Source organism: Ranitomeya imitator, chromosome 1, assembly GCF_032444005.1.
Source record: "Ranitomeya imitator isolate aRanImi1 chromosome 1, aRanImi1.pri, whole genome shotgun sequence".
NCBI classification, from domain to species: domain Eukaryota; kingdom Metazoa; phylum Chordata; class Amphibia; order Anura; family Dendrobatidae; genus Ranitomeya; species Ranitomeya imitator.
The window spans coordinates 1,225,464,837-1,225,586,732 of NC_091282.1; the positions used below are offsets into that span (position 1 = coordinate 1,225,464,837).

Here is a 121,896-nt window from a genome sequence, read left to right on the forward strand (position 1 = left end):
ATTCTAGGTATCCCACTGCTTTCAATATACCACGAACTGCAGGGATTTATGTATATCCCGCTTACAGTTCCACTTAACACTTGCAGTTCTCTGGCGCCCCCTTACTCTCAGGTCAGATTAGGTACTGCACCCTGGGTAATTAGCCGCCAGAAAGGCTGCCTGCTATGTACTGGCTATTGGGCACGCTGCAGCGACGCGATAACTACTCCCACTCAGGCAGGAACAATAATTATTAACCCCGCAGCCGCTTCAGCATCACCCAAAAGTCAGCACACTATCGGTATCACTGCCACCAGCTTCGATTAAACGGGTCCGAAGCTAACCCAACACAACAGTAACAGTAGCGTATTTTCCCTTCAAGAGACTTAGGGTACGGTTTAGAACAGGAGAACGGACTAATATATAATATTATATCCCATAAAAAATTAGGCAGTGCTTTATCAAAAATATTTTATAAAGATGTTATAAATGAGACAATTGCAAATATGTACATGGGTAATTATAACATAAAGGGAATAAATGAGAAAAGTATCACTCACATGTTAAAAGCATGGCGGGCACCCCAGGCTAGTGCAGTTTCCATACATCCCAGTCCATGGGATGTACTCAGCTCTTCCAGGACAATAGGACAAGAAGTCCAGAAGAAGAAATCAAGCAGAGCCTCAGCTGGGGATGTGTGCAGCCAGTTATACTTTCAAGGCTGTGACATCACAGAAAGGCTGGCTTATCCAGACCCTCCTCTCTCTACATTCTGAGTACTTCAATCTTAAATTTATCTACTTGCTATAACTTTGCTACAAAACATGACAGAGTCAGACTCAACCTATCATTCATCTCGGATTAACGTGAGCATTCTAATGAGATCAAATATGTCCTATCTGGGATACATATTTACAGAGAAATCCCTACTTCTTTACCAGATGGAGTTAGAAGCCCGAGTCTCATGGGATGTGTAGATACACCGAGTGAGACTAAGAATATATATTTTCGTATTTCTAGCTTAAATCGTTTGCCTAATATCTAACAAAAACTAAACAAAGAATCTTTCATGAATTTTTGGAGCCACTTTTCCTTATAGCTGAACAAGAGCTTACACAGGAAATGCCAGTCGTAAATTCCATTCGGCAATAAAACCTCTCTTCCCCCATACTCTCAGAGAAGGAAAGCCAGGAATTTGCAGCTACAAACTGTTACTCCAAGAAGGGGGGCTTAGCCCACGCAGGCTAGCAAGAGAACTACTTATGATATTTCATACCATATCGTGACAAAAGGTAATTCTAAAAATAACAGGGATTAAATAAGAAAGGTAAAACTCACAAGTTCTCAGTTCATGTCAGGCAAAACCATGCTGGTGGGCGGGACCCCAAATGTCCCAGTGCATCAGGAGGTCTGGATAGAAACTACTCCTTCAGTAAAAACTCTGCTGAATGCCAAGCTGGGTTAAGTGTAAAGACTTTTAAACTCCAGCCTCGTGACATCACTAAAGTGGTTGAGTTAAGATCGCCCTCCTCTTTCCTCAGCTGTACAGTTTTCTCCAACCATTCTTATGATTGTCATATCTTCGCTGGAGAATCTGGCAGAGTCATAACACACCCCTCATCCATCTTGTATTAAGATTTGCTCTCTATAGATACTAAATTCGGGCTAGTAGGACACGCAGTCTGTTATGACCTGGTGGTTAGGAGCACCCGGAATGACCTGATAATTAAACCTCATACAGGACGAACTCTGGGATGTGGGAGCTCTGCTGACCGCAAGCCCTAATCCTATCACACACACTAGAAATAGCCGTGGAGCGCTCCTGACCAGACCTAGGTGCCTCGTCACAGCCTGAGAACTATCTAGCCCTAGAGATAGAAAATAAAGCCTACCTTGCCTCAGATAAATTCCCCAAAGGTAAAGGAAGCCCCCACATATATTGACTGTGAGTAAAGATGAAAGTCACAAACGCAGAAATGAAACAGGTTTCAGCAAAGGGAGGCCAGACTTACTAAATAGACAGAGGATAGGAAAGGTAACTTTGCGATCAGCACAAAAACCTACAAAAGACCACGCAGAGTGTGCAAAAAAGACCTCTGCACGGACTCACGGTGCGGAGGGGCCACCCTGCATCCCAGAGCTTCCAGCTAGCAAGACAAAATCATGAAAACCAGCTGGACAAGAAAACAGAGAACAAAATAAGACTATAAGGAACTTAGCTTCTGCAGGAGAAGGCAGGTCACCAGAGAGATCCAGGAGCGAACTGAACGAATGCAAAAACATTGACAGCTGGCATGGAGTAACGATCTGAGAGGAGTTAAATAGAGCAGCCAACCAAAGGATAAACCACGTCACCTGTGTAAGGAATCTCAGAAGCAGCAGCTTCACTCATAGCCACCAGAGGGAGCCCATAGACAGAACTCGCCGAAGTACCATTCACGACCACAGGTGGGAGTTCGACAACAGAATTCACAACAGTACCCCCCTGTTATGGCTGGCAATCAGGCAACACAGCGTGCAGTAATCAGCGCACATACAGAGATCTGGCAATAACCAAAAACAATAGGACGAGCTCTGAGACGTGGAATCTCTGTAGACTGCAGTACCTGATCTATCCTCACACAACTATAAGCAGCAGTGGATTGCGCCTATCACTACCTATGCAACTCGGCACTGCCTGAGGAGCTGACTAGCCTGAAGATAGAAATACAAGCCTGACTTACCTCAGAGAAATACCCCAAAGGAATAGGCAGCCCCCCACATATAATGACTGTTAGCAAGATGAAAAGACAAACGTAGGAATGAAATAGATTCAGCAAAGTGAGGCCCGATATTCTAGACAGAGCGAGGATAGCAAAGAGAACTATGCAGTCTACAAAAAACCCTAAAATGAAAACCACGCAAAGGGGCAAAAAGACCCACCGTGCCGAACTAACAGCACGGCGGTGCACCCCTTTGCTTCTCAGAGCTTCCAGCAAAAGTTAATAGCAAGCTGGACAGAAAAAACAGAAAACAAACTAGAAGCACTTATCTAGCAGAGCAGCAGGCCCAAGGAAAGATGCAGTAGCTCAGATCCAACACTGGAACATTGACAAGGAGCAAGGAAGACAGACTCAGGTGGAGCTAAATAGCAAGGCAGCCAACGAGCTCACCAAAACACCTGAGGGAGGAAGCCCAGAGACTGCAATACCACTTGTGACCACAGAAGTGAACTCAGCCACAGAATTCACAACAGTACCCCCCCTTGAGGAGGGGTCACCGAACCCTCACCAGAACCCCCAGGCCGACCAGGATGAGCCACATGAAAGGCACGAACAAGATCTGGGGCATGGACATCAGAGGCAAAAACCCAGGAATTATCTTCCTGAGCATAACCCTTCCATTTGACCAGATACTGGAGTTTCCGTGTAGAGACACGAGAATCCAAAATCTTCTCCACAATATACTCCAATTCCCCCTCCACCAAAACAGGGGCAGGAGGCTCCACAGATGGAACCATAGGTGCCACGTATCTCCTCAACAACGACCTATGGAATACATTATGTATGGAAAAGGAGTCTGGGAGGGTCAGACGAAAAGACACCGGATTGAGAATCTCAGAAATCCTATACGGACCAATAAAACGAGGTTTAAATTTAGGAGAGGAAACCTTCATAGGAATATGACGAGAAGATAACCAAACCAGATCCCCAACACGAAGTCGGGGTCCCACACGGCGTCTGCGATTAGCGAAAAGCTGAGCCTTCTCCTGGGACAAGGTCAAATTGTCCACTACCTGAGTCCAGATCTGCTGCAACCTGTCCACCACAGAATCCACACCAGGACAGTCCGAAGACTCAACCTGTCCTGAAGAGAAACGAGGATGGAACCCAGAATTGCAGAAAAATGGAGAGACCAAGGTAGCCGAGCTGGCCCGATTATTAAGGGCGAACTCAGCCAACGGCAAAAATGACACCCAATCATCCTGGTCAGCGGAAACAAAACATCTCAGATATGTTTCCAAGGTCTGATTGGTTCGTTCGGTCTGGCCATTAGTCTGAGGATGGAAGGCCGAGGAGAAAGATAGGTCAATGCCCATCCTACCACAAAAGGCTCGCCAGAACCTCGAGACAAACTGGGAACCTCTGTCAGAAACAATATTCTCAGGAATGCCATGTAAACGAACCACATGCTGGAAGAACAAAGGCACCAAATCAGAGGAGGAAGGCAATTTAACCAAGGGCACCAGATGGACCATTTTAGAAAAGCGATCACAGACCACCCAAATGACCGACATTTTTTGAGAAACTGGAAGGTCAGAAATGAAATCCATCGAAATATGTGTCCAAGGCCTCTTCGGGACCGGCAAGGGCAAAAGCAACCCACTGGCACGTGAACAGCAGGGCTTAGCCCTAGCACAAATTCCACAGGACTGCACAAAAGCACGCACATCCCGTGACAGAGATGGCCACCAGAAGGATCTAGCAACCAACTCCCTGGTACCAAAGATTCCTGGATGACCGGCCAGCACCGAACAATGAAGTTCAGAGATAACTTTACTAGTCCACCTATCAGGGACGAACAGTTTCTCGGCCGGACAACGATCAGGTTTATTAGCCTGAAATTTCTGCAACACTCTCCGCAAATCAGGGGAGATGGCAGACACAATGACTCCTTCCTTGAGGATACTCGCCGGCTCAGATAACCCCGGAGAGTCGGGCACAAAACTCCTAGACAGAGCATCCGCCTTCACATTTTTAGAGCCCGGAAGGTATGAAATCACAAAATCAAAACGAGCAAAAAATAACGACCAACGGGCCTGTCTAGGATTCAAGCGCTTGGCAGACTCAAGATAAGTAAGGTTCTTATGATCAGTCAAAACCACCACGCGATGCTTAGCACCCTCAAGCCAATGACGCCACTCCTCGAATGCCCACTTCATGGCCAGCAACTCTCGGTTGCCCACATCATAATTACGCTCAGCAGCAGAAAATTTCCTGGAAAAGAAAGCACATGGTTTGAACACTGAGCAACCAGAACCTCTCTGTGACAAAACCGCCCCTGCACCAATCTCAGAAGCATCAACCTCGACCTGGAACGGAAGAGAAACATCAGGTTGACACAACACAGGGGCACAGCAAAAACGACGCTTCAACTCCTGAAAAGCTTCCACGGCAGCAGAAGACCAATTAACCAAATCAGCACCCTTCTTGGTCAAATCGGTCAATGGTCTGGCAATGCTAGAATAATTACAGATGAAGCGACGATAAAAATTAGCAAAGCCCAGGAATTTCTGCAGACTTTTTAGAGATGTCGGCTGAGTCCAATCCTGGATGGCCTGAACCTTAACCGGATCCATCTCGATAGTAGAAGGGGAAAAGATGAACCCCAAAAATGAAACTTTCTGCACACCGAAGAGACACTTTGATCCCTTCACGAACAAGGAACTAGCACGCAGTACCTGGAAAACCATTCTGACTTGCTTCACATGAGACTCCCAATCATCTGAGAAGATCAAAATGTCATCCAAGTAAACAATCAAGAATTTATCCAGATACTCACGGAAAATGTCATGCATAAAAGACTGAAAAACAGATGGAGCATTGGCAAGTCCGAACGGCATCACCAGATACTCAAAATGACCCTCGGGCGTATTAAATGCCGTTTTCCATTCATCTCCCTGCCTGATTCTCACCAGATTATACGCACCACGAAGATCAATCTTAGTAAACCAACTAGCCCCCTTAATCCGAGCAAACAAGTCAGAAATCAATGGCAAGGGATACTGAAACTTAACAGTGATCTTATTAAGAAGGCGGTAATCAATACACGGTCTTAGCGAACCATCCTTCTTGGCTACAAAAAAGAACCCTGCTCCCAATGGTGACGACGATGGGCGAATATGTCCCTTCTCCAGGGACTCCTTCACATAACTGCGCATAGCGGTGTGTTCAGGTACGGACAAATTAAATAAACGACCCTTAGGGAATTTACTACCAGGAATCAAATCGATAGCACAATCACAATTCCTATGCGGAGGTAGGGCATCAGACTTGGACTCTTCAAATACATCCTGAAAGTCCGACAAGAACTCTGGGATGTCAGAAGGAATGGATGACGAAATAGACAAAAATGGAACATCACCATGTACTCCCTGACAACCCCAGCTGGTTACCGACATAGAGTTCCAATCCAATACTGGATTATGGGTTTGTAGCCATGGCAACCCCAACACGACCACATCATGCAAATTATGCAGTACCAGAAAGCGAATAACTTCCTGATGTGCAGGAGCCATGCACATGGTCAGCTGGGCCCAGTACTGAGGCTTATTCTTGGCCAAAGGTGTAGCATCAATTCCTCTCAACGGAATAGGACACCGCAAAGGCTCCAAGAAAAATCCACAACGTTTAGCATAATCCAAATCCATCAGATTCAGGGCAGCGCCTGAATCCACAAATGCCATGACAGAATACGATGACAAAGAGCACATTAAGGTAATGGACAAAAGGAATTTGGACTCTACAGTACCAATAACGGCAGAGCTATCGAACCGCCTAGTGCGTTTAGGACAATTAGAAATAGCATGAGTAGAATCACCACAATAGAAACACAGTCTGTTCAGACGTCTGTGTTCTTGCCGTTCTACTTTAGTCATAGTCCTGTCGCACTGCATAGGCTCAGGTTTACTCTCAGACAATACCGCCAGATGGTGCACAGATTTACGCTCGCGCAAGCGACGACCGATCTGAATGGCCAAGGACATAGACTCATTCAAACCAGCAGGCATAGGAAATCCCACCATTACATCCTTAAGAGCTTCAGAGAGACCCTTTCTGAACAAAGCCGCTAGTGCAGATTCATTCCACAGAGTGAGTACTGACCACTTCCTAAATTTCTGACAATATACTTCTACATCATCCTGACCCTGGCATAAAGCCAGCAGATTTTTCTCAGCCTGATCCACTGAATTAGGCTCATCGTAAAGCAATCCCAGCGCCTGGAAAAATGCATCAACATTACTCAATGCAGAATCTCCTGGTGCAAGAGAAAACGCCCAGTCCTGTGGGTCGCCGCGCAAAAAAGAAATAATAATCAAAACCTGTTGAATAGGATTACCAGAAGAATGAGGTTTTAAGGCCAAAAATAGCTTACAATTATTTCTGAAGCTCAGGAACTTAGTTCTGTCACCAAAAAACAAATCAGGAATCGGAATTCTTGGTTCTAGCATCGATTTCTGATCAATAGTATCTTGAATCTTTTGTACATTTACAACGAGATTATCCATTGAGGAGCACAGAGCCTGAATATCCATGTCCACAGCTGTGTCCTGAAGCACTCTAATGTCTAGGGGAAAAAAAAGACTGAAGACAGAGCTAAGAAAAAAAAATGATGTCAGGATTTCTTTTTTCCCTCTATTGGGAATCATTGGTGTGGCTCCTTGTACTGTTATGGCTGGCAATCAGGCAACACAGCGTGCAGTAATCAGCGCACATACAGAGATCTGGCAATAACCAAAAACAATAGGACGAGCTCTGAGACGTGGAATCTCTGTAGACTGCAGTACCTGATCTATCCTCACACAACTATAAGCAGCAGTGGATTGCGCCTATCACTACCTATGCAACTCGGCACTGCCTGAGGAGCTGACTAGCCTGAAGATAGAAATACAAGCCTGACTTACCTCAGAGAAATACCCCAAAGGAATAGGCAGCCCCCCACATATAATGACTGTTAGCAAGATGAAAAGACAAACGTAGGAATGAAATAGATTCAGCAAAGTGAGGCCCGATATTCTAGACAGAGCGAGGATAGCAAAGAGAACTATGCAGTCTACAAAAAACCCTAAAATGAAAACCACGCAAAGGGGCAAAAAGACCCACCATGCCGAACTAACAGCACGGCGGTGCACCCCTTTGCTTCTCAGAGCTTCCAGCAAAAGTTAATAGCAAGCTGGACAGAAAAAACAGAAAACAAACTAGAAGCACTTATCTAGCAGAGCAGCAGGCCCAAGGAAAGATGCAGTAGCTCAGATCCAACACTGGAACATTGACAAGGAGCAAGGAAGACAGACTCAGGTGGAGCTAAATAGCAAGGCAGCCAACGAGCTCACCAAAACACCTGAGGGAGGAAGCCCAGAGACTGCAATACCACTTGTGACCACAGAAGTGAACTCAGCCACAGAATTCACAACACCCCCCCCCCCTTGAGGAGGGGTCACCGAACCCTCACCAGAGCCCCCAGGCCGATCAGGATGAGCCAAATGAAGGGCACGAACCAGATCAGCAGCATGAACATCAGGGGCAAAAACCCAGGAATTATCTTCCTGACCATAACCCTTCCACTTGACCAGGTACTGGAGTTTCTGTCTCGAAACACGAGAATCCAAAATCTTCTCCACCACATACTCCAACTCCCCCTCGACCAACACCGGGGCAGGAGGATCAACGGAGGGAACCATAGGCGCCACGTATCTCCGCAACAACGACCTATGGAACACATTATGGATGGCAAAAGAAGCTGGAAGGTCCAAACGAAATGACACAGGATTAAGAACTTCAGAAATCTTGTATGGCCCAATGAAGCGAGGCTTAAACTTAGGAGAGGAAACCTTCATAGGAACGTGACGAGATGACAACCAAACCAAATCCCCAACACGAAGTCGGGGACCAACACAACGCCGGCGGTTAGCGAAACGTTGAGCCTTCTCCTGGGACAATGTCAAATTGTCCACCACATGAGTCCAAATCTGCTGCAACCTGTCCACCACCGCATCCACACCAGGACAGTCCGAAGGCTCAACCTGCGTTGAAGAGAAATGAGGATGGAAACCAGAATTACAAAAAAAAGGAGAAACTAAAGTAGCCGAGCTGGCCCGATTATTAAGGGCGAACTCAACCAAAGGCAAGAAGGACACCCAATCATCCTGATCAGCAGAAACAAAGCATCTCAGATATGTCTCCAAAGTCTGATTAGTTCGTTCGGTTTGGCCATTAGTCTGAGGATGGAAAGCTGAAGAAAAAGACAAATCAATGCCCATCTTAGCGCAAAAGGACCGCCAAAACCTCGAAACAAACTGGGAACCTCTGTCCGAGACGATGTTCTCTGGAATGCCATGCAAACGAACCACATGCTGGAAAAACAATGGCACCAAATCAGAGGAGGAAGGCAATTTAGACAAGGGTACCAAATGGACCATCTTAGAGAAGCGATCACAGACCACCCAAATGACCGACATCTTCTGAGAAACAGGGAGATCAGAAATAAAATCTATAAAGATATGCGTCCAGGGCCTCTTCGGGATCGGCAAGGGCAAAAGCAACCCACTGGCACGAGAACAGCAGGGTTTAGCCCGAGCACAAGTCCCACAGGACTCCACAAAAGAACGCACATCCCGTGACAAAGAAAGCCACCAAAAGGATCTAGCCACCAAATCTCTGGTACCAAAGATTCCAGGATGACCAGCCAACACTGAACAATGAATCTCAGAGATAACTCTACTAGTCCATCTATCAGGGACAAACAGTTTCTCCGTAGGACAACGGTCAGGTCTATCAGCCTGAAACCTTTGCAGCACACGCCGCAAATCAGGGGAAATGGCAGACAAAATTACCCCTTCTTTAAGAATACCCGCCGGCTCCGGAACACCCGGAAAGTCAGGCACAAAACTCCTTGACAGGGCGTCAGCCTTCACATTCTTAGATCCCGGAAGGTATGAAACCACGAAATCAAAACGGGAGAAAAAGAGCGACCATCGAGCCTGTCTAGGATTCAACTGTTTGGCAGACTCGAGATAAGTTAAATTCTTGTGATCCGTCAAGACCACCACGCGATGTTTAGCTCCTTCAAGCCAATGTCGCCACTCCTCGAATGCCCACTTCATGGCCAACAACTCCCGATTGCCCACATCATAATTGCACTCAGCAGGCGAGAATTTTCTAGAAAAGAAGGCACAGGGTTTCATCACCAAGCCATCAGAACTTCTTTGCGACAAAACAGCCCCTGCTCCAATTTCAGAAGCATCAACCTCAACCTCAAAAGGGAGCGAAACATCTGGCTGGCACAACACAGGGGCAGAAGCAAAACGACGCTTCAATTCCTGAAAAGCCTCTACAGCCGCAGAAGACCAATTGACCACATCAGCACCTTTCTTGGTCAAATCAGTCAACGGTTTAGCAATACTGGAAAAATTAGCGATGAAGCGACGATAAAAATTAGCAAAGCCCAGGAACTTCTGTAAGCTCTTCACAGATGTCGGCTGAGTCCAATCGTAAATGGCCTGAACTTTAACAGGGTCCATCTCGATAGTAGAAGGGGAAAAAATGAAACCCAAAAATGAAACCTTCTGAACTCCAAAGAGACACTCTGACCCCTTCACAAACAAGGAATTCGCACGAAGGACCTGGAACGCCATTCTGACCTGCCTCACATGAGACTCCCAATCATCCGAAAAGACCAAAATGTCATCCAAATATACAATCATGAATCTATCCAGGTACTCTCGGAAGATGTTATGCATAAAGGACTGAAACACAGATGGAGCATTAGAAAGCCCGAATGGCATAACCAGGTACTCAAAATGGCCCTCGGGCGTATTAAATGCCTTTTTCCATTCATCACCCTGTTTAATTCGCACAAGATTATACGCACCACGAAGATCTATCTTGGTGAACCAACTAGCCCCCTTAATCCGAGCAAATAAATCAGACAGCAGCGGCAAAGGATACTGAAATTTGACTGTGATCTTATTAAGAAGGCGGTAATCAATACAAGGTCTCAAAGAACCATCCTTCTTGGCCACAAAAAAGAACCCTGCTCCCAATGGTGACGACGACGGACGAATATGACCCTTCTCCAAGGATTCCTTTACATAACTCCGCATAGCGGCGTGCTCTGGCACAGATAAATTAAACAGACGGCCCTTAGGAAACTTACTACCAGGAATCAAATTAATAGCACAATCGCAATCCCTATGAGGAGGTAGGGCACCAGATTTGGGCTCTTCAAATACATCCCGGTAATCTGACAAAAACTCAGGGACTTCAGAAGGAGTGGATGGCGAAATTGACAGCAATGGAACATCACCATTTACCCCCTGACAACCCCAGCTGGACACAGACATAGATTTCCAATCCAACACTGGATTATGGACCTGTAGCCATGGCAACCCCAAAACGACCACATCATGCAGATTATGCAACACCAAAAAGCGAATATCCTCCTGATGTGCAGGAGCCATGCACATGGTCAATTGAGTCCAGTACTGAGGCTTATTCTTGGCCAAAGGCGTAGCATCAATTCCTCTCAATGGAATAGGATACTGCAAGGGCTCCAAGAAAAAACCACAGCGCCTGGCAAACTCCAAGTCCATCAAATTCAGGGCAGCGCCTGAATCCACAAATGCCATTACAGAATAGGACGACAGAGAGCAAATCAGAGTAACGGACAATAGAAATTTAGACTGTACCGTACCAATGGTGGCAGACCTAGCGAACCGCTTAGTGCGCTTAGGACAATCGGAGATAGCATGAGTGGATTCACCACAATAAAAACACAGCCCATTCTGACGTCTGTGTTCTTGCCGTTCAGCTCTGGTCAAAGTCCTATCACACTGCATAGGCTCAGGCCTATGCTCAGAGAATACCGCCATATGGTGCACAGCTTTGCGCTCATGCATGCGCCGATCGATCTGAATGGCCAAAGACATAGACTCATTCAGACCAGCAGGAGTGGGAAATCCCACCATGACATCCTTAAGGGCTTCAGAAAGACCCTTTCTGAAAATTGCCGCCAGGGCACATTCATTCCACTGAGTAAGCACAGACCACTTTCTAAACTTCTGACAGTACACCTCCGCTTCATCCTGACCCTGACACAATGCCAGCAAGATTTTCTCTGCCTGATCCACTGGCGCAAGGGAAAATGCCCAGTCTTGAGGGTCACCACGTAACAAAGAAATAATGATTTTTACCTGTTGAACGGGGTCACCAGAGGAGCGGGGTTTCAAAGCTAGAAACAGTTTACAATTATTTTTGAAATTCAAGAACCTAGATCTATCCCCAGAAAATAAGTCAGGAATAGGAATTCTAGGCTCTAACATAGGATTCTGAACCACAAAATCTTGAATGTTTTGTACCCTTGCAGTGAGATGATCCACACAAGAGGACAGACCTTGAATGTCCATAGCTACAAAACACAGTGCAAAGAAAAAAAATGGTCTCAGAAGTTCTCTTATCCCTCTATTGAGATGCATTAATACTTTGGGCCAGCTGTACTGTTATGACCTGGTGGTTAGGAGCACCCGGAATGACCTGATAATTAAACCTCATACAGGACGAACTCTGGGATGTGGGAGCTCTGCTGACCGCAAGCCTTAATCCTATCACACACACTAGAAATAGCCGTGGAGCGCTCCTGACCAGACCTAGGCGCCTCGTCACAGCCTGAGAACTATCTAGCCCTAGAGATAGAAAATAAAGCCTACCTTGCCTCAGAGAAATTCCCCAAAGGTAAAGGAAGCCCCCACATATATTGACTGTGAGTAAAGATGAAAGTCACAAACGCAGAAATGAAACAGGTTTCAGCAAAGGGAGGCCAGACTTACTAAATAGACAGAGGATAGGAAAGGTAACTTTGCGATCAGCACAAAAACCTACAAAAGACCACGCAGAGTGTGCAAAAAAGACCTCCGCACCGACTCACGGTGCGGAGGGGCCACCCTGCATCCCAGAGCTTCCAGCTAGCAAGACAAAATCATGAAAACCAGCTGGACAAGAAAACAGAGAACAAAATAAGACTATAAGGAACTTAGCTTCTGCAGGAGAAGGCAGGTCACCAGAGAGATCCAGGAGCGAACTGAACGAATGCAAAAACATTGACAGCTGGCATGGAGTAACGATCTGAGAGGAGTTAAATAGAGCAGCCAACCAAAGGATAAACCACGTCACCTTTGTAAGGAATCTCAGAAGCAGCAGCTTCACTCATAGCCACCAGAGGGAGCCCATAGACAGTACCATTCACGACCACAGGAGGGAGTTCGACAACAGAATTCACAACAGCAGTCCCAGAGAAATCTGTACTTTTTTACCTGTTGGAATTAGAGGCTAGCGCTTACAGTGGTTGATAGATCCGCCGATGGACTTTAGCAATATGTACTTATTATTTTCCTAGCCCAAATCGTTGGCCCAGAATCTTACAAGATTAGGACAAAGAGCCTCATGTTTTAAAAGAGAGATCAGACCAGTTTCAGCTGGTACCTTTGTCTATGCAGCTATACTGATCGTAAAAATTCCTTTGCTCCCAGAGCTGGAAGCAATAAAATCTCTTCTACACACACATTCAGAAACACACAAAGAAGGGGGGTTTTTAGGTCGCAGCATGGGTCTGACAGGCCAAGCTACAAAATCATATTATATTTCATACAATATCGTGACAGAGGGGCCAGATGTTATACACCAGGGGATGAGGGGCCGGATGTTATATACCAGGGGGTGAGGGGCCGGATGTTATACACCAAGGGATGAGGGGCCAGATGTTATACACCAGGGGGGTGAGGGGCTGAATGTTATACACCAGGGGGTGAGTGGCCAGATGTTATACACCAGGGGGGTGAGGGCCTGAATGTTATATACCAGGGGGTGAGGGGCCGGCTGTTATACACCAGGGAATGAGGGGCCGGATGTTATTCACCAGAGGCGAGGGGACAGATGGTATTCACAGAGGGGCAAAGAGGCTGGATGTTATACAGTACAGACCAAAAGTTTGGACACACCTTCTCATTTAAAGATTTTTCTGTATTTTCATGACTATGAAAATTGGACATTCACACTGAAGGCATCAAAACTATGAATTAACACATGTGGAATTATATACTTAACAAAAAAGTGTGAAACAACTGAAATTATGTCTTATATTCTAGGTTCTTCAAAGTAGCCACCTTTTGCTTTGATGACTGTGTTACGTGTTACGGAACCACTCAGCACCCAGAATATGTTGTGCAGTTATATGTATGTATACAGTAATAGGTTCCATGTGAGATGCATGTCCCTAATGCATCAGCCCACAGGCTGCGCCCCTGGGCAGAGGGGAAACGATATGCCCCTTTTGTCCTCCCCCCACCTTTGTAATTCCCATAGTAAATATCGGCAGGCTCCGGCCACCTGTGGCTATTGTAATGTATGTCTGGCCTGCCGCTTTTCTATTGGCCTGCCCTCTGTATCTGTGTGATATATTCTGTGTCCTGTGAGTAAAGTGTTGTCAGACTGGAAATACGTGGAGAAGCAGTGATCTTTTATATGCGCCCATGTAACCAAGCAATTCCAGCCAGCGTCCTCCAGCCAAAGCAGAGTGGACCTCCTGAAACACGGGGTGGTACTGAAAGATGTACCCCAGCTTGGCAGACCCCGTTACACTGGTGGCAGACAGTGGGATATGATACCCTTCTACATGAGGAAAGGAATGAATGGAAAATAACTACCAGAAGTTAAAGAGGACTACATTAAAAGATCTGGTGGAAGCACGAGGGTTGATCGCCAACAACAAAACAAAAGCGTATTTGATAGCAGCCATCATGGAGCACGACAGTGCAGCGGCCCCCAATGTGAACGTGGAGGAGACTGAATTCCAGAGGGAGGTAAAGAACAGACTGGCGTTCTATGGCCCAAACCCTGCAGTAGAGATCATGCGAGAGGTGATGGCTGATGTGCGTACTGATCTGAAGGAAAAGATGGCCGAGAGGACCAGGATAGAGCTAGCCAAGATGGAGATGGCAGAGCGGACCAAAGTGGAGCTGGCCAAGATGGAGATGGCAGAGCACAGAGAGGAGAATCAGCGAGCAGGGGTAGCTCTGGCCTTCGACCAGGTACCTTTAACAGTAAGCCACAAAAAGGTTGAGTATAATGTCTTCCGACAGTTGGGGGAGGCAGAGGAAGACATTGATGGCTTTCTGCAGGACTTTGAGCGGCAGTGTGCCCTTCATCAAGTGAAGCCGGAGGAACGGGTTCAGATTCTGGCATGCAAGCTGACAGGCCGGGCAGCGGACGCCTATCGCATGGTACCTGATGAGGACTGTATGGACTATGAGCGGATCAAAGAAGTGATCTTGGCCCGGTATGCGCTGAAACCAGAGGCATACCGCCAAAAGTTCCGCAGACTTATAAAACACGTAACCGATACCCGCGCTGAATGGGCCTGTAAATTACGGCGGTCACTGCTACAGTGGGTACAAGGGAGCCAAGCAACCACTAAGGAGGACGTCCTCCAGCTCTTCTTGTTAGAACGATTCTTTAATGGACTAACCCCCGAGACAGGAATGGCTTCGGGACAGGCGGCCAACGACTCTTGAGGAAGCCGCTCATCTGGCCGATGAAAATCATGATGCCAGGAGGCCTCAGTTGTCCGGATCAAGGATGGTCACTAGGGGTCCGCCCATGGACCTGGAGGGCCCCAAACCACCGAAGATTGTAGGGGGACCAGCTAGAAACCCGGCCTATCACAGTTCCCCTGGAGCGCGATGCAACACCTGCCGTCAGCTGGGCTACCTGCAAAGACAATGTCCCAACCAGACTCAGCATACCCAGTGGCCAAAGGCGGGAACAGCTACCTTCAGCCGGGCTGCTGTACACTGCTACCAAGGCAAAGCTGACCCGGCATTGGGGGCTACGACTAACCAAGGGGGGGAAGAGATGGAGGAAGTGCTGCATGAAGTAGACCCCGTGCAGGCAGCCCAGGCAGATAATCAACAACAGATTCGACAGGTCGTGTGGGTTAATGGGAAACGTATGCAGGGACAAAGAGATTCCAGGGCAACTTTGACCCTTGTAAAGCCTCATCTTGTCGGGACCAAGAGAAGATGGACCGGACAGTGGCAGTCCGTATAGCAGGGGGAGCTATACATCGACTGCCCACTGCCAGGATTCACCTGAACTGGGGAGTCGGGGATTTGCCTGCAGACGTCTTGCTGGGAAATGACTTGAGGCCCATGTTGTCTGCCTTCTCGGTTGCCCCTCTGGCTGAGACATATCCTGTGACCACCCGGAGACAAGCTCGAGCTGCGGAGGCGGAATCACACTCAGAGGAGGCCCAGGTAAGACATCCCAGCCCTACACGTATTCCCATAGCCAGACACATTTCTTGGGCCACCCCAAATGAATTTAACAGGGAGTTACTTGAGGATCCTTCATTGGAGGGATATCGTGGGAAGGCACGGGAGGGGAGAGGGGTACTGGAAAGGGAACAGTTTGTATGGAAGCAGGGACTCCTCTACCGTATCACAGAGCAGTACCACACAGGGACGAGCCCCACTATAAAACGACAGCAGGTAGTTCCCAAGAAGTATAGGCAGGAGTTACTGCGAATCTCTCATGACATACCCTTGGCCGGGCACTTCGGCGTCAGTCGCACCAGGCATCGTCTAACACAAAACTTCTTTTGGTCGGGGGTAACCTATGATGTTCGTCAGTACTGCCAGACCTGTGACCGTTGCCAGCGCATTGGCAAGAGGGGAGATCGATGCAAGGCCAAATTGCGCCCCCTGTTGTGAATTCTGCTGTTGGGCTCCCTCCGGTGGTTATGAGTGGTAGTGCTGCGGTAGTTGGATCGCAGCATTTATCAGGTGTATCTATTTTTTGCAATTTGGGCTGGGCTATTTAGTCCTGCTTTATCCTTTAGTCAGTGCCAGTTGTCCATTGTTTTTGGAGGATTCACATCCATACCTGGTCTCTCCTGTTCTGCTGTTCATTTCAGCAAAGATAAGTTCTGGCTTTGTTTTTGCTGTCCACCTGCTGTGGACCTTATAGTTCTGTGCATTTTCATGTTTTGTCTTGTCCAGCTTTGTCTGTGAAGGATTTTTTGCAGCCAAGCTGTGTCTCTGGAGATGCAGATATACCCTCCATGTCTGTAGTCAGATGTGGTGATTTGTATTTTCTGTGGTGGATATTTTCTAGTGTTTTAATACTGACCGCATAGTACTCTGTCCTATTCTTCCTTTTTAGCTAGTATGGCCTCCTATGCTAAATCCTGATTTCATGTCTGCGTATGTTATTTCCCTCTCCTCTCACAGTCAATATTTGTGAGGGGCTGTCTATCCTTTGGGGATTTTCTCTGAGGCAAGATAGTTTTCCCGTTTCTGTCTTTAGGGGAAGTTAGTTCTTAGGCTGTGTCGAGGGGTCTAGGGAGTGTTAGGTACCCCCCACGGCTACTTCTAGTTGCGCTGCTAAGTTCAGGGTTTGCGGTCAGTACAGGTACCACCTTCTCCAGAGTACGTCTCATGCTGCTCCTAGGCCACCAGATCATAACAGCCCCCTCCCCATTGTGGAGGAACCATTTAGCTGAGTAGCGGTCAATCTGATAGAGCCATTAGCCAAACCTAGTCCCTCAGGGAAAAGGTGTATATTGACAGTGGTAGATTATGCCACACGGTATCCAGAGGCAGTTGTGTTACCTAACATTCTGGCAGAGACGGTGGCGGTCGCCCTGCTCCAGGTTTTCTCACGGGTTGGATTTCCCCGGGAGATTATCTCCGACCAGGGTACCCAGTTTACAGCAGAGGTGACCAACCAACTGTGGAAGCTGTGCGGCGTAAAGTCCATTAGAAGCGCCCCGTACCACCCGCAAACCAATGGGTTGTGCGAACGCTTTAACGGGACGTTAAAACAACTCATTGGGACTTTTACCAGGACCTACAGGGACTGGGAGAAATTCTTGCCACACCTCCTGTTTGCCTATCGTGAGGTGCCCCAAGAATCCATGGGGTTCTCCCCATTTGAGCTGGTATACGGGAGACGGGTAAGGGTCCCCTAGACTTAGTGCTAGGAAGGGGAGGGCTGGGAAGCGGAGGGCCTCATAGAAGGGGTACCTATTGTACCCTATGTGGTGGAATTCCGGGACCGCCTACAGGAGCTGACCCAGGCTGTACGTGAGAACATACAGGTGACCCAGCTGCGCCAGCGCGTATGGTACGATCGGAGGGCCAGAGAGCGCACCTTGAAAAAAGGACAGAAGGTCCTGGTGTTAGAGCCCACCAGGCAGAACAAGTTCCAAGCTGCATGGCAGGGGCCCTACCAGGTAGTGGGGAAAATAGCAGACACAACCTATAATGTCGCCGATTGTGACGACCCCAGGGTTATCCGCATGTTCCACGTGAATATGCTGAAGCCCTACTGGGAGCGCCCTGAAGAGGTAGCGGCCATCTGTGCACCTGAAGCAGAGGATTTAGCCGGACTTCCCTTACCGGATGTCTTAGGGGAAAGGACTCAGTCTAAAACATGAGACCAGGTACACTTGGGTGAAGACCTAGGCCCACGGGAGAGACAGCAGGCGGAGGAGTTGTTGAGGCAGCAACAGAGGATGTTTTCGGGGAGACCAGGGTACACTCGCCTGGCACAACACAAGGTTGAGACCCAGGAGCAGACCCCCCTGCGACAAAACCCCTTCCGCGTCCCTGAGTCTGTACGAGAGGGGATGTGACAAGAGATACAGGAGATGTTGCGTTTAGGGGTCATTGAAGAGTCAGATAGTCCCTGGGCATCCCCCGTAGTGTTAGTGCCCAAGAAGGATGGGACTACACACGGTTTTGTGTAGACTATCGAAAGCTCAATGAGAAAACAGTGACGGATGCGTATACCATGCTGTGTGTGGATGAGTTGTTAGACCAGCTGGCGGGGGCAAAGTATTTGACCACCATCGATCTATGCAAAGGCTACTGGCAGATTCCCCTTAGTCCTGATGCTATTCCCAAGTCGGCATTTGTCACCTCGTTCGGCTTATTCCAGTTTCGAGTTATGCCATTCGGGATGAAGACTGCCCCGGCGACCTTCCAGAGGCTGGCTGACCGGCTTCTGGATGGTCTCCAGGACTATGCGTGTGCCTACCTGGATGACATCGCCATCTACAGTGCGACATGGGAAGAGCATCTAAATCACCTAGAGACAGTATTAGACAGGATCCACAAGGCCGGAATCACCCTGAACCCAAACAAGTGTCACGTGGGCAAAGCAGAGGTTCAGTATTTAGGGCATTGGGTGGGAAGTGGGACACAGCGACCAGAACCAGCCAAGATTGAAGCCATAGCCAAATGGCCCACCCCACACACTAAAACCCAGGTCATGGCGTTTCTAGGGACAGCGGGGTATTACAGGAAATGTGTTCCCAATTATAGCAGCGTAGCCAAGCCCCTCACTGATCTGACCCGTAAGAACCAACCCCGCCAGGTAACCTGGACCCCAGAGTGTGAGGAAGCCTTCCGCCAACTAAAGAATGCCCTCACCAATACCCCTGTATTGGCCGCACCCAATCTAACCAAACGTTTCCTTGTTCACACAGACGCTTCTATGTTTGGATTGGGGGCAGTACTGAGCCAAGTCGGGCCGGACGGCCAAGAACACCAGGTAGCTTACCTGAGTCGGAAACTACTGCCCCGTGAAGTAAGCTATGTGGCCATCGAGAAGGAGTGCCTGACGGTAGTATGGGCACTCAAAAAGTTGCAACCATATTTGTATGGATGACAGTTTTCCCTCCTAACGGACCATAATCCCCTAGTCTGGCTTAATCGGGTCTGCGGAGACAACGCCAGATTGCTGCGGTGGAATTTAGCCCTACAACCTCTGGACTTCACCATCCACTGCAGACCCGGCAAATAAAACGGTAACACGTAACTCCGGTGGACTAAGTCAACAATCGGAACTGGTACCAACACTATAAACTTTGGTCATCTCCAAACTGATCCGTTAAGGATCAGACTGTGTATGCCGATCGCGTCGCTGAAAAAGGGAGCCGTGTTACGTGTTACAGAACCACTCAGCACCCAGAATATGTCATGCAGTTATATGTATGTATACAGTAATAGGTTCCATGTGAGATGCATGTCCCTAATGCATCAGCCCACAGGCTGCGCCCCTGGGCAGAGCGGACACAATATTCCCCTTTTGTCCTTCCCCCATCTTTTTAATTCCCATAGTAAATATCGGCAGGCTCCGGCCACCTGCGGCTATTGTAATGTATGTCTGGCCTGCCGCTTTTCTATTGGCCTGCCCTCTGTATCTGTGTGATATATTCTGTGTCCTGTGAGTAAAGTGTTGTCAGACTGGAAATACGTGGAGAAGCAGTGACCTTTAATATGCGCCCATGTAACCAATCAATTCCAGCCAGCATCCTTCATTCAGACTCCAGCTAAAGCAGAGAGGACCTCCTGAAACACGGGGTGGTACTGAAAGAGGTACCCCAGCTTGGTAGACCCCGTTACAGACTGCTTTGCACACTCTTGGCATTCTCTTAATGAGCTTCAAGAGGTAGTCACCGGGAATGGTTTTCACTTCACAGGTGTGCCCTGTCAGGTTTAATAAGTGGGATTTCTTGCCTTATAAATGGGTTTGGGACCATCACTTGTGTTGTGCAGAAGTCTGGTAGATACACAGCTGATAGTCCTACTGAATAGACTGTTAGAATTTGTATTGTGGCAAGAAAAAAGCAGGTAAGTAAAGAAAAATGAGTGGCCATCATTACTTTAAGAAATGAAGGTCAGTCAGTCCGAAAAATTGGGAAAACTTTGAAAGTGTCCCCAAGTGCAGTGGCAAAAACCATCAAGTGCTACAAAGAAACTGGTTCACATGAAGACCGCCCCAGGAAAGGAAGACCAAGAGTCACCTCTGCTTCTGAGGATAAGTTTATCCGAGTCACCAACCTCAGAAATTGCAGGTTAATAGCAGCTCAGATTAGAGACCAGGTAAATGCCACACAGAGTTCTAGCAGCAGACACATCTCTACAACAACTGTTAAGAGGAGACTTTGTGCAGCAGGCCTTCATGGTAAAATAGCAGCTAGGAAACCACTGCTAAGGACAGGCAACAAGCAGAAGAGACTCGTTTGGGCTAAAGAATACAAGGAATGGACATTAGACCAGTGGAAATCTGTGCTTTGGTCTGGTGAGTCCAAATTTGAGATCTTTGCTTCCAACCATCCTGTCTTTGTGCGACGCAGAAAAGGTGAACGGATGGACTCTACATGCCTGGATCCCACCGTGAAGCATGGAGGAGGTGTGATGGTGTGGGGGGGCTTAGCTGGTGACTGTTGGGGATTTATTAATAATTGAAGGCATACTGAACCAGCATGGCTACCACAGCATCTTGCAGCGACATGCTATTCCATCCGGTTTGCGTTTAGTTGGACCATCATTTATTTTTCAACAGGACAATGACCCCAAACACACCTCCAGGCTGTGTAAGGGCTATGTGACCAAGAAGGAGAGTGATGGGGGCTACGCCAGATGTCCTGGCCTCCACAGTCACCAGACCTGAACCCAATCGAGATGGTTTGGGGTGAGGTGGACCACAGAGTGAAGGCAAGGGGCCAACAAGTGCTAAGCATCTCTGGGAACTCCTTCAAGATTGTTGGAAGACCATTCCCGGTGACTACCTCTTGGAGCTCATCAAGAGAATGCCAAGAGTGTGCAAAGCAGTCATCAAAGCAAAAGGTGGCTACTTTGAAGAACCTAGAATATAAGACATATTTTCAGTTGCTTCACACTTTTTTGTTAAGTATATAATTACACATGTGTTAATTCATAGTTTTGATGCCTTCAGTGTGAATGTACAATTTTCATAGTCATGAAAATACAGAAAAATCTTTAAATGAGAAGGTGTGTCCAAACTTTTGGTCTGTACTGTATATCAGGAGCAATGGGGCCATCCATTATTACCTGAGGCAATGAGGCTGGATATTATACACTGTAGGTCCCAATAGAAATCAAGGTCTTTATGTCATTTGGTCCATTAATGCTGCTAAGAGCCTGACAAGACCAAAGATATAAATTGTTTAAAAAAATTACATATTATGCCGCAATTAATTTTAATGAATTACCCTATATCCCAAAGATCTGCTGTAATCAGAGGATGGGAGGGGGCTGCGATGTTCAGTCAGCAAATACAAGCTGCGGCCATATTCAATTTCACACGTGTCCTAGATGAAGGTCACAGAATCAGCGGATTATCATGTACTGACGAGATTACACACCTCGCAAGGAAACAACCAGACCAGCGAATCTGACACTGCACAGTACCACTCCTCCTGTATATATATATACTGCACAGTACCACTCCTCCTGTATATATACACTGCACAGTACCACTCCTCCTGTATATATATATACTGCACAGTACCACTCCTCCTGTATATATATATACTGCACAGTACCACTCCTCCTGTATATATATATACTGCACAGTACCACTCCTCCTGTATATATATATATACTGCACAGTACCACTCCTCCTGTCCTGTATATATACTGCACAGTACTATTCCTCCTGTATATATACACTGCACAGTGCCACTCCTCCTGTATATATACACTGCACAGTACCACTCCTCCTGTCCTGTATATATACACTGCACAGTACCACTCCTCCTGTATATATATATATACTGCACAGTACCACTCCTCCTGTATATATACACTGCACAGTACCACTCCTCCTGTATATATACACTGCACAGTACCACTCCTCCTGTATATATATATACTGCACAGTACCACTCCTCCTGTATATATATATACTGCACACTACCACTCCTCCTGTATATATACACTGCACAGTACCACTCCTCCTGTATATATACACTGCACAGTACCACTCCTCCTGTCCTGTATATATACACTGCACAGTACCACTCCTCCTGTATATATACACTGCACAGTACCACTCCTCCTGTCCTGTATATATACACTGCACAGTACCACTCCTCCTGTATATATATATACTGCACAGTACCACTCCTCCTGTATATATACACTGCACAGTACCACTCCTCCTGTATATATACACTGCACAGTACCACTCCTCCTGTATATATATATATATACTGCACAGTACCACTCCTCCTGTATATATATACTGCACAGTACCACTCTTCCTGTATATATACACTGCACAGTACCACTCCTCCTGTATATATACACTGCACAGTACCACTCCTCCTGTATATATACACTGCACAGTACCACTCCTCCTGTATATATATATATATACTGCACAGTACCACTCCTCCTGTATATATATACTGCACAGTACCACTCCTCCTGTATATATACACTGCACAGTACCACTCCTCCTGTATATATATATATATACTGCACAGTACCACTCCTCCTGTATATATACACTGCACAGTACCACTCCTCCTGTATATATATACACTGCACAGTACCACTCCTCCTGTATATATACACTGCACAGTACCACTCCTCCTGTCCTGTATATATACACTGCACAGTACCACTCCTCCTGTCCTGTATATATACACTGCACAGTACCACTCCTCCTGTCCTGTATATATACACTGCACAGTACCACTCCTCCTGTCCTGTACATATACACTGCACAGTACCACTCCTCCTGTCCTGCATATATACACTGCACAGTACCACTCCTCCTTTCCTGTATATATACACTGCACAGTACCACTCCTCCTGTATATATACACTGCACAGTACCACTCCTCCTGTATATATACACTGCACAGTACCACTCCTCCTGTCCTGTACATATACACTGCACAGTACCACTCCTCCTGTATATATACACTGCACAGTACCACTCCTCCTGTCCTGTACATATACACTGCACAGTACCACTCCTCCTGTCCTGTACATATACACTGCACAGTACCACTCCTCCTTTCCTGTATATATACACTGCACAGTACCACTCCTCCTGTATATATACACTGCACAGTACCACTCCTCCTGTATATATACACTGCACAGTACCACTCCTCCTGTCCTGTACATATACACTGCACAGTACCACTCCTCCTGTCCTGCATATATACACTGCACAGTACCACTCCTCCTGTATATATACACTGCACAGTACCACTCCTCCTGTCCTGTACATATACACTGCACAGTACCACTCCTCCTGTATATATACACTGCACAGTACCACTCCTCCTTTCCTGTATATATACACTGCACAGTACCACTCCTCCTGTATATATACACTGCACAGTACCACTCCTCCTGTCCTGTATATATACACTGCACAGTACCACTCCTCCTGTCCTGTATATATACACTGCACAGTACCACTCCTCCTGTATATATACACTGCACAGTACCACTCCTCCTGTCCTGTATATATACACTGCACAGTACCACTCCTCCTGCCCTGTATATATACACTGCACAGTACCACTCCTCCTGTCCTGTATATATACACTGCACAGTACCACTCCTCCTTTCCTGTATATATACACTGCACAGTACCACTCCTCCTGTCCTGTATATATACACTGCACAGTACCACCCCTCCTGTATATATACACTGCACAGTACCACTCCTCCTGTCCTGTATATATACACTGCACAGTACCACTCCTCCTGTCCTGTATATATACACTGCACAGTACCACTGCTCCTGTCCTGTATATATACACTGCACAGTACCACTCCTCCTGTCCTGTATATATACACTGCACAGTACCACTCCTCCTTTCCTGTATATATACATTGCACAGTACCACTCCTCCTGTCCTGTATATATACACTGCACAGTACCACTCCTCCTGTATATATACACTGCACAGTACCACTCCTCCTTTCCTGTATATATACATTGCACAGTACCACTCCTCCTGTCCTGTATATATACACTGCACAGTACCACTCCTCCTTTCCTGTATATATACATTGCACAGTACCACTCCTCCTGTCCTGTATATATACACTGCACAGTACCACTCCTCCTGTATATATACACTGCACAGTACCACTCCTCCTGTCCTGTATATATACACTGCACAGTACCACTCCTCCTGTCCTGTATATATACACTGCACAGTACCACTCCTCCTGTCCTGTATATATACACTGCACAGTACCGCTCCTCCTGTCCTGTATATATACACTGCACAGTACCACTCCTCCTGTCCTGTATATATACACTGCACAGTACCACTCCTCCTGTATATATACACTGCACAGTACCACTCCTCCTGTCCTGTACATATACACTGCACAGTACCACTCCTCCTTTCCTGTATATATATACACTGCACAGTACCTCTCCTCCTGTCCTGTATATATACACTGCACAGTACCACTCCTCCTGTCCTGTATATATACACTGCACAGTACCGCTCCTCCTGTCCTGTATATATACACTGCACAGTACCACTCCTCCTGTCCTGTATATATACACTGCACAGTACCACTCCTCCTGTATATATACACTGCACAGTACCACTCCTCCTGTCCTGTACATATACACTACACAGTACCACTCCTCCTTTCCTGTATATATATACACTGCACAGCACCGCTCCTCCTGTATATATACACTGCACAGCACCGCTCCTCCTGCATATATACACTGCACAGTACCACTCCTCCTGTATATATACACTGCACAGTACCACTCCTCCTGTCCTGTACATATACACTGCACAGTACCACTCCTCCTGTATATATACACTGCACAGTACCACTCCTCCTGTCCTGTATATATACACTGCACAGTACCACTCCTCCTGTCCTGTATATATACACTGCACAGTACCACTCCTCCTGTATATATACACTGCACAGTACCACTCCTCCTGTCCTGTATATATACACTGCACAGTACCACTCCTCCTGCCCTGTATATATACACTGCACAGTACCACTCCTCCTGTCCTGTATATATACACTGCACAGTACCACTCCTCCTTTCCTGTATATATACACTGCACAGTACCACTCCTCCTGTCCTGTATATATACACTGCACAGTACCACCCCTCCTGTATATATACACTGCACAGTACCACTCCTCCTGTCCTGTATATATACACTGCACAGTACCACTCCTCCTGTCCTGTATATATACACTGCACAGTACCACTCCTCCTGTCCTGTATATATACACTGCACAGTACCACTCCTCCTGTCCTGTATATATACACTGCACAGTACCACTCCTCCTTTCCTGTATATATACATTGCACAGTACCACTCCTCCTGTCCTGTATATATACACTGCACAGTACCACTCCTCCTGTATATATACACTGCACAGTACCACTCCTCCTTTCCTGTATATATACATTGCACAGTACCACTCCTCCTGTCCTGTATATATACACTGCACAGTACCACTCCTCCTTTCCTGTATATATACATTGCACAGTACCACTCCTCCTGTCCTGTATATATACACTGCACAGTACCACTCCTCCTGTATATATACACTGCACAGTACCACTCCTCCTGTCCTGTATATATACACTGCACAGTACCACTCCTCCTGTCCTGTATATATACACTGCACAGTACCACTCCTCCTGTCCTGTATATATACACTGCACAGTACCGCTCCTCCTGTCCTGTATATATACACTGCACAGTACCACTCCTCCTGTCCTGTATATATACACTGCACAGTACCACTCCTCCTGTATATATACACTGCACAGTACCACTCCTCCTGTCCTGTACATATACACTGCACAGTACCACTCCTCCTTTCCTGTATATATATACACTGCACAGTACCTCTCCTCCTGTCCTGTATATATACACTGCACAGTACCACTCCTCCTGTCCTGTATATATACACTGCACAGTACCGCTCCTCCTGTCCTGTATATATACACTGCACAGTACCACTCCTCCTGTCCTGTATATATACACTGCACAGTACCACTCCTCCTGTATATATACACTGCACAGTACCACTCCTCCTGTCCTGTACATATACACTACACAGTACCACTCCTCCTTTCCTGTATATATATACACTGCACAGCACCGCTCCTCCTGTATATATACACTGCACAGCACCGCTCCTCCTGTATATATACACTGCACAGTACCACTCCTCCTGTATATATACACTGCACAGTACCTCTCCTCATGTCCTGTATATATACACTGCACAGTACCACTCCCCTGTATATATATACTGCACAGTACCACTCCTCCTGTCCTGTATATATACGCTGCACAGTACCACTCCTCCTGTCCTGTACATATACACTGCACAGTACCACTCCTCCTGTCCTGTATATATACACTGCACAGTACCACTCCTCCTGTATATATACACTGCACAGTACCACTCCTCCTGTCCTGTATATATACACTGCACAGTACCACTCCTCCTGTCCTGTACATATACACTGCACAGTACCACTCCTCCTTTCCTGTATATATATATACTACACAGTACCTCTCCTCATGTCCTGTATATATACACTGCACAGCACCGCTCCTCCTGTATATATACACTGCACAGCACCGCTCCTCCTGTATATATACACTGCACAGTACCACTCCTCCTGTATATATACACTGCACAGTACCACTTCTCCTGTCCTGTATATATACACTGCACAGTACCTCTCCTCGTGTCCTGTATATATACACTGCACAGTACCACTCCTCCTGTCCTGTATATATACATTGCACAGTACCACTCCTCCTGTATATATACACTGCACAGTACCACTCCCCTGTATATATATACTGCACAGTACCACTCCTCCTGTCCTGTATATATGCACTGCACAGTACCACTCCTCCTGTCCTGTATATATACACTGCACAGTACCACTCCTCCTGTCCTGTATATATACACTGCACAGTACCACTCCTCCTGTCCTGTATATATACACTGCACAGTACCACTCCTCCTGTCCTGTATATATACACTGCACAGTACCACTCCTCCTGTCCTGTATATATACACTGCACAGTACCACTCCTCCTGTCCTGTATATATACACTGCACAGTACCATTCCTCCTGTCCTGTATATATACACTGCACAGTACCACTCCTCCTGTCCTATATATATACACTGCACATACTACTCCTCCTGTCCTGTATATATACACTGCACATACTACTCCTCCTGTCCTGTATATATACACTGCACATACTACTCCTCCTGTCCTGTATATATACACTGCACAGTACCACTCCTCCTGTCCTGTATATATACACTGCACAGTACCTCTCCTCGTGTCCTGTATATATACACTGCACAGTACCACTCCCCTGTATATATATACTGCACAGTACCACTCCTCCTGTCCTGTATATATACACTGCACAGTACCATTCCTCCTGTCCTGTATATATACACTGCACATACTACTCCTCCTGTCCTGTATATATACACTGCACATACTACTCCTCCTGTCCTGTATATATACACTGCACATACTACTCCTCCTTTCCTGTATATATACACTGTACAGTACCACTCCTCCTGTCCTGTATATATACACTGTACAGTACCACTCCTCCTGTCCTGTATATATACACTGCACAGCACCGCTCCTCCTGTCCTGTATATATACACTGCACAGTACCACTCCTCCTGTCCTGTATATATACACTGTACAGTACCACTCCTCCTGTCCTGTATATATACACTGCACAGTACCACTCCTCCTGTCCTGTATATATACACTGCACAGTACCACTCCTCCTGTATATATACACTGCACAGTACCTCTCCTCCTGTATATATACACTGCACAGTACCACTCCTCCTGTATATATACACTGCACAGTACCACTCCTCCTGTATATATACACTGCACAGTACCACTCCTCCTGTATATATACACTGCACAGTACCACTCCTCCTGTCCTGTATATATACACTGCACAGTACCGCTCCTCCTGTATATATACACTGCACAGTACCTCTCCTCCTGTATATATACACTGCACAGTACCACTCCTCCTGTATATATACACTGCACAGTACCACTCCTCCTGTATATATACACTGCACAGTACCACTCCTCCTGTATATATACACTGCACAGTACCACTCCTCCTGTCCTGTATATATACACTGCACAGTACCACTCCTCCTGTCCTATATATATACACTGTACAGTACCGCTCCTCCTGTTTTGTATATATACACTGCACAGTACCACTCCTCCTGTATATATACACTGCACAGTACCACTCCTCCTGTATATATACACTGCACAGTACCACTCCTCCTGTATATATACACTGCACAGTACCGCTCCTCCTGTCCTGTATATATACACTGCACAGTACCACTCCTCCTGTCCTATATATATACACTGCACAGTACCGCTCCTCCTGTACTGTATATATACACTGCACAGTACCACTCCTCCTGTCCTGTATATATACACTGCACAGTACCGCTCCTCCTGTCCTGTATATATACACTGCACAGTACCACTCCTCCTGTATATATACACTGCACAGTACCACTCCTCCTGTCCTGTATATATACACTGCACAGTACCACTCCTCCTGTCCTGTATATATACACTGCACAGTACCACTCCTCCTGTCCTATATATATACACTGCACAGTACCACTCCTCCTGTCCTATATATATACACTGCACAGTACCGCTCCTCCTGTACTGTATATATACACTGCACAGTACCGCTCCTCCTGTCCTGTATATATACACTGCACAGTACCTCTCCTCCTGTATATATACACTGCACAGTACCACTCCTCCTGTATATATACACTGCACAGTACCACTCCTCCTGTATATATACACTGCACAGTACCACTCCTCCTGTATATATACACTGCACAGTACCGCTCCTCCTGTCCTGTATATATACACTGCACAGTACCACTCCTCCTGTCCTGTATATATACACTGCACAGTACCACTCCTCCTGTCCTATATATATACACTGTACAGTACCACTCCTCCTGTCCTGTATATATACACTGCACAGTACCTCTCCTCCTGTATATATACACTGCACAGTACCACTCCTCCTGTATATATACACTGCACAGTACCACTCCTCCTGTATATATACACTGCACAGTACCACTCCTCCTGTATATATACACTGCACAGTACCGCTCCTCCTGTCCTGTATATATACACTGCACAGTACCACTCCTCCTGTCCTGTATATATACACTGCACAGTACCACTCCTCCTGTCCTATATATATACACTGTACAGTACCACTCCTCCTGTCCTGTATATATACACTGCACAGTACCACTCCTCCTGTCCTGTATATATACACTGCACAGTACCACTCCTCCTGTCCTGTATATATACACTGCACAGTACCACTCCTCCTGTCCTGTATATATACACTGCACAGTACCACTCCTCCTGTCCTGTATATATACACTGCACAGTACCACTCCTCCTGTCCTGTATATATACACTGCACAGTACCACTCCTCCTGTATATATACACTGCACAGTACCACTCCTCCTGTATATATACACTGCACAGTACCACTCCTCCTGTCCTATATATATACACTGCACAGTACCACTCCTCCTGTCCTATATATATACACTGCACAGTACCGCTCCTCCTGTACTGTATATATACACTGCACAGTACCGCTCCTCCTGTCCTGTATATATACACTGCACAGTACCACTCCTCCTGTCCTGTATATATACACTGCACAGTACCACTCCTCCTGTCCTATATATATACACTGTACAGTACCGCTCCTCCTGTCCTGTATATATACACTGCACAGTACCACTCCTCCTGTCCTGTATATATACACTGCACAGTACCACTCCTCCTGTCCTGTATATATACACTGCACAGTACCACTCCTCCTGTATATATACACTGCACAGTACCACTCCTCCTGTATATATACACTGCACAGTACCACTCCTCCTGTCCTATATATATACACTGCACAGTACCGCTCCTCCTGTACTGTATATATACACTGCACAGTACCGCTCCTCCTGTCCTGTATATATACACTGCACAGTACCTCTCCTCCTGTATATATACACTGCACAGTACCACTCCTCCTGTATATATACACTGCACAGTACCACTCCTCCTGTATATATACACTGCACAGTACCACTCCTCCTGTATATATACACTGCACAGTACCACTCCTCCTGTATATATACACTGCACAGTACCGCTCCTCCTGTCCTGTATATATACACTGCACAGTACCGCTCCTCCTGTCCTGTATATATACACTGCACAGTACCACTCCTCCTGTATATATACACTGCACAGTACCACTCTGTATATATACACTGCACAGTACCACTCCTCCTGTATATATACACTGCACAGTACCACTCCTCCTGTCCTGTATATATACACTGCACAGTACCACTCCTCCTGTATATATACACTGCACAGTACCACTCCTCCTGTCCTGTATATATACACTGCACAGTACCGCTCCTCCTGTCCTGTATATATACACTGCACAGTACCACTCCTCCTGTATATATACACTGCACAGTACCGCTCCTCCTGTCCTGTAGACTCGGTGTAATCCTTTGTGCCACCTTATACCTGGGCATCCATTAGTCTTGTATAATGGAGGCAGTTACCATGACAGCCTTGTACCCAGAGCGACCAATCAGGGAATTTCTTACATTGTCAAACCTGACTCAGTAAAATGAAATCTGGAATGTGATTGGTTGCTATGGCTAATACACCCTTGGTGACGGCAGCGTATAAAGCACTAGGCCGGGACCAGTCTCGTGGTCAGGTAGCGCTCATCGCCTCATCGCACAGATCTAATGTTAGAAAAAAAGGGGCTTAAGAAATGTTTTGTCCGTGCTGCTCTGTAAGCAGCGGAGATGGTGCCTGTGCCCGTATGAATCTATGTGACTGCATTACAGATACACGGATCCATCATACTGCAGCGCTAACCCGGCCTAAAGGAAGTCTGCCAGTAACGCAGGTGTTGTTGGTTTTCCACCAGTGACTGTAATGTTTTCTTCTTACATATATTTATGACGTTTTTGGTCATCAGCTCCCACGACGTCGGGTACCCAGGTATCATCATGGCAGCCGTGGGCCTATTAATGCCTCCATCCACCACTGCCATCTTGGCCGGGCTCCATCGCAGGAGCTCTACGTACCGCACTATGGTAGTATTGTACTACAGGGGCTTCTCACAAAATTAGAATATCATCAAAAAGTGAATTTATTTCAGTTCTTCACTACAAAAAGTGAATCTCATATATTCTATAGAGTCATTACACACAGTGATCTATTTCACGTGTTTATTTCTGTTAATGTTGATGATTATGGTTTACAGCCAATGAAAACCCAAAAGTCATTATCTCAGTAAATTAGAATACTTTATAACACCAGCTTGAAAAATGATTTTAATATCTGAAATGTTCCCTACTGAAATGTATGATCAGTAAATGCACTCAATACTTGGTCGGGCTCCTTTTGCATCCATTACTGCATCAATGTGGCGTGGCATGGAGGCGATCAGCCTGTGGCGCTGCTGAGGGGTTATGGAAGCCCAGGTTGCTTTGATAGCAGCCTTCAGCTCGTCTGCATTGTTGGGTCTGGTGTCTCATCTTCCTCTTGACAATACTCCATAGATTCTCTATGGGGTTAAGGTCAGGCAAGTTTGCTGCCTATCAAGCCCAGTGATACTGTTGTTTTTACACCAGGTATTGGTACTTTTGGCCGTGTGGACAGGGGCCAAGTCCTGCTGGAGAATGACATTTCATCTCCAATAAGCTTGTCGGCAGAGGGAAGCATGAAGTGCTCTAATATTTCTTGGTAGATGGCTACGCTGACTTTGGTCTTGATAAAACACAGTGGACCTACCCCAGCAGATGACATGGCCCCCAAACCATCACTGGACTTCACACCAGACCTCCAGTAGCTTGGATTGTGGCCTCTCCACTCTTCCTCCAGACTCTGGGACCTTGAGTTCAAAATGAAATACACAATTTTCTTTCATCTGAAAACACATTGGACCACTGACAACAGTCCGGTTCTTTTACTCCTTGGCCCAGGTAAGACACTTCTGGCGTTGTCTATTGGTCATGAGTAGCCGGACACAAGGAATGTGACACTTGTAGCCCATGTCCTGGAGATGTCTGTGTGTGGTGGCTCTTGAATACGCAGCAGTACACTCCTTGTGAATCTCCCCACGTTATTGAATGGCCTTTTCTTAACAATCCTTTCTAGGCTGCGGTTCTCCTGGTTGCTTGTGCACCTTTTCCTACCGCATGTTTTCCTTCCACTCCACTTTCCATTAATTTTCTTGGATACAGCACTGTGTGAACAGCCGGCTTCTTCAGCAATGACCTTTTGTGGCTTCCCCTCCTTGTGGAGTGTGTCAGTGACGCTTTCTGGACATTTGTCAGGTCAGAGTCTTCCCCATGATTGTGGAGCTACTGAAACAGACTAATGGATCTTTATAAACACTTAGGAGCCTTTGCAGGTGTTATTCTAATTTACTGAGATAATGACTTTTGGGTTTTCATTGGCTGTAAGCCATAATCATCAACATTAAGGCCACGTTTACACTGTCAGTAGTTGGTCAGTATTTTACCTCAGTATTTATAAGCCCAAACCAGGAGTGGAACAAATAGAGGAAAAGTCTAATAGAAACATATGCACCACTTCTGTATTTATCACCTACTCCGGGTCTTAGCTTACAAATACTGATGTAAAATACTGACCGAATACTGAACCTGTGAATGGGGAGTAACAGGAATAAACACGTGACATAGATCACTCTGTGTGTAATGACTCTATATAATATATGAGATTCACTTTTTGTATTGAAGAACCGAAATAAATTCACTTTTTGATGATATTCTAATTTTGTGAGAAGCCCCTGTATGTAGTATAATCTGGCCCAAATGTAACTAAAAATACAGTAAAAGTAATTAAAACAACATAACCCACCCACTTACCCAACTGAAAATCAAAAGACATGTAGAGTTGGATTTGATACATTTGTAAGGCTATGTGCACACGTTCAGGATTTGTTGCAGAAAGTTCCTGAGCAAAACTGGACATTTTCTGCAAGAAATTCGCATGTGTTTTTTTGCGCGTTTTTACCGCATTTTTTACTGCGTTTTTTTTTTTTGCGGATTTTTTCGGACGTTCCCAATGCAATAATATAGTGGGAAATCCGCAAAAAAAAATGAACATGCTGCGTTTTTACTGCGATGCGTTTTTTTTTCGCGGAAAAATACGCATCATGTGCACAAAAATTGCGGAATGCATTCTAAATGATGTATGCGTTTTTTTCGCGTTTTTATAGCGAAAAAATGCGAGAAATCTGCTACATGTGCACACAGCCTATAAATTGATATTCTGACGATAGAAAAATTGATTAAGCAGCAAAGCGTGTAAAAAATGAAACAAACCCCCCCCAGACCGAGAGAGTTGGCACAGAACTATCCAAATCAGGATTAATATAAACTAATCCCTGACACAGATATACATCACATTGTATACAAATGATTTATTACATCTGTGCTTGTGTAAGAGAGAGGCAGTAACCAGGGGTGTAAGGAGGAGAGGAGCAGTAACCAGGGGTGTAAGGAGGAAAGGAGCAGTGACCGGGAGTGTAAGGAGGAAAGGAGCAGTGACCGGGGGCGTAAGGAGGAAAGGAGCAGTGACCGGGAGTGTAAGGAGGAAAGGAGCAGTGACCGGGGGTGTAAGGAGGAGAGGAGCAGTAACCAGGGGTGTAAGGAGGAGAGGAGCAGTGACCGGGGGTGTAAGGAGGAAAGGAGCAGTGACCGGGGGTGTAAGGAGGAGAGGAGCAGTGACCGGGGGTGTAAGGAGGAGAGGAGCAGTGACCGGGGGTGTAAGGAGGAAAGGAGCAGTGACCGGGAGTGTAAGGAGGAAAGGAGCAGTGACCGGGGGCGTAAGGAGGAAAGGAGCAGTGACCGGGGGTGTAAGGAGGAGAGGAGCAGTAACCAGGGGTGTAAGGAGGAGAGGAGCAGTGACCGGGGGTGTAAGGAGGAGAGGAGCAGTAACCAGGGGTGTAAGGAGGAAAGGAGCAGTGACCGGGGGTGTAAGGAGGAAAGGAGCAGTGACCGGGGGTGTAAGGAGGAGAGGAACAGTAACCGGGGGTGTAAGGAGGAGAGGAACAGTAACCGGGGGCGTAAGGAGGAAAGGAGCAGTGACCGGGGGTGTAAGGAGGAGAGGAGCAGTGACCGGGGGTGTAAGGAGGAGAGGAGCAGTGACCGGGGGTGTAAGGAGGAAAGGAGCAGTGACCGGGGGTGTAAGGAGGAGAGGAGCAGTGACCGGGGGTGTAAGGAGGAGAGGAGCAGTAACCAGGGGTGTAAGGAGGAAAGGAACAGTGACCGGGGGTGTAAGGAGGAAAGGAGCAGTGACCGGGGGCGTAAGGAGGAAAGGAGCAGTGACCGGGGGTGTAAGGAGGAGAGGAGCAGTGACCGTGGGCATAAGGAGGAGAGAAGCAGTGACCGGGGGTGTAAGGAGGAGAGGAGCAGTGACCAGGGGCGTAAGGAGGAAAGGAGCAGTGACCGGGGGTGTAAGGAGGAGAGGAGCAGTGACCGGGGGCATAAGGAGGAGAGAAGCAGTGACCGGGGGCATAAGGAGGAAAGGAGCAGTGACCGGGGGTGTAAGGAGGAGAGGAGCAGTGACCGGGGGTGTAAGGAGGAGAGGAGCAGTGACCGGGGGTGTAAGGAGGAGAGGAGCAGTAACCAGGGGTGTAAGGAGGAAAGGAGCAGTGACCGGGGGTGTAAGGAGGAAAGGAGCAGTGACCGGGGGTGTAAGGAGGAGAGGAACAGTAACCGGGGGTGTAAGGAGGAGAGGAACAGTAACCGGGGGCGTAAGGAGGAAAGGAGCAGTGACCGGGGGTGTAAGGAGGAGAGGAGCAGTGACCGGGGGTGTAAGGAGGAGAGGAGCAGTGACCGGGGGTGTAAGGAGGAAAGGAGCAGTGACCGGGGGTGTAAGGAGGAGAGGAGCAGTGACCGGGGGTGTAAGGAGGAGAGGAGCAGTAACCAGGGGTGTAAGGAGGAAAGGAACAGTGACCGGGGGTGTAAGGAGGAAAGGAGCAGTGACCGGGGGCGTAAGGAGGAAAGGAGCAGTGACCGGGGGCGTAAGGAGGAGAGGAGCAGTGACCGGGGGCGTAAGGAGGAGAGGAGCAGTGACCGGGGGCGTAAGGAGGAGAGGAGCAGTAACCGGGGGCGTAAGGAGGAGAGGAGCAATGACCGGGGGCGTAAGGAGGAGAGGAGCAGTGACCGGGGGTGTAAGGAGGAGAGGATCAGTGACCGGGGGCGTAAGGAGGAGAGGATCAGTGACCGGGGGTGTAAGGAGAAGACGAGCAGTAACCAGGGGTGTAAGGAGGAAAGGAGCAGTAACCGGGGGGATTAGGAGGAAAGGAGCAGTGACCGGGGGTGTAAGAAGGAAAGGAGCAGTGACCGGGGGCGTAAGGAGGAGAGGAACAGTAACCGGGGGTGTAAGGAGGAGAGGAACAGTAACCGGGGGTGTAAGGAGGAGAGGAGCAGTGACCGGGGGCGTAAGGAGGAGAGGAGCAGTGACCGGGGGCGTAAGGAGGAGAGGAGCAGTGACCGGGGGCGTAAGGAGGAGAGGAGCAGTGACCGGGGGTGTAAGGAGGAGAGGAGCAGTAACCGGGGGTATAAGGAGGAAAGGAGCAGTAACCGGGGGTATAAGGAGGAAAGGAGCAGTGACCGGGGGTTTAAGGAGGAAAGGAGCAGTGACCGGGGGCGTAAGGAGGAGAGGGGCAGTGACCGGGGGTGTAAGGAGGAGAGGAGCAGTGACTGGGGGTGTAAGGAGGAAAGGAGCAGTGACCGGGGGTGTAAGGAGGAAAGGAGCAGTGACCGGGGGTGTAAGGAGGAAAGGAGCTGTGACCGGGGGTGTAAGGAGGAGAGAAGCAGTGAGCGGGGGTGCAGGGAGGAGAGGGGCAATGTCCGGGGGTGCAGGGAGGAGAGGGGCAGTGACCGGGGGTGTAAGGAGGAGACGAGCAGTGACCGGGGGTGTAAGGAGGAGAGGAGCAGTGACCGGGGGTGTAAGGAGGAGAGGAGCAGTGACCGGGGGTGTAAGGAGGAGAGGAGCAGTGATCGGGGGTGTAAGGAGGAGAGGAGCAGTGACCGGGGGTGCAGGGACGAGAGGAGCAGTGACCGGGGGTGTAAGGAGGAGAGGAGCAGTGACTGGGGGTGTAAGGAGGAGAGGAGCAGTGACCGGGGGTGTAAGGAGGAGAGGAGCAGTGACCGGGGGTGTAAGGAGGTGAGGAGCAGTGACCGGGGGTGTAAGGAAGTGAGGAGCAGTGACCGGGGGTGTAAGGAGGAGAGGAGCAGTGACCGGGGGTGTAAGGAGGAGACGGGCAGTGACCGGGGGTGCAGGGAGGAGAGGGGCAGTGACCCATGGTGTAAGGAGGAGAGGAGCAGTAACCAGGGGTGCAGGGACGAGAGGAGCAGTGACCGAGTGTGTAAAGAGGAGAGGGGCAGTGACCGGGGTGCAGGGAGGAGAGGGGCAATGACTGAGGATACAGGGAGGAGAGGTGTAGTGACTGGGGGGGTTGTGCAGTGACTGGGGGTACAGGGAGGAGAGGTGCAGTGACTGGGGGGGTTGTGCAGTGACTGGGGGTACAGGGAGGAGAGGTGCAGTGACCAAGGGCAGGGAGGAAAAGAGGGGCAGTGACTGGGGGTGCAGGGAGGAGAGGAGCAGTGACTGGGGGTGCAGGGAGGAGAGGAGCAGTGACTGAGGATACAGGGAGGAGAGGTGCAGTGACTGTGGGGGAGGGGGGTTGTGCAGTGACCGGGGGTGTAAGGAGAAGAGGAGCAGTGACTGGGGGTGCAGGGAGGAGAGGTGCAGTGTCTGGGGTGCAGGGAGGAGAGGGACAGTGACTGAGGATACAGGGAGGGGAGTTGCAGTGACTGTGGGGGGGGGTTGTGCAGTGACTGGGGGTGTAAGGAGAAGAGGAGCAGTGACTGGGAGGGGGGGTGCTGTGCAGTGACTGGGGGTACAGGGAGGAGAGGAGCAGTGACGGGGGGTACAGGGAGGAGAGGACCAGTGACGGGGGGGGTTGTGCAGTGACTGGGGGTACAGGGAGGAGAGGTGCAGTGACCGGGGGTACAGGGAGGAGAGGTGCAGTGGCTGAGGATACAGGGAGGAGAGGAACAGTGACGGGGGGTTGTGCAGTGACTGGGGGTACAGGGAGGAGAGGAGCAGTGACTGGGGGTACAGGGAGGAGAGGTGCAGTGACGGGGGAGTTGTGCAGTGACTGGGGGTACAGGGAGGAGAGGTGCAGTGACTGGGGGTACAGGGAGGAGAGGTGCAGTGACGGGGGGTTGTGCAGTGACTGGGGGTACAGGGAGGAGAGGTGCAGTGGCTGAGGATACAGGGAGGAGAGGAACAGTGACGGGGGGTTGTGCAGTGACTGGGGGTACAGGGAGGAGAGGAGCAGTGATGGGGTACAGGGAGGAGAGGTGCAGTGACGGGGGGTTGTGCAGTGACTGGGGGTACAGGGAGGAGAGGAGCAGTGACCGGGGGTGTAAGGAGAGGAGCAGTGATCGGGGGTGTAAGGAGGAAGGAGGAGAGGAGCAGTGAACGGGGGTGCAGGGACGAGAGGAGCAGTGATCGGGGGTGTAAGGAGGAAAGGAGCAGTGACCGGGGGTGTAAGGAAGAGACGGGCAGTGACCGGGGGTGTAAGGAGGAGAGGAGCAGTGACCGGGGGTGTAAGGAGGTGAGGAGCAGTGACCGGGGGTGTAAGGAGGTGAGGAGCAGTGACCGGGGGTGTAAGGAGGAGAGGAGCAGTGACCGGGGGTGTAAGGAGGAGACGGGCAGTGACCGGGGGTGCAGGGAGGAGAGGGGCAGTGACCCATGGTGTAAGGAGGAGAGGAGCAGTAACCAGGGGTGCAGGGACGAGAGGAGCAGTGACCGAGTGTGTAAGGAGGAGAGGGGCAGTGACCGGGGTGCAGGGAGGAGAGGGGCAATGACTGAGGATACAGGGAGGAGAGGTGTAGTGACTGGGGGGGTTGTGCAGTGACTGGGGGTACAGGGAGGAGAGGTGCAGTGACTGGGGGGGTTGTGCAGTGACTGGGGGTACAGGGAGGAGACGTGCAGTGACTGGGGGTACAGGGAGGAGAGGTGCAGTGACCAAGGGTACAGGGGGAGGGGAGGAGCAGTGACCGGGGGTGCAGGGAGGAAAAGAGGGGCAGTTGTTGTGAATTCTGTGGCTGAATTCACTCCTGTGGTCACAAGTGGTACTGCAGCTTCTGAGCTTCCTCCCTCAGGTGTTCTGGTGAGCTCATTGGCTGCTTTGTTATTTAACTCCACCTGATTCTGTCTTCCTTGCTCCTTGTCAATGTTCCAGTGTTGGATCTGAGCTTCTGGATCTTTCCTGTGGCCTGCTGCTCTGCTTAGATAAGTGCTTCTTTGCTTTTGTTGCTGTTTTTTCTGTCCAGCTTATCTATTCGTTTTTGCTGGAAGCTCTGAGACGCAAAGGGTGTACCGCCGTGCCGTTAGTTCGGCACGGTGGGTCTTTTTGCCCCCTTTGCGTGTTTTTTTGTTTTAGGGTTTTTTGTAGACTGCAAAGTTCTCTTTGCTATCCTCGCTCTATCTAGAATATCGGGCCTCACTTTGCTGAATCTATTTCATCCCTACGTTTTGTCTTTTCATCTTGCTAACAGTCATTATATGTGGGGGGCTGCCTTTTCCTTTGGGGTATTTCTCTAAGGCAAGTCAGGCTTGTTTTTCTATCTTCAGGCTAGTCAGCTCCTCAGGCTGTGCCGAGTTGCATAGGTAGTGTCAGGTGCAATCCACAGCTGCCTTTAGTTGTGTTTAGGATAGGTTCAGGTATTGCGGTCTACAGAGATTCCACGTCTCAGAGCTCGTTCTATTGTTTTTGGGTTATTGTCAGATCACTGTATGTGCTCTGATTACTGGCACACTGTGTTACTGGATTGCCATCATAACAGTACAAGGAGCCGAAACTAATGATTCTCAATAGAGGGAAAAAAGAAGTTCTGACTTCATTTTTTTTTCTCAGCTCTGTGTTCAGTCTTTTTTTCCCCTAGACATTAGGGTGCTTCAGGACACAGCTGTGGACATGGATATTCAGGCTCTGTGCTCTTCAATGGATAATCTCGTTATAAATGTACAAAAGATTCAAGATACAATTGATCAGAAATCTATGCTAGAACCAAGAATTCCTATTCCTGATTTGTTTTTTGGTGATAGAACTAAGTTTCTGAGCTTCAAAAATAATTGTAAGCTATTTCTGGCCTTGAAACCTCATTCTTCTGGTAATTCAGTTCAACAGGTTTTGATTATTATTTCTTTTTTGCGCGGCGACCCTCAGGACTGGGCATTTTCTCTTGCGCCAGGGGACCCTGCATTGAGTGGTGTCGATGCGTTTTTCCTGGCGCTCGGATTGCTGTACGATGAGCCTAATTCAGTGGATCAGGCTGAGAAAAATTTGCTGGCTTTGTGCCAGGGTCAGGATGATATAGAAGTATATTGTCAGAAATTTAGGAAGTGGTCACTACTTACTATGTGGAATGAATCTGCGCTGGCAACTTTGTTCAGAAAGGGTCTCTCTGAGGCTCTTAAGGATGTCATGGTGGGTTTTCCTATGACTGCTGGTTTGAATGAGTCTATGTCTTTGGCCATTCAGATCGGTCGTCGCTTGCGCGAGCGTAAATCTGTGCACCATCTGGCGGTATTGTCTAAGATTAAACCTGAGCCTATGCAGTGCGATAGGACTATGACCAGAGTTGAACGGCAGGAATACAGACGTCTGAATGGGCTGTGTTTCTACTGTGGTGATTCCACTCATGCTATTTCTGATTGTCCTAAGCGCACTAAGCGGTTCGATAGGTCTGCCGTCATTGGTACTGTACAGTCCAAATTCCTTCTGTCCATTACCTTGATCTGCTCTGTCATCGTATTCTGTCATGGCGTTTGTGGATTCAGGCACTGCCCTGAATCTGATGGATTTGGATTATGCTAAACGTTGTGGGTTTTTCTTGGAGCCTTTGCGGTGTCCTATTCCGTTGAGAGGAATTGATGCTACACCTTTGGCCAAGAATAAACCTCAGTACTGGGCCCAGCTGACCATGTGCATGGCTCCTGCACATCAGGAAGTTATTCGCTTTCTGGTGCTACATAATCTGCATGATGTGGTCGTGTTGGGGTTGCCATGGCTACAAACCCATAATCCAGTATTGGATTGGAACTCTATGTCGGTATCCAGCTGGGGTTGTCAGGGGGTACATGGTGATGTTCCATTTTTGTCTATTTCGTCATCCACTCCTTCTGAGGTCCCAGAGTTCTTGTCTGATTATCAGGATGTATTTGAAGAGCCCAAGTCTGATGCCCTACCTCCGCATAGGGATTGTGATTGTGCTATCAATTTGATTCCTGGTAGTAAATTCCCTAAAGGTCGTTTATTTAATTTATCCGTGCCTGAACACACCGCTATGCGCAGTTATGTGAAGGAATCCCTGGAGAAGGGACATATTCGCCCATCGTCATCACCTCTGGGAGCAGGGTTCTTTTTTGTAGCCAAGAAGGATGGTTCGCTGAGACCATGTATTGATTACCGCCTTCTTAATAAGATCACGGTTAAGTTTCAGTATCCCTTGCCATTGTTATCTGACTTGTTTGCTCGGATTAAGGGGGCTAGTTGGTTCACTAAGATAGATCTTCGTGGTGCGTATAATCTGGTGAGAATCAGGCAAGGAGATGAATGGAAAACTGCATTTAATACGCCCGAGGGTCATTTTGAGTATCTAGTGATGCCGTTCGGACTTGCCAATGCTCCATCTGTTTTTCAGTCTTTTATGCATGACATCTTCCGTGAGTATCTGGATAAATTCCTGATTGTTTACTTGGATGACATTTTGATCTTCTCAGATGATTGGGAGTCTCATGTGAAGCAGGTCAGAATGGTTTTCCAGGTCCTGCGTGCTAATTCTTTGTTTGTGAAGGGATCAAAGTGTCTCTTCGGTGTGCAGAAAGTTTCATTTATGGGGGTCATCTTTTCCCCTTCTACTATCGAGATGGATCCGGTTAAGGTCCAAGCCATCCAGGATTGGACTCAGCCGACATCTCTGAAAAGTCTGCAAAAGTTCCTGGGCTTTGCTAATTTTTATCGTCGCTTCATCTGTAATTTTTCTAGCATTGCCAAACCATTGACCGATTTGACCAAGAAGGGTGCTGATTTGGTTAATTGGTCTTCTGCTGCCGTGGAAGCTTTTTAGGAGTTGAAGCGTCGCTTTTGTTCTGCCCCTGTGTTGTGTCAACCAGATGTTTCTCTTCCGTTCCAGGTCGAGGTTGATGCTTCTGAGATTGGAGCAGGGGCGGTTTTGTCACAGAGAGGTTCTGGTTGCTCAGTGTTGAAACCATGTGCTTTCTTTTCCAGGAAGTTTTCTGCTGCTGAGCGTAATTATGATGTGGGCAACCGAGAGTTGCTGGCCATGAAGTGGGCATTCGAGGAGTGGCGTCATTGGCTTGAAGGAGCTAAGCATCGCGTGGTGGTATTGACTGATCATAAGAACCTTACTTATCTCGAGTCTGCCAAGCGCTTGAATCCTAGACAGGCCCATTGGTCGTTATTTTTTGCTCGCTTCGATTTTGTGATTTCGTACCTTCCGGGCTCTAAAAATGTGAAGGCGGATGCTCTGTCTAGGAGTTTTGTGCCCGACTCTCCGGGTTTATCTGAGCCGGCGAGTACCCTTAAGGAGGGAGTCATTGTGTCTGCCATCTCTCCTGATTTGCGGAGAGTGTTGCAAAAATTTCAGGCTAATAAACCTGATCGTTGTCCGGCCGAGAAACTGTTCGTCCCTGATAGGTGGACTAGTAAAGTTATCTCTGAACTTCATTGTTCGGTGTTGGCTGGTCATCCAGGAATCTTTGGTACCAGAGAGTTAGTGGCCAGATCCTTCTGGTGGCCATCTCTGTCACGGGATGTGCGTACTTTTGTGCAGTCCTGTGGGATTTGTGCTAGGGCTAAGCCCTGCTGTTCACGTGCCAGTGGGTTGCTTTTGCCCTTGCCGGTCCCGAAGAGGCCTTGGACACATATTTCGATGGATTTCATTTCTGACCTTCCCGTTTCTCAAAAGATGTCAGTCATTTGGGTGGTCTGTGATCGCTTTTCTAAAATGGTCCATCTGGTGCCCTTGGTTAAATTGCCTTCCTCCTCTGATTTGGTGCCTTTGTTCTTCCAGCATGTGGTTCGTTTGCATGGCATTCCTGAGAATATTGTTTCTGACAGAGGTTCACAGTTTGTTTCAAGGTTCTGGCGAGCCTTTTGTGGTAGGATGGGCATTGACCTGTCTTTTTCCTCGGCTTTCCATCCTCAGACTAATGGCCAGACCGAACGAACCAATCAGACCTTGGAAACATATCTGAGATGTTTTGTTTCTGCAGACCAGGATGATTGGGTGTCCTTTTTGCCGTTGGCTGAGTTCGCCCTTAATAATCGGGCCAGCTCGGCTACCTTGGTCTCTCCATTTTTCTGCAATTCTGGGTTCCATCCTCGTTTCTCTTCAGGACAGGTTGAGTCTTCGGACTGTCCTGGTGTGGATTCTGTGGTGGACAGGTTGCAGCAGATCTGGACTCAGGTAGTGGACAATTTGACCTTGTCCCAGGAGAAGGCTCAACTTTTCGCTAATCGCAGACGCCGTGTGGGTCCCCGACTTCGTGTTGGGGATCTGGTTTGGTTATCTTCTCGTCATATTCCTATGAAGGTTTCCTCTCCTAAATTTAAACCTCGTTTTATTGGTCCGTATAGGATTTCTGAGATTCTCAATCCTGTGTCCTTTCGTCTGACCCTCCCGGACTCCTTTTCCATACATAATGTATTCCATAGGTCGTTGTTGCGGAGATACGTGGCACCTATGGTTCTATCTGTTGAGCCTCCTGCCCCGGTTTTGGTGGAGGGGGAATTGGAGTATATTGTGGAGAAAATTTTGGATTCTCGTGTCTCTAGACGGAAACTCCAGTATCTGGTTAAATGGAAGGGTTATGCTCAGGAAGATAATTCCTGGGTTTTTGCCTCTGATGTCCATGCTCCAGATCTTGTTCGTGCCTTTCATGTGGCTCATCCTGGTCGGCCTGGGGGCTCTGGTGAGGGTTCGGTGACCCCTCCTCAAGGGGGGGGTACTGTTGTGAATTCTGTGGCTGAATTCACTCCTGTGGTCACAAGTGGTACTGCAGCTTCTGAGCTTCCTCCCTCAGGTGTTCTGGTGAGCTCATTGGCTGCTTTGTTATTTAACTCCACCTGATTCTGTCTTCCTTGCTCCTTGTCAATGTTCCAGTGTTGGATCTGAGCTTCTGGATCTTTCCTGTGGCCTGCTGCTCTGCTTAGATAAGTGCTTCTTTGCTTTTGTTGCTGTTTTTTCTGTCCAGCTTATCTATTCGTTTTTGCTGGAAGCTCTGAGACGCAAAGGGTGTACCGCCGTGCCGTTAGTTCGGCACGGTGGGTCTTTTTGCCCCCTTTGCGTGTTTTTTTGTTTTAGGGTTTTTTGTAGACTGCAAAGTTCTCTTTGCTATCCTCGCTCTATCTAGAATATCGGGCCTCACTTTGCTGAATCTATTTCATCCCTACGTTTTGTCTTTTCATCTTGCTAACAGTCATTATATGTGGGGGGCTGCCTTTTCCTTTGGGGTATTTCTCTAAGGCAAGTCAGGCTTGTTTTTCTATCTTCAGGCTAGTCAGCTCCTCAGGCTGTGCCGAGTTGCATAGGTAGTGTCAGGCGCAATCCACAGCTGCCTTTAGTTGTGTTTAGGATAGGTTCAGGTATTGCGGTCTACAGAGATTCCACGTCTCAGAGCTCGTTCTATTGTTTTTGGGTTATTGTCAGATCACTGTATGTGCTCTGATTACTGGCACACTGTGTTACTGGATTGCCATCATAACAGTACAAGGAGCCGAAACTAATGATTCTCAATAGAGGGAAAAAAGAAGTTCTGACTTCATTTTTTTTTCTCAGCTCTGTGTTCAGTCTTTTTTTCCCCTAGACATTAGGGTGCTTCAGGACACAGCTGTGGACATGGATATTCAGGCTCTGTGCTCTTCAATGGATAATCTCGTTATAAATGTACAAAAGATTCAAGATACAATTGATCAGAAATCTATGCTAGAACCAAGAATTCCTATTCCTGATTTGTTTTTTGGTGATAGAACTAAGTTTCTGAGCTTCAAAAATAATTGTAAGCTATTTCTGGCCTTGAAACCTCATTCTTCTGGTAATTCAGTTCAACAGGTTTTGATTATTATTTCTTTTTTGCGCGGCGACCCTCAGGACTGGGCATTTTCTCTTGCGCCAGGGGACCCTGCATTGAGTGGTGTCGATGCGTTTTTCCTGGCGCTCGGATTGCTGTACGATGAGCCTAATTCAGTGGATCAGGCTGAGAAAAATTTGCTGGCTTTGTGCCAGGGTCAGGATGATATAGAAGTATATTGTCAGAAATTTAGGAAGTGGTCACTACTTACTATGTGGAATGAATCTGCGCTGGCAACTTTGTTCAGAAAGGGTCTCTCTGAGGCTCTTAAGGATGTCATGGTGGGTTTTCCTATGACTGCTGGTTTGAATGAGTCTATGTCTTTGGCCATTCAGATCGGTCGTCGCTTGCGCGAGCGTAAATCTGTGCACCATCTGGCGGTATTGTCTAAGATTAAACCTGAGCCTATGCAGTGCGATAGGACTATGACCAGAGTTGAACGGCAGGAATACAGACGTCTGAATGGGCTGTGTTTCTACTGTGGTGATTCCACTCATGCTATTTCTGATTGTCCTAAGCGCACTAAGCGGTTCGATAGGTCTGCCGTCATTGGTACTGTACAGTCCAAATTCCTTCTGTCCATTACCTTGATCTGCTCTGTCATCGTATTCTGTCATGGCGTTTGTGGATTCAGGCACTGCCCTGAATCTGATGGATTTGGATTATGCTAAACGTTGTGGGTTTTTCTTGGAGCCTTTGCGGTGTCCTATTCCGTTGAGAGGAATTGATGCTACACCTTTGGCCAAGAATAAACCTCAGTACTGGGCCCAGCTGACCATGTGCATGGCTCCTGCACATCAGGAAGTTATTCGCTTTCTGGTGCTACATAATCTGCATGATGTGGTCGTGTTGGGGTTGCCATGGCTACAAACCCATAATCCAGTATTGGATTGGAACTCTATGTCGGTATCCAGCTGGGGTTGTCAGGGGGTACATGGTGATGTTCCATTTTTGTCTATTTCGTCATCCACTCCTTCTGAGGTCCCAGAGTTCTTGTCTGATTATCAGGATGTATTTGAAGAGCCCAAGTCTGATGCCCTACCTCCGCATAGGGATTGTGATTGTGCTATCAATTTGATTCCTGGTAGTAAATTCCCTAAAGGTCGTTTATTTAATTTATCCGTGCCTGAACACACCGCTATGCGCAGTTATGTGAAGGAATCCCTGGAGAAGGGACATATTCGCCCATCGTCATCACCTCTGGGAGCAGGGTTCTTTTTTGTAGCCAAGAAGGATGGTTCGCTGAGACCATGTATTGATTACCGCCTTCTTAATAAGATCACGGTTAAGTTTCAGTATCCCTTGCCATTGTTATCTGACTTGTTTGCTCGGATTAAGGGGGCTAGTTGGTTCACTAAGATAGATCTTCGTGGTGCGTATAATCTGGTGAGAATCAGGCAAGGAGATGAATGGAAAACTGCATTTAATACGCCCGAGGGTCATTTTGAGTATCTAGTGATGCCGTTCGGACTTGCCAATGCTCCATCTGTTTTTCAGTCTTTTATGCATGACATCTTCCGTGAGTATCTGGATAAATTCCTGATTGTTTACTTGGATGACATTTTGATCTTCTCAGATGATTGGGAGTCTCATGTGAAGCAGGTCAGAATGGTTTTCCAGGTCCTGCGTGCTAATTCTTTGTTTGTGAAGGGATCAAAGTGTCTCTTCGGTGTGCAGAAAGTTTCATTTATGGGGGTCATCTTTTCCCCTTCTACTATCGAGATGGATCCGGTTAAGGTCCAAGCCATCCAGGATTGGACTCAGCCGACATCTCTGAAAAGTCTGCAAAAGTTCCTGGGCTTTGCTAATTTTTATCGTCGCTTCATCTGTAATTTTTCTAGCATTGCCAAACCATTGACCGATTTGACCAAGAAGGGTGCTGATTTGGTTAATTGGTCTTCTGCTGCCGTGGAAGCTTTTCAGGAGTTGAAGCGTCGCTTTTGTTCTGCCCCTGTGTTGTGTCAACCAGATGTTTCTCTTCCGTTCCAGGTCGAGGTTGATGCTTCTGAGATTGGAGCAGGGGCGGTTTTGTCACAGAGAGGTTCTGGTTGCTCAGTGTTGAAACCATGTGCTTTCTTTTCCAGGAAGTTTTCTGCTGCTGAGCGTAATTATGATGTGGGCAACCGAGAGTTGCTGGCCATGAAGTGGGCATTCGAGGAGTGGCGTCATTGGCTTGAAGGAGCTAAGCATCGCGTGGTGGTATTGACTGATCATAAGAACCTTACTTATCTCGAGTCTGCCAAGCGCTTGAATCCTAGACAGGCCCATTGGTCGTTATTTTTTGCTCGCTTCGATTTTGTGATTTCGTACCTTCCGGGCTCTAAAAATGTGAAGGCGGATGCTCTGTCTAGGAGTTTTGTGCCCGACTCTCCGGGTTTATCTGAGCCGGCGAGTACCCTTAAGGAGGGAGTCATTGTGTCTGCCATCTCTCCTGATTTGCGGAGAGTGTTGCAAAAATTTCAGGCTAATAAACCTGATCGTTGTCCGGCCGAGAAACTGTTCGTCCCTGATAGGTGGACTAGTAAAGTTATCTCTGAACTTCATTGTTCGGTGTTGGCTGGTCATCCAGGAATCTTTGGTACCAGAGAGTTAGTGGCCAGATCCTTCTGGTGGCCATCTCTGTCACGGGATGTGCGTACTTTTGTGCAGTCCTGTGGGATTTGTGCTAGGGCTAAGCCCTGCTGTTCACGTGCCAGTGGGTTGCTTTTGCCCTTGCCGGTCCCGAAGAGGCCTTGGACACATATTTCGATGGATTTCATTTCTGACCTTCCCGTTTCTCAAAAGATGTCAGTCATTTGGGTGGTCTGTGATCGCTTTTCTAAAATGGTCCATCTGGTGCCCTTGGTTAAATTGCCTTCCTCCTCTGATTTGGTGCCTTTGTTCTTCCAGCATGTGGTTCGTTTGCATGGCATTCCTGAGAATATTGTTTCTGACAGAGGTTCACAGTTTGTTTCAAGGTTCTGGCGAGCCTTTTGTGGTAGGATGGGCATTGACCTGTCTTTTTCCTCGGCTTTCCATCCTCAGACTAATGGCCAGACCGAACGAACCAATCAGACCTTGGAAACATATCTGAGATGTTTTGTTTCTGCAGACCAGGATGATTGGGTGTCCTTTTTGCCGTTGGCTGAGTTCGCCCTTAATAATCGGGCCAGCTCGGCTACCTTGGTCTCTCCATTTTTCTGCAATTCTGGGTTCCATCCTCGTTTCTCTTCAGGACAGGTTGAGTCTTCGGACTGTCCTGGTGTGGATTCTGTGGTGGACAGGTTGCAGCAGATCTGGACTCAGGTAGTGGACAATTTGACCTTGTCCCAGGAGAAGGCTCAACTTTTCGCTAATCGCAGACGCCGTGTGGGTCCCCGACTTCGTGTTGGGGATCTGGTTTGGTTATCTTCTCGTCATATTCCTATGAAGGTTTCCTCTCCTAAATTTAAACCTCGTTTTATTGGTCCGTATAGGATTTCTGAGATTCTCAATCCTGTGTCCTTTCGTCTGACCCTCCCGGACTCCTTTTCCATACATAATGTATTCCATAGGTCGTTGTTGCGGAGATACGTGGCACCTATGGTTCTATCTGTTGAGCCTCCTGCCCCGGTTTTGGTGGAGGGGGAATTGGAGTATATTGTGGAGAAAATTTTGGATTCTCGTGTCTCTAGACGGAAACTCCAGTATCTGGTTAAATGGAAGGGTTATGCTCAGGAAGATAATTCCTGGGTTTTTGCCTCTGATGTCCATGCTCCAGATCTTGTTCGTGCCTTTCATGTGGCTCATCCTGGTCGGCCTGGGGGCTCTGGTGAGGGTTCGGTGACCCCTCCTCAAGGGGGGGGTACTGTTGTGAATTCTGTGGCTGAATTCACTCCTGTGGTCACAAGTGGTACTGCAGCTTCTGGGCTTCCTCCCTCAGGTGTTCTGGTGAGCTCGTTGGCTGCCTTGTTATTTAACTCCACCTGATTTTGTCTTCCTTGCTCCTTGTCAATGTTCCAGTGTTGGATCTGAGCTTCTGGATCTTTCCTGTGGCCTGCTGCTCTGCTTAGATAAGTGCTTCTTTGCTTTTGTTGCTGTTTTTTCTGTCCAGCTTATCTATTCGTTTTTGCTGGAAGCTCTGAGTCGCAAAGGGTGTACCGCCGTGCCGTTAGTTCGGCACGGTGGGTCTTTTTGCCCCCTTTGCGTGTTTTTTTGTTTTAGGGTTTTTTGTAGACTGCAAAGTTCTCTTTGCTATCCTCGCTCTATCTAGAATATCGGGCCTCACTTTGCTGAATCTATTTCATCCCTACGTTTTGTCTTTTCATCTTGCTAACAGTCATTATATGTGGGGGGCTGCCTTTTCCTTTGGGGTATTTCTCTAAGGCAAGTCAGGCTTGTTTTTCTATCTTCAGGCTAGTCAGCTCCTCAGGCTGTGCCGAGTTGCATAGGTAGTGTCAGGCGCAATCCACAGCTGCCTTTAGTTGTGTTTAGGATAGGTTCAGGTATTGCGGTCTACAGAGATTTCACGTCTCAGAGCTCGTTCTATTGTTTTTGGGTTATTGTCAGATCACTGTATGTGCTCTGATTACTGGCACACTGTGTTACTGGATTGCCATCATAACAGGCAGTGACCGGGGGGTGTAAGGAGAAGAGGAGCAGTGACTGGGGGTGCAGGGAGGAGAGGAGCAGTGACTGGGGGTGTAAGGAGAAGAGGAGCAGTGACTGGGAGGGGGGGGGGTGGGTGCTGTGCAGTGACTGGGGGTACAGGGAGGAGAGGAGCAGTGACGGGGGGGGGGGGGTTGTGCAGTGACTGGGGGTACAGGGAGGAGAGGTGCAGTGACCGGGGGTACAGGGAGGAGAGGTGCAGTGACCGGGGGTACAGGGAGGAGAGGTGCAGTGGCTGAGGATACAGGGAGGAGAGGAACAGTGACGGTGGGTTGTGCAGTGACTGGGGGTACAGGGAGGAGAGGTGCAGTGACTGGGGGTACAGGGAGGAGAGGTGCAGTGACGGGGGGTTGTGCAGTGACTGGGGGTACAGGGAGGAGAGGTGCAGTGACGGGGGGTTGTGCAGTGACGGGGTACAGGGAGGAGAGGAGCAGTGATGGGGGAACAGGGAGGAGAGGTGCAGTGACGGGGGGTTGTGCAGTGACTGGGGGTACAGGGAGGAGAGGTGCAGTGACTGGGGGTACAGGGAGGAGAGGTGCAGTGACGGGGGGTTGTGCAGTGACTGGGGGTACAGGGAGGAGAGGAGTAGTGATGGGGGTACAGGGAGGAGAGGTGCAGTGACTGGGGGTTGTGCAGTGACTGGGGGTACAGGGAGGAGAGGAGCAGTGACTGGGGGTACAGGGAGGAGAGGTGCAGTGACTGGGGGTACAGGGAGGAGAGGAGCAGTGATGGGGGTACAGGGAGGAGAGGTGCAGTGACGGGGGGTTGTGCAGTGACTGGGGGTACAGGGAGGAGAGGTGCAGTGACTGGGGGTACAGGGAGGAGAGGTGCAGTGACTGGGGGTACAGGGAGGAGAGGTGCAGTGACGGGGGGTTGTGCAGTGACTGGGGGTACAGGGAGGAGAGGAGCTGTGACTGGGGGTTGTGCAGTGACTGGGGGTACAGGGAGGAGAGGTGCAGTGACTGGGGGTACAGGGAGGAGAGGTGCAGTGACGGGGGGTTGTGCAGTGACTGGGGGTACAGGGAGGAGAGGAGTAGTGATGGGGGTACAGGGAGGAGAGGTGCAGTGACTGGGGGTTGTGCAGTGACTGGGGGTACAGGGAGGAGAGGAGCAGTGACTGGGGGTACAGGGAGGAGAGGTGCAGTGACTGGGGGTACAGGGAGGAGAGGAGCAGTGATGGGGGTACAGGGAGGAGAGGTGCAGTGACGGGGGGTTGTGCAGTGACTGGGGGTACAGGGAGGAGAGGTGCAGTGACTGGGGGTACAGGGAGGAGAGGTGCAGTGACGGGGGGTTGTGCAGTGACTGGGGGTACAGGGAGGAGAGGAGTAGTGATGGGGGTACAGGGAGGAGAGGTGTAGTGACTGGGGGGGTTGTGCAGTGACTGGGGGTACAGGGAGGAGAGGTGCAGTGACGGGGGGTTGTGCAGTGACTGGGGGTACAGGGAGGAGAGGAGTAGTGATGGGGGTACAGGGAGGAGAGGTGCAGTGACGGGGGGTTGTGCAGTGACTGGGGGTACAGGGAGGAGAGGAGCAGTGACTGGGGGTACAGGGAGGAGAGGTGCAGTGACTGGGGGTACAGGGAGGAGAGGAGCAGTGATGGGGGTACAGGGAGGAGAGGTGCAGTGACGGGGGGTTGTGCAGTGACTGGGGGTACAGGGAGGAGAGGTGCAGTGACTGGGGGTACAGGGAGGAGAGGTGCAGTGACGGGGGGTTGTGCAGTGACTGGGGGTACAGGGAGGAGAGGAGCAGTGACTGGGGGTACAGGGAGGAGAGGTGCAGTGACTGGGGGTACAGGGAGGAGAGGAGCAGTGATGGGGGTACAGGGAGGAGAGGTGCAGTGACGGGGGGTTGTGCAGTGACTGGGGGTACAGGGAGGAGAGGTGCAGTGACTGGGGGTACAGGGAGGAGAGGTGCAGTGACTGGGGGTACAGGGAGGAGAGGTGCAGTGACTGGGGGTACAGGGAGGAGAGGTGCAGTGACGGGGGGTACAGGGAGGAGAGGTGCAGTGACGGGGGGTACAGGGAGGAGAGGTGCAGTGACTGGGGGTACAGGGAGGAGAGGTGCAGTGACTGGGGGTACAGGGAGGAGAGGTGCAGTGACTGGGGGTACAGGGAGGAGAGGTGCAGTGACTGGGGGTACAGGGAGGAGAGGTGCAGTGACGGGGGGTTGTGCAGTGACTGGGGGTACAGGGAGGAGAGGAGTAGTGATGGGGGTACAGGGAGGAGAGGTGCAGTGACGGGGGGTTGTGCAGTGACTGGGGGTACAGGGAGGAGAGGAGCAGTGACTGGGGGTACAGGGAGGAGAGGTGCAGTGACTGGGGGTACAGGGAGGAGAGGTGCAGTGACTGGGGGTACAGGGAGGAGAGGTGCAGTGACTGGGGGTACAGGGAGGAGAGGTGCAGTGACGGGGGGTTGTGCAGTGACTGGGGGTACAGGGAGGAGAGGAGTAGTGATGGGGGTACAGGGAGGAGAGGTGCAGTGACGGGGGGTACAGGGAGGAGAGGTGCAGTGACTGGGGGTACAGGGAGGAGAGGTGCAGTGACGGGGGGTTGTGCAGTGACTGGGGGTACAGGGAGGAGAGGTGCAGTGACGGGGGGTTGTGCAGTGACTGGGGGTACAGGGAGGAGAGGAGCAGTGACTGGGGGTACAGGGAGGAGAGGTGCAGTGACTGGGGGTACAGGGAGGAGAGGTGCAGTGACTGGGGGTACAGGGAGGAGAGGTGCAGTGACGGGGGGTTGTGCAGTGACTGGGGGTACAGGGAGGAGAGGAGTAGTGATGGGGGTACAGGGAGGAGAGGTGCAGTGACGGGGGGTACAGGGAGGAGAGGTGCAGTGACTGGGGGTACAGGGAGGAGAGGTGCAGTGACGGGGGGTTGTGCAGTGACTGGGGGTACAGGGAGGAGAGGAGTAGTGATGGGGGTACAGGGAGGAGAGGTGCAGTGACTGGGGGTACAGGGAGGAGAGGTGCAGTGACGGGGGGTTGTGCAGTGACTGGGGGTACAGGGAGGAGAGGAGTAGTGATGGGGGTACAGGGAGGAGAGGTGCAGTGACGGGGGGTTGTGCAGTGACTGGGGGTACAGGGAGGAGAGGAGCAGTGACTGGGGGTACAGGGAGGAGAGGTGCAGTGACGGGGGGTTGTGCAGTGACTGGGGGTACAGGGAGGAGAGGAGCAGTGACTGGGGGTACAGGGAGGAGAGGTGCAGTGACTGGGGGTACAGGGAGGAGAGGAGCAGTGATGGGGGTACAGGGAGGAGAGGTGCAGTGACGGGGGGTTGTGCAGTGACTGGGGGTACAGGGAGGAGAGGTGCAGTGACTGGGGGTACAGGGAGGAGAGGTGCAGTGACGGGGGGTTGTGCAGTGACTGGGGGTACAGGGAGGAGAGGAGCAGTGACTGGGGGTACAGGGAGGAGAGGTGCAGTGACTGGGGGTACAGGGAGGAGAGGAGCAGTGATGGGGGTACAGGGAGGAGAGGTGCAGTGACGGGGGGTTGTGCAGTGACTGGGGGTACAGGGAGGAGAGGTGCAGTGACTGGGGGTACAGGGAGGAGAGGTGCAGTGACTGGGGGTACAGGGAGGAGAGGTGCAGTGACTGGGGGTACAGGGAGGAGAGGTGCAGTGACGGGGGGTACAGGGAGGAGAGGTGCAGTGACGGGGGGTACAGGGAGGAGAGGTGCAGTGACTGGGGGTACAGGGAGGAGAGGTGCAGTGACTGGGGGTACAGGGAGGAGAGGTGCAGTGACTGGGGGTACAGGGAGGAGAGGTGCAGTGACTGGGGGTACAGGGAGGAGAGGTGCAGTGACGGGGGGTTGTGCAGTGACTGGGGGTACAGGGAGGAGAGGAGTAGTGATGGGGGTACAGGGAGGAGAGGTGCAGTTACGGGGGGTTGTGCAGTGACTGGGGGTACAGGGAGGAGAGGAGCAGTGACTGGGGGTACAGGGAGGAGAGGTGCAGTGACTGGGGGTACAGGGAGGAGAGGTGCAGTGACTGGGGGTACAGGGAGGAGAGGTGCAGTGACGGGGGGTTGTGCAGTGACTGGGGGTACAGGGAGGAGAGGAGCAGTGACTGGGGGTACAGGGAGGAGAGGTGCAGTGACTGGGGGTACAGGGAGGAGAGGTGCAGTGACGGGGGGTTGTGCAGTGACTGGGGGTACAGGGAGGAGAGGAGTAGTGATGGGGGTACAGGGAGGAGAGGTGCAGTGACGGGGGGTACAGGGAGGAGAGGTGCAGTGACTGGGGGTACAGGGAGGAGAGGTGCAGTGACGGGGGGTTGTGCAGTGACTGGGGGTACAGGGAGGAGAGGAGTAGTGATGGGGGTACAGGGAGGAGAGGTGCAGTGACTGGGGGTACAGGGAGGAGAGGTGCAGTGACGGGGGGTTGTGCAGTGACTGGGGGTACAGGGAGGAGAGGAGTAGTGATGGGGGTACAGGGAGGAGAGGTGCAGTGACGGGGGGTTGTGCAGTGACTGGGGGTACAGGGAGGAGAGGAGCAGTGACTGGGGGTACAGGGAGGAGAGGTGCAGTGACGGGGGGTTGTGCAGTGACTGGGGGTACAGGGAGGAGAGGAGCAGTGACTGGGGGTACAGGGAGGAGAGGTGCAGTGACTGGGGGTACAGGGAGGAGAGGAGCAGTGATGGGGGTACAGGGAGGAGAGGTGCAGTGACGGGGGGTTGTGCAGTGACTGGGGGTACAGGGAGGAGAGGTGCAGTGACTGGGGGTACAGGGAGGAGAGGTGCAGTGACGGGGGGTTGTGCAGTGACTGGGGGTACAGGGAGGAGAGGAGCAGTGACTGGGGGTACAGGGAGGAGAGGTGCAGTGACTGGGGGTACAGGGAGGAGAGGAGCAGTGATGGGGGTACAGGGAGGAGAGGTGCAGTGACGGGGGGTTGTGCAGTGACTGGGGGTACAGGGAGGAGAGGTGCAGTGACTGGGGGTACAGGGAGGAGAGGTGCAGTGACTGGGGGTACAGGGAGGAGAGGTGCAGTGACTGGGGGTACAGGGAGGAGAGGTGCAGTGACGGGGGGTACAGGGAGGAGAGGTGCAGTGACGGGGGGTACAGGGAGGAGAGGTGCAGTGACTGGGGGTACAGGGAGGAGAGGTGCAGTAACTGGGGGTACAGGGAGGAGAGGTGCAGTGACTGGGGGTACAGGGAGGAGAGGTGCAGTGACTGGGGGTACAGGGAGGAGAGGTGCAGTGACGGGGGGTTGTGCAGTGACTGGGGGTACAGGGAGGAGAGGAGTAGTGATGGGGGTACAGGGAGGAGAGGTGCAGTTACGGGGGGTTGTGCAGTGACTGGGGGTACAGGGAGGAGAGGAGCAGTGACTGGGGGTACAGGGAGGAGAGGTGCAGTGACTGGGGGTACAGGGAGGAGAGGTGCAGTGACTGGGGGTACAGGGAGGAGAGGTGCAGTGACTGGGGGTACAGGGAGGAGAGGTGCAGTGACGGGGGGTTGTGCAGTGACTGGGGGTACAGGGAGGAGAGGAGTAGTGATGGGGGTACAGGGAGGAGAGGTGCAGTGACGGGGGGTACAGGGAGGAGAGGTGCAGTGACTGGGGGTACAGGGAGGAGAGGTGCAGTGACGGGGGGTTGTGCAGTGACTGGGGGTACAGGGAGGAGAGGAGTAGTGATGGGGGTACAGGGAGGAGAGGTGCAGTGACTGGGGGTACAGGGAGGAGAGGTGCAGTGACGGGGGGTTGTGCAGTGACTGGGGGTACAGGGAGGAGAGGTGCAGTGACGGGGGGTTGTGCAGTGACTGGGGGTACAGGGAGGAGAGGAGTAGTGATGGGGGTACAGGGAGGAGAGGTGCAGTGACTGGGGGTACAGGGAGGAGAGGTGCAGTGACGGGGGGTTGTGCAGTGACTGGGGGTACAGGGAGGAGAGGAGCAGTGACGGGGGGTTGTGCAGTGACTGGGGGTACAGGGAGGAGAGGTGCAGTGACTGGGGGTACAGGGAGGAGAGGTGCAGTGACGGGGGGTTGTGCAGTGACTGGGGGTACAGGGAGGAGAGGAGTAGTGATGGGGGTACAGGGAGGAGAGGTGTAGTGACTGGGGGGGTTGTGCAGTGACTGGGGGTACAGGGAGGAGAGGTGCAGTGACGGGGGGTTGTGCAGTGACTGGGGGTACAGGGAGGAGAGGAGTAGTGATGGGGGTACAGGGAGGAGAGGTGCAGTGACTGGGGGTACAGGGAGGAGAGGTGCAGTGACGGGGGGTTGTGCAGTGACTGGGGGTACAGGGAGGAGAGGAGTAGTGATGGGGGTACAGGGAGGAGAGGTGCAGTGACGGGGGGTTGTGCAGTGACTGGGGGTACAGGGAGGAGAGGAGCAGTGACTGGGGGTACAGGGAGGAGAGGTGCAGTGACGGGGGGTTGTGCAGTGACTGGGGGTACAGGGAGGAGAGGAGCAGTGACTGGGGGTACAGGGAGGAGAGGTGCAGTGACTGGGGGTACAGGGAGGAGAGGAGCAGTGATGGGGGTACAGGGAGGAGAGGTGCAGTGACGGGGGGTTGTGCAGTGACTGGGGGTACAGGGAGGAGAGGTGCAGTGACTGGGGGTACAGGGAGGAGAGGTGCAGTGACGGGGGGTTGTGCAGTGACTGGGGGTACAGGGAGGAGAGGAGCAGTGACTGGGGGTACAGGGAGGAGAGGTGCAGTGACTGGGGGTACAGGGAGGAGAGGAGCAGTGATGGGGGTACAGGGAGGAGAGGTGCAGTGACGGGGGGTTGTGCAGTGACTGGGGGTACAGGGAGGAGAGGTGCAGTGACTGGGGGTACAGGGAGGAGAGGTGCAGTGACTGGGGGTACAGGGAGGAGAGGTGCAGTGACTGGGGGTACAGGGAGGAGAGGTGCAGTGACGGGGGGTACAGGGAGGAGAGGTGCAGTGACGGGGGGTACAGGGAGGAGAGGTGCAGTGACTGGGGGTACAGGGAGGAGAGGTGCAGTAACTGGGGGTACAGGGAGGAGAGGTGCAGTGACTGGGGGTACAGGGAGGAGAGGTGCAGTGACTGGGGGTACAGGGAGGAGAGGTGCAGTGACGGGGGGTTGTGCAGTGACTGGGGGTACAGGGAGGAGAGGAGTAGTGATGGGGGTACAGGGAGGAGAGGTGCAGTTACGGGGGGTTGTGCAGTGACTGGGGGTACAGGGAGGAGAGGAGCAGTGACTGGGGGTACAGGGAGGAGAGGTGCAGTGACTGGGGGTACAGGGAGGAGAGGTGCAGTGACTGGGGGTACAGGGAGGAGAGGTGCAGTGACTGGGGGTACAGGGAGGAGAGGTGCAGTGACGGGGGGTTGTGCAGTGACTGGGGGTACAGGGAGGAGAGGAGTAGTGATGGGGGTACAGGGAGGAGAGGTGCAGTGACGGGGGGTACAGGGAGGAGAGGTGCAGTGACTGGGGGTACAGGGAGGAGAGGTGCAGTGACGGGGGGTTGTGCAGTGACTGGGGGTACAGGGAGGAGAGGAGTAGTGATGGGGGTACAGGGAGGAGAGGTGCAGTGACTGGGGGTACAGGGAGGAGAGGTGCAGTGACGGGGGGTTGTGCAGTGACTGGGGGTACAGGGAGGAGAGGAGCAGTGACGGGGGGTTGTGCAGTGACTGGGGGTACAGGGAGGAGAGGTGCAGTGACTGGGGGTACAGGGAGGAGAGGTGCAGTGACGGGGGGTTGTGCAGTGACTGGGGGTACAGGGAGGAGAGGAGTAGTGATGGGGGTACAGGGAGGAGAGGTGTAGTGACTGGGGGGGTTGTGCAGTGACTGGGGGTACAGGGAGGAGAGGTGCAGTGACGGGGGGTTGTGCAGTGACTGGGGGTACAGGGAGGAGAGGAGCAGTGACTGGGGGTACAGGGAGGAGAGGTGCAGTGACGGGGGGTTGTGCAGTGACTGGGGGTACAGGGAGGAGAGGTGCAGTGACGGGGGGTTGTGCAGTGACTGAGGATACAAGGAGGAGAGGAGCAGTGACGGGGGGGTGTTGTGTAGTAACTGGGGGTACAGGGATGAGAGGGGCAGTGACTGGGGGGGGGGTGTGCAGTGAGCAGGGATGCAGTGTCGGGTGCAGCTGTGATAATCAGGCAGTGCACATCCCCCAGTGAGCAGTGTGTGCAGTGGACATTGCAGGCTGCTCTGCTGCAGGATCTCCTCCTCCTCCTCCTCCATTTCTCCTCCTCTTCTGAGCAGCAGACACACAAGAAAGTTACTTTGCAGCAGAATCTGCAGGACCCACCCGCCTGCTCCGCTCCCCCTGCAGCAGACGCCGAGGACCCCGGATGGTCGGCGCCCCTGGGATTGTAGCAGCACAATGTGCGTCAGCTGAGAGGTGAGCTGCCTGCAGTGTGGGGGGCTGCCTGCAGTGTGGGGGGCTGCCTGCCTGCTGCTGGGAGAAGTGCTGCATCATTCAGGGGGTCACAGCTCTGTATACACTGTCAATGGGTGACCCTGTGTATATGGTGCACCCCAGGTAGGTGCTGCATACGCCGTAGGTAGGTGCTGCGTACGCCGTGGGTAGGTGCTGCGTACGCCGTGGGTAGGTGCTGCGTACGCCGTGGGTAGGTGCTGCGTACGCCGTGGGTAGGTGCTGCGTACGCCGTAGGTAGGTGCTGCGTACGCCGTAGGTAGGTGCTGCGTACGCCGTAGGTAGGTGCTGCGTACGCCGTAGGTAGGTGCTGCGTACGCCGTAGGTAGGTGCTGCGTACGCCGTAGGTAGGTGCTGCGTACGCCGTAGGTAGGTGCTGCGTACGCCGTAGGTAGGTGCTGCGTACGCCGTAGGTAGGTGCTGCGTACGCCGTGGGTGGCTGCTCATGTATACATGCAGTGCACCTTCCGTAGGTGCTGTATACAATGTTGGTGGGTGCACCTTGTCACACAGTACACTGTCGGTGGGTACTCCAGTATACGTGGTGGGCATTCATGTATACACTTTGATGTATACAATGTGGGTGGGTGCCCCTGTATACGTGGTCCGCCGTCGGTGGCTGCTCCTGTGTATGCGGTGTGCTATATACACTGGGTGTGCGCTCTTGTGTACGGACTATGCTGTTGGTGGGTGCACCCCTGTGGATGGCACTGTCCCACCCATCACCCTGCATATTTGAACCCTCCCAAGTATGGCACCCGTGGTCAGGCGCCGTCTCCCTGACCTTCTTGTCTGGTGCCCGGGTCTTGGCGCTCTTTCCTGACCCTCCAAGTGTGGTCCCTGGGATTTAGTACTTTCTTTCTATCCTCGGTGGGGTTCAGTTTTCTGTCCATGCACTCCACGTGTGGCACTTGTGGTTTGACACACTCTCTCCCTCCCCTCCACGTGTGGCACCTGGGATCCGATCTTTTGTTTTTCCTGCCATCCTTGTGTAGCGCCCTGAGTCCACTGCTCTCTCCCAGCCCTACCCGTGTGTCACCCGGGGTCTGGCGCCCTTTCCCGGTACTCCACGTATGTCGCCGGGGGCCAGCACCCTCTTCCTCCCCTTCACATGTGGCATCTAGGGTCCAGTGGTCTTTCCCTGCCATCCTCATGTAGCGCCCTGGGTCCACTGCTGTCTCCTGGCCTTCCACGTGTGGCACCTGTGGTCCAGCCTTGTTTGCCTGCCCCTTCCCTCCACGTGTGGCATCCAGGGTCCAGCCTTATTTCCCTGCCCCTTCCCTCCACGTGTGGCAGCCAGGGTCCGGTGCTTCCTCTCTGCCCCATCCCTCCACGTGTTGCGTCCAGTGCTTTCTCTGCCCCTTCCCTCCACGTGTGGCGTCCAGTGCTTTCTCTCTGCCCCATCCCTCTACGTGTGGCATCCAGGGTCTGGTGCTTTCCTCTGCCCCTTCCCTCCATGTGTGGCATCCAGGTTCTGGTGCTTCCTCTCTGCCCCATCCCTCCACGTGTTGCGTCCAGTGCTTTCTCTGCCCCTTCCCTCCACGTGTGGCGTCCAGGGTTCGGTGCTTTCTCTCTGCCCCTTCCCTCCACGTGTGGCGTCCAGGGTTCGGTGCTTTCTCTGTGTCACTTCCCTCCACGTGTGGCGTCCAGGGTTCGGTGCTTTCTCTGTGTCACTTCCCTCCACGTGTGGCGTCCAGGGTTCGGTGCTTTCTCTGTGTCACTTCCCTCCACGTGTGGCATCCAGGGTCCGGTGCTTTCCTCTGCCCCTTCCCTCCACGTGTGGCGTCCAGGGTCCAGTGCTTTCTCTCTGCCCCATCCCTCTACGTGTGGCGTCCAGGGTCCGGTGCTTTCCTCTGCCCCTTCCCTCCACGTGTGGCGTCCAGGGTCCGGTGTTTCTCTCTGTCCCTTCCCTCCACGTGTGGCGTCCAGGGTCCAGTGCTTTCCTCTGCCCCTTCCCTCCACATGTGGCGTCCAGGGTCCGGTGCTTTCCTCTGCCACTTCCCTCCACATTTGGCGCCCGGGTTCCGGCACTCTCTCCCGGCCCTCCTGGTTTAGCAGTCCGGGTAGGTAGGTCATAGTACAGATGGTCGTCTCATGTCACTTACATTAGTACTTTTTTATTTTTCAGGTACATCTGGTTCCTGGCACTTCTTACCCCCTGATTCTCCAGATGTCTCTACGGCCTGAACCCGACTTGGGTTGGTATCCCACCCATGTCCAGGTCACCATCCTGCAAGCCAAAGGGCTCCGTGCTAAAGGGAAACATGGCACCAGCGATGCCTACACATTGATCCAGGTTGGACGGGAGAAGTACAGCACCTCGGTGGCAGAGAAGACCCCGGGATCTCCAGAATGGAAGGAGGAATGTTCCTTCGAGCTTTGCCCCGGGGCCCTGGAACGAGGGGAAAACTGCGACCTCCAGCTGATTGTCATGCATCGCGCACTCATTGGCTTGGACCAGTTTCTGGGACAGGTCACCATCCCTCTACAGAACGTGTACCAGGAGGGACGATCACAGAGGAACCAGTAAGTGCACATTCACGTCTCTTCCTCTGTCCTGATCACTCCCATGTGCCCAGTATGGCCGTCAGATGCCACAGAAGTCTTCTAGCTGGTAACGACGCTCCAGCCAGTCCGGACAACAACTGCTGATCGCCTGGGTGTGGGGGGATGAGAATATTCAGCACTTCTGGTTATAGGGGCCGCTTGGTATTCAATGATAAATATCAACATGGCCACTCCCGGGAATGATCCGATCGTCTTGTCATGAGAGATTCCGCGTACGGCATCGCCCTCTGTTCACGGTCCGTCTCGGTGTCATTAATAATGTATATTTCTGCAGTGCTCGCCTATCATCCATTTGTGTGGATTCAGGTCTGTTCTGTCGTTGGGTCCATATCGCCAGGGACATCTTTATCGTATAGTGGGGTCTCTGTAGGACACCTCCTTGGTCATCTGCCGCAGCGCTCCTCACCACTAGACAGGTAGTCGAGGCCGTAGAGAAAGCCCCCAGATGTCCACGTTATGGTAGAAGATGAAGGCTTCATGGTCACCAGCAGTCTTACTTCACTCTTACTGCGTTGTCTGAGCGGTCATACAAGACTCGGGCCCTCGTACGGCCGCATCGATGGGGAGGGAAAAGCACAGAAACGTAGTGGGAAGATTGGGACATTCCATCCCAGAACGCTCAGGGTCGGCTCGATGGTCACGATCTCAGTGCGACGTTCTTTATTTTGGCTCAGGTTTTGAGGGCTGCTCAGATGATGGGGTCTGTGCGGTCCTGGTGGGAGTCCATTGTGCTGCCTGCGCCCTGTTTGCTTTTCCTCTGCTGTGTGATGTGAGCAGCGCCAGGCTGGGGAGGAAACGCCAAGAAGCCTCTGGCTCTATTTTGGTCTGGTTATTTATTAGGACGGGGCACGGTATGCAGCCTGGAATGTGCCTCCTGCTAGGCCCGAGCCCAGGGGCTGAGGAGAGCGGCCTGCATGTGTCTGTGCACACTGCTGCTGTACCTGGGCGAGCCGGGAGACGCGGGGCGCTGTACCCCGGGAGACGCGGGGCGCTGTACCGCATCACTGCGTGACATCACTTGGCTGGACTCCGCTGATCCGTATTACTCTCCTCTGATCCCACAGAAATCACCCAAAGTGAGGACACAAGCAAAAATAATCTGCACAACAATCGCTCGTCTGTTTCCTTCTAACCTACTTGTATGCTGAGCTCAGAGCGGCACTTCTGCTGCACCCACCACGGGGACTATTATTTATGTACTAGATGGTGGCCAGATTCTAACGCATCGGGTATTCCACAATATGCATGTCCACGTAGTATATTGCCCAGTCCACGTAGTATATTGCCCAGCCCACGTAGTATATTGCCCAGCCCACGTAGTATATTGCCCAGCCCACGTAGTATATTGCCCAGCCCACGTAGTATATTGCCCAGCCCACGTAGTATATTGCCCAGCCCACGTAGTATATTGCCCAGCCCACGTAGTATATTGCCCAGCCCACGTAGTATATTGCCCAGCCCACGTAGTATATTGCCCAGCCCACGTAGTATATTGCCCAGCCCACGTAGTATATTGCCCAGCCCATGTAGTATATTGCCCAGCCCACGTAGTATATTGCCCAGCCCACGTAGTATATTGCCCAGCCCACGTAGTATATTGCCCAGCCCACGTAGTATATTGCCCAGCCCATGTAGTATATTGCCCAGCCCACGTAGTATATTGCCCAGCCCATGTAGTATATTGCCCAGCCCACGTAGTATATTGCCCAGCCCATGTAGTATACAGCACAGAGCCACGTAGTATAGAGACTTAAAAAAATAAATAAACATATACTCACCTTCCGAAGGCCCGTTGCCGTTGAAGTCCTGCTATACTTGCCATCCGCCACCTTTGCTGCTCCTCGGGACGCTCCTGGGACCGGTCACCGCTCCATTGCAAGCGGCAACTTCCGGTCCCAGGGCTGTTGTGAGCAGGACCTGTGATGACGTCGCGGTCACATGCCCGTGACGTCACGGCAGCTCATTGTCGCACACCAGCCCAGAGACCGGAAGCTGCCGCTTGCAATGGTGCGGTCCCGGGAGCGTGGCGAGGAGCGGCAAAGGCGGCGGATGGTGAGTATAGCAGGTTTTTTTTTTTTTTTATTATTATTATTTTTAACATGACATATATTTTTACTATTGATGCTGCATAGGCAGCATCAATAGTAAATAGTTGGGGACACACAGGGTTAATAGCAGCGGTAACGGAGCGCGATACACCGTGGGCCGTTACCGCTGCCATTAACCCTGTGTGAGCGGTGAGTGGAGGGGATTACGGAGCGGGCGCCGGGCAGTGAGTGCAGGGGAGTAGGGGAGGGACTAATCGGACTGTGCCCGTTGCTGATTGGTCGCGGCAGCCATGACAGGCAGCTGCCGAGACCTATCAGCAAACGAATAACCGTGACAGAAGGACAGACAGACAGATGGAAGTGACCATTAGACAATTATATAGTAGATTTCATTTTTGGGGTGGTTTCAAATTCTTCATTCTTCTGAGTCCATACAAGCGATGGAAGTAATAACTTTTGTTTATGTATCCATATATCTTCATACATAGGAGCAGTATTATAATAGTTATTCTTGTACATAGAGGGCAGTATTATAGTAGTGATATTCTTGTACATAGGGGGCAGTATTATAGTAGTTATATTCTTGTACATAGGGGCAGTATTATAGTAGTTATATTCTTGTACATAGGGGCAGTATTATAGTAGTTATATTCTTGTACATAGGGGGGCAGTATTATAGTAGTTATATTCTTGTACATAGGAGCAGTATTATAGTAGTTATATTCTTGTACATAGGAGCAGTATTATAATAGTTATTCTTGTACATAGAGGGCAGTATTATAGTAGTGATATTCTTGTACATAGGAGCAGTATTATAGTAGTTATATTCTTGTACATAGGAGCAGTATTATAGTAGTTATATTCCTGTACATAGGGGGCAGTATTATAGTAGTTATATTCTTGTACATAGGAGCAGTATTATAGTAGACTGGGCATAGTAAATATCTGTGGTTAGTTATAGCACCTCACTTCTCTTATTTTCCCATCATGCCTCTCATTTTCCCAATCACATCTCTCATTTTCTCCCTCACTCCTCTCATTCCCCCCTAACACTTGTCATTTCGACCTCACATCTGTCATTTTCCGATCACTCCACTATTTTCCCTCACTCCTCTCATTTTGCACTCACACCTTTTCATTTTCACCTCAGTATATACATGTTTGTCATCTCCCTTATATATAGTATACACCTGTATGTCATCTCCTGTATATAGTATATACCTGTATGTCATCTCCCCTGTATATACCTGTATGTCATCTCCCCTGTATATAGTATATACCTGCTGTGTCATCTCCTCCTGTATATATCTGTGTGTCATCTCCTCCTGTATATAGTATATACCTGTATGTCATCTTCTATATAGCATATACCTGTATGTCATCTCCTCCTGTATATAGTATATACCTGTAGGTCATCTGCTCCTGTATATAGTATATACCTGTGTGTCATCTCCTCATGTATATAGTATATACCTGTAGGTCATCTGCTCCTGTATATAGTATATTCCTGTGTGTCATCTCCTCCTGTATATAGTGTATATACCTGTAGGTCATCTGCTCCTGTATATAGTATATATCTGTGTGTCATCTCCTCCTGTATATAGTATATATCTGTGTGTCATCTCTTCCTGTATATAGTATATACCTGTGTGCCATCTCTCCTGTATATAGTATATACCTGTGTGTCATCTCCTCCTGTATTAGACCGCATTCACACGTTATTTGCTCAGTATTTTTACCTCAGTATTTGTAAGCTAAATTGGCAGCCTGATAAATCCCCAGCCAACAGGAAGCCCTCCCCCTGGCAGTATATATTAGCTCACACATACACATAATAGACAGGTCATGTGACTGACAGCTGCCGTATTTCCTATATGGTACATTTGTTGCTCTTGTAGTTTGTCTGCTTATTAATCAGCTTTTTATTTTTGAAGGATAATACCAGACTTGTGTGTGTTTTAGGGCGAGTTTCGTTTGTCAAGTTGTGTGTGTTGAGTTGCGTGTGGCGACATGCATGTAGCGACTTTTGTGAGATGAGTTTTGTGTGGCAACATGCGTGTAGCAACTTTTTGTGTGTCGAGTTGCATGTGACAGGTTAGTGTAGCAAGTTGTGTGCAGCAAGTTTTGCGCATGGCGAGTTTTGCGCGTGGTGAGTTTTATGTGTAGTACCTTTTGAGTATGTGCAAGTTTTGTGTGAGGCAACTTTTGCATGTGTTGCAACTTTTGTGCGTGTGGCAATTTTTCCGCGTGTGCAAGTTTTGCGTGTGGCGAGTTTTCCATGAGGTGAGTTTTGCACTTGTGGCGAGTTTTGCGAGAGCCTAGTTTTTGCATGTGGCGAGTTTTGCGCGTGGCGAGTTTTGAGCGGCGACTTTTGTGTTTCGACTTTTATGTGGCGAGGTTGGTGTATGTGTGGTGAAATGTGTGCTGAGGGTGATATGTGTTCAAGCACATTTTGTGTGTGTGTTCATATCCCCATGTGTGGTGAGTATCTCATGTCGGGGCCCCACCTTAGCAACTGTACGGTATATACTCTTTGGCGCCATCGCTCTCATTCTTTAAAGGTACCGTCACACTAGACGATATCGCTAGCGATCCGTGACGTTGCAGCGTCCTCGCTAGCGATATCGTCCAGTGTGACAGGCAGCAACGATCAGGCCCCTGCTGTGCTGTCGCTGGTCGGGGAAGAAAGTCCAGAACTTTATTTCGTCGCTGGACTCCCCGCAGACATCGCTGAATCAGCGTGTGTGACACCGATTCAGCGATGTCTTCACTGGTAACCAGGGTAAACATCGGGTAACTAAGCGCAGAGCCGCGCTTAGTAACCCGATGTTTACCCTGGTTACCAGCGTAAAAAAACAAACAGTACATACTTGCATTCAGCTGTCTGTCCCTTGCCGTCTGGTTCCTGCACTGACTGCTGGCCGTAAAGTGAAAGCAGAGCACAGCCACAGCGGTGAGTCACCGCTGTGTGACTCACCGCTGAGCTGTGCTTTCACTTTCACTTTACGGCCAGCAGTCAGTGCAGGAACCAGACGGCAAGGGACAGACAGCTGAATGTAAGTATGTACTGTTTGTTTTTTTTACGCTGGTAACCAGGGTAAACATCGGGTTACTAAGCGCGGCCCTGCGCTTAGTTACCCGATGTTTACCCTGGTTACCGGGGACCTCGGGATCGTTGGTCGCTGAAGAGCGGTCTGTGTGACAGCTCTCCAGCGACCAAACAGCGACGCTGCAGCGATCCGGATCATTGTCGGTATCACTGCAGCGTCGCTAAGTGTGACGGTACCTTTAGTCCCCCTTGTTCACATCTGGCAGCTGTCAATTTGCCTCCAATATTTTTCCTTTCACTTTTCCCCATTATGTAGATAGGGGCAAAATTGTTTGGTGAATTGGAAAGCGCGGGGTTAAAATTTCACCTCACAACGTAGCCTATGACGCTCTCAGGGTCCAGACGTGTGACTGTGCAAAATTTTGTAGCTGTGACGGTGCAGATGCCAATCCCGGACACACACACACACACACACACACACACACACACACACACACACACACACACACACACACACACACACACACACACACACACACACACACACACACACACACACACACACACACACACACACCTTTATATATTAGATATATTCTTGTACATAGGGGCAGTATTATAGTAGTTATATTCTTGTACATAGGGGCAGTATTATAGTAGTTATATTCTTGTACATAGGAGCAGTATTATAGTAGTTATATTCTTGTACATAGGAGCAGTATTATAGTAGTTATATTCTTGTACATAGGAGCAGTATTATAGTAGTTATATTCTAGTACATAGGAGGCAGTATTATAGTAGTTATATTCTTGTACATAGGGGCAGTATTATAGTAGTTATATTCTTGTACATAGGAGCAGTATTATAGTAGTTATATTCTAGTACATAGGAGGCAGTATTATAGTAGTTATATTCTTGTACATAGGGGCAGTATTATAGTAGTTATATTCTTGTACATAGGGGCAGTATTATAGTAGTTATATTCTTGTACATAGGGGCAGTATTATAGTAGTTATATTCTTGTACATGGGGGCAGTATTATAGTAGTTATATTCTTGTACATGGGGGCAGTATTATAGTAGTTATATTCTTGTACATGGGGGCAGTATTATAGTAGTTATATTCTTGTACATAGGGGGCAGTATTATAGTAGTTATATTCTTGTACATAGGGGGCAGTATTATAGTAGTTATATTCTTGTACATAGGGGCAGTATTATAGTAGTTATATTCTTGTACATAGGGGGCAGTATTATAGTAGTTATATTCTTGTACATAGGGGGCAGTATTATAGTAGTTATATTCTTGTACATAGGGGGCAGTATTATAGTAGTTATATTCTTGTACATAGGGGGCAGTATTATAGTAGTTATATTCTTGTACATAGGAGCAGTATTATAGTAGTTATATTCTTGTAGATAGGGGCAGTATTATAGTAGATATGCTGCCCTGAGTGTGTCGGTCAGTGACTGGAGAGCTGACATCTAGGCTCCATATTGGTTCCTATACTTATTTCTTGGTGTTTTCTAGACTCTTAGCCGTGGCTGTCTCTGGTTATCCCCTGTATCTGTGGCTGGGGGAGACCTTGTGTAATCGGGTTGTGGGGGCAGCAGCAGCGTCTGATCTCGGTGGGATCGGAGAGGATGCTCTCTTGATGTAGTCCTTGCTTTCTACTTGTTATATACTCCCCAGTAGACACACAACAGAGGTGAAATACATCATGTCTGTTTCCTTCGGATTATCCAAAGTTCTGGATTATCAGATGTTGATAATGGCTGGAGAGCCTCCAGGAGGAGCGGCCGGACCCTCAGTGAGAGGTGATGAAGCCTCAGTGTTTTTCCCTGGCGGTCGGGGGGAGTTTTGCGGTTTTTCCGTGGCCTTTTCCAGGAATTTTCCAGTTTATATCTGGTCTCGCCCTCCTGAGACATTCATTCAGATCTCGCTCCTGTCCGGCACCTTCCCCTGTTCAGGCTGCTGCGTCCCACCTGTAGGGACACGTTGGGGGCTGGTGGTCCGTCAGGAGATCACACCGGGGGGCTCCTGAGGTACCTTGTGCCTCCTGCCTCGCCTCATGGACTTGTTGTGCATTGGTCGTTATTTCCCTTTGTACAACTGTCTGACAATCTGTCACCGGATTTGGTGGGTCTCCGGCCCGTCCTTTGTGCTCGGTGGTCTCCCTCTTACCACCCATAGTGCGGCAGCTTTGGTGGATGGGATGTAGCAGAGCTGACATCGGGGTCCTGTCTGCACAGGCTGGGGGTGAACCCTCTAGTCGTGTGGATAGGACCCCCGGTGATCAGATGAGGCAGGACTCTTGACAGGCCGTGACCACAACCCCCATGTTAGCAGGTCCCGGCCTCCCCTCCCCCAGTCACTAATATCTAGAATCATCACATTGTTGTAGTATTTCTCGCTTTCTGGGAATTTCTGGTAAATCCCTGTCAGACCTGCGCCCCGCCGCCCCCTCCTGAGGGGCACTGATCGGATAGGAGGGGCGCACATACTTTTTTTTTATTTTCCAGCTGTCTCTGCAGGTTTTTCCTATTTTGCTTCCCTTTTACGTTCCAACTGCTGAATAATGGCCGACGCTCGTCAGCCGTTCCCTGGCCCGGTGGTCACAGACCTGCTGCTCCTAGCCAAAGGGGAAAAGAGGGGGACAAAGATACCCGAAATATTCATATAGAGTGACAGAAGACCATATAGTCCTATATATACCGGTGACTATAAAGTACCCACCCCGGTATGTTCTGTATGACCAGGGACCCCCCCATATGATCAGACCTCTGTGGGCACGGCTGCTGGCCAGGAGGATTTGGCTGGTTAATTGGGTCCCTGGCTGCGGTCAGTCCGTGTCGAGCCCCTGGCTGCTCCAGTGCCATGGTGGATTCTGACCTGTGGGTGTCTGTGAGGTGGGCACTGACAACCATGTAGTGTGATTTGGGCTCTGACAACTGTGTGCATGAGGTGGGAAGACAACTGCCGGCCCTGTCCCCGTGGTGCGCCGCCGGCCCTGTCCCCGTGGTGCGCCGCCGGCCCCTTCTAGCAGTCTTGTAGCCGACATCCGGAGGTCCTGGTGGGTGACCGGTGGAGACGATTAGTTCTGGGTGGGTTGCCCCTTAGGCCGTTGGCTGTGGGGGGCACAGAGCTGGTCTGACCACATGGTGCAAATGCCAAAAAAACAAGTGTATACGTGACCGCCTCATCCCCGGAGAAATGCACAGGCTTATTTCTGCTTCTGGCCGCTTGTGAGGGACTACAACACTCAGCATGCCCCCTACAAGGTCTCCAGAGTTTATCTGATTGATCACAGGGCCTCGTAGAATAAGGGTCAGGGTAGCGCAGCCATAACATGTGATTGTGACACCAAGCGGCGGTCCTGACGGTGCCCCCTGATGGCACAAAAATGGCGCTGCCGTCAGCCCGATGACCCCGCAGTGACGGGCACCATGGACTGCGCACAAGTGTAAGGATGTTCTGGAAGCCTGGGGGGGCACTTACTTTCTAATGGATCTTGTGACCGGGTGTGATGGTTTCTCCGCTCCTGCCTCCATGAGTGACGCTGTGATTCTCCGCCGAGCCTCTTAGTCACCAGGATCGGAGGCATCTGATGGTCAGGCGTTCTGCTAGTCCAGCACGTGCTACCTGACCCGTCTGTCCTCTGACCGTCCACAGTCCCATGGTTCCGGGGCTGCAGCTGGTTCACAATTCTTACCTGGGACTTGCTCTCCTGCTGTCCCCCATGCTTTACACTACAGCTCAGATTGCTATTGTAAATGATCAGTCTCTGTATATTGAGGCTCGCTCCTGCATGGAGACACTGCCCAGGGATTCCTTGTTACCGTGGTGTGGAGCAGAGCCGTGCCCAGCGCTGTGCCCGGCCGCCGTTTTCTGTGCGGGTTGCATGCCCCACCGTGCTACAGTCAATGCCCCTGGCATCAGCAAATGGCCCCGCGTCCTCTGCGACCCACCACCAGTATAATTATGCCCTACATAATGTTCCTAGCCTGGCACCAGCCTCTGTGTTGGCGATGCAGGGACAGCTTATCCCTGGCCGCAGGGTCCCCACAGATTCCAGCTGATAATCGGGGGTCCTGGATGCGGGGCAGCCTGTGATCAGCCAGTTACTTGGGGCAATAATGGATGGGGGTAGTGGTTGCTCCAGATCAGGGGCTGGTGATCACGTCTTACCTTGTGCAGACCCCAATCCTCAGCTCCCTGTAGGTCACTGGCTTCTCCTATGGGGGGCGCTATATGGCACAGATATTGTGGAGACCCATTGATAATTGGGGGTAGGGCAACGGCTGCACCTCACTGGCTTACACTTCAGAGCTCGCCGACGCCGTCGCTTCCATCTCCAGAAGCTGTAGGGGACGGACGGTAAATGCCATTACTGCACCTTCTCATTACACACAATTAGAATATCATCAAAAAGTGAATTTGTCAGTTCCTCTGTACAAAAATTGAAAATCGTATATTATATAGTCATTACACAGTGATCTATTTCACGTGTTTATTTCTGATAATGTTGTCTCCCATCGAGCACATTAGGGACGTCATGGGTCGGTGATCACACAGGAGCTGCCAGCAGCGGATCTTGATGATTTGTCCAGTTCTCAGACGACCATTAGTAACCTTGGGGCTGGGGGTGCCGGAGGTACTGGGGCTTCTGGCTCAGACTCCAGATGTTTTGAATATTTCGTTCCTGTGTTTCCATCATTTTCAGATCCGTGACGTCTCCATCCTGTGATTTCCAGAATTCCAGCACTTTTCTCTCTGGATGTTGCAGTTCTATTGTTGAGCAGTGTATGTAATATAAAAACTATAAAATAATCAGAGCGGAGGTAGCGCGGGGCCGTGTGCGAGCGGAGGTAGCGCGGGGCCGTGTGCGAGCGGAGGTAGCGCGGGGCCGTGTGCGAGCGGAGGTAGCGCGGGGCCGTGTGCGAGCGGAGGTAGCGCGGGGCCGTGTGCGAGCGGAGGTAGCGCGGGGCCGTGTGCGAGCGGAGGTAGCGCGGGGCCGTTTGAGCCCTTGTGTTGGATCATAGCGCCATGCTGTGCAGGCCGTGCCCTGGTGGCTGTACCCCGTACGTACATCCTATAGGTCCAGCCTCTATTCACAGCTGCTACATAATGTCACCGCTGTCAATCAAGAGGTGAAGGAAGAGGAGCCATAGACTAAGGGCAGCGATACACCCGCCACATGCCAATAAGACTCATTTTCATCAAAGCCGGTGACGCGGTGTTGGGTAGCGTTTGTCCTCCTCTGCCCGTTGCTTTCACAGGGCAGTGTTCACATTGTGGCACATCTTCAGTTGGCGAAAAAATCTCTTAATCCTAACATTCTGCTTCTCTGGTTACACCATCCATATGTGCGGAGAGCTCTTATCACCGCTCTCTATAGCTTTTATATTTAGATTGTGACTTTTCCTGTTCCAGGCGGCCGCAGGAAGCAACCGCAGCGCTCTGTAGCCCTCGGTCACAGTGGTATCGGAGACCTGACTGGCGAGGGCGAGCACCGTGCAGTATTTACTGCCATCACGGGTATGGGGGGTGTCTGGAGGAACAGCTGTTGGCTCAGTGAGCGTACACTTGTATGAAGGCATCTGGAGGAACAGCTGTTGGCTCAGTGAGCGTACACTTGTATGTAGGCATCTGGAGGAACAGCTGCTCGCTCAGTGAGCGTGCACTTGTATGAAGGCATCTGGAAGAACAGCTGGCTCAGTGAGCATGCACTTGTATGAAGGCATCTGGAAGAACAGCTGTTGGCTCAGTGAGCGTGCACTTGTATGAAGGCATCTGGAAGAACAGCTGGCTCAGTGAGCGTACACTTGTATGAAGGCATCTGGAAGAACAGCTGTTGGCTCAGTGAGCGTGCACTTGTATGAAGGCATCTGGAAGAACAGCTGTTGGCTCAGTGAGCATGCACTTGTATGAAGGCATCTGGAAGAACAGCTGTTGGCTCAGTGAGCGTGCACTTGTATGAAGGCATCTGGAAGAACAGCTGTTGGCTCAGTGAGCGTGCACTTGTATGAAGGCATCTGGAAGAACAGCTGTTGGCTCAGTGAGCGTACACTTGTATGAAGGCATCTGGAAGAACAGCTGTTGGCTCAGTGAGCGTGCACTTGTATGAAGGCATCTGGAAGAACAGCTGTTGGCTCAGTGAGCGTGCACTTGTATGAAGGCATCTGGAGGAACAGCTGTTGGCTCAGTGAGCGTACACTTGTATGAAGGCATCTGGAGGAACAGCTGTTGGCTCAGTGAGCGTACACTTGTATGAAGGCATCTGGAGGAACAGCTGTTGGCTCAGTGAGCGTGCACTTGTATGAAAGCATCTGGAGGAACAGCTGTTGGCTCAGTGAGCGTACACTTGTATGAAGGCATCTGGAGGAACAGCTGTTGGCTCAGTGAGCGTGCAGTGTCTGGGGTACAGCTGTGGGCTTTCACTGGTGGGTAGTCGGCCCCCATTAGGTGACCCCAGCGTGTTGTGCGGTGACAGAGCCTTGTCCCGGTGACTGCAGCCTCCTATCAGGATTGTGCTGTGAACACAGATCACTTCGTCATCTATTATGACTTTCCAATGTGTCTGTAAGACATGCTGTCAATGATTTTTATTTTTTTTTTGATCAGCCATGCAGAAAAATAAAACGTCAAGTTGGCAACCTGAGTGAGGTGCCAATAGTGGAGCCCCCTTTATTAGTGATGAGGGTCCACAGCTTGGGCACTGGTTTCCTGTGCTGTCACTGCTGGTTGTGTAAGCGTGCGCTCGGTATCACTAGGAAGTGTGTAATGCCGGCGGTGACCGCAGAGTGCTCGCTGTGTCATCACCGATGGCTCCTGCCTCTTTCACGGTACTTGTAGGTTTTGGAGGTGGTCGGTCACATCCCAGGTGTGCCACTTTGTCACCACAGTGCTGGAAATGCCCAGTGTGCCCTGTGCCCCGAACTCGCATGGGGCTGCTGAAATGATGATGCTCAGGATCTCTATCTACAGAGTGGGGGTTAAAGCGCTCAACATCCTACGGGCCGCTTACATCCGAGGGTCAAAGCAAGTAATCGGACCATGTGACCCAAATACAAACTCTGGACCAAAACTGAGCCCGGGGGGTTCTGCCAGAGGTCTGCAGTCAGGGTGGGGGCGGTGGATACTTGTATTCGGGGGGTTCTGCTGGAGGTTCATGGTCTGTGTGGGGGTCTTATGGGAGTCTAGCGCACAGGATGCTTGTAGTCGGGGATGGGGGTCTGGCATGCAGTATACTTGTAGTTGGGGTCGAGCTGGGGGGAAACCCGCCTGATGCTTGTAACGGGGTGGGGACGCTGTCAGGCGGTGTCAGATGCTGGTAGATGGGGGGCAGTGGGGTGTCGCATGCTGGTGGAGGCGCTCCGGGTGCCTGTGATTGGGATAGGGGCTGTCCGATGGTCGCTGGTGTGGGGGCTGCTCCTGGCCCTCAGTGGGGGTGCTGGAGCTCTGTCATCGGGGTGGCACCGCCCTGTGTGGGTGAACATTTCAGTAAAACATGCAGGATCCTCACTGTTCAGCCAGGAACTGGTGATCACAGCCAGGAATACATCTGGCGACCAGGAAAGAAGTGTTTGAGCCGTGTGAACCTGCGTTTATCGCGCAGACACCAGCATCGGTATCCCTATGACAACACTTCCTGGCTGAGCTGCTCTTCAGTGCACCGCTCCTGTGATACACAGCCTTGTAATCTAGCCGAGAACTCGTCAGGCGGCCGCACAAGTCCTTTATCAGTCCTGCTGCAGAACGTACGGGCCGGGCTGATTCCGCAATAAACAGGCATCCGCAGGAAGCCACCACAGCACTTGTGGCTTTGTGTCCGGACTGTCATCATTAATTGTACTAATTACTGTTTTTCTGCAGAATGCAGTGCTGTCATAAGACAGTAAGGAGGGAGCGGCTGCCGTGGGGCTGGCGGCTGGGGAGGGAGGGGCTGCCATGGGGCTGGCGGCTGGGGAGGGAGGGAGCGGCTGCCGTGGGGCTGGCGGCTGGGGAGGGAGGGAGCGGCTGCCGTGGGGCTGGCGGCTGGGGAGGGAGGGAGCGGCTGCCGTGGGGCTGGCGGCTGGGGAGGGAGGGAGCGGCTGCCGTGGGGCTGGCGGCTGGGGAGGGAGGGAGCGGCTGCCATGGGGCTGGCGACTGGGGAGGGAGGGGGCGGCTGCCATGGGGCTGGCGACTGGGGAGGGAGGGGGCGGCTGCCATGGGGCTGGCGGCTGGGGAGGGAGGGGGTGGCTGCCATGGAGCTGGCGGCTGGGGGGGGAGGGAGCGGCTGCCATGGGGCTGGCGGCTGGGGAGGGAGGGGCTGCCATGGGGCTGGCGGCTGGGGAGGGAGGGAGCGGCTGCCATGGGGCTGGCGGCTGGGGAGGAAGGGGGCGGCTGCCATGGGGCTGGCGGCTGGGGAGGGAAGGGGCGGCTGCCATGGAGCTGGCGGCTGGGGGGGGAGGGAGCGGCTGCCATGGGGCTGGCGGCTGGGGAGGGAGGGGCTGCCATGGGGCTGGCGGCTGGGGAGGGAGGGGCTGCCATGGGGCTGGCGGCTGGGGAGGGAGGGGCTGCCATGGGGCTGGCGGCTGGGGAGGATGGGGCTGGCGGCTGGGGAGGGAGGGGCTGCCATGGGGCTGGCGGCTGGGGAGGGAGGGGCTGCCATGGGGCTGGCGGCTGGGGAGGGAGGGAGCGGCTGCCATGGGGCTGGCGGCTGGGGAGGGAGGGAGCGGCTGCCATGGGGCTGGCGGCTGGGGAGGGAGGGGGCGGCTGCCATGGGGCTGGCGGCTGCGGAGGGATCGCCCGTTGGACAGCCCCCTCTCTGTGATTGGCAGGCTTTCTGTATATATCCCCCGCCCTGGTCTGTTGCATAGATTGACGATTTGGGGACGTTTTGTGAAGCCGCCGGGCATTGTTCTGGGTTTCCTTGGAGACTGCGGACATTCGGCACCCCTCACGGTAAGGTGCGGCGCTGTGTCCCCGGAGATTCTGGTGCTCTTCTTGGCTCTGTCTATAAAGCCCAGAGTAAATATGACCACTCCTAAAGTCTGGGCCGAGCACAGCCGCCTGGCCAGAGGCGTGGTGATGGGAGACCCCCTATCTGGGCCCGGTGTGGGGGCCGCTCCGACCTCCATCACTACAGGACATATAATTTGTGGCCGGCAGACAGGCGTTGATCTATTGAGCCGCACAGTTCACCATCGTGTGTTGTGAAGAGCCAACTAGAAGTGAATTTTCCCTTGAATTTCATTGGCCCCGTGGGGTGAGGAGGGGCTGAGGGCCGGGGAAAGATCGCAAAATGCAAATCCTTAAATCCTACAGAACCGGTTTGACAAAAATATCGTCCAAAGTGTCTTAACTTTGTAGAATTTCCTTAGACCCGAGTTGAGCGTCCGATCGGTCCTTGTCTGCCGGTTCTGGTCTTGGCATCCTGCTCGCTCTCCGTGAATCGGCGGGGGGCGTTCCAGTTTACAATCGGAGGCTGCGGACCCCATAATCCTCTTTTGAGCTAAATAAAAAAGTAAATGGAGGTTTATTGTTCTCCTTTCTGTCTCCACAAGATACAAGGCTGAATGTGATTAGAAATACTACAGTATACTGCTCGTTGCCAAGGGCACCGGCCGCCTCCTCAGTCTCAGTGGTGGTCGGTCCCGGCAGCGAGCGCAGCGCTTACAGGGTCGTTGAATGCGAGCGCTCCATTCTTTCATTGGTGTTGGGGGTTGTTTTGTTTTGTCTTTTCTTCTCATTGAAAGTAATGAACAACTGCAAAAAAAAGTTATAAAAGCAGCATAAAGTATGTGCAGGTTTTTTGGTGAAAGTCTAACTTTTAGCGTCGTGTACTGTAGACAATTCGCACTTGTAACCCGCTTTATATACGCAGCATTTTTAAGGTTTTCAAATGCCCAGTGTGACCATACCCCTGCAGAGGACACAGAGGTAATCTGCTGATCTCGCCGGTGACCCTCTGTAGGCAGAACACAGGGGAGAGGCTCCTGCTGCAGCCACTTCACATCTGCATTCGTAGCCAATTCCATAAAAAAATGCCGGAAACCTGGTGGAGCTTGTTGTAGTCATTGGGGTCCGTTTGGCGCCGGTGATTAAAGTCTATGGAGCAGAACGTCAACGAGCGCATGTGTGAACAGAGCCCAGAACATGTAGATTTGGAGGAATCTTCTTGAGAACTCGTTTCCTCCCAACCACTTTGTGTTTTTTCTTTTTGCTCTCTTGCAGATGGTACAAGCTCCATTCAAAGCCAGGAAAAAGAGCGAAGGAGCGCGGGGAGCTCCAAGTGTCCATCCAGTTCACCAGGAACAGTCTGACGGCCAGCATGTTTGACCTGTCCATCAAAGACAAACCCAAAACTCCATTCGGGAAACTGAAGGACAAGCTGAAGGTCAAGAAGCTCTCGCAGATGGAGTCGTCCTCCGCCATCGTGCCCAGCAACATCGGCCGGCTGGACAGCGATGATGAGGATGAGAAGAAGCCAAAGTCCAAGGCAGCAGCGTTCTTCAAGGGACGTCTACGGAAAGGCTCCTTAACCAGGTCCAATACGTCTTTGGGCTCGGACAGCACCATCTCCTCCACGAGCGGCACCATTCCCACCACTGCTGGAATCTCCATAGTTCTTCCCGATGTCGTCAAGAAACCTGCCAGCAGAAACAGCAGCGTCTCCACCGAGCCCGCGGGTGAGCGACTGTGTGTTCTGTGGGGATTCCCACCAAAACGATAATTCTCATTACTAATCTGCTTCGTTTTTCCTTCCCTGCTGCTATTTTGGCCAGACAAGTCTGATAAAAGGGGTTGTCCACTGTCTATTGCTGTCTGCAGAGTGAGTGAACTGAGGATCTGTCAGTGAGCTCCTTCTCACAGTCCAATGGGGGCTGATCTATAACCAAAGATCACATGAAAGATGAGTGGGCAGGAACACGGCGCCTGTAGAAGCTGAACGGTGAAACATTTGGAATGAAGCTGAATTGCAAAAACATATCTTTAGCTTCATCTGAAGTCCTTTGCCGGACGCAATCCCAGAGACCCCTCACACATTGGACATTTAATTTTGAATGGCGGCCTTTCAGATCTACATGTCTGAGAGCCAAACCGGTCCTTGTTCAGGCGTTACACACTGACATGGGACTATATAAGGGTCAGGAGTCCAGTGGGCGGGGCGATGGCCTCCATCACCGCCATCTCCGTGCTTCTGTGAAGACCAACCTCGTGTACCATATACCGCCATATAGACAAGTGATCACACGATTGCAGACTCCAGTGCCCTTAGAGGGAGAAAATGAAGTAAAACATTTTAGATCCTCTATATTTAAAATAAATAAGTATAAATCTATATGATTCCAGAAAGTGATTCCAATTCCCCGCATTTTCTTATACACGGGTTTATTTCCTTTGTGTGTTTTGGAACCGCACAAAAACGGAGAAAAAAGGGCAAATTGGACCTAATGTCACACACAACCCCAAAATGAGGCCGCACAAAAGTATTGGCACCCTCCGCTCCAGGTCTCTGCTTTTATTTTTTTATTTTTTTTTTACCTCTGTATTGGAACAATACAAAAAAAAAAAAACCCCAGAGGAAATCTAAAATGTATATTCCAAAAGCTATGAAATTGCAATTATGCTCTGGGAGAAATACTTCAATTTCAAGGGTGCAAACACTATCGCTATAAAAAAAAAAAAAAAAAAAAATATATATATATATATATATATATATATATATATATATATATATATATATATATATATATATATATATATATATATATATATATATATATTATACATTATACAGTGGGGCAAAGAAGTATTTAGTCAGTCAGCAATAGTGCAAGTTCCACCACTTAAAAAGATGAGAGGCGTCTGTAATTTACATCATAGGTAGACCTCATCTATGGGAGACAAACTGAGAAAAAAAAAATCCAGAAAATCACATTGTCTGTTTTTTTTAACAATTTATTTGCATATTATGGTGGAAAATAAGTATTTGGTCAAAAACAAACAATCAAGATTTCTGGCTCTCACAGACCTGTAACTTCTTCTTTAAGAGTCTCCTCTTTCCTCCACTCATTACCTGTAGTAATGGCACCTGTTTAAACTTGTTATCAGTATAAAAAGACACCTGTGCACACCCTCAAACAGTCTGACTCCAAACTCCACTATGGTGAAGACCAAAGAGCTGTCAAAGGACACCAGAAACAAAATTGTAGCCCTGCACCAGGCTGGGAAGACTGAATCTGCAATAGCCAACCAGCTTGGAGTGAAGAAATCAACAGTGGGAGCAATAATTAGAAAATGGAAGACATACAAGACCACTGATAATCTCCCTTGATCTGGGGCTCCACGCAAAATCCCACCCCGTGGGGTCAGAATGATCACAAGAACGGTGAGCAAAAATCCCAGAACCACGCGGGGGGAACTAGTGAATGAACTGCAGAGAGCTGGGACCAATGTAACAAGGTCTACCATAAGTAACACACTACGCCACCATGGACTCAGATCCTGCAGTGCCAGACGTGTCCCACTGCTTAAGCCAGTACATGTCCGGGCCCGTCTGAAGTTTGCTAGAGAGCATTTGGATGATCCAGAGGAGTTTTGGGAGAATGTCCTATGGTCTGATGAAACCAAACTGGAACTGTTTGGTAGAAACACAACTTGTCGTGTTTGGAGGAAAAAGAATACTGAGTTGCATCCATCAAACACCATACCTACTGTAAAGCATGGTGGTGGAAACATCATGCTTTGGGGCTGTTTCTCTGCAAAGGGGCCAGGACGACTGATCCGGGTACATGAAAGAATGAATGTGGCCATGTATCGTGAGATTTTGAGTGCAAACCTCCTTCCATCAGCAAGGGCATTGAAGATGAACGTGGCTGGGTCTTTCAACATGACAATGAGCCAAAGCACACCGCCAGGGCAACGAAGGAGTGGCTTCGTAAGAAGCATTTCAAGGTCCTGGAGTGGCCTAGCCAGTCTCCAGATCTCAACCCTATAGAAAACCTTTGGAGGGAGTTGAAAGTCCGTGTTGCCAAGCGAAAAGCCAAAAACATCACTGCTCTAGAGGAGATCTGCATGGAGGAATGGGCCAACATACCAACAACAGTGTGTGGCAACCTTGTGAAGACTTACAGAAAACGTTTGACCTCTGTCATTGCCAACAAAGGATATATTACAAAGTATTGAGATGAAATTTTGTTTCTGACCAAATACTTATTTTCCACCATAATATGCAAATAAATTGTTAAAAAAACAGACAATGTGATTTTCTGGATTTTTTTTTCTCAGTTTGTCTCCCATAGTTGAGGTCTACCTATGATGTAAATTACAGACGCCTCTCATCTTTTTAAGTGGTGGAACTTGCACTATTGCTGACTGACTAAATACTTTTTTGCCCCACTGTGTGTGTATATGTATATATATATATATATATATATATATATATATGTATATGTATATGTATATGTATATGTATATGTATATGCATATACATATATAGTCAAGATAAGGGATATATATTATGTTTTATATTATTCCTTGCATTACCCACACTGCAAAAAAAGAGAGAAAAAAAGTATAAATCTGCGATCGCGGTCTGTAAACGTCCGATAGATGTTGGATGCTGTCAAGAAAAGCAGCAATAGAAACTAAAAAGAAAAGTTAGTTAATAATAATAATCTTTTTATATAGCGCTAACATATTCTGCAGCGCTTTACAGTTTTGCACGCATTACCGTACCGTATGTTTTAGAAAATGGCAACACGATAAAAATAAAAAATTATTTATTGTAATGATAAACTTATTTTATTCTTGTATTCTATATTTTTTCTTGGACACAAAAAGAGAAAACTAAACAAATTAGTTTTTTTTTTTTTTTTTTTTTTTTTTTTTACTGACAAATAGAATTGCGTTGCCAGGTGATTTTTACCGCACGATGCCGTAAAAATAAATCTTATTAATTAAAGTGGTTCTTGGATGAAAGGGAGGGAAAAAAATTACCCAGTCATGAAGGTGTTAAAAAGCTTAACACTTACTTACATTTCCCTAAAAATCCCGGTCCGGGCCCGTTCCCTCGGTTGGTGATATTCGGTGCTGTGTAGGGTTCGGACAGGGCACATTATGACCGTTGGATAATACCGTTCTATATGTAACCAGCGTTCTAATTGTCCTGGCTCGTTATATCTTCTTAGATAAAGACCATGAAGCTTCGCCCAGGATGACGCACAAGAGGGCATTCAGTGACGAGGTCGGCCAACTCAAGCTCTTCCCAGAGCCAAAGGCCGTACAGAACCTAAAGCCAAAGGGCAGCCCCATCTCCAAGTCTTCTGTCTGCATCAACGGAAGCCACGTCTACACAGAAGTGCCTGCTCCAAAGCCAGTCCCTCTGGAGAAATCTTCCCCCGCGTCTAAGTCTTTTCACAATATCGTAAGAAAAGCCGAGGACGTAACGGACGCGATCAGAGGACCGGGCCAACCTTCCGAGAAACTGGAGACAAAGCCTATGGGTCCTTCTGCGGAGGGGCAAAATGCCTCCTTAATTCAAACGCCACAACCAAAGCCCACCAACAACCCAGTGCGAGTGGAAAACAAACCTGTTCAGATCACCACCCCCATGGTGTTTACGGAGGATGTGTCCAAGAAGAAAAGTGCAGAAGTGAAGGCCAAAGATGAGAAACCCAAGATTGGCCTCTACCAAGGAACTGAGAAGAACAATCCTGCTAACCAGAGTCTTTCTGAGCCAAAGCCACCTGTGCCGGCGAGCTCCGAGGAGAGGGCTAAGGTGGGGGCCTGGTTTGGTGCCAAAGATGAGAAGGAGGCTCAACACAAACCAAGGTGGGTAGTTCTTATTCTCGTTGAAGTCGTCACCTTTAGTTAACCGGTTTCTGGGAAAAAATGGGTGGTACCACGTTTTATAGCTTGTGTATTCCATGGGTGTTGACTTGATGCCTTCAAGCATTTTGGACTCTTTCTTCCATATGAGGGGGGGTGAAGCGGTGGAGTTCTCCCTATGTCGGGGATGTGGAGCTGGTCCTGTAGAGAAGGGGTTACTGTACTTATTTTTCAGTATCTGCTGGATGAGGGGGTTGAGTTTGGGATCCTTCTTCAGTTGACAAATCCTACATCCCATGACACTTTGCAGTTAGTGCGGTCAGTTATTGTTGGATGAATAATACGAGGAATGTCCAATCCACACTCGGCTAATGCAAGGGAAAAAAGTCTATTGAAGACCGTGCAGAGCGATAAGTTATAGCGCTCCTTGGGTGCCAGAAACGCAACGATTCAGGATCAGAAACCTTTTCTAAACAGTCGCTATGAAAATCGAGAGAAAAACAAAATGGCTTAACTACACAAGTCAAGAGTAAGAGTTATGGTAGGTGGGGGGGTGAGGGAGACAATATAAAAAAAAAAAAATCGCTAAGTCATTAAGGGGTTAAGGTTGGCTCCCGTGTCGACCTGCTCTGGGCTTCTCTTTATTTCTGCCTGTATTGTTTTTTCGGCCGGACTCCTGTCTCATCCCAGTAATGATGGGTTTGGCTTTCTCATCTTTGTCCTTTGTAGAACACAATCCCATTTTCCGGGTCATTAGTCGGCTCCACCAATCTCACAATTGTCAGCACATTGATTCTCCATAAAGCGGAATCCTTACAGACGTGCTGTCCCAGGGGCTGCTTCTCCCAAACTAATTGAGCTCCTGTGTCCAGTCACCCAAGTTCAGGAGCGCTCCAAAATTGTGAAGACATGAGTGCCATGTATTGCGGCACAAATAGTGATTGTACCCAGTACTATACCCCGTAGTTGCCCCCCATAGTGTATCAGCAGATAATCTCCAAAGTAAACACATTTTGATGGTCCCCAGGTGCAATATGGTGACCCTATGGACCACCGCACGTTGGTCTCCCACCTCACTGCGCTGCTCCGGTCTGTACCCTGTGGCCCGAGGCTCCATGCTGTGCTCACGCTTGGTTACTCAGGGTGAATGGTGGTGCAGGGAGCTGGTGTTCAGCTCTGTATCCTGCGGAGGGTGACTTCATTGAAATCCAGCGGTTGGGGTGTAAGAGGTGGCAGTGCCGCTTTGACCCCCTTAGCTCCTAGGCGATGTGCACACGTTCAGGATTTTTTGCGTGTTTTCGGCGGTTTTCCGCATAAAAAAAGTTAAAAAAAAAAAAAAAAAAGGCTTACATTAACCATTCTATTAGAATGCAATCCGCAATTTTTATGCGCATGTTGCGTTTTTGTTTTTTTTTTTGCAAAAAGCACACATCGCGGGGAAAAAAAACGCAACATGTTCATTAATTTTGCAGAAAGTCTCCAGATTTGCCACTATGTAATGGAAAGCTCCCAAAAAATCCACATAAAAAACGCAAGCAGATTTCTTGCAGAAAGTCCAGTTTTGTTCAGGAAATTTCTGCAAAGAATCCTAAACGTGTGCACATAGCCTAAGGCTGTTGCTATTCGCGGCACTCTACCAATGTCAACAGGGTTAACCCTCACTCCACATCTAAAACACGCAGACGGCACATGGAATTTTGGCATCAGATCTGACATGTGACTCTACTGCAAGGTGAAAAAGTCTAAAAATGTATTATCCACGGTCAACGCCTAAAATTAAAGTAAATAAAAAACAACTTTCTGTACTGGAGGACACAGCTGCTTCTAAACTTAACGGAGTCTCACAACATCAAACAAATACAGTATAAGGCCGGCCTCACACTCAGCGTATAAAAATACATTCCGTAATTTACGGCCGTAATAGGCAGAAAATATTAATATTTCATCCAGCGCGAGATAGCTTTAGGCTATGTGCACACGTTCAGGAATTCATGCAGAAAATTCCTGTGCAAATCCGGACATTTCTGCCAGATTTCCGCATGAAATCCGCATGCGTTTTTTTGCGCGGTTTTGACGCGTTTTTTGCACATTTTTTGCGCGGTTTTTCCCGGACATTTCCCAATGCATTAGACAGTGGGAAATCCGTGAAAAAAAAAAAAAACGCAAAATTAATGAACAGGTTCATTTTTCCGCAATGCGTTTTTCATGCGGAAAAACGCACATCATGTGCACAGAAATTGCGGATTCCATTATAAATGATGGGATGCTTAATGTATGCAGATTATTTGCGGTTTTATAGCGCAAAAACGCTAAACAACCGCAAATAATCTGCAACGTGTGCACATAGCCTTAAAGCCGGTAATTCAATTGCCGGCTTTTGCTATCTCCTTCCCAAACCCGACATGATATGAGACCTGGTTACATACAGTAAACCATCTCATATTCCCATTTTTTTTGCATATTCCACACTACTAATGTTAGTAGTGTGTACGTGCAAAATTTGGGCGCTCTAGCTATTATATTTAAGGGTTAAATGGCGGAAAAAATTGGCGTGGGCTCCCGTGCAATTTTCTCCGCCAGAGTAGTAAAGCCAGTGACTGAGGGCAGATATTAATAGCCTGGAGAGGGTCCACGGTTTTTGCCCTCCCCCCCCCCCCGTCCGGCTAAAAACATCTGCCCCCAGCCACCCCAGAAAAGGCACATCTGGAAGATGCGCCTATTCTGGCACTTGGCCACTCTCTTCCCATTCCCGTGTAGCAGTGGGATATGGGGTAATAAAGGGTTAATGTCACCTTGCTATTGTAAGGTGACATTAAGCCAGATTAATAATGGAGAGGCGTCAATTATGACACCTATCCATTATTAATCCAATAGTATGAAATGGTTAAAAAAAACACAATATTGCAAAGTATTTTAATGAAATAAACACACAGGTTGTTGAAATATTTTATTGCTCTCTCAATCCACCTAAAGACCCTCGCTCTGTAACAAAGGAAAAATAATAAACCAACAATATACATACCTTCCGATCTGTCACGTCCCACACTGTAAATCCATCTGAAGGGGTATTTTACAGGCAGGAGCTCTGCTATAATGCAGCTGTGCTCATGCCTGTAAAACCCCAGCGAATGAATGGAATGTAGGTCAATGACCTGTAGTTACCTTCATTTGCGGTGATGCGCCCTCTGCTGGATGTCCCTCGAGCGTGGGAAAATATTCAGAAAAGTTCCCAGGCTCGAGATCATATGAGGACATCCAGCAGAGGGCGCATCATCGCAAATGAAGGTAACTACAGGTCATTGACCTACATTACCTTCATTCCCCGGGGTTTTACAGGTACGAGCACAGCTGCATTATAGCAGAGCTCCTGCATGTAAAATATTTTAACCCCTTCAGATGGATTTACAGCGTGGGACGTGACAGATCATCGGAAGGTATGTATATTGTTTTATTATTCTTAATTTGTTACAGGTCAAGGGTCTTCAGGTGGATTGAGAGCAATAAAATATTAAAACAACCTGTGTGTTTATTTAATTTAAAATACTTTTTAATAATGTGTGCAGTTTTTTTTTAACCCTTTCCATTATTAATCTGGCTTAATGTCACCTTACAATAGCAAGGTGACATTAACCCTTCATTACCCCATATCCCACCGCTACACGGGAATGGGAAGAGAGTAGCCAAGTGCCAGAATAGGCGCATCTTACAGATGTGCCTTTTCTGGGGTGGCTGGGGGCAGATGTTTTTAGCCAGGTTGGGGGGGGCAATAACCATGGACCCTCTCCAGGCTATTAATATCTGCCCTCAGTCACTGGCTTTACTACTCTGGCGGAGAAAATTGCGCGGGAGCCTACGCCAATTTTTTCCACCATTTAACCCTTAAATATAATAGAGCGCCCAAATTTTGCACAAAAAAAAGGGGATAGATGGTTTACTGTATGTAACCATGTCTCATATCCTGAGCTATCTCCTCGCACTGGATGAAATATATATATATATATATATATATATATATATATATATATATATATATATATATATATATATATATATATATATATATAGGTCCTTCTCAAAAAATTAGCATATAGTGTTAAATTTCATTATTTACCATAATGTAATGATTCCAATTAAACTTTCATATATTATAGATTCATTATCCACCAACTGAAATTTGTCAGGTCTTTTATTGTTTTAATACTGATGATTTTGGCATACAACTCCTGATAACCCAAAAAACCTGTCTCAATAAATTAGCATATTTCACCCATCCAATCAAATAAAAGTGTTTTTTAATGACAAACAAAAAAACCATCAAATAATAATGTTCAGTTATGCACTCAATACTTGGTCGGGAATCCTTTGGCAGAAATGACTGCTTCAATGCGGCGTGGCATGGAGGCAATCAGCCTGTGACACTGCTGAGATGTTATGGAGGCCCAGGATGCTTCAATAGCGGCCTTAAGCTCATCCAGAGTGTTGGGTCTTGCGTCTCTCAACTTTCTCTTCACAATATCCCCCAGATTCTCTATGGGGTTCAGGTCAGGAGAGTTGGCAGGCCAATTGAGCACAGTAATACCATGGTCAGTAAACCATTTACCAGTGGTTTTGGCACTGTGAGCAGGTGCCAGGTCGTGCTGAAAAATGAAATCTTCATCTCCATAAAGCATTTCAGCCGATGGAAGCATGAAGTGCTCCAAAATCTCCTGATAGCTAGCTGCATTGACCCTGCCCTTGATGAAACACAGTGGACCAACACCAGCAGCTGACATGGCACCCCACACCATCACTGACTGTGGGTACTTGACACTGGACTTCAGGCATTTTGGCATTTCCTTCTCCCCAGTCTTCCTCCAGACTCTGGCACCTTGATTTCCGAATGACATGCAAAATTTGCTTTCATCAGAAAAAAGTACTTGGGACCACTTAGCAACAGTCCAGTGCTGCTTCTCTGTAGCTCAAAAGTGGCTTTACCTGGGGAATGCGGCACCTGTAGCCCATTTCCTGCACACGCCTGTGCACGGTGGCTCTGGATGTTTCCACACCAGACTCAGTCCACTGCTTCCTCAGGTTCCCCAAGGTCTGGAATCGGTCCTTCTCCACAATCTTCCTCAGGGTCCGGTCTCCTCTTCTCGTTGTACAGCGTTTTCTGCCACATTGTTTCCTTCCAACAGACTTACCATTGAGGTGCCTTGATACAGCACTCTGGGAACAGCCTATTTGTTGAGAAATTTCTTTCTGGGTCTTACCCTCTTGCTTGAGGGTGTCAATGATGGCCTTCTTGACATCTGTCAGGTCGCTAGTCTTACCCATGATGGGGGTTTTGAGTAATGAACCAGGCAGGGAGTTTATAAAAGCCTCAGGTATCTTTTGCATGTGTTTAGAGTTAATTAGTTGATTCAGAAGATTAGGGTAATAGGTCGTTTAGAGAACCTTTTCTTGATATGCTAATTTATTGAGACAGGTTTTTTGGGTTATCAGGAGTTGTATGCCAAAATCATCAGTATTAAAACAATAAAAGACCTGACAAATTTCAGTTGGTGGATAATGAATCTATAATAATATGAAAGTTTAATTGTAATCATTACATTATGGTAAATAATGAAATTTAACACTATATGCTAATTTTTTGAGAAGGACCTGTACATATACAATGCCTACAAGTAGTATTCAACCCCCTGCAGATTCAGCAGGTTTAATAAGATGCAAATAAGTTAGAGCCTTCAAACTTCAAACAAGAGCAGGATTTATTAACAGATGCATAAATCTTACAAACCAAAAAGTTTTGTTGCTCAGTTAAATTTTTATAAATTTTAAACATAAAAGTGTGGGTCAATTATTATTCAAGCCCTAGGTTTAATGTTTTGTGGAATAACCTTTGTTTGCAATTACAGCTAATAATCGTCTTTTATAAGACCTGATCAGGCCGGCACAGGTCTCTGGAGTTATCTTGGCCCACTCCTCCATGCAGATCTTCTCCAAGTTATCTAGGTTCTTTGGGTGTCTCATGTGGACTTTAATCTTGAGCTCCTTCCACAAGTTTTCAATTGGGTTAAGGTCAGGAGACTGACTAGGCCACTGCAACACCTTGATTTTTTGCCTTTTGAACCAGGCCTTGGTTTTCTTGGCTGTGTGCTTTGGGTCGTTGTCTTGTTGGAAGATGAAATGACGACCCATCTTAAGATCCTTGATGGAGGAGCAGAGGTTCTTGGCCAAAATCTCCAGGTAGGCCATGCTATCCATCTTCCCATGGATACGGACCAGATGGCCAGGCCCCTTGGCTGAGAAACAGCCCCACAGCATGATGCTGCCACCACCATGCTTGACTGTAGGGATGGTATTCTTGGGGTCGTATGCAGTGCCATCCAGTTTCCAAACGTCACGTGTGTGGTTGGCACCAAAGATCTCGATCTTGGTCTCATCAGACCAGAGAACCTTGAACCAGTCAGTCTCAGAGTCCTCCAAGTGATCATGAGCAAACTATAGACGAGCCTTGACATGACGCTTTGAAAGTAAAGGTACCTTACGGGCTCATCTGGAACGGAGACCATTGCGGTGGAGTACGTTACTTATGGTATTGACTGAAACCAATGTCCCCACTGCCATGAGATCTTCCCGGAGCTCCTTCCTTGTTGTCCTTGAGTTAGCCTTGACTCTTCGGACAAGCCTGGCCTCGGCACAGGAGGAAACTTTCAAAGGCTGTCCAGGCCGTTGAAGGCTAACAGTAGTTCCATAAGCCTTCCACTTCCGGATGATGCTCCCAACAGTGGAGACAGATAGGCCCAACGCCTTGGAAAGGGTTTTGTACCCCTTGCCAGCCTTGTGACCCTCCACGATCTTGTCTCTGATGGCCTTGGAATGCTCATTGGTCTTTCACATGTTGACCATGTATGAGTGCTGTTCACAAGTTTGGGGAGGGTCCTAAATAGTCAGAAAAGGCTGGAAAAAGAGATAATTAATCCAAACATGTGAAGCTCATTGTTCTTTGTGCCTGAACTACTTCTTAATACTTTAGGGGAACCAAACAGAATTCTGGTGGGTTGAGGGGTTGAATAATAAATGACCCTCTGAAAAGACTTTTCACAATTTAAAAAAAAAAAATAAACAAAGAAATAACATTCTTTTTTTGCTGCAGTGCATTTCACACTTCCAGGCTGATCTACAGTCCAAATGTCACAATGCCAAGTTAATTCCAAATGTGTAAACCTGCTAAATCTGCAGGGGGTTGAATACTACTTGTAGGCACTGTATAGTTATATATAGTTATATATAGTTATATATAGTTATATACAGTCATGGCCAAAAGTATTGACACCCCTGCAATTCTGTCAGATAATACTCATTTTCTTCCTGAAAATGATCGCAATCACAAATTCTTTGTTATTATTATCTTCATTTAATTTGTCTTAAATGAAAAAACACAAAACAGAATGAAGCAAAAAGCAAAACATTGATCATTTCACACAAAACTCCAAGAATGGGCCAGACAAAAGTATTGGCACCCTCAGCCTAATACTTGGTTGCACAACCTTTAGCCAAAATAACTGCGACCAACCGCTTCCGGTAACCATCAATGAGTTTCTTACAAAGCTCTGCTGGAATTTTAGACCATTCTTCTTTGGCAAACTGCTCCAGGTCCCTGATATTTGAAGGCGCCTTCTCCAAACTGCCATTTTTAGATCTCTCCACAGGTGTTCTATGGGATTCAGGTCTGGACTCATTGCTGGCCACCTTAGAAGTCTCCAGTGCTTTCTCTCAAACCATTTTCCAGTGCTTTTTGAAGTGTGTTTTGGGTCATTGTCCTGCTGGAAGACACATGACCTCTGAGGGAGACCCAGCTTTCTCACACTGGGCCCTACATTATGCTGCAAAATTTGTTGGTAGTCTTCAGACTTCATAATGCCATGCACACGGTCAAGCAGTCCAGTGCCAGAGGCAGCAAAGCAACCCCAAAACATCAGGGAACCTCCGCCATGTTTGACTGTAGGGACCGTGTTCTTTTCTTTGAATGCCTCTTTTTTTTTTTTCTCCGGTAAACTCTATGTTGATGCCTTTGCCCAAAAAGCTCTATTTTTGTCTCATCTGATCAGAGAACATTCTTCCAGAACATTTTAGGCTTTTTCAGGTAAGTTTTGTCAAACTCCAGCCTGGCTTTTTTATGTCTCGGGGTAAGAAGTGGGGTCTTCCTGGGTCTCCTACCATACAGTCCCTTTTCATTCAGACGCCAACGGATAGTACGGGTTGACACCGTTGTACCCTCGGACTGCAGGGCAGCTTGAACTTGTTTGGATGTTAGTCGAGGTTCTTTATCCAACATCTGCACAATCTTGCTTTGAAATCTCTTGTCAATTTTTCTTTTCCGTCCACATCTAGGGAGGTTAGCCACAGTGCCATGAGCTTTAAACTTCTTGATGACACTACGCACGGTAGACACAGGAACATTCAGGTCTTTGGAGATGGACTTGTAGCCTTGAGATTGCTCATGCTTCCTCACAATTTGGTTTCTCAAGTCCTCAGACAGTCATGCTCAATGTGGTCACACAAGGACACAGGACAGAGGTTGAGTCAACTTTAATCCATGCCAACTGGCTGCAAGTGTGATTTAGGCTACTTTCACACTAGCGTTAACTGCAATCCGCCACAATGTGTCGTTTTGCAGAAAAAACGCATCCTGCAAAAGTGCTTGCAGGATGCATTTTTTCCCCATAGACTTGTATTGACGACGGATTGCCACACGTCGCATCCGTCGTGCGACAGATGCGTCGTGCTTTGGCGGACCGTCTGGAGCAAAAAACGCTACATGTAACGTTTTTTTTGCTGCTGACGGACCGCTTTTTCCGGCCGCGCATGCATCCTCCCCCACCTCCCCGCACCTCACAATGGGGCAGCGGATGCGATGAAAATCTGCTTCCGCTGCACCCGTTGTGCGGCACAAACAACGCTAGCGTCGGTAACCTCGGCACGACGCACTGCGACGGGCCGAGCCCGACGCTAGTGTGAAAGTAGCCTTAGTTATTGCCAACACCTGTTAGGTGCCACAGGTAAGTTACAGGTGCTGTTAATTACACAAATTAGAGAAGCATCACATGATTTTTCGAACAGTGCCAATACTTTTGTCCACCCCTTTTTTATGTTTGGTGTGGAATTATATCCAATTTGGCTTTAGGACAATTCTTTTGTGTTTTTTCATTTAAGACAAATTAAATGAAGATAATAATAACAAATAATTTGTGATTGCAATCATTTTCAGGAAGAAACTGAGTATTATATGACAGAATTGCAGGGGTGTCAATACTTTTGGCCATGGCTGTGTGTATGTATATGTATGTGTGTGTATATGTATATGTGTGTGTGTATATATATATATATATATATATATATATATATATATATATATATATATATATATATATATATATATATATATATATATATATATATATATATATATATATATATATATATAATTTTTATTTATATAGCACCAACATATTCCGCAGCGCTTTACAAATTATAGAGGGGACTTGTACAGACAATAGACATTACAGCATAACAGAAATACAGTTCAAAACAGATACCAGGAGGAGTGAGGGCCCTGCTGCTCGCAAGCTACAAACTATGAGGAAAAGGGGAGACACGAGAGGTGGATGGTAACAATTGCTTTAGTTATTCGGACCGGCCATAGTGTAAGGCTCGGGTGTTCATGTAAAGCTGCATGAACCAGTATGTAGCAGTACAGACACAGAGGGCTAATACTGCATAAAGTGAATGAGAACATGATGCGAGGAACCGTTTTCTTTTTTTTATTATAAATAGGCCACACAGGGATAGTTAGGTTAATGCGTTGAGGCGGTAGGCCAGTCTGAACAAATGAGTTTTTAGGGTACGCTTAAAACTGTGGGGATTGGGGATTAATCGTATTAACCTAGGTAGTGCATTCCAAAGAATCGGCGCAGCACGTGTAAAGTCTTGGAGACGGGAGTGGGAGGTTCTGATTATTGAGGATGCTAACCTGAGGTCATTAGCGGAGCGGAGGGCACGGGTAGGGTGGTAGACCGATACCAGGGAGGAGATGTAGGGTGGTGCTGAGCCATGGAGTGCTTTGTGGATGAGGGTAGTAGTTTTGTACTGGATTCTGGAGTGGATGGGTAGCCAGTGTAATGACTGGCACAAGGTAGAGGCATCGGTGTAACGGTTGGTGAGGAATATGATCCTGGCTGCAGCATTCAGGACAGATTGGAGCGGGGAGAGTTTTGCAAGAGGGAGGCCGATTAGTAGAGAGTTACAATAGTCCAGACGAGAATGAATAAGTGAAACAGTAAGAGTTTTTGCAGAGTCGAAAGTAAGAAAAGGGCGAATTCTAGAAATGTTTTTGAGATGCAGGTAAGAAGAGCGAGCCAGTGATCGGATGTGGGGGTGAATGAAAGGTCAGAATCAAGGATGACCCCAAGGCAGCGGGCATGTTGCTTTGGAGTAATGGTGGAACCGCAATGGCAAATGGCAACCGCAAGATGGCAATGTCAGGCAAAGGTAGGTTCGTAGAGGGAGAAAACACGAGGAGTTCAGTTTTTGACAGGTTAAGTTTCAGATAGAGGGAGGACATGATGTTAGAGACAGCGGTAAGACAATCACTGGTGTTTTCTAAAAAGGTCGGTGTGATATCAGGAGAAGAAGTGTATAATTGGGTGTCGTCAGCATAGAGATGGTACTGGAAACCAAATCTACTGATTTTGTCCAATAGGGGCAGTATACAACGAGAAGAGGAGAGGGCCTAGGACTGATCCTTGAGGAACCCCAACAGTAAGGGGAAGGTGAGAGGAGGAGGAACCAGCAAAAGATACAGTGAAGGATTGGTCAGAGAGATAGGAGGAGAACCAGGAGAGAACGGTGTCCTTGAGGCCGATGGAGCGGAGCATAGTGAGGAGGAGCTGATGATCCACAGTATCGAATGCTGCAGAGAGATCCAAGAGAATTAGCATGGAGTAGTGACCATTAGATTTAGCTGTTAGTAGGTCATTAGAGACTTTAGTGAGGGCAGTTTCAGTGGAGTGTAAAGAGCGGAAGCCAGATTGAAGAGGGTCGAGAAGAGCGTTATCTGAGCGATAGCGGGTAAGACGGGAGTGGACCAGGCGTTCGAGGCGTTTAGAGATGAAGGGAAGATTAGAGACAGGTACCGTATTTTCCGCTTTGTAAGACGCACTTTATTTCCCCCAAATTTGGGGGGGAAATGTGGGTGCGTCTAACAAAGCGGATATACCGCTTACCATTACAGGCTGGGAGGAGGGGGTGTCCGCCGCCGCTACCGCCTGCCGCCGCTGTCGTCCGCCGCCACTGCCGGGGTTGTCCGCTGCTGCCCCGGGTGATGCTGAAGGCTCCGGTGCTGCGGGGGGCTCTGGCGACATATTGTGAAAGACCAGAGCCCCCCGGCAGTTCTTCCATGCGTTCCAGTATGACTAATTCCGGGAAAATGGCCGCCGGAATCTCGGGAGATGAGATTTCAGCGCTGAGATCTCATCTCTCGAGATTCCGGCGGCCATTTTCCCGGAGTTAGTTCCAGTATGACTGACTCCGGGAAAATGGCCGCCGGAATCTCGGGAGATGAGATTTCAGCGCTGAGATCTCATCTCTCGAGATTCCGGCGGCCATTTTCCCGGAATTAGTCATACTGGAACGCATGGAAGAACTGCCGGGGGGCTCTGGTCTTTCACAAAATGTAGCCAGAGCCCCCCGCAGCACCGGAGACAGCCCTACAGCACAGGAGCCCCCTGCAGACCCCTCATCCCAGCCTGCAGCAAAGGAGCCCCCTGCAGACCCCTCATCCCAGCCTGCAGCAAAGGAGCCCCCTGCAGACCCCTCATCCCAGCCTGCAGCAAAGGAGCCCCCTGCAGACCCCTCATCCCAGCCTGCAGCAAAGGAGCCCCCTGCAGACCCCTCATCCCAGCCTGCAGCACAGGAGCCCCCCTGCAGCACAGGAGCCCCCTGCAGACCCCCTCATCCCAGCCTGCAGCAATGCTCCACTCCTGCCTCCGGCAACGAGCCTGGGACCCTGATCCACCACAACCACAACCCCCGGTAAGTAATAAGACGCATGGATTATAAGACGCCCCACCAATTTATTAAAAAATAGTTTTTTCCTATTTTTCTCCTCAAAATTTGGGGTGCGTCTTATAATCCGGAGCGTCTTACAAAGCGAAAAATACGGTATATATATATCCCTATTCTATGTGTACACATTTATTCTATTCTACTGTAAGCTGTCAGTGTGATTTTACTGTACACCGCACTGGATTGCCGGCTTTTCTATAGAACACCGCTGCGTATTTCTTGCAAGTCACACTGCTGTTCCGTGTGTGATCCGTATTTTTCTGGGCCCCATAGACTTTCTTTGGCTTTTTTCGCAATACGGTGACAAACGCAGCATGCTGCGATTTTCTACGGCCGTAGAAAGCCGTATAATACTGATCAGTAAAATACGGCAGATAGGAGCAGGGGCATAGCGAATAATTGGGCCGTGTGTAATGCGTGTTTTAGGACGTATTTTATGCGCTCATACGTCCGTAAAACTCGCTAGTGGGAAGCCGGCCTGAGAAGGACATGGCTCAACTCCAACTGGTGCGGAGAAGAGCGACCAAGGTTAATAAGGGAATGGGAAAACTGCAGGAGAAGGTTATCACATGGGGGGATGTCAGTTTGGAACAAGGAAGACTTGGGGGTGACATTATAATAATGTGCAAACATGAGGGGACAGTACGGAGATCTTTCTAAAGATCCTTTTACACCTTGGCCTACAACTGTGACAAGGGGGCATCTTACACGTCTCTGAAGGTTTATTCATAACTGACTCTTTACTGTAGGAGCAGTGAGACTATGGATTCTTTACTGTAAGAGCAATGAGACTATGGATTCTTTACTGTAGGAGCAGTAAGACTGTGGGTTCTTTACTGTAAGAGCAGTGAGACTATGGGTTCTTTACTGTAAGAGCAGTGAGACTATGGGTTCTTTACTGTAGGAGCAGTGAGACTATGGGTTCTTTACTGTAGGAACAGTGAGTCTATGGATTCTTTACTGTATGAGCAGTGAGACTATGGAACTCTCTGCCACATAATGATGTAATGGTTGATTCACTAAAAAAGTTAATGAAAAGCCTGAATGTCTTTCTTGAAAAATAACTACTAGATTCTGTGATGGGGTGTTAATCCATGAAATGTGGCTGAGATCAGTTTGTGGAGTCCGTTTGTGGGGCAATTGGCATCTACCTCTTGGAGTTTGTCTTCTGGATGAACATGGTTGGCTATAGGGTGAGCTCGATGGAGTTGTCTACCTTCAGCCTAAAACACTGACTCCGCACAGACGTAGAGCTGAAGGCAGGCACTGAGCAGAAGCTGTGATAGTTCCCCTGATTGCTCCTTCCTCTGATCTCCTCCTCTATGCTGCCATCTAATACACTGGGCTCCATGTTACTTTGCAGCACATTTTACTATATTCAGTTTTTGAAAGTTGAACGAGAACTTTTTTTTTTTTTTTTCATGTTTTCATACATGAATGAGCGTTTTTGGACTCCTCGTTCAGTCTCTCAACCCATTCACTTCACACGATTATCGCGAGCGGTGGGTCCTTACCGTTAGAATCCAGTGGATTGTCGGCCTTTACACAGCTCAATAGTGAGACAGCGGAGAGCCCTGACTTCTCTTAAAGGGCCAGAGAACTTATTACTGAATTAGAGAGAAAATGTTTTACTTTCTTTTTTTTTTTCTTTTGTTTTCCCTAACATGGATTTTTTTAATTTATTTTTTTAATTTGGTTGGTGTGGCGAGAAATTATTTTTGCGAGCAGCTCGCTGGGGGAAATGCATAGCTGGCTTGATCCAGAGGTCCCACCCCGGGTTGTCCTGTCACGGGGTGGAATACAGAAATGATGATTACGGTACCAATCATCTCATTGAGGGACAAGAAATAGAAAAAACTTTTGTTAAAAACTGTATACAGTTCTAAAGGAGGAAGTGAAGACAGCGGGAGCGGTGACACGGCTCCTCAGGACCCGCCCCCGAGGTAGCACAGTAGTTTTCCAGATGTACAAATTAAATCCCATCTATCCCCAGGACCAGGGATAATTGTATGATCACTGTGGGGGGTGCCAACCATCACAAGCAGTGATCGCACATGCCCCCACTCTCTAGGAATGATGCTTCTGTGTGGCTTCATTCCTACAGGGTACATACGGGCACCCCTGGTCTTCAGATCGGTGGTGGTTTCCATAAATTTGGATATTTGCTTTTTTAATAAATACAGTTACATACACGGAGGCGGTGATGCCCACCGGCCACACAATATGGGTCACAAATCTTGCGTCCTCAGCGGGCGAGGTTTTGGTTACATGCACTAGTCTTGCATGTTTCGAGGAGACTCGCTCATTCAGGTCTATAGGTGCCCAAAAAATAGTCTATCCTTTTTTATGGATCATCCTTAATGCATTTTTTTTTTTTTTTTTAATCTGTCTGGATAGTTCCACTAGTTCATCCTCAATGGGGTAACCTATTCATTTCCTAGGGTGCATGGCCACCAATTTCCACAGGACGTAGTCCACGAAAGCAAATGACAGCAACGGTAAATCAAGTCCTAAGACTGTTCTGCAATTTGTAAATCCGGTGACTTCCGTCATTATTACAGGATGCAAGGAATGGGCTCAAAATTTGGTGACCTTCTCTCATGTCGGACGTACTGACTGCGAGGGGCAGGGTCATTCTATATAGCATGTGAATGTAGGGTGGACTCTTCAGTTCAGCCATCTTGTAATTTTATCAAGTTGCTAGTCCATTGAATACCATGGAAGAAATAATTTACCCATTTTTTTTTTTTCATAGATTCGCCAAAAATCAGGTGAAATTGTTCCTTACTTTTGACCTGGACTTCAGTTTACTGAAGATAGTTCATATATAACAATGTAAAATGATGCCCATGTATATTCTGTAGACCAGCAAAAGGAGGAGGACATAACTGCTTCTAAAGGGTTAAACCTACAAGCAGCGGTGTCCTCCACTTAGTAAAGGTTTCATGGTGGGTTTTTTTACCCGTGTAAGAAAAGTTTGCGCACAGTGTCCGTAGTCCTCATGCCAGTGGGGGTTATGTGACCATAAGTGCAGTCACTTGCCAACTGGTCTCATCAGGCTTTTCAATAGAAGACATTTCAGAAAAGCTAGATGACACTAGTCCGTACGTGACTGCATGTATGCAAGTAACAAACGTGCCCACTCAAATGGGATATACAGGGGAATTGTGCACATCCATGCTGTCACGATTCGTCGGTATGCAGTCACGTATGTATAGAGAATGCATGCTTTTTCTTCAACTGGAAAACCCCTTTAATCGGAGTCTTTTTACTGTATAAAGCCAGCAGCAGCCAAACCACAAAGAGAAGGCTGAAGGATTTACCTCTACTGCTTCTCCTGCTCCATACAATACAGGGATCCACCTAACATTGCTTCTTAGGACATCCTATAGCATTTAGAAGCGTAGATTACCCTTGTTACCGTGCTGCACACTTGGTCTCCCCCTGCTCTCCACAGTTGTATCTCTAAGAAGCAGGAAGTCTCATAGAACTGTCTAAATGGTGAGACAGCAGAGAGCTCTGACTCACAACACATACAGTGAAGGAAATAAGTATTTGAACCAGGGTGGATTTGATTTAAATCTAACTGATTTAAATCACGATTTAAATCACTAGTCAGTAAGGCTTGATTTAAATCAGTGATTTAAATCAAAGTTTCTACCTAACTGAATTTGACTCTGCAGAGGTCCCAGCCTCTTCTTCACGGCAAAAATGTTACAACATGAACAGAGTTGAGAAAAAGACCTTAATCCTATTGTTCTACAAACCTATGAATACAGAATCAACCCCTTCAGTGCCAAGTCCAAGAAGTTAGACAATGTTTCTGATTGTTTGGAGTGTAATAGATCTGCACAACACAAGAAGAATGTAAATCTAAGTGTGAGGAGGAGGAAGGGCAAGCAGACAAGAAAATGAAAGTGAAACTTTGAGCACAATACTGCAGCATAGCCACAGACAGACAAGTCTGGATCTGTTTGTGTGTACGATCTGAGGTTTATTACATTCTTTCCTTATAATGGCAGCAGGCCGTAAGAGAGACCCAGTTTGGGAATATTTTAATGAAGCTCCTTCGCCTATCGGTAAGGCAGGCATGCGTGCAAAATGCCAACGATGCAACAAAGAGATACAAGGCCTGGTGGCGCGAATGAGGCAACATCATGAGAAGTGCGGTGATGAAGATGGCTCATCTTCATCACCGCACTTCTCATGATCCATGCCACTCATCTTCATCACCGCACTTCTCATGATGTGGCCTCATTCGCGCCACCAGGCCTTGCATCTCTTTGTTGCATCGTTTGCATTTTGCACGCATGCCTGCCTTACCGATAGGCGAAGGAGCTTCATTAAAATATTCCCAAACTGGGTCTCTTTTACGGCCTGCTGCCATTATAAGGAAAGAATGTAATAAACCTCAGATCGTACACACAAACAGATCCAGACTTGTCTGTCTGTGGCTATGCTGCAGTATTGTGCTCAAAGTTTCACTTTCATTTTCTTGTCTGCTTGCCCTTCCTCCTCCTCACACTTAGATTCACATTCTTCTTGTGTTGTGCAGATCTATTCCACTCCAAACAATCAGAAACATATTGTCTAACTTCTTGGACTTGGCACTGAAGGGGTTGATTCTGTATTCATAGGTTTGTAGAACAATAGGATTAAGGTCTTTTTCTCAACTCTGTTCATGTTGTAACATTTTTGCCGTGAAGAAGAGGCTGGGACCTCTGCGGAGTCAAATTCAGTTTTGAGAACTGCGTAAGTAAAGCGAGCGTCTGTGATAATATAGGAGAGAAACTGCCCACTAATCCTACAGAAACCTCTGGAAGAGCATGGCATTGTGAATGTTACACATATACAGCCTTTATTCTACTGAGTTAAACAACTCAGCTTTATCTCATGATGGAAGAACCTTTGGATGGTAAAATATTTTCCTCAAAAAGCAGTTTATTGAAAAAAATCCGATTTAAATAAAAAAAATCCGATTTTTTTTTTATTTTTTTATTTTTAAAAAAAAAAACATTGATTTTTATCCACCCTGATTTGAACCCTTGTTGATTTGATAAGTTTGCCCACTGACAAGGACATGAACAGTATATAATTTTAAGGGTAACTTTATCATTGAGAGAATATCAAAAGTAAAATCCAGATAATCACATTGTATAAATTTATTTGCATTTTGCAGTGAGAAATGAGAATTTGATCCCTCTGGCAAACAAGACTTAATAATTGGTGGTAATACCCTTGTTGGCAAGCACAGCAGTCAGACCTTATTTGTAGCTGATGATGAGGTTTGCGCACATGTCTGGAGGAATTTTGCTCCACTCCTCTTTACAGATCTTCTCTAAATCATTAAGATTTTGAGGCTGTCGCTTGGCGACTCCCTCCATAAGTTTTCTATGGGATTAAGGTCTGGAGACTGGCTAGGCCGCTCAATGCTCTTAATGTGCTGCTTTTTGAGCCACTCCTTTAGTTGCCTTGGCTGTATGTGTTGGGTCATTGTCTTGCTGGCAGACCCAGCCATGACCCATTTTTAATGTCCTGGTGGACGGAAGGAGGTCATCACTCAGGATTTTACGGTACATGGCTCCATCCATTCTCCCATTGATGCGATGAAGTAGTCCTGTGCCCTTAGCAGAGAAAAACCCCGAAACATAATGTTTCCACCTCCATGCTTGACAGTGGGAATGGTGTTCTTTGGGTCATAGGCAGCATTTCTCTTCCTCCAAACACTGCAAGTTGAGTTAATGCCAGAGACCTCAATTTGTCTCCTCTGACCACAGCACCTTCTCCCAATCACTCACAGCATCATCCAGATGTTCATTGGTAAACTCCAGATGGGCCTGCACATGTGCCTTCTTGAGCAGGGGGACCTTATGGGCACTGCAAGGCTTTAAGCCTTAACGGTACAATGTGTTACCAATGGTTTTCTTGGTGACTGTGGTCCCAGCTGCCTGTGTACTTTTAGGCTGATCTCTCGCCTTCCTCATGATCAAGGATACCCCACGAGGTGAGATTTTGCATGGTGCCCCAGATCGATGTCGATTGACAGTCATTTTGTATTTCTTCCATTTTCTTACTAATGCACCAACAGTTGTCTCCTCCTCACCCAGCGTCTTACTTATGGTTCTGTAGACCAGTCCAGCTTTGTGCAGCTCTATGATCTTGTCCCTGTCATCCTTATAAAGCTCTTTGGTGTTGCCCATGTTGTAGAGGATAGAGTCTGACAGAGTAAGGCAGCTGTCTGCAATGCAGGTAACGAGTTGATTAGGAGCGTCTAACCGGTCTGTAGGAGCCAGAACTCCTTATATTTCTCACTGCAAAATGCAAATTAATTTGTATAAATTAAATGTGCTTTCTGGATTTTATTTTTTGGTATTCTACAGGGGCTTCTCACAAAATTAGAATATCATCAAAAAGTTGATTTATTGCAGTTCTTTAATACAAAACCTGAAACTCGTATATTATATAGTCATTACACACACAGTGATCTATTTCAAGTGTTTATTTCAGTTAATGTTGATGATCACTTGAGCTTGTGGTACAATGGTAAGGCTGCCGGCTGTGGACTCTCCAATGGAGCTTTTCCTGGGTTCAAATCCCACATTTGCCTGTTGTTTTGTTCTATGTTACTATTCCTGAGGAGGTGGTGATGGCGAACTCAGTCGAGGGGTTCAAGAGAGGCCTGGATGTCTTCCTGGAGCAGAACAATATTGTATCATACAATTATTAGGTTCTGTAGAAGGACGTAGATCTGGGGATTTATTATGATGTAATATAGGCTGAACTGGATGGACAAATGTCTTTTTTCGGCCTTACTAACTATGTTACTATATTATGGCTTACAGCCAATGAGAACCCAAAAGTCATTATCTCAATAAATTAGAATACTTTATAACACCAGGTTGAAAAAAATGATTTTAAAATCTAAAATGTTCCCTACTGAAATGTATGTTCAGTAAATGCCCTCAATACTTGGTCGGAGCTCCTTGTGCATCAATTACTGCATCAATGCGGCGTGGCATGGAGGCGACCAGCCTGTGGCACTGCTGAGGGGTTATGGAAGCCCAGGTTGCTTTGATAGCAGCCATCAGCTCGTCTGCATTGTTGTCTGGTGTCTCATCTTCCTCTTGACAATACTCCATAGATTCTCTATGGGGTTAAGGTCAGGTGAGTTTGCTGCCAATCAAGCCCAGTGATACTCTTGTTTGTACACCAGGTATTGGTACTTTTGGCAGTGTGGACAGGGGCCAAGTCCTGCTGGAGAATGACATTTCCATCTCCATAAAGCTTGTCGGCAGATGGAAGCATGAAGTCTTGGTAGACAGCTGCGCTGACTTTGGTCTTGATAAAGCACAGTGTACCTACACCAGCAGATGACATGGCTCCCCAAACCATCACTGATGGTGGAGACTTCACACTAGACCTCCAGCAGCTTGGATTGTGGCCTCTCCACTATTCCTCCAGACTCTGGGACCTTGATTTCCAAATGAAATACAGGAAAGATATATATTCTTTGTACCATGTTGGCCAGTGGATAGAAAAATATTTAGAATTGAGAGTCCTCAGTGGTTGATACCTTTTTAATGGCCAACTGAAAAGATGGTAACAAATTGCAGCTTTCGAGACTTCACAGGTCTCTTTATCGGGCATTGACTAATAGAAATTCAGAAGAATCACATATTTATACACAACACAGCACAGAAAAATACCATATGAACTGCTCCAATATTTATGGACATAACTGTTCAGCACTCGCATAATGGTAGTTCTGCTTAACGTCACCTGTCTTATCTATGGCATTATTTCTGTGCTATGTTGTGCATAAATATGTGATTCTTCAGAATTTGTATTAGTCTTTGCCTGATGAAGAGACCTGTGTAGTCTCGAAAGCTGCAATTTGTTACCATCTCTTCAGTTAGCCATTAAAAGGTATCAACCACTGAGGACTCTCAATTCCAAATTAAATGCAAAATTTACTTTCATCTGAACACAACACCTTGGACCCCTGACAACAGTCCAGTTCTTCTTCTCCTTGGCCCAGGTAAGACACTTCTGGCGTTGTCTATTGGTCATGAGTGGCCGGACACAAGGAATGTGACACTTGTAGCCCATGTCCTGGAGACGTCTGTGTGTGGTGGCTCTTGGAGCAATGACTCCAGCAGCAGTCCACTCCTTGTGAATCTCCCCCACATTATTGAATGGCCTTTTCTTAACAATCCTTTCTAGGCTGCGGTTATCCCGGTTGCTTGTGCACCTTTTTCTACCACACTTTTTCCTTCCACTCAACTTTCCATTAATTTTCTTGGATACAGCACTCTGAACAGCCGGCTTCTTTAGCAATGACATTTTTGTGGCTTACCCTCCTTGTGGAGTGTCAGTGACGCCTTCTGGACCTCTGCCAAGTCAGCAGTCTTCCCCATGATTGTGGAGCTACTGAAAGAGACTAAGGGGCCTTTATAAATGCTTAGGAGCCTTTACAGGTGTTCTTTGTTACCGTATATACTCGAGTATAAGCCGAGCTTTTCAGCCCACTTTTTTGGGCTAAAAGTCCCCCTCTCGGCTTATACTCGAGTCATACGGAGGGGAGGGGGAGCGGGGGCTGTCTAATTATACTCACCTGCTCCTTGCGCGGTTTCTGCAGGTCCCTGCTTCCCCAGCGCTGCAGCTTCTTCCTGTAGTGAGCGGTCACTTGGTCACTCATAGGGGTGGAGCCGCATATTCATAACTGTAATGAGCGGTAACGGTGACCGCTCACTACAGGAAGAAAATGCGGCGCCGGGGAACAGACGTGCAGCGACGGCGCCAGGAACAGGTGAGTATGACAGGAGCAGTGTGCGATACTCACCTGCTCCTCGTTCCACCATCGGCGCCGCTGTGTCTTCCGCAGTGACGCTCAGGTCAGAGGACGCGGTGACGCGATTAGTGCGCGCCGTCTTCCTGAACATCGGTGCAGAGTATGGGGAAGACACAGCGGCGCCCTGCGGTGGAACGGGGAGCAGGTGACTATAGCAAGTGCCGGGGGCAAATATCTGTATAGGGCATCTTATGTGGCCATGTGCAGCATTATATGGGGCAAATATCTGTATGTGGTATCTGTATGTGGCCATGTGCAGCATTATATGGGGCAAATATCTGTATGGGGCATCTTATGTGGCCATGTGCAGCATTATATGGGGCAAATATCTGTATGTGGTATCTGTATGTGGCCATGTGCAGCATTATATGGGGCAAATATCTGTATGGGGCATCTTATGTGGCCATGTGCAGCATTATATGGGGCAAATATCTGTATGGGGCATCTTATGTGGCCATGTGCAGCATTATATAGGGCAAATATCTGTATGGAGCATCTGTATGTGGCCATGTGCAGCATGATATGGGGGCAAATATCTGTATGGAGCATTATATGGGGCAAATATCTGTATGGAGCATCTTATGGGGCCATGTGCAGCATGATATGGGGGCAAATATCTGTATGGGGCATCTGTATGGGACCATGTGCAGCGTTATATGGGGGTTCCTATCTGTATGGAGCATCTTATGGGGCCATGTGCAGCATGATATGGGGGCAAATATCTGTATGGAGCATCTTATGTGGCCATGTGCAGCATTATATGGGGCAAACATCTGTATGGAGCATCTTATGTGGCCATGTGCAGCATTATATGGGGCAAACATCTGTATGGGGCCATGTGCAGCATTATATGGGACAATATATGTATGGAGCATCTTATGGGACCATGTGCAGCATTATATGGGAGCAAACATCTGTATGGGGCATCTTATGGGGCCATGTGCAGCATTATATGGGGCAAATATCTGTATGGGGCCATGTGCAGCATTATATGGGGCCATGTGCAGCATTATATGGGGCAAATATCTGTATAGGGCATCTTATGTGGCCATGTGCAGCATTATATAGGGCAAATATCTGTATGTGGTATCTGTATGTGGCCATGTGCAGCATTATATGGGGCAAATATCTGTATGGGGCATCTTATGTGGCCATGTGCAGCATTATATGGGGCAAATATCTGTATGGGGCATCTTATGTGGCCATGTGCAGCATTATATAGGGCAAATATCTGTATGGAGCATCTGTATGTGGCCATGTGCAGCATGATATGGGGGCAAATATCTGTATGGAGCATTATATGGGGCAAATATCTGTATGGAGCATCTTATGGGGCCATGTGCAGCATGATATGGGGGCAAATATCTGTATGGGGCATCTGTATGGGACCATGTGCAGCGTTATATGGGGGTTCCTATCTGTATGGAGCATCTTATGGGGCCATGTGCAGCATGATATGGGGGCAAATATCTGTATGGAGCATCTTATGTGGCCATGTGCAGCATTATATGGGGCAAACATCTGTATGGAGCATCTTATGTGGCCATGTGCAGCATTATATGGGGCAAACATCTGTATGGGGCCATGTGCAGCATTATATGGGACAATATATGTATGGAGCATCTTATGGGACCATGTGCAGCATTATATGGGGGCAAACATCTGTATGGGGCCATGTGCAGCATTATATGGGGCAAATATCTGTATGGGGCTATGTGCAGCATTATATGGGGCCATGTGCAGTATTATATGGGGCAAATATCTGTATGGAGCATCTTTATGTGGCCATGTGCAGCGTTATATGGGGCAAATATCTGTATGGAGCATCTTATGGGGCCATAATCCACATTTGTGGAGCATTATACGGGGCAAATGTCTGTATGGAGCATCTTATGGGGGCATAATCAGCATTTATGCAGGATTATATGGGGCGTATTTTAATATGGAGCATCTTATGGGGCCATCATAAACTTTATGGAGCATTATATGGGGCTCCTGATTCAATATGGATATTCAAAAACACTTAACCTACTGATGTCTCAATTTTACTTTTATTGGTATCTATTTTTACTTTTGACATTTACCGGTAGCTGCTGCATTTTCCACCCTAGGCTTATACTTGAGTCATTAAGTTTTCCCAGTTTTTTTGTGGCAAAATTAGGGGGTCGGCTTATACTCAAGTATATTCGGTAATTATTCTAATTTATTGAGATAATGACTTTTGGGTTTTTCCTAGCTGTAAGCCATAATCATCAACATTAACAGAAATAAACACTTGAAATCACTGTGTGTAATGACTCTATAGAATATGAGATTCACTTTTGTATTGAGGAACTGAAATTTAACTTTTTGATAATTATCTTTGTGAGAAGCGCCTGTATCTCTGTGTTTAAAATTAACCTAATTCTAGACAGACAGCGCATGTCTGTCAGTTGGCAAACTTACAAAATCAGCAAGGGATCAAATAATGATTTCCTTCGCTGTATGTTATAGGAAGCCATTATGGACTATGGGTGACTGATTCTTCTGTGTAGCATCTGTCACATCCTCCGTTTAGGGTATACACCAGAGAAGACTTCTGATGTGTACTGTAGGGATTCACTTGATTAGGTCGCGTTCACACAGGCAATCCGGTTTGGTCCAAACAGTTGCAATTTTATTGCCTTCTTAACCCTGCTGTGGAACCATGGAAAAAAAAAATCACTGCTTTGGTAGCAAGGGGTTTATATGACCCCAGGCTCAAAATCGAAGTGCTTTATTTGTCATCATCAAACACAAACTGAAATGTATACCAAAATGCTTTACTAATTACTAAAAGTATTCAAATTCAATAAAAAAATGCACAATAACTGCAAGTGTGTGGATTTTCATAAAAACATAATGACAACGAATGATCTGGCAATAAATGTAGGCCTTGCATTCACTGCACGCCATAGTGCCATGTTCTTCACAAATGAACAAATCTCTTCTTTTTGTCCTTCGATCGAGGACAAACGTAGCACAGTTTGCGCTGTCCTGTAACACTGCTGGCGTCACTTGGAACTAGCCATCGTTTATTAACAATTCTATTATAAAACCTGTGAATAAACAGAAAATATTCAAAAAAATGTCTGACAATAAAGGTACTATGGGATCCGGAGAGTCCCAAACACAGAAAATTGAAAATTAACTTTGAAACAAAATTGAAAAACCAATTCAAAATATCATCAACATAAGCAGAAATATGTTAGTTGAAAATAAATAGAAGGTCAATGTCGGAGATTGACCAGTTTTAGAAATATTTCAGTTTTTTTCAGTGCTGGGGTCTATATGACGCCATGGTTCCACAGCAGGATGAAACCTCCTCCAAGCAATAAAAATCCACAAACGGACTCTTCTGGGCATGAAGTTATCACAGCAAAACAACAGTTTGTTTAGTAGGGCACATATGTCAGTGCACACTCTCCCAAATAATTGGTCCTTGAAGTTTCTCCTGGAGCAAACTTCATACACGGAAGAGGCCTGATGCCACCAGACAGCAGTCTTCAGCTCCGGGCACAGTCCACACTGAACAGGCTGCAACCGCAACATGATTCTCTGCAGCTCCCACAAACAGACTGCTCAGCTTTCCTAGCTTACACATGCAATCTCCATCTGGAGAAAGACCCGACACGTGTCTTTTTGCCTCAGCTCACATTTTGGCCAGTCACTCCCCAGCAACACATTCGATTCTGCTCCGTCCAGCAGAGTGATAAGATATGAATATGGCCTTAAATAAAAGTTGGCCGAGCCGATGAACTATCTTGTATGTATGGAAATGTCCCGACTCTCCCCCATTCCCTATATCAGACCTTGAAGGGATGAAGGATCTGTTCTTTGGAATTCGATATAACGGATCCACTGGCAATTAAAATGGCCTATAACCCTTTCAAAGCCCACATTATTATGGTGGAGATGGGAGGAATAGCCAAGTAAAGTGTGGGCAACTGAGGTATAGGCTTGAAGAGGGATCTAATGCTGTAATGGTATTTTATGTTGACTTTTTTATTTTTTTTTAATTTTAATATTGTGTGTGATTTTCATACTTCATCCAGATTTGCCTTGTTAGATGTGAGTAACCCCCTAATTGCCTTGCACTGTACCCCAATCACTCATTTTCGGAGACCCTCTTCCACTGATATCACTCACTTCAGAACCTTTGTTGTACTTCCAATCAGTCCTTAGTTTGTGCGAGCGTAACCTAGTCCATGTTTTTGTTTGGCACTAACCCGGAGGACTGTTTTGTCTTCCTCCACAGCCTGGATGTGTCTCCTCAGGTAGAAACCAGCTCCTCTGCTTCCCACTTCTCCCCAATCCTTTTTGCCCCCTCTACAGCTGTAGTAGATGCTTCTGCTTTGCCTAGAACTAACCTTCTTAGAGCTTCTCCTAATGGTGTCTTTGGGAGCCTGTCTGCTAGCAACCCATTTCTGAACTCTCTACAGAACAACCCTTTTTTTGAGGACTTCCTTTCTGACCAGTTACTAAATACTTCTTCACCTACTCACTTTTTCTCTAGTTTTCCCTCTGGGTCTATTGCTACCTCAGAAGCTGCTGAAAGGGGCTCTTCTCTTGTGGAGGAACACAGTCCATTGACCTGTAATGAAGACCTGAATGTATACTCGAATCAAGGAGATTGCGACAACTTGGAAGTAGCTGGTGGTCGTCCAGAATGGCATCTGACCCAAAGCTTCACATCGGAAGCAGCGGTGGTTTCGGGATGGGAAGAGCAATTTGATGCCCTTGCTTCAAGCCGATTACAGCCTACATCTAGTAATTACCAACAGTCAACAGAACCTGAAGACCATAATATCACACATGACTTTGAGAAATATTCATTGTCTTCTCCATTAGGCAAACAGTTGACTGCTGACTTGTTTAGAATTCCTCAAGAGATGGGTGAATGGCTTAACCTCCAACCAAATAATGCTAATCTTGACATATGTTGGCCTGAAATTTTGAAAAATGATGAACTGTCTGCCTTGCCCAACTTTCCTCTACCATATGTTTCATCTGCTGGGCCTACAGGACTTAAGTCTTTTGGTAATTTATCTACAGATACTTCTTCTAAAGATCAGAATACATTAATTCATGCCCCTCGTAGTGTAGACACGGCAGTACTTGACTCATACGACAAGATGGCAACCATCCAACCACTCCTATTGATGGAGCACAACATGGTGGGCGGAGGAGACGTAACTAGACTGGATTCTCAGATTCAAACAGAGGACTCTCCTACCATGGTTCTCATTGGGGAAAGTGCACTAGAGGTGGTGGGAAGTGGAATTGACATACATAAAACGCAGGTGGCCAAAGAGTCAAAAGAACAAGTCTCAACCAAACCCAATCCCGAAAGGATAAATGTTGATCACAAAGTCGTGCTTAATGAAAAGGTTAAGGAGATAATTAAAGAGCAGGCCATTAGTACCAATGTAGGGTTTGTGGCACCCCCCAAGCCACCTCGGCTAGTGCTGTCATCTTCTTCTTTTGAAGAGTTAGAGACTGGAGATTATAATTGCAAACAAACAAGTCATCAGTTCACCACTGGAAAACAAATGGAGAACCCAGAGGAACATGTGCAAGAGCAAAACATGGGGGTTTACAAACAAATGGTCTCTCCAGTGGCCTGTTGTCCTGTAATTGAGATAGGGAGCCCAGTGTTGGGAGCTTTTACTGAGGACATCCAATCCACCACCAAGGACCTTTTGACTAATTTAAGGGAAGAAAATAATGATTTGGGTGCTCTTAATGGGGAACACCTGTTAGATGCAAATGAAGTAACGACAACAGAGCAGTTCAGGACTTGCCCATCGACCGTCTCACTAGACACAGACCTTTTAAGTCCCCATGAAGGCTCTGATAAATTGGAGCTAATTAACCAAAGCCCATCTAAACCATCCAACATTATATTAGGGGGAGAGAAACTGAATAATGAGGACTTCACCTTTCAAAAACCTTTGCCATTGACAAATATACCAAACGTAAGCCGATGTGTATTGTCTAGCCTATCCAAGAAAGGTGACCAGTCTGACACTGTGTTTTGGTCTGCCTTGGAGGAGCAAATACCTTCACGTGTGATAGAACTGGACACCAGAGCAAATTTGCCAAAACATAAGGGTGCTAGTGATGGAAATGTAAGTAACCTAAATTCTGAGAAAAGACTTGAGTTAGAACATGGTAAGATTGAAGGCTTGCTATCCCTACGGGATATAGAATCTGTTACTTCACTACCTAATGCGTTACAAGCCCATAGGCTTGAGTCCGATGTCAATGCTTTACAAAACGATAGCCAACATGGTTATTCTATAAGCCAACAGTCTTCCTGGTCAGCAGATATCATTGTAGACTTTAAAAATGAAGACTTCTGGAGAACAGACTCTAACCAGCTAGACCAAAATGGTGTCCAAAGTTTGCCATCACCAGGAAATCCCTTTACTTCAGCTGACAGAACTACGTTCTTCAGTCACACAAACCCCTTTGTTATTGAACACTCTGGAAGTAGTCGAAGCTCTGGGTCATCGTTACAAGAAGAGACTAGCTTCAAAGACCTTCACGCACGTACAGCTCTTACAAATTTTCCAACTGATGTGAAAGCTCCTTACCTGCATGGCAGCCAACCTCTGGCCTTCTCCACTCCTTCCCTACCAACTGCCCCAAACCCTAAACCATCAAGCTTCCCCTCTCCAATCATGCTTCTGACCACCTCTGGTGCCACTACAACAACAAATACCCACACAGCAACTCTGTCGGGATTGCACTCTTCTGTGGCGGGTAGTGTGACAACGGCTGCCACTCGGTTTCTGCCTCTGGAGACACAGACGGCTGACAATCCACTTGTGCCACTAAAGACCAGGTGAGCAATCTGGATACTTGGATTGTGGTGCGTGTGATGCAGATGTGGAATGTGTGAAGAGCATGCAAAGTCAGGAGTCACTGGACAAGTGTAAATCTTCTCCTTCCACAGGTCCCTTCGGTAATGTCAGGAGCAACCTGTAGGTGATGTTTTAGCAGTAACCGTGTTATGAACTTTATATGTCTGACAGGTGGGTGTCTGACCACTGTGACCACCACTGATGGGAAAGGACCCCCAGTTTTGATAAGTGTTAGGGCACCAATCCTTATGACACACGCGCAGCCAACAATTTACATCAAAGTCTAGGGTGGAAAAACTTGTGATGTTCCATAAACATTAGAAATGCTCTACTTCTTTTGAGTAGGCCCTTATTTCTGCTAACCTACTCGCTCATTTTAGAAGGGTATCAGTTTTTGAAACATGGCTGTCAAGATGTGCACCTCTTAGACACACCATCACATCATCCCGGAACATTAAAACTGTCCACTTTATAGGAGACGAGAAACGTTTCCACTGGGTGAAAAATGAATTTTTAGCTCCAACTCCCACAGCAGCTCCCAACATTGCCCAATATGTGTAGAGAGCATTCTCCATCCTGTGTCTCTGTGACGTCAATGAGCTCGTCCTGACTAAAGTGTCTGTAATTCTTCTAAGCAGAAGTGACCATGAAGCCGCTTACAAGATCATACATAAGAAAGTTTAGGGTTACAGATCTTGTGGTCAGAACAAGCTCGATGACCAACTCACCGGTAACTTATTCTGCAGACTATGTACAGTGACACATAGAAGATGTAGAAAGAAAATTGTGAAATTCTTAATGAAACTAGCAAGTTAGTGGTTTTTTTTTTTCTGCAAATAAGTAGGGATAAAAAAAATGCCATGAAGGAGTCTACGTACTTTACCCCATTCATGACATCCACCATACCAATGTGCGCAACACCTGACTCACAGCAGTGACCCTCAGCTCGCTCTGATTGCTGGTATTTAACCACTTAAATGCCACTTTCTTCTGGCAGTGGTGCTTGAGTGGTACAAGCCTAGTATGGGGGGGATCCTTTCTAGCTTTTCGCCTATTGCCCATCTTGACGGTGTGCTGGTGGGTTGCCGTGTCGGGCCTCAATCACCACCATCTTTGTACTCCTAATTCATTTACTTCTCTACTGCAATACTTCAGTTCAGGTGATCAAAAGATTGCCAGGGGATTAAGAAAAAAAAGCTTGATTTGTATAGTCTTCCTTTTTCCAATGCAAAAAATAAAATCTAATAAACCTATTTGGCGCGGCCTCAAGTCTGATCTGTCAAGTTATAAAATGATCTAACTCATATGGTAAAAGGAGGAAAACAAACTCCAGAATTGCTGTTTTTTGGTTCTCCATTCATTCATTATATGTTTACTTGAATGCTTTATCTGAAGATTACAGAGCAACTCGTGCTCCAAATAACAAGTCTGTAGACGGAGAAATCTAAAAGTTTGTGCCACAAAAGTTCCATAAGGAAAGGCCTGAATATCCGTGAGGCCGCATGAGGACAAATGGATTAGGATCCAAAGTAAGGTCTTCTGATATTATTCTGCATCCTCAAATAGTTGCGGCTCCAAGACTTCCCTCCTTATGTTTTTTTTTTGTTGTTGTACCACTTCTTAATTTAAAAGCAGAAGTGTTTCTGACCAGTTCACCCTAAATCCGGCCATACACCTTAAACGGCTGTCAAAAGGTTTGACCATGTTGACCTTCAGCAGGTCTGATCCTCTTTTTCCCGCAACATCTGCTGTCGGGGAAAATGCCTAACACATTAGATGAGCAGAAAGTTGTCAAGAGTCAACTGATAACACAACATTTTTCATGGTCTGGTCTGTAGCCGACCGTAGAGTAGGAATTGTGAAAAAGAAAAAAGTTAAAAGTATTGGGGAGAGCACAACCCTACCACTTGTCTCCTTGAAGACCAAAAGCTTTGGAAGGTCCTGGTACATTTACACTTTAGCCATGGGCTCTGAATGCAGTCATTGGAGCCATATCCAGGTTTCTTTATTTTGGAGCTCAAAAAAAAAATGGTTGCTCAATTCCCGGTGATAAATTGGAGACTCTCCTTGTGCATGTGTGCTATGGATGCTTCTAACTTCAAATGACCAAAAAAAAAAAATCTTCTGACCTTTTTGAGAGACAACTGATAGAAAAAATAAAAATTGTAAAATTTTAAGAAAAATAAACAACCGCCAATCATTTGCAAAGCCCCGCCCCAGCGCAATCAGTAAGCGTGTCCTATTTCAAAATAATGGAAGGAAAGCGAAAAAAATACAATTTGTCATTTCATTTTTAGTTTAAATTAAGAGTAAGTTTGAAATGTGGAAAAGTTAAGGCCGACGGCTCATCAAAAGGCACAAAAAGACCTGAAAACACACAAATTGTCACGCTTAGACTAGTTCCACTTGGGGAAAAAAGGCTTCTCTGAATCCACATGGGAAACATGACTGCAGAGAGCTCCGTTAATGAAAGTTCTGGGCTTTTAGAACCAGAGGGGTCTTGGGTCCAACTTCTACAGATATCTTGCCTGATGGCTTCACATCAGATCGGTAGATGAGCCCTCGGGGGCGGTAAGATATGATGGACACCAATCTCATTCCTGGTTGATGAGAACAACTAATGAAATTTACTCCAAAATCCAGAACAAGGGACAGAGCTTGGCCTTCAGGCTCTTCTATGGGGAATGTCTTCCTCAAAACGCTATTTATTATATAAACTTATAGCTTTTTTTTCTCTTATAAGTGTTTGGCGTTCTGCAGAAGTCACAGCTGACACCTTGTTTAGTGTTTATCGTGTTGGCACCAGGCGCTGTAGAGCCTTCTGGATATATTATGTATGGATTGTGCATGTGTAGAAAATGTATTTTTGCAAACTTTGAGCGATCGCCAAGATAAAGGGGCAGATTCAGGAATCAAAATCAAGGGGGCAGTTATAGCATCGTGCTCTTGAGTTGGCACAAAAAAGAAAATTTAAGAATGAAACTTCAATAAATACATCTTGATCCAAAACCAGAGGGGAGAGAGCCCTCTGAATGATTGCCATCTCACTTCCATTTACTCTTAAGCTCTAGACACCGTTGGGTCCTGATCCAAAAAATGCCCAGAGTAAGAGTTGCAGGGTTTTTTTTTTTCTTTTTTTTTTTTTTGGGGGGGGGGGCCTTACCAGGAATCTCCCCATCCCCCTCGATATAATAGTTGCTAGGGGGTTCTCATTACTACAGAGACATTATTGGGTGGAGTGTGTTGTGACCGTCTCCTTATTTATAATCTGAATCCTCCAATCACCTTTTAGGCCGTTTCTGCACAGGGCGGGGTGGGGCACTGGGCCGCGCAGGGCAGGGGTGGAGGCACTGGGCCGCGCAGGGCAGGGTGGCGGCACGGGATGGGCGGGGGGGAGGCACTGGGCAAACGGATCCAGCAGAGATCAGTTATTTAAAAACTTGTCTGCAGAACTTTGTTGCCAACGGCTGCCAGATTTGTACTGACTGATCACTACTGGACATGTGAACACAGCCTTGGTGACATTGGCTGGATGTTGGGGGTCGTTGCCCAGCTGTAGAATAAATTACGAGCCAATCAGTTGCATCATGATGATATCACACGATGAAGTATCTGCCTGGATTTCTCAGCACTGAGGACACCACTAATCCTGACCAAATCCCCAATTCTATTTGCTAAACTGCAGGCCCAAACTTGCAGGACCCTCCACTGTCTGCATTGCTCCTGCAGACCCTCATTATTGTGCCGCTCTCTGGCCCTTCGGGAACAATCTGCTTCACATTGTAACTCCTCAGTCCAGAGCTCCTGCAGCCATTTTTCTTCACCCTGGTTCCTATGTTTTCATGTATGGTTGAGTCAGTGGTCAGTTGGCCGTGTTTCTATGTAGAATGTCTGGTGTTTGGCCACAATTCTTCCACTTCTGGTCAGACGTTTCAGAACAGTAGATGGTGTAGCTGGTTCCACTGGTTGCTGCCAGTTCTGAGCTGATGGCACTGCTGGGAAGTGACATGCCTTTCATCTGCTGCCTTGTTTCTTTAACGGACAACTACATCTGTTGTCATTCACGTTGCCCAATTATTGGTTCTTCTACAAATGAGCTTGATCGGCACAGCTATGAAATATTTTCCCGGGAGGCACCTCGCCGATGCAGTATAACTGCCTTGTGTCTTGTTGCTGCACTCAGTCTTGCCATGTGTATGACCTGAGACCCATAAATCAGTCTTCCACACTCTCTCCTCTACAAAGGTGAGGTTGTGGATCAACCTCCATATGAAAATGCTGACCCTTGTTACTCACACCCCTGACTATAATCCTACAAGATCCCGGACTTTATACAAGTGACCAGTACCTCGAGGAAGTGACGAAGGCAAGGGACAGACACCAAATTACATTTTTCTTTTGTTCATTCGCGTTGCAGTTGGTTAATAGATAATAATAATAAACCATTGACCCTTCTAGTTTTAGAAGCTTCTTATTTTGCAGCATTTTTCAACAACTGCCTAAAACTTTTGCACAGTAATGTGGAGGATTTGTAAGTCTTTGTACAGAGTAGTAGGGGCAGAGAAGAATTACAATTTTCCATCTAATATTAGGAAATATCTGTATTTTTTTTTTTTTTTTCCCCAACGTTCTTCATCGATAGCACAGCGTAGCGGGCAGGGAGCATATCCCGTATACCGTGGCCATAGTGTGGCGGCTATAGGTGGTCTGTCCTGATTGTGTGGTCTTCCCGCATCGTGTGTGTGGTTGGTTGTGATTGCCTCTGCAGGTCTATAGCGGGTAGGTATGGTGTAACACATGGCCTTACATGAGCCGTTCTTCCATCTCTTCCCAGCCCTCACCCGGTCAGACCGATCAGCGCTACTCTAAGTGAGCCGAACCCAGAGAAGAAACCGCTGAGGCCGGCAATCACCACGGCGCTGACCACCGGTCTGGAGATGCTGAAATCTGTGACCACCGGACAGAACACCCCGAAAAAACAGAACCTGGAGCAACTGAAGGTGGGGAATGAACTCGTAACATATAATGGAGGGGGACAGAGGGGACACAGCCCCATATGTCATGTAATGGTGGGATAGAGAGGACACTGCCCCATATGTCTGTGTCAGGTAATGGGGGAATAGAGGGGACACTGCCCCATATATCATGTAATGGGGGAATAGAGGGGACACGGCCCCATATATCATATAATGGGGGGAAATAGAGGGGACACTGCCCCGTATATCATGTAATGGGGGAATAGAGGGGACACGGCCCCATATGTCATGTAATGGTGGGATAGAGAGGACACTGCCCCATATATCATGTAATGGGGGAATAGAGGGGACACGGCCCCATATATCATATAATGGGGGGAATAGAGGGGCACACTGCCCCATATATCATATAATGGGGGGAATAGAGGGGACACTGCCCCATATATCATGTAATGGGGGAATAGAGGGGACACGGCCCCATATATCATATAATGGGGGGAATAGAGGGGACACGGCCCCATATATCATATAATGGGGGGGAATAGAGGGGACACTGCCCCATATATCATGTAATGGGGGACAGAGGGGACACGGCCCCATATGTCATGTAATGGGGGGAATAGAGGGGACACGGCCCCATATATCATGTAATGGGGGGAATAGAGGGGACACTGCCCCATATATCATGTAATGGGGGAATAGAGGGGACACGGCCCCATATATCATATAATGGGGGGAATAGAGGGGACACGGCCCCATATATCATATAATGGGGGGAATAGAGGGGACACGGCCCCATATATCATGTAATGGGGGGAATAGAGGGGACACTGCCCCATATATCATGTAATGGGGGAATAGAGGGGACACGGCCCCATATATCATATAATGGGGGGAATAGAGGGGACACGGCCCCATATATCATATAATGGGGGGAATAGAGGGGACACTGCCCCATATATCATATAATGGGGGGGAATAGAGGGGACACAGCCCCATATATCATGTAATGGGGGACAGAGGGGACACGGCCCCATATGTCATGTAATGGGGGGAATAGAGGGGACACGGGCCCCATATATCATGTAATGGGGGGAATAGAGGGGACACGGCCCCATATATCATGTAATGGGGGACAGAGGGGACACGGCCCCATATGTCATGTAATGGGGGGAATAGAGGGGACACGGGCCCCATATATCATGTAATGGGGGGAATAGAGGGGACACGGCTCCATATATCATGTAATGGGGGAATAGAGGGGACACGACCCCATATATCATGTAATGGGGGGGGGGAATAGAGGGGACACTGCCCCATATGTCATGTAATGGGGGGAATAGAGGGGACACTGCCCCATATGTCATGTAATGGGGGAAATAGAGGGGACACGACCCCATATATCATGTAATAGGGGACACAGCCCGTATATCATGTAATGGGGGAAATAGAGGGGACACGACCCCATATATCATGTAATGGGGGGAATAGAGGGGACACGGCCCCATATATCATGTAATGGTTTAATAGAGGGGACACGGCCCCATATATCATGTAATGGGGGAATAGAGGGGACACGGCCCCATATATCATGTAATGGGGGAATAGAGGGGACACGGCCCCATATATCATGTAATGGTTTAATAGAGGGGACACGGCCCCATATATCATGTAATGGGGGAATAGAGGGGACACGGCCCCATATATCATGTAATGGGGGGGATAGAGGGGACACGCTCCATATATCATGTAATGGTGGAATAGAGGGGACACTGCCCCATATATCATGTAATGGGGGGGATAGAGGGGACACGGCCCCATATATCATGTAATGGGGGGGATAGAGGGGACACGCTCCATATATCATGTAATGGTGGAATAGAGGGGACACTGCCCCATATATCATGTAATGGGGGGAATAGAGGGGACACGGCCCCATATATCATGTAATGGGGGAAAAAAGGGGACACGGCCCCATATATCATGTAATGCGGGAAATAGAGGGGACACGGCCCCATATATCATGTAATGGGGGAATAGAGGGGACACGGCCCCATATATCATGTAATGGGGGGGATAGAGGGGACACGGCCCCATATATCATGTAATGGGGGGGATAGAGGGGACACGGCCCCATATATCATGTAATGCGGGGAATAGAGGGGACACGGCCCCATATATCATGTAATGCGGGGAATAGAGGGGACACGGCCCCATATATCATGTAATGCGGGGAATAGAGGGGACACGGCCCCATATATCATGTAATGGGGGAATAGAGGACACGGCCCCATATATCATGTAATGGGGGGGATAGAGGGGACACGGTCCATATATCATGTAATGGGGGAAAAAAGGGGACACGGCCCCATATATCATGTAATGGGGGAAAGAAGGGGACACGGCCCCATATATCATGTAATGGGGGGGAAAAAAGGGGACACGGCCCCATATATCATGTAATGGGGGAATAGAGGGGACACGGCCCCATATATCATGTAATGGGGGAATAGAGGGGACACTGCCCCATATATCATTTAATGGGGGGGGAATAGAGGGGACACGGCCCCATATATCATGTAATGGGGGAATAGAGGGGACACGGCCCCATATATCATGTAATGGGGGAATAGAGGGGACACGGCCCCATATATCATGTAATGGGGGAATAGAGGGGACACTGCCCCATATATCATGTAATGGGGGGGATAGAGGGGACACGGTCCATATATCATGTAATGGTGGAATAGAGGGGACACGGCCCCATATATCATGTAATGGGGGGGGAAAAAGGGGACACGGCCCCATATATCATGTAATGGGGGAATAGAGGGGACACGGCCCCATATATCATGTAATGGGGGAATAGAGGGGACACGGCCCCATATATCATGTAATGGGGGAATAGAGGGGACACTGCCCCATATATCATATAATGGGGGGGGAATAGAGGGGACACGGCCCCATATATCATGTAATGGGGGAATAGAGGGGACACGGCCCCATATATCATGTAATGGGGGAATAGAGGGGACACGGCCCCATATATCATGTAATGGGGGAATAGAGGGGACACGGCCCCATATATCATGTAATGGGGGAATAGAGGGGACACGGCCCCATATATCATGTAATGGGGGAATAGAGGGGACACGGCCCCATGTATCATGTAATGGGGGAATAGAGGGGACACTGCTCCATATATCATGTAATGGGGGGAATAGAGGGGACACGGCCCCATATATCATGTAATGGTGGAATAGAGGGGACACGGCCCCATATATCATGTAATGGGGGATAGAGGGGACACGGCCCCATATATCATGTAATGGTGGAATAGAGGGGACATGGCCCCATATATCATGTAATGGGGGAATAGAGGGGACACGGCCCCATATATCATGTAATGGGGGAATAGAAGGGACACGGTCCCATATATCCGGTAATGGGGGAATAGAAGGGACACGACCCCATAGATCATGTAATGGGGGGGATAAAGGGACACTGCCTCATGTAATGGAGGGGGCTTACGGCGAGGGTCCTAAGTGGCCCATGTGCTCTGACATCCACATGTCTTGGGTTTCTGGGTATGTGGCATATCTTCAGCAGACCTCCCAGACATGATGGTGACCTGGCATTTATTACCATTGTTCTGTTTTTTTTTTTTTTGTTTTTTTTTCTCTGGTTCATTCCATTTTCTTCTCCCCTCCAGGATCTCGGCCTACCAGACCAGGCTGCCAAGTATTACCACCTCACCCACGATGAGCTGATCCAGATGCTGCTCCAGCGCGAGGCCGACTTATCCAGAAAGGAAACCCACGTGCGAGAGCTGGAAGACTACATTGATAAGCTGCTGGTGCGTATCATGGACCAGGCACCAACTCTGCTCCAAGCACCGCTGGAAACAAACAAGTAGACTGATAGCAGCTCCTCCCCGTGGTGACCATCGGTGGTTGAGGGGAGGACTTGTTCCTATGGTGGAATCTTGTATCCAGGTTGGACACACACCTCTAAAGCCTCGGCATGAAACTTTCAGAACTGTTCTTCTAAACTTTGTCCAATGCTTGACGTCTTCCAAACATGACGGTCGGGGGAATGACTTGCCATATTCCACCATGATCGTGGTGGCTTTTGAGAGCCCACAACAGTACAGAACTAGGACTATGAAAGACGACCTCCATACAATCCATGCTTCGCTGCTCTCCTCATTGCGGGAACATCCGTTGTGTTTGCAGTAAGTTTCTCGAGCGTGATCACGTTGTCTGGGATTCAGTCCAGGGAGCCGACAGCACAACGAGTGTGAAGAGACGAGCATCCACACTTCTCATATTCCTCGTCGTGGTAAATAGAGCTCTTGTACAAGAGATGTCGGCGAGCAGCCATATTGGATCACTTATAACCCACCTGTCTCGGCAGACACATTGATGGATTCTACACCATCCTGATGCTGAGATATATTCCGCCCCCTTCTTTCTAGCGCACCTTCATATTCTGCTGTGTTACATGCTCGGCTTGTGCAGGATCGCGGCCAGTAGTCACACAGGACGAGTCCATGTTAAGGGACTCTGGCTGTAATATTTCAGAAGCATGCTATCGCCTTAAACACCGCCTCACCCGCTCATTAAAGCAGAGCATGTAATATCCAAGATGGCGAGAGTAGCGTGCCCGGTAATGGGGAGCGGAGGGTGTTTCCTGACAACGGCCATATATTCACTTGTGGTTACAGTTCACATCTACATCTCTTAATACTGAATTCTAGAGTCTTCTACTCTAGTCACATCTAGAGCTGCGGCTACTAGTGCGCTGGTGTCTCTCAGGATACAGGACCCACATCTCTCTACTGCCACCTGCTGGTCTTGTCTCTGCACGCTGCCCCTTGGTGCTTTTTGGGAGATCTGTACAAATTTACAATAGTTTTAAACAAAAAATCCAAGCAGAAGAATTTTGATTGCAGCTCTGGATGTGATTTGGAGCGTAAGACTCAAGTTTCTGATAAGTATCCCGAGTTATGCGGTTTTCATGGAAAAGTGTGTTTTGTATAATGACTGGCTCATTCTGTAGAACTATGGGGGTCTGGGAATGAGAAGACCACCTCCGCAGTGTTCAGACACTAAGCAGGTGGTGTCTGCATTGTGACCGGTTGCTTGCCTGGATGTACGGTATACAGAGGGAGATACGTGGATTTCCTGCCGCCTTCTATACACTTCTCTCCTGAGTTCTTCCTTTCTCGGCTGTTTGTTTTTGCTGTTTCTTCAGTCTGTATATTTCCGATACGTCAAACTTTTACGTGGTTGTTTTTTTTTTTATTTTAAGTAGGTTCTGTTCAGCAATAAATTTTATGTTTGTTTCCTGGTCCGTTCCAAAGACTTACGTGATTTGGTATGTTTGGTGCGGAGCCGCCATAGTGAAGTAATATCGCCACTATGAAAATAAAACTCATGCCGGGTCAAGTACAGGATCTTACGCAAAATATAGCAGTTGACTGTAGGTCAAAAATCCCTCTTATTTGGGGCGTGACGGTAAAGATGGAGATCGATCCACTCAGACGTCTCCGTAGGTGTAGGGCGACGAATATTTTGTTTTCGGGAATAGTCCTGTCTTCCAGTGCTTTCCGTGTCAACCATACACTACTCAGGTCTTCTGCATATTCAGCCGTGAAGATCATCGATGTATGGAAACCACCAGTGTCTTATCAATGCCGTAGATGCCATTCTTTACCATGTAGACTCGCTCTGCCAGTGTGTTGGGTTGTGGAGGATTGGTTTAGGACTCCTGGTTTGACTTGTTAGTTGAGACTTTGAATGATGCCCCATCCCTCCACCATGGAGTCTGGACCTGAAGGCCGAGGTGCCGCAGCCCCGCACCGCTCCTCAACACGAAGAATAGTAGTATAAAAAGTCTCTATAGAAATATGTATAGCTGCCCCAAATCAGCCACTGTTGGTGTCTGGATAATCAGTAGATTCCTTTTGTGTTAGCTACATATCAAAAGTCATCGAAGTTATGGATGTTTGTTTAGGGCCTGTGAAATACATGGTTCCAGTCCTGTGTTTGTTTTTGTTTGTTTAATTTTCCAATAGATCTATTATGAATGGAATTTAACAAGAACGCAGTATGAGAAGCTGTTGCTGGACCAAGAGACAATTAAAAAGTTAATTTGAGAAAAATGTAGAGACAAAATCCAAAAGATGGGTCGTGGGGGGGCACCTGGTGTTACGGCATCAACAGTACAAAGTCTGAGTGAATCACTGAAGTTTGGACAGGATGGGTGATCACATGTATCGGCGCAGACATCTATGAACACTACCATCGAAGGGACTACAGTTCAAGGGTCTACAGACCTCTGTAGTGCAAAGACTAATAGAAAACCAGCTAAGTAACAAATACCGGATCGTCACCAAGTGACCTCCCGCTCCCAACCAGTGCTTGGCAAGAAAGGCTTCTCGTGCTCCGTTCCTCCCGTATGGTAGAGTAACCTCTCCTATAACGTGAACCCAGGCCTCATAGTCCAATCGTCTGTTTACAAGACTGGCTCTACCCATAAATCGTAGCATTGTGCACACAGCCGTCATGTCCGACCTCCGCACGTCTCCGACCTACTCTCGTTTCTGACCGTCTCTTTCTGTTCTGTCGAAATCTAGACTATTCGCAAAATTAGATTCTGACTTGAGCGAAACCTAAAAGAAGAAATAACAGATCTTGGGGGTAGAACATAAGACTGAGGCGTAAGGTGCGAGATGAATGCCTGAGATCGGACGGTTGTCATCCCCTTCTCTACTGGCTTCGTAATCACATGCACTTAGTCTATCCTGGTATAACATGGTCAGAACATCCTCGTCTTCAGTAGAATGCTCTTTTTTTCATGCGTTGTTGAGGGTCTTCCAACGAGACATCGTTAATAAAACAAAACCCCGTTTCTGGCAATATTTGAAGTCGTCTGTGGTTTCCCATTCCTGTTTGTTTTTAATCTCTGGGTGAGCTGTGGAGGGAGCAGGTCACATTCTCCAAGCCAAGTATATATATATATATATATTGCTCTACCAAATATGTATATCTCTATTTTATAAGTGTCGCTTATGTTTACGAATGTTCATGAACTGTTACTATGTTTTTAAGCACTTCAATAAAAGTCACTGAACGTCTCCTCTGTTCTAACTTCATTAGTAGAAAGTGCCTACTCCGCGGTGATTACAGGAGCCACAATGTGCAGGGTGGTACGGCGGCTCCACCAAAACTCCACTCTTGGCTTAAGTTCATACAACGTTTCTTTAAAGGGGATGTCCAGCATCTAATATTCACATTACATTCAAGTCATCTGGCAGCCTAATATTTAAAGGGGCCTTCTTATTTCTCTCCAGACAATTATTTTGGAGGAGAGACTGCTCAGCATGTTTGTCCAGTGGTTGATCCTTTTGTTCTGGGGTGGAGATGAGCAGTTTCCAGAGGAGTCTAGCAGCCGTCCTCTCATACAGAACACCTCGTCCGGGCTTTCCTATGTGTCGGGAAGTCGGAGGAGATTGCTGATCATTCGGACAACAGCTACCATGTTTCTCCAAATATGACTGTCTTGTATATAACTTTTTGCTACGAAGGATGGGTCAGGGCTTATTTTCACGAGATATCATCTTTTTTTTTTTTTCCCCATGAACAACCATCCACATTTATTCTTGAACAAACAAAAAAAAATCAAGATTTATTCAAATATAACCACGCCATCACACATACATGCGTATATACACATGTACATGCACACACTACACGTACATGCACACACTACACACATGCGCGCGCAAACTACACGTACACATGTACATGCACGCATTACACATACACAAGCGCGCGCACACTACACAAACATGCACACATACACGTATGTATGTGTATATATATATATATATATATATATATATATATATATATACGCACACTGCGCGCATAAAAATACATGCCAGCCCATTTATTCTTCAGTTCCTCTAAACTCTTGCCGTTAAAGGACTTTTGGTGACATAATGGTCCTTTAAGGAAAGCAGTCTTAATCTTGGAGTACAAATACTTGGGGCCCAGGGCAATTGACCAGTTTCTCCCCCCTCCTTCAAACACAGATCCTGATTATAACTAGGGCTTATTTTTGAGTATGGCTTATATTGTTTATATTTTTTAAGAAATTTATGACCTATTCATAAGTTGTCATGACTTTCAAATTCTGGGGATCCAACAATCCCACCGATCAGCTGTTGGGTAGTCCTGCTGGCCCAGGAAGTTAAAACTGTGTATGGAGCTGGTTCAGCACAGCTCAGGACAATGTAGCCCCTGAGGATGACCGCAGTGTACGGAGCTGTGCTGTACCAGCTCTATATGGTTTACGTTCGGCCCAGCAAGACCATCCTACTAGATATGGCTTCAAATAGTTGTTGTTTTTTTCTCTCAAAATTTGGCCAATATTGAATTTCTCAGTACAGACGTGTCGTTAACTTCTTGTGTGCTTGAGATATCTGGAGATGACCTAATCTGAGATCTTGAGCAAACTACAGCTACATAGCAGTATTCATTTTGTAGAGCAGTTGACTTTCTCTTTGTAATCCGGCCATGCTCATCATTCTTGTTCACTGTCCTTCTGACCGTGGAATCACAAATTTAACATTAATGTGAGAGTCCTTTAGTTGCTTAGAG

The 121,896-nt window shown here is 48.2% G+C and overlaps 1 protein-coding gene across 2 annotated transcripts; it reads left to right on the plus strand.

The window, feature by feature from the left end:
* Positions 1-57,754: 57,754 nt before the first annotated feature.
* Positions 57,755-120,368, plus strand: LOC138657360 (rab11 family-interacting protein 1-like). Of its 2 annotated transcripts, none has more exons than XM_069745101.1 (7): positions 57,755-57,891; positions 60,056-60,453; positions 75,810-76,264; positions 79,769-80,411; positions 105,899-108,232; positions 113,086-113,251; positions 116,940-120,368. In XM_069745101.1, exons 2-7 carry the CDS (start codon positions 60,098-60,100, stop codon positions 117,141-117,143), a joined length of 4,158 nt encoding a protein of 1,385 aa, XP_069601202.1. In that variant the 5' UTR covers positions 57,755-57,891; positions 60,056-60,097; the 3' UTR covers positions 117,144-120,368. The 2 variants fall into 2 exon arrangements, with proteins under 2 accessions (XP_069601202.1, XP_069601204.1); XM_069745103.1 differs by having other exon boundaries at positions 57,757-57,875.
* Positions 120,369-121,896: the final 1,528 nt, after the last annotated feature.

What these genes read in the sequence shown, in the direction of transcription:
- LOC138657360 (XM_069745101.1), top strand. Translation starts at nt 60,098, where the DNA reads ATGTCTCTACGGCCTGAACCCGACTTGGGTTGGTATCCCACCCATGTC. An exon ending in CTTGTGCCACTAAAGACCAG is followed by an intron (nt 108,233 to 113,085) that starts GTGAGCAATCTG and finishes ATCTCTTCCCAG; the next exon opens with CCCTCACCCGGTCAGACCGA. An exon ending in AGAACCTGGAGCAACTGAAG is followed by an intron (nt 113,252 to 116,939) that starts GTGGGGAATGAA and finishes TCTCCCCTCCAG; the next exon opens with GATCTCGGCCTACCAGACCA.